The 144,179-nt window shown below is 37.0% G+C and overlaps 2 protein-coding genes across 5 annotated transcripts; both read right to left on the bottom strand.

Moving 5' to 3' along the window:
- Positions 1 to 7,211: 7,211 nt before the first annotated feature.
- LOC127422917 (cytochrome P450 26A1) lies at positions 7,212 to 10,395 on the bottom strand. Its single transcript, XM_051666772.1, has 7 exons — positions 10,099 to 10,395; positions 9,638 to 9,862; positions 9,199 to 9,480; positions 8,945 to 9,100; positions 8,714 to 8,848; positions 8,471 to 8,623; positions 7,212 to 7,810 (listed from the first exon to the last, which is right to left on the bottom strand). Exons 1-7 carry the CDS (start codon positions 10,285 to 10,287, stop codon positions 7,469 to 7,471), a joined length of 1,482 nt encoding a protein of 493 aa, XP_051522732.1. The 5' UTR covers positions 10,288 to 10,395; the 3' UTR covers positions 7,212 to 7,468.
- A 16,464-nt stretch (positions 10,396 to 26,859) lies between these two features.
- LOC127422910 (exocyst complex component 6) lies at positions 26,860 to 134,739 on the bottom strand. 4 transcript variants are annotated; one of them, XM_051666752.1, is made up of 23 exons: positions 134,585 to 134,739; positions 85,168 to 85,339; positions 83,690 to 83,737; positions 83,458 to 83,548; positions 82,924 to 82,969; positions 79,989 to 80,193; positions 78,001 to 78,153; positions 75,540 to 75,608; positions 70,341 to 70,424; positions 70,216 to 70,262; positions 69,384 to 69,504; positions 63,928 to 63,999; positions 63,652 to 63,749; positions 62,862 to 62,967; positions 61,178 to 61,287; positions 53,298 to 53,409; positions 53,061 to 53,195; positions 46,658 to 46,837; positions 45,403 to 45,432; positions 40,827 to 40,968; positions 37,826 to 37,899; positions 30,198 to 30,310; positions 26,860 to 28,550 (listed from the first exon to the last, which is right to left on the bottom strand). In XM_051666752.1, the coding sequence occupies exons 1-23, from the start codon at positions 134,707 to 134,709 to the stop codon at positions 28,418 to 28,420; spliced, it is 2,466 nt and encodes an 821-aa protein (XP_051522712.1). In that variant the 5' UTR covers positions 134,710 to 134,739; the 3' UTR covers positions 26,860 to 28,417. The 4 variants fall into 4 exon arrangements, with proteins under 4 accessions (XP_051522712.1, XP_051522713.1, XP_051522714.1 ...); XM_051666753.1 differs by lacking the exon at positions 134,585 to 134,739 and adding an exon at positions 132,256 to 132,373; XM_051666754.1 differs by lacking the exon at positions 45,403 to 45,432.
- Between the last annotated feature and the right edge of the window lie 9,440 nt (positions 134,740 to 144,179).

The following is a 144,179-nucleotide window of genomic DNA, read 5'->3' as shown; positions in this document are numbered from 1 at the left end:
TACATTTTATTAAAACCATGGTTTCTGACAAAAACAAAACAAAACAAAAAAACATGGTTACTACAATATTACTAGTAAAACCATAATATCTGCTAAAAAAAAAAAAAAAAAAAAAAAGATGGCAGCTACAATATATCTACAGTATAACCATGGTTAATTTTTGTAAGGGTTAAACAAATAGGCTAATAATATTAAATTGAACGTAAATTTATACTTAATATACACTAATAAAACTAGAAAATACCCTATTTCAACTGAATCAAAATAAAGTACTAAACAGCAGCTATTAACTAAATATATCACTTTTTAAAAGGCATTGTCTTTTAAGGCTGAGCGGGGGCTCAAATGAATCAATTATGTGAACTAGTTCATTTACATGACCCATCCAAATTAACCGACTCACTAAAATGAATCAGAGTTCCCAATGCTAAATATAGGGAAACCATTTATTTTAACCTATTCATTTACATGACTTGGTTTTCCTAGCTCTACATGAGAAAACGTACTGGTTACGACTTTAACTCTGGTTCCCTGAAAGGAGGGAACGCGACACTGCGTCAGTAACTGACACTATGGAAAACTCCTCCCAGGAGTGACAATCTCTGAAGCCCTTTTGAATTACGGCAATCTATTGGCAGATGGTGCTTGACGCTCCACCCCTGATGCGCGCAACATTTCGGGCATATAAATTGCAGCACAGCACCATTTCATCAGGATTTTTTGACTGAATGGAAGACAATGCATTGATATGCGCAATATTTCGGGCATAAAAACTGAAGCACAGGACCATTTCATCAGGATTTTTTGACTGAAGGGAAGAGAGTGCATCTCTCTGTCCCTTAACAGTGAAAAATCAGTAGTGCTTCAAATGTATGCAGCGTCTCATTCCCTCCTTTAGGGAACCAGGGTTACAGTCATAACCAATACGTTTCCTTTCAAGTCAGTCACTTCAACGCTGTGTCAGTTGCTGGTGCTATGGGAAAATGTGTACAATCGCCGTGCTACTGATTCACACGCACAAAGCAAAGCCTGAGAGCCATTAGGGTATTTGAAAGATGTTGACATCGTTTCAACTTCGTATTGAACAATAAAAGAGATAAAGAGAGAAACTCAATAACCATGCATGGTTAGAAAATATTATGGTGACACTGGCCATTCTAGGTAGTGAAACACTGTACAGAATTCCTAACCACACTGTAGTGAGGAAATGAATACAGAACGGTCACAGACCGACAAATGGAAAATTGCCACTAGCCAACAGGGTAGTAGAACATTAAACACTGCTCTTCACTTTGAGAAGAGTCAAGGAATGGCATGGACATTAGGAAAATCAAAAAATAATGTTGCCATGAACATTGAGAAATCAACTCTCCATGCAGCTAGGATCTGGGAAGAGAGAGAGGAAACATCCATGTTATAAAACCTGGCAAAGGTGTTAGGAGAAGCCCAGCCTGCAGCCAGGCAGATGTCCTGCAAGGAAACACTCTTTGCCCAAGCCTAGGAGGAAGCCATGTTTCTGGTAGAATTGGCCTAAACACCCATGGGACACTGCGTGCCTTGAAAATCATAAGGGATCCCAATGGCTTCGACAACCCAGTGAGAAACTCTTTGCTTGGAGATGGCCAAACCTTTTAAACGGCCCCCAAAGTAGACAAAGAGCTGATCCATCAGCCTGAATTGACTCGCAAAGTCAAAAAACATGCATAGCGCCCTCACAGGTAAGAACATGTGCCATCTCTGCACCTCGTCTGATTCAAATGGAGGAGAGAAAGCATGTAAGGTTACCACCTGAGCTCTAAAGGGAGTGGCCAAAACCTTGGCTTGAGAACGGCTTTTGACAAGCTGGGTACAAATTCTAAACAAGAATCATAGAACGAAAGGGCTTGAAGATCCCCAAAATGTTTGACTGACATACATACCTTTGTACAGCAAAATTCCGCGGGCTAAATACAGTCATCTCAATGGGAGTCCGCGCGATCGTGAATTTTGTGCGATGGACTTCCTGAGGCGAAGAATTTCCCCTCACGGATTTCTCATGGAGTTCAAGTTTGGTGAACTTTGCGGCAAACTTTTGACCGCATTGACCAATAGGAAGTTACTTGGTTTGGCAGTGACATCTGAGTGGGCGGTGCTTCATTCACAACTACACTGAATATACACAATGGATGGAAAAGGGTATAATTTTAGCACCAAGTTTCTTTTCAACTTCACTCTGCCAGAGTACAGCATTATAAAGAGGCTGCTTGGCAGTTATTTTTTTTTTTGTGATTTCACATGCGCTCAGCATCCGACCATGCCATCTTCGCCATGCAAAGGTATGTGTGACTGCGCCTTTATACCTCCCAAATCCTCAGAACAGTCTGAGAGAGAAGTCTCCATTCCATGTCATTATAAGGTGCTCTGGTAGCTCTGGAAAGAATGGCACCGGCGGTGAAACTCAGATGTGTGCCAACATAGTGATCACCATCCATCTTTTTTTTTTCTTTTTTTTTTTTTTTTTGAGGCCCAGGCAAGAAACTTCAAGATACTCAGTCTCAGACACCACTTGTCCCGTTTCCTACTCACGGGGGAAATTTACAGTATTATGGTCAATTAGCATCATGTTTTACTGATAAAAGCCCAGCAACAAAATATCCCTGACATCATCAACACCGCCCAATGTAAACGATAGCACTGATAGAAAACCGAGCTGCAAATTGCCACAGGCACACTAAACAGGCAAAGTTGATTGAGATGAAGAGGAAAGACCCAAGGCTCAAGCCAGTGACAAATCATACTCAAATTATCCGTGCTTTGTATCCCGTCCTTGTTAGATATAGGGAGGAGAGGGCCGACTTCCAGCCGACTTCCAGCCGACTTCCATCCCCTTAAAACAATTTGTCTGACGATCATGACACTGGTTAGGACCCAATTTTTTATGTGTTTATTCCCTATATTGATGACCGCTCCATTGCCTAAAATACAGAGTCTGGGGCAAAATGACATTTGAGTGCCCAATACATCACACCTAAAACTCTGAACCTTCAATCAAAATTCTTGGATCTTAACACACCACCAAATCTTCTGATTGGCATCATCAGCAGGTGGGTGTATCTTTAAGACCAAGCCTATACAATCTAGAGGGGGTCCAATAGAATCTATGTAAAATCTTGAATTGCATAAGGCGCACCCTTGCATCTCTAGATGCAGACTTGACATTTTTTAGAATCCTAGCCCACTCCCTCCTCCAATACCAAGTTTAAATCTTTCTCCCATAATTTCTTGATAGAAGTTAAAGCTCCGTCCCCCAGACTCTGAATTAGCGGGGAGTAATACACTGATGCCTCATGACTTTTTCCAAAAGCAGTAATCACCACTCTCGGAGTATCTGCCGCTTTAGAGGGGTGTACACTACTCCCAAAAATAGTACAGAGCAGGTGGTGCAGCTGTTAATAACTAAAAAACTGAGATCTGGGAATCCAAAAATGTTGAACCAATCTCAACACTCCACTCTCATATAGTTCACCAAGTGTAGTAACCTCCATCATAATCCACTCTGACCAGCAGAAAGGGGACTTATTAATACATAATTTGGGTTCAGCCATATGCTCAAGGCAACATATAAATAAATGTCTGAATTAAACACTCTGGACACTTTTGTCCATACCGAGTGCAAATGCAAGATAACGGGGTGTAACTTAACTTCTACGATTAGTATGATAGAAAGGCTTTGCAATGGCGAAATAGGGGCAAGAACTTCCTGTTCAATATAAAACCAGGGAGCTGCTCTCTCAGGTGGAAGTGACCAATGAGCCAAATGTCTGAGACCAAATGCATAATAATAAAACTAAATCTTGGGAAGGCCTAGCCCACCTTTGTCAATCGGCCTATGCAGCTCACTGAAATGTAATCTGGGACGTTTACCATTCCAAATGAAGGACTTCGCTTTGCCATCAAATTGCTTGAAATAAGAGAGGGGGACATCTATAGGGAGAGACTGTAGGGGACCGAAATTGTTAAGCATAAGTTTTTTGTTTCTTTTCACTGAAAAAAAACACAACACAACACATCACATTGCACAACATGAAACACGGAAGTGATCAAAGGATACAATGTTTATTGGGGCACAAGCAGGGAGGTAGAAAAAATCCACTCATTGTTAAGGTGTGCAGTTTCAATGATGAAGTGAAGATTCAGGCATCCAGTGCATGAGAGATGAAATTGCAACCCTGAAGAGAAAAATTCTGATGAAATGTGCTATGCTCCGATTTATATGCACGCAATGACGAACGAATCAGGGGTGGAGCATCAAGCGAAATCTGACAATTGGTTAGCGTGATTCTAAAAGGCTTCAGAGACTGTCACTCCTGGGAGGAGTTTCCTATAGTGTCAGCTACTGACGCAGTGTCGAAGTGACCAACTTGAAAGGGAAAGGACGGTTTAGGTGAGTGCGTTTTATTACTCCGTCGGCTCCATTGCGCGTTGCAATACAATGTGACAAATGTAGCGTTTTTTGACCCTGCAGTGCTACTCATTGAAAAATGTTGCTTGTTACTGGAAAAGCACTATTGTGAAAATAGCCTACGTTACATTTCTGAAAATTGAAGTTACGTTAGTAGCTTCGCTACTTTTAGTTGATTTCTCCCCAACACTATTCTCATAGTATCAATACCCCAAATCAACATATGAGTTTTCAAAACATCACTTTTAATTTACACATCATTTAGACTACATTTATGCAATTATTTTTTTAATCATTTGTGAATAGTAAATAGTTTTTTGATTCGTCGTGATTGCCAAAGCAAACATCTTTATTACTGTGGCTCATACTTAGCATTAGGGATTTGAACAAACCCCTAAACCAAAGTACAAGTGGTTAGTTTGTAACTCGACCCTTAGTGCTAAAGACATGAATGATACCTCAAATTATATGGCTTTTTAAAAAGGGATGAGCTTTTAGTTTTCCAAGAGATCAAACTTACAATGTTTTCCCGGCGGACAATAAAACAAGCAAAAGAATCCTATAAATGTATAAAATATCTAGAGATCAGCTCTTTTGACTTGAGTCTTGAGTAAGCAACCATAACAAAGCAGCTCCCTAACAACTACCCAGAACACCCTAGCAACAGGATAGCAACACACTAAATACATCCAGAACACCCTAGAAACCACATAGCAACATCCTGGCAACCACCTGCAACACTAGCATTGTGACTGCGACTTTTGCATTTTTTTCAACTGAAAATGTTAAAAGTTTAGTTTACTTTCATATCCAAATTATACAAAGCCAAAAGTAGAGAACTTGGCTGAAAATGCTTCCTTTGTCCTTTTCCCTTATGCTAAATAACAAACAGTGCATTGTTCACAGAGGGAAAACTTAAGCCGCAATTACACTGATTTACTCAACGCTGTGTTCAGTTCGAGAGAATGAATAAAAACAAGCCTCTTTCATTTGGTTGCTATAAATTCTGTAAATACGCACAGATTTAGACAAAAAATGGCTCTGTGAATAAAACGTTTTGTTGTCACCCTTAGATGTCAAACAATAGGCTGGGCAGGCGTTCTTTATAAGGTGATAGGAGGAAAAGTTCAGCTGCATCTCTCCCAAGGCCTGGACCTGCAGTGATAGGGCGGCTGAACATAAAGGTGTCAGGCCTGCAGTGGGATGCATGTAAATCAGCAGAAAAACGGCCCCGAGAGGAATCTGCTAGCATCTAGCCTCGTCTCCCTTGCAGTGTCACACAAGGACAAGTCCCTTCCACATGACCCCTGTGTGCTGGGAGACGAGCACTCACCCGGGGTAATGCATTTGTGCAAAGCCTACATGGGATGCCTATGGGGGTCATTAGATTAGCCATAGTGCATTGTACTGAGATTTGTGAGAAAAGGTGAGACCATAATATGCTGACTGTACTGTAAGGGTCTTTGCTTCAGGACTGATATTTTACATTGGACAGTGGTGATCCAACACAATACCAGTGTTGTTTTTCTTAGAAAAGTTAAAGGAATATTCAGGGTTTAATAGAAGTGAAGCTCAAACAACAACATTGGCATAAAAAAAAAAGCAGTTACAGTTGGCACTTACAATAGAAGTGAATGGGGCTAGTCCATAAACACTAAAATACACAATTTTTCAAAAGTATAGCCACAAGATGTAAACATTATACATTTAAACATGATTTTAGTATGATAAAATTGCTTACTAACCTTATCTGTGTAAAGTTATATCAAACACTGGGATTATAGGGTTTCAGTGCAACAAAGTTTGGACATTACACAGATATGGTTAGTAAGCAATTTTATCACAAAAAATAAAAATAAAAAACAACAACAACAACAACAACAACAACAACAAAATCATATTAACATTTATAATATTTACATCTTGTGGCTATACTTTTGAAACAGTATTTATTTTAATGTTTATGAACTGACCCCATTCACTTCCATTTTAAGTGCCTTACTGTAATACTATACATAATTTTTTTGTGGAAATTAATTAACATCATGCCACAAATCCTATTTATTGTGCATAACTTGTATTAAACCCATAATAGTTTAATGAAATTGTCCTTAAAACCAAACATTGAAATATATTAATATCATTGAATATTATTGGGTCTATACAGTCCATGGTTCAAAGTTATTGACATAGACTGAATAGGAAAATAGACATTTTTGTTTTCTAATCTCTCCTTAACATTAATTTAAAAAGTCTTGATTCATGATCATGGCAGCCAAATATTTCACTGCACAAAACACATTGTGGATGGCACAAACCACATTCAAATCTGATTGTTTACTTGCCTACTAAATTCCATCCTTCCTATGAGAAAAAAATACAAATAAATCAGGGCATTGACCAGAACTTTCCATCTTAAAATGTACATATCGTTGCTGTCTGATGAAAAAAACGTATCTCCAAAAAACTAATTTTTCAAGAGCATGGAAAAACTCTTTTTCTCATAAACAATCTTACATAATACTTGTTTAACAGACAGCCTAATTACCCATCTTTTCATTTGTCATTTTGATGCACAATTTAAAGAGTAGGAAGAGGTCATTCGGCGCATTCCGTCTATGGTAAAAAGTCAAAACTGCCAAAAGTGGAGATACGTGTTTTTCATTGGACATCGACAATATGTGTGAACTTGCATGCCAAATGTTATTAATAGCATTAAATGATACCAGTAATGAAAGAACAAAGTGTGTTTAAACTTAAAGGACTTGTTTTATTAAATAAAACCCATACAATAAAGAGTAAATTAAATAAGTTGCATACATTACAAATGTACATCACAGACACTTTATAGAATTGCAGTGATCCATGAAAAAGTAGTGCCCTCCTTTACGCTCTTTTGAATAGACTTAGATATACACATCTTTCATATACACAAAATATAAAATGTCAAATACATGACAGCTCATCTAAAAATATATATATGTACAAAGCTTATGTTGTTAGTTCATAACTAATTTCAAGCATGGACTAATTTTTGATGTAACTACTGAACTTAGTGGGGAGATTGTCCACTGGGTAAACGGTTGGGCCAGTTTTCATTGTTGGCGGTCCATTTGAGAGAATCCAGTTGCATTGCTGTGTCAGCTCAACTAAAAAGATCTTGAGTAACACTTTGGCAAACTCTTTGCCCACGCACATCCTGGAGCCACCTCCAAAGGGGATGTAGTTAAACCTGGAGCTTGAGTCTTCCAGGCCTTTGCCCATGAATCTCTCTGGCTGGAACTCATCTTTGTTTGGGAACACATCTGCAACGTCATGTGTGTCACAAATGCTGTAAATGACGTTCCACCCTTTAGGTATCTGGTAACCCTGAAAAAGAAATATCATGGAATGTTAAAAAAGGTAACAATTTGTGCCCATTATACCATCATACCAAGTATTGTGATATTACATTTAATATTTGGGGTGTACACATAAAATATTTTTGGAGTGACATTCTATAACCCTTCTAAAACCATTTTAAAACATGTTTCTAATTTTCTAGTTGCAGTTTTGCATTGTATTTATTCCCATAAAGAAACTGGATATATTGCAATATATGCAAAACACACATGAAATGTATGTTCATATATGGTTTGACTGATATAAAATGTCACATACTTGTACATGTATGCAACATATTTTCACTGGTGGAATTTTAATATGCACATATATGCTCAAATATATGCACTATAATTTTATGTACACATGTTCATATTTGATTTATGAATGGGTTGAGACTACATGAAATATTTTGTTACTTTAAAAAATGTATTTGTCACACTGCAGGGCTAGAATGAACTGGTGAACGAGTGAAAATAAACTATGAACTAATAAAACCAAAAAGGTGGTTAAAAAGGTAAAATATGCACTTTCCCTTATACATTCATATAAAAGGTTTATATCTAAAACTTAATGTTGATAAAAAAGTCCATGGACATGTTTTGTGTCAGCTATACTATTATATTAATCTCTTAAATTTCCACTTACATTAAGTTCAAAAGTTTTGAGTGCCACTCTGAAACCACCAGGTATAGGTGGGTTGAGCCTGAGGGTTTCTTTGATCACACATCCAGTGTACTTCAATTGTTCCAACAGCTCCATACTTAAGGTCTTTCCTGGTGAATATAGACCCATTTCAACCTGCAAATAAGAATATATTTACATTAGCCAACACATTGCCATCAAGTTTAGAAGAACTGAACTGGAAGAACTGAAAAAAAAAGATCACACCTTCTCTTGAAGCTCCTCTCTAACTTTCTGCACCACCTCTGAATTCAGACCCAAGAGCATTACCAGTGAGGTCGCAGTACTGGCTGTTGTCTCATGACCTCCAAAGAGAAGCTCAGTAGCCGCTTCTTTCATTGCCTGGGGGAAAAACGTCATCAATGCTTTGTCCTTGATGGTTTTTGCTTTGCTTTGGACATGAAATAATATCAGACAACTTCATGGGGAAATCGTTACCTGTAAACTGAAGGGCTCGTCGCTTCTCCTGCTGTTCTCAATCAACAGTTGAAGAGCATCTTTATGCTTTTGCTCATTTTCGTTGTCATCATCCTGAATTTTCTTCCTGATGTTCTCTTCGATTTTAGAGTGAATGAAATTCCGTGCTCTCAGACCCTGCCAAACAAATAGTACATTGTTATTTAATGTTCAGTTTAGGTTTAAATTTATTTCACATAGCATCTTTGCCTCTTAAAGCAGTCATTATAACTTACCCTGTACAAGCCGCTGAAGGGAACATCAATAGGGAGGGAGAACAAGTTTTTGATCATTTCTTCAAAAGCTTCCACCAGTTCTTGCTCATCTGTCTTGATCTGCTCTGGCTCGAAACCAAGCAAGATTCTCATGGCAATGCGGAACATGAGACGTTTCATCTCTGGGTAAACCAGCACACAAGCATCTCTCTGCAGCCAGTCTTGTATGGCACTCTTCACCTCCTGTTGGATCACTGGGATGTAGTGCTCGAGAGCATCTCTTGAGAAAGCTCTCATGATTGCCTAAACAGAATATACGATCAGAACATCTCTTCAACCACTGTTTAATTTCATTTTAACACAAAGAGTGAAGTTGAAGCCAAGTATGAGTTGCCAATGTAGTCATCTGGTGAATTACTATTAATATACGAAACAGACAAAGATAAGAGAGCATCCTTACCTTTTTCTTGTTTTTGTGCTGTATGCCATGGACATTGGAGAGGGTATCACAGCCCAGTATAGTCCTGACTGATGCTGGCCACTGAACGGAGACCAGTTTGTGTTCACCGAGCAGAATCTGCCTCACATTATTGGCACCCATCACCCTGACAGTCGGATTGCCGAAGAGGTGCGTCTTGTAGATGCATCCGTATTTCTGGCGTTTCATCCGGAGGAATTTTCTTCTCTGTTGGTAGAAGCAAAATTGTTATTGGAATGAACTACAGGCTATGAATTAAAAAAAAATTTAAAAAAATAAATACACATTAAGTCCAGTATCACTGCATCTGTGTCAAATAATAACATATCTGTTTTATATTCGTAAAAAGTAGAATGCGAATTCTTTTGTGTGTTGCATTTCCGAAAAGAACATTCAATTAAACGTAAAGTTGAACAACTCTACTCAACTTCTTCTCTATTTACCTGGAGGATCAGCTGAAGCGTTTCTCCAATGAACGGTAAACCCATGGTACCCGGTGGCAGCGGGCTTCTACAGTTCGGATCAACACGCCGAATCATTAACATCTCCCACAATTTCACCGCTGCGAGAAAGAGTAAAACCGGGAGAACGATCGTGCAAAGAAAAGTAACTATGAGAGTGAACAGTCCCATTCTGAAGCGCCTAACGATCGCTAACGACCCTTTGGAGAGGAAAACGGGTCTTTACGCGCAAACTGCGAGTCTCCGGGCTGGTGCGCCCTTATATATATCCATTGAGCGCAGGTCTCCTCCTGTTACCTTCCTCAGATAAATTAGTTCACACAAAGTTCATCTTTAATTGTGGTGTCATCTGGCCCCGCCCACGGGGCAGAAGCCGCTCCAAACTCTCAGCCATTTGTTATAGGCGCATTTTAATACCACCTCCTGTAGCATGCAGACAATCCTGAGATTTCACTTTGAAAAGGTGTTAATTCCCTCGACACAAAAGGAAGCATCCGAGGCTCTTTTGTTGCGAATATTCCCGTCGTTTACACTCATTACTCTGGGCTTGTGTGCCATCAGAAATGCCGAAGAGTATTTAATTGAGGAGCTTATAAACTGTGAAGCGCTACTTTTACATTTTAAATCCCTTAAATGTCCCTCTGTTTGTCCCTCTCGAGGCGTGGGGGTTCTTTTAAGGATCATTCTGTCCTTAAACAGGTTAGCCAGGTTGCCTAGACATGGTACAGCTGAAGTACAATACGATCTATCTATCTATCTATCTATCTATCTATCTATCTATCTCAGAATCAGAATGAGCTCTATTGCCAAGTATGCTTACACATACAAGGAATTTGTCTTGGTGACAGAAGCTTCCAGTGCATAAACAATACAAAAACAAGACAGAGATTAAAAAAAATAAAAAAGTAAAATAAAATAAAAAGTGAAAGAAAATATAAGTATATGTAGAAATACACAATAAGAAAATAATAATAATAATAATAATAATAATATATATATATATATATATATATATATATATATATATATATATATATATATATATATATATACACGTATGTACAAATACAAATCTGTTATATACAAATGCAAGGGAATTTATGGCAGAAGAGGTAGCTCCTCTAATAGGTTATGTTGGATCTATCTATCTGTCTATCTATCTGTCTATCTATCTATCTAAAACTAGTGATATATATATATATATATATATATATATATATATATATATATATATATATATATATATATCATTTTTATTTTAGTTTATTTTTTATCTTTGTAATAGTTGAAATAACTCATGATTGATTTGTTGATTCTCAGGACTGTGGTGCTGGATGAACTCATATTAGACTTTAACCTGTAACAGTGCCATTTATGTTGTGTTTTCGTGGCCTCAGTGAAAGTAGAGCAGAGTGTGCAGTATTATCATAAATATGATCGTTGTCTCACGGAGGGTTCAAACCCGGGTCAGTTTAAAAAGTGACGGAGCAGAGCAAGGTTACCGGTACATGAAGAGCAAACACCCACAGCAGTCGGTTTTTATGACAGCCATAACGTGGAGAAAACAAGCTGGGAAGTCAGTCAGTTAAAGAGACAGGATGGCTCCAATTTTACCACGTCTTCATTCTTTGATGTATGTGTGTGTGTGTGTGTGTGTGTGTGTGTGTGTGTGTATGTATGTGTGTGTGTGTGTGTGTCCGGCATTTCACCTTTCATCCTCTGTGATGGGACGGGCACAACTCACGCATGACATAGGCTATCTGTGTTTAAGGGTTTTTTAGAGGTCTATGTAAGCAACGCATTCATATGTTAAGCCATTACACGACCATTGCCATATTTATTCTTTAACATGACTCGACAGTGCCAAATGCCCAAAGTGAATCTTCAAACTTGGTCTTATTTGTGAATTTGTGCAATTACGAGGCTGCATTTCCCTCATAAGAATCGTAGCATTGTGTGAAATGTTTTAACTACCCTAATAAACTCTTTGAGCCTGAGCCAAGAGTAATTCAACCTTAAGTTCAAGTATAGTTCACTGAGGAATGTTTGAATGTTAGATTTCCAAAAAAGACTATTGTTTTATATATTTGTTGATATTAAAGCCTATTTAAATGTATGTATAATGATATATATATATATATATATATATATATATATATATATATATATATATATATATATATATATATACTTATTATTATTATTATTATTATACTATTTATTTAAAAATAGATAAACTATGGCTTCTTTTCAACGAGTTAATTTAGTGCAGTTCGTTAGGCCTATATAATTGGTTATACTGATATCATGTAAATATATGGAAAATGTGTTAAATAAATGCTTTTGAGAAAGCAAGATGCTTTTTTGAGTAACAAATTAAAGAATGCTTATTCAAAATAACCACTTCAAGGTTTAACTATTTTGTGTTAATTTCAACCACATTTGGCATTTCATCACATCTCAGGTGTTCTATAAACAAATTAATCTCCGCTGTGATTGAATCAGTCAATGTGAGCCCACTTTGAAAATGTTCATAACAAATCTATGCGCCCCACTTAAGAAAAACAATGTGTTTTATGGAGGCCTTTAGGCCCTGCAACAAGGGGACTTTTAACCCCAAATACTATTATTTCACTTATTGGATGGTAACTAAAAAAAATAAATAAATAATAAAAAAATTAATCCCCTTAAACAAAACTTAAAATGATAAATAAGTATTTTGTCTAAAAATAAATGTGTTGCATGTAATAATTAATGTAATAAATGAAATAAAATAAAGGAAATTAAATGAAATAATTTCAGGGATTCCCATCAGCTACATACATTTGCAACATTTAAAAAATTATTAAATATTAGATCAAATTACCTCAAAATCAAACTTTAGACACTGCACGCAATGATCTCTTGGATCAGGAATATTTTGCAGTGTACAGTGACAGACAGGTGTTAAGTACGGTGGTAGTTTTTGTTGCTTTTTAGTGTTTTGGGAGAAAATAAAATCAAAAGTGCCTTTACCCCATTGGGCCTTTAGCCCCCTTGTACCCTAGTTCAGTTTTCCGCATGCCGGTATGTCTCGCGCACATTGCGAATTATGCAAATGTCTTAATCAGCACAGTACGCACGGACTGTGCTGCAGGACATAGAATGGAGTGATTAACAATCTGCCAATATTTCCCGCCCCAATTTAACCGTTCTTTGATCAAACAGGTCTGTTATGAATTGTGGAACACTTCCGCGTTCAGGAAAAAGCTCTTGTCAAAATACTATGTTCTTTGGCTGAGCGCTTGACCGTGCGCAAGATGGAACGGCATGTGGAAAAACGAAGTAGGCTATTCCCTAGACTTGACGCATGAGTGCATAAACCGACGATTGTAGGCTAAAAGGGTTTATGATATTCAATGTTCAATGAAATGGAAACTTCTAAAGTCACAATTTGTGTTGTCTAAATGATTCTCATGCTGCCACAATATAATGTAGGCCTACTGTATGATGTAATGTATTTGAATTGTATAAATTGTAATATTTATGATGTAGGCCTATTACATTATATTTATAATTTTTATACTATTTATAATTATATAAAATAATCATAAATATAATTATAAAATATTATTTATAATTCATTATTATAATTCTAAACAATATAATAATTTGTAATTATTATATACTAAATATCTTTATTTGGGGGTCTTTCTCAAATATTGATAGATAGGACTAATTGCTTCTACTATGTAATTAATTCGATACAAAATACAATAAATTATTGACAGCCCTAAGATAAATACATTTAAATTATTTCAATGCAAAGCGTAATTTTAGACTGCTTTGCAGTGCAACGCTATACTCTAATAGTCGTGACAGTAAAGCTTTATTCGAATGAATTAAATTACGTTTTAAGTATCAATCGTTTTAAATATCGTTTATCGTTTCAGTCTAAACAGTCCATTTTCATTGGCCATTACAGTTCCCTATTAAATAGTAGCCTAATCAGAGTTTTCGTTACTAAAATGATATAGTTTTAATGATACCAACTCCCAATGGAGTGGCCTACATGCACTGCCCAAGATTTCGGTTTCATCTTTTTGTATTATTAATTTTAATATCACTTTGTTACTCAGTGATCTTGTGAGGGATATTCTGAGTTATCTCCAGCGACACTTGGCCCGTATGAGCTGCAGTCTTCAGCGCAGAGTTTCTGTGTATCGGTGTGTCGTTCTCAAGCGCCGATGACCCGCTGGTGACCCTGCAGCGCGGACCCTGACATCTCTGTGAACTCCGGGCAAAGCAAAGCTCGCCAAGTTCACAGTCCGTCAAATAACGAGCAGCAGTAATTATCCGCACTGCCATCTATTCCGCGCTGTCCATCGCAGAAATCAAATCAAGGGGATCATTAAAGCCACTTACAGTAACCTTCTAATTGGGTCAAGAGATAAACAGCCTTTTCATTGGTGTGAGAAGAGAGTTTTAATTGGACCCCTGCATGTAGAATGTCGCTTTTATCACAGTTTCACCCTCCAACACGGAGATAAGCCTATATTTAGCTAGCTAGCTGCATAAGAAAGCTGTTTAAAAATGGTGAAATAGAATGATTTCAGCGAAATGACTCGGTACAAACCAAAAAATAATTCATATATTTTATATCCGTTGGTCATATAAACTAGTCCTTTGTCAGCTGTTTCAGATTATATTCAAATGACATTTTTAGAAACCTGTGCATTTTTACACTGGCTGTTGTGCGCGCGACATGCTGAATTTGTTGATTGGTGTTGTTGTTGTTTACTCGCATACACATTAGTGACGCGTGGCACGACTATAGGTAGTGAATTTGTCTTTGATTTATGAGTTTACATGACATATAGACCCGCGAACGCAGTTTGAACCGCGAGCACCGCGGGAGGGGGTCACGAGAGCACAGGCAAACAGTTCACAAAAGGGTCACACTTCAACACTCACTTTTAGGTACATAATCTCCAGTCTCCTGAGTCTCATTCTGTTTTATGTGCATTTAAAACATGCTGCTGCTATTAAAGGCAGCCTTGCCTAAAAAAAAAAAAAAAACTATTCTATTTTAATATATAAAACTTTCGCGGTGGTGAAATGTGCTTATTTCATCTTAAAAAATCTACATTTTTGTGTTGTGAATAAGTATTTCAATAAAAGAGTATATCAGACTTAGAGAATTAAGCTTTGGTTAAGCTCAAGACAAGGATGAAAGTGTTAGGTTAAAGTTAGTCATTGCTCAGTGAGGGCTTGAGAGTTAGGTTACATGAAGGTGCCAACTTGAAGTTTATTTTGATTTATTTAAATATATTTCTAAATCTAAATCTTTATGTTTTGAAATTTTGATATAGTACGATTTCTGTAATGCTGTCAAACAGGGTGTAATGTTTTACAATCAGACAAACCAACTAATACCACAAAACATCACAGAATTCATAAAATCCATTGCTAATACTTACTGATGTTTGTGTTGTTGTTTTCCCACCAAAATGATGCCAGTACGGAACTGGATTTGGTTAGTTAAATGAATATTACAAAAGACTAATAGGATGGAAAGTGATATTGAGATATTGAGGTCAATAATATTTTGTTTTAAAAATTGAAAACTCACCCCTATGTTCACTTTATAGCCTATGGTGGGCCAGGATGGGCCTGGGCCCAGCAAATTTAGACCCAGGCTCACCCAGAATATTAGAGATTATTTTATGACTTCAAGTATATATTTATAAAATAGAAAAAAAAAAAAAATTATCAGATTTCTGAAAGTGTGAAAGAACTGTTTGAATGTGCCGCTTCTCTGTTGTTAAGGAAATTTGGTTGGATGGGCCAAATTTTCTCACAATTTTATTTTTGAGGCCCACCTAAGAATAGCCTAATTTCCTGGCTATGCTCTTGCTTACCAATATGATTTCCAACTTTAAAAAAAGTCAACCTGCTGAAGCGTTATTGCTAAAACTATATGATAAACATAAATACAGACATGAGAAGTCTTACTATTAAACCTAATCTCACTACAATCTCAAGAGAACAATGTCTAAGCTGCAGATATGCTTTTTATTATAATTAGTTTAGACAATAATGTAATTAATATGCAAGTATGATAATATGCAAGTATACAAATAAAGGTGTTCTAAAAACAGTTCACATTTTCTATAGAAGCACAAGTTTGAAACATGACAATTTACAAAAGGAAATATCTAATTCCATAAACAGAAATCAGTGTCAGAAATCAACTTTTTCATAAAGGGGCAATGATTGCCTCCTAGATTTGATTTTCAGGGGCATTTTTTTATCTAAATATATTTAAAAAAATATACGGTGTTATCCCTTTATTCAAATACTTTAATCAATTTGGTACAGTTCTCAATCTGAATTATTAGATTGAGAATATATAACCCCCTACCATAAAATTAACTCATCAAATCATATTTTATGTGATAATCTGTATAACTAGGCTTATAATAGAATATTATTAACTGTATCAAATTGTATTAAAGAAAACAGACAAATTAATTATGGGAGCATTATCCGCCACCACGTTTTTGCCAACAGGTGAAATAACAGAGTGGTGGTGTAGTGGACTAAAGCACTGAGCCAGTAATCAAAAGGTTGTTGGTTCAATTCCCACAGCCACCACCATTGTGTCCTTGAGCAAGGCACTTAACTCCAGGTTGCTCCAGGGTGGATTGTCCCTGTAATAAGGGCATTGTAAGTTGCTTTTGATTAAAGCATCTGACAAATGCATAAATGTAAATAACAACAGTATCCAAATGTAACAGTAGAGTTGCATTCTATTTGGATATCAAAAGGATTTCCCTCATATTGGTAATGTGGGTCAAAATTAGCATTTGTTTCATGTATGCAAGGTCATTAACAGTTAAATAATTTATATCATGATTTTTGCTGATTCTGCATTCACAGTTTGTGTTGAAAGTATTCAGATAAGTTTAATATGTTTCAAAGTGCAATCTGGGGGGAAAAAGGTTACATTTTTACTTGTCAAGCGGAGGACCAGTTTGAAAAGGTAAATAATATCACTTTTCTGCAAAGTTAGAAGTCCATTCACAGGGTGAATACTGGCACTGTTTGCATCTTTGGGATTGTCTTGGTTGCCATTTTTTATAATGATTTTTTGCTCATTGCTGATACAGCTCCTCATTCCACCTCCAAAAGGAATATAACTGAAATGTCCCAGTTTGCTCTCATTCCTGTTTGACCCAAAGCGGTCTGGGTCAAATGATTGTGGACACTGGTAAACTGGATCGGTCTCATGGGTGTCTCTGATGCCGAACAGAATACTCCAGCTCTTTTGGATCTGGCAACCCTGCAAGAAAGCAAATTCAAACAAACCTCTAGTCAAACAAGTAGAGTTTATTTTTGTTGCAACCGGTGTTGTAATGCAAAGTGAATACAAATGTGGAATGTTATCTCTCTTTTAATCAACAGGTAATATAATTTAACTACTTGACTCATAATGATATCTAACTCAAAGGTCTTAAGCACAGTCCTGTAACCACCACAATCAGGGGGGAAGTACCTCAGCACCTTCACAACATAATCAAGGTATCTCAGTTTACTCAGACATCCATAACACATGAGAGTTGATGTCATATGCGCACAAGATGACTGGGTCTGTGGGCGGGTTTATAGAGCGCAACAGTCTGGTTCCGAAAGTAAAAATCTGATATATTTCTTCAATAGACGAATTGATTTTCATTTAAAGACAGACCAACCCTGAGCTCCAAGGCTGTTAATCAGTGGTATATGCTTCCGCTAAGTCATCAGTCTGCGTTATTTCAATAGCGTTTGATAGCGGGAATTCGTGGTGAACAATGACATTACCCATGGTCCAGCAGAGAAAGTTTCACCGATCAGAGAACTGTGGCCAACAAAGCCTGCAAAACTCGCCCAGGAGTGACCACCCACTCCCATGATGTAGTGTGAATGGTGTAACCTTCACCCTTAAACTGCTTATTTATTTGTTCATATCAGAATATTTAGCAGTGAAAACATAAAATATATTGTTTCTATACTTACAATCAACAAAGTAAAATAAATAGTTTTATAAATTCCCATCATTTTTAAATCGATTACGTCATTCGCGGTGCTTTAGGGGATTGTAGTTCGTGCCCTCATAAAAGACGGTAAATACGCAGTCTTGTACCTTTATATTTTTCTCCAATTAAAAAATAAAAGTAAACATTTGCTTAAAAAAAAAGTTTGTAATGTTGTGATTCACCTCAGAGCTCATTGGTTCGGTTCATGAATTACAACTCTTTTATGGAGAATTTTATGAAAAGAATGAATGGGAAAAATACTTCCGGAACGCATACGGCTGAAAAAGTGAGCGGGCATTGATGCACTCTGTTCTAGAACTGGTCAAACAACACACAGAGGTTGGTACTTTTATAATTGGGTTACAGTCATTTCTTGGGGTAAAGTTGAACTCAACAGCCTGGATCTCGGCTCTAACTTCCTGTGCCACAGATGAATGAAGAAACAGCAGGAAAATTAGAGATGTGCATGCACTGGCTTTAGTGGAGTGTGCATCAAAGACTCCACAGTTTCCTACAAAAAATATTATGTAAGCATATTTCAGATTTTAAATGTCTTGAGCTATATACACTCACTGAGCACTTTATTAGGAACACTATGGTCCTAATAAAGTGCCCGACATGTTCTTCTGCTGTTGTAGCCCATCCACCTCAAGATTTGACATGTTCACTACACTACAATTGTACAGAGTTGTTATCAGAGTTACCATAGCCTTTCTGTCAGCTCAAACCAGTCTGGTCATTCTCTGTTGATCTCTCTCATCAACAAGGTGTTTCCGTCCGCAGAACTGCCACTAACTGAATGTTCTTTGTTTTTGGCACCATTCTGAGTAAACTATAGAGACTGTTGTGCTAGAAAATCCCTGGAGATCAGCATTAACAAAAATACTCAAACCTGCCTGTCTGGCACCAACAATCATGCCACAGTCTTAATCACTGAGATCAAATTTTTCCCCCATTCTGATGGTTGATGTGAACATTAACTGAAGCTCTGGACTGGGATCTGCATGATTTCACACAACTGGCTGATTAGATATTCGCATGAATAAGTAGGTGTACACTTGTTCCTAACAAAGTGCTAGGTGACAGTGTGTGTGTGTGTGTGTGTGTGTGTGTGTGTGTACATATATATACAGTATATAGATATACAGCTCTGGAAAAAATTAAGAGACCACTCCAATTTTTTCTTAAATCAGCATCTCAACATGTATGGCAGCCATTCCATTTCAGTGTCTGTTGAATTCCAACACATGCACACCTCATTCTACTTAATGAGGTACTGATTAGGTGATCACCTGAACCAAAACTTATTTAAAGAGGAAAAGTATAAAAACCACTGCTGTGGTCATCACTATCCTCTTTCAATAGGACCTGCTGGATGGCAAAACAGTGCTAGTAGCAGTGTTGTAGTACTCAAGTCCAGGACTCGGACTCAAGTTGCGAAATTGATGACTCGTCTCGGAATTGAACACTAATGACTCGAGCATTGGGTGCATTCTGACTTGGAGGAGAGGACTCGTTAAAACCATAAACTTTTGCATTTTGCCCTTTTATGGCATGAGATCACATGCATGTCATGCCATATACCGGTTGCACAAGCACAAATCCATGCGCTCGCACACGGATTTCTTTTGCTTCACTCAAAACTGGACGCGCACTCTCAAATCTCCCTGCTCTTGTTCAGAGATTGCATGTGCCACTCAAAACATGTCACGTGAACTCGCAAATGTATTATAACGCAAAATAACTCTACCTCTGTTTATTCATACAAATATTCTGCCTCTGTAGACGTGGTATAGTGAGGGAGAATACCGGAGTTTGAGGAATCAATTCGCCATTTGGTCAGTGGTGCATAATACATGGCAAAAGTCATACTGTAAGAATGATATTCTGATGCTCACTGACAATGTAAGAGACATGAGCAAATCAAATGACAGAAACTGTTAACAATGAACATGTTGTGACTCAAGTCCTCTCAAAACTTTCACCTCAGTAGAAAACTTACCTGCACAAGTTTGAACGCATAAAGTATTTTTTTCAGAATCTATGTGGCGGCACATACGTAGAAAATTCGAAACTATGTGGAAAAAAATCATAAATCATTATTACAAATTATAATTATAACAGGAACATAAGATCATGTTGACGTGTGTTCATGCGTTTATGACAGATGCGGTTTTACAAAGAGACGGAGACTGCTCGTGTGATGCAAGTTTATCACAAATGCAGGCTAAAGCAGTTAAGTAATCCCATTGTTAAAAGGACATTCATTCATCCATGAAAAATCATGTAGATTGCTCCAACACCTGAATTATAATGAATTTTCATAATATAACACTGGAGTGCAATACCTGAGAATAACATAAATAAATAAATAAACTTCAAATAAATGGCAAGAAGGCACTGTTATTTATAGTGGACATTTATTTTTCTGACATCTCATTTTTTATTTCCTTGATTATTGCATAGGCCTATATAAAACATTGTGATTAGATGGATGGATGGATGGATAGAATTTTATTAAGTTCTCAAGTAATTATTCAAGACAAAGAAACAGTTAGTACTAAAATAAGAACAAAGAAACAAATGAAGAAAACTGCTTAAATTTTCTAAAAGCAATATCAAACATTCAGGTAACATTAAGAAGAAAAAACCTACAGAGATGATATTGTTATTGTGTGTATGGTTTCTTGTACAATACAATTTAAAAAGGCTGAATGAGTGTGTGTGCCAATAAACTTAAAATGGGAACAGAATTGTGATTTTTTGCTTATTTTATGACATAGACAAGGACTCGTAACTTGGACTTGTATGCAATTATTGGCGACTCGACTTGGACACAATATTGCTGACTTGGACTCTGACTTGAGCAGTGAGGACTCGAGATCTAGTGACTTGACTATAACTGGCTAGTAGTACCTCAAAAGTAATTGGAATAAAAAAATAACTATGGATCATGCCAAAAGAGTTGAAAAGAAAAGTTTTCAGTAAGGAAAAGAAGGGTTCAATTCTGGTTTTACTGGCAGAGGGATACAGTGAGCGTCAGGTTTCTTCCATCCTTAAAATTTCAAAGAAGGCGGTTCATATGAACAAGGTCAAGCAACAGACATTGGGGACATCAAAGCTACAGACCGGCAGAGGGCAAAAACAATTTTCCACTGACCGGGATGACCGCCAACTCATTCGAATGTCACTCAACAACCGTAGGATGACATCAAGTGACCTACAAAAAGAATGGCAAACCGCAGCTGGGGTGAAGTGCACAGCGAGGACAGGAACAGCAACGTTTCGATCAGAGAGCTCATCGTCAGATCTCTCTGATCGAAACGTTGCTAATGTTGTTTTTTAATTAATAAAAGGGAAGAGTAAAACAGTGTGCAGATTTTCCTCATTTTATTTTCATAAAAAAAGATTAAAAAATATTTTAGCTTTTGAACTATTTCTAGTCCACTTATAAAATGTAAGCAAATTTTGTCAATGCTCTGGTGAGTTTGTCGGTTTGTTCTGTTATTTCTCCCCCTCATGTTTCACAGGCGCTGCCGGCATGCATGATCAGTGTTTCCATGGGAACACTGATTGTTCCCAGGGGCTGATCATGCCACTAATTAGCATGCTAGCAGCACCTGGTTGTCCACTGATTCACTCCCTACTTAATCCCTTCGTGTTCTCAGTATTTTTGCTCGATTGTTGTTTGGTGTGAAGTAGCTTACCTCACTCTCTTTGCCTAGTTGGTCCTGTTCCTGTGTCTGTTTGGTCGCCCGTCTCTGCCCATGTGTCGGCAATGTGGTTGCCTTCCAGTTTGCTGTACGCTTGTTCTCTGCGCTCACGAATCTTCAACGGAGGATTCCTCGTCTCTGCCCGTGTGTCGGGAGAGTGATTACCTTCCAGTCTGCTGTGCGCTGTTCTCTGCACCTCACTACGCTTCAGTGGAGGATTCCTACAAATCTGCTCCTGACTTCCACGACACAACCACTTGCCTACGAAAACACTGTTCCCTGATTTGCCCATTGCGCAGCCATGGCGCCTACACATCCACAAACCTCTCCCTGCTACTGCAGCCAGTGCCGGGATCCTCAGTCTTCGTCGGCACAGTTGAAGTGAATATTTATTGTTAATAAATCTTTGAACTGTTCCTCTGCTCTTGGGTCTCTTTGTCTCGCTCTCACTGTCTTGACAAATTTGTAACATTTGTAACACTTGTACAAAAGGTCAGATCTCTTTGCATCCATTGCAGCACACAAGTTAATGAATAAAAAAATTGTGATCTTCATTTTGTTTAATTAAATGCTGTTCTGCACTAATGTCAGTCTTTGTCTGCCAGTAACCTCTCTGAAATATTTATTAAAAAATAAAATATATGATAATGAAAAATAATGAAAGGTGTGAATGGAAAAACAAAATCTAAAAATAACCATAAGAGAATGTTCTGTAAAAGTTCTTATTAAGTTGTCACAGAAAAACCTCCCTGCAATGTTCTGGGAAAGTTAATTTTTGGTTATTAAAAATACTATGGTACTACGGTACAATGGGGTTAAAGGCACCCCTTAAAGGGATATTTCACCTAAAAATTGAAATTCTTTCATCATTTCCTCACCCACATGCCATCCCAGAAGTTTATTACTTTCTTCTGCTGAACACAAAGATTTTTAGAAGAATATTTTAGCTCTGTAGGACCTCACAATGCAAGTGAATGGTTACCTAAATTTTGAAGCAATCTGTAAGTCTCCAGTGGTTAAATCCATAACTTCAGAAGTGATATAATGGGTATGGGTGAGAAATACATTAATATTTATGTCCTTTTTTACTTTAAATTCTCCTCCCTGCCTAGTAGGTGGCGATATGCATGAAGGAATGCTAATAGTCAAAAACAAAAGAAGAATGTGAAAGTAGGAGTTAATCATAAAAAGTACTTAAATATTGATCCGTTTCTCACCCACACTTACACCACTTCTAAAGATATGGATTAAACCACTGTAGTCATGAGGATTACTTTTACGCTGCCTTTAAATGCTTTTTGCACCTTCAAAATGTTGGTACCCATTCACTTGCATTGTATGGACTTACAGAGCTGAAATATTCTTCAAACATATCTTTGTGTTCAGCAGAAGAAAGTCATTAACATCTGGGATGGATTGAGGTTGAGTAAATGATGTGAATTTTCATTTTTGGGTGGACTAACTTAAAATGTTATTTAATTATGTGTATTTAGGATATATAAAATGTTATCAAATATGAAATACACATTAGCAAGACAAAGGAATTGGTCATTTTATTAAAAAAAACTTACAAAAATGTAATTTCTATCACCGTCATTTTTACCATAGAATTCTGTTAAATACAATATAGAATTTGAGATGTTCTGGAAATGACAATGTGGTGGCAATTTTTTATGATTTTCTTTAAGACAAAAATGACATCTCTGTAATGCATGTACATACAATGTTGGACATTGATAGTAGACAAAAAAATTGTACTTTCTAGAAATCCACAGTGATAAAAGTGCCTAGAGTTGAAGAAACACAGTTTAAAAAAAAAAAAAAAAAAAAATCCTCTCAAGCTATAGTTCACAAAAATCTAATTTTCTGATGTAGGCAACTAAACAGAGGTGTCTGGGTGTGAGGAATATGAGAAATGTACATGTAACAGCTACTGCAGCATATCTCCAATGACCGGCCAACCCATAGAGCCCTTGGGGAGGGGCAGACTGAGGATATATTCCCCATGTCTAAACTGCTCATCTTTGGCGCTCAAGCAAGAGAAGCAGAGATCAGTGCAAATAAGGATGCTGTTGGCTTGTCAGTGGATAAATGCATCAGAGAAGTATTAAAGATCTTCCATTACTACGTCAGATATGACAGATTTTTCACAAGTTTTATTCCTTAAAAAGATAAATAAACAAAATGAGTGGTTACACTCGGATCGAGGGCCAGGTGCATCTTTGGTTTCACTTCATGAAGCTGCTTCTTATAAATGTTGGGGTGTTTATGGTCCACCTTCAGTGATGACGTAGAAAGTGTATTTAATAAAGGGGCTTGAATGTGTGCCAACACATCCTACTAATGAGAGCTCCCCAACTGGACTACATTAAAATTATTGAAGCTCATGGAGTTTAGAAATATCATACTGGCCTCATCTGTTCCCTACAAAGATGAGTTACTTTAAATTAAGTCTTAAAGTTTTCATAAATCACAGGTTTCACAAAGTGAAAAACTATTGTTAAAAGTGCAGTTTCATACATTGATAAGGAAATAAGACTGGACACACATGCTCAATCTTTATCATTGATATTTTCCACATTTTAGAGTAACAGTAAAGTCATCAAAACTATGAAATAACACAAAAGGAAATATGGGAATTACATAGTGATCAAGTATGTCAAACTATCTTTTATTTGAGCTTCTTGAAATTAGTCACTTTTTGCCTGCTTTTTTGTAGACAAAACAAACACTGTTCATCTCTCAACCAAATTCATGATGTGCACCCTGAGATGCTACTGAAGCAGTACTGACCGTGTTCCTATATTTGCTGGACACTTGCTGACTGCTTTTTTTTCACTATCGACTCAATTCACAAAAAAAAAAAAAAAAAAAAAAGGTAAGAGTTAATAAAGGTGTTCATTGATGACTAATAAGTCATTTACAAATGCATCATAAATAATTTACTTACGTGTTATAAATGCTTATTAAATGCACCTTTTCATACTTGCTCTAATCAAAAACATAAAATGCCCTAATTAATGATTCATGACAATGCAGCAAAAATAGACTATGATTGTAAGATTAAATGGAGGGATTATGTTGTTTTGCTACAGTCTGCTTTGTGTTTATATTAATTAATGTATTGTCTTGACTCACTTGTTTTGACACTTTTCTTCTCACGTTGATGTCAAAAGAATGGCGCTACTATGAGTAGTGCCCCAAATTACTTGGTCCTAGTTATCTGTAGTCCTTTGTGCTCATTCACAGCATATATTACAATAAAGCCTGATGAACATTACTGAAAAACCATACTGAACTTAATAAACATATGTTTCTAATGTTGGCAACTCCTCAATAATTTTTTTAAATGTGTCCACTTTGCATTAAGGTACATTTTCATATGTTATTAATATTTAATCATTGTTATTAAGCATTTATAACAGGTTATGTAAAATGGCTCATTATTTGAAATCATTGCAAGCATTTTGATAATGCATTTGTAAATTAGTTAATTACATTACATTCATGTAAAGTGTCACAAGAAATTCATATTGGCACAAACTATATTTGCCTCCAAAACTAATTTCAAGCATTTAAGCACAAGCCTTTAGATCAAAAGGTTTTTAAGATAATAGCCCAATTCACACATATAACCAGGTAAATTACAGGAATATCGTTGGGTTGCCTTTACTGGTAAATGTGATGTGCTGTTCACACATGAAATTACTTTCTGTGTTTTTCCGTTTTGCTACCAATCACATATCATCACCAAATGCCATTAAACTATGTGATGTTGTTTGCTGGAAATGACCTCAACATGGCTGCACCTGAAATGTGGGATTTTAGTTTGAAAACATGGCGGGGTATGATTTTGTAGCTGAACGTATGCGATCAGTAAGGTTGGTGTTTTGTTTCTTAATTTTTTTGGCGAATGTTTCCATTTATGCAATTGCTCGAGACTCAACGACACTGCATGTGATGACTTCAAATGAGACTGTTGAACTACAGAAAACAAAATTCTGTCACTAGCATCTGAAGGCAGAGACACTATCTGAGGCTGAACAGCACAGTAATATGTATGTATTTCGCTACACAGAGGTCCATGCGAAAAACGTGGGTTCATCAGAGAATACATGGGAAATCGCTAACTGTTCCTTTCAGCTGTTGGGAAATGTATTGATCCTCTCAGATGAAGAGAAGCGCTCTAGTTTCACTAGTTTGTTGACATTGTTCGTACTTCTAAGTCACCAGTGTTAAACGGCACAGAGTAATTGTGTCATCTCCGTCAGAACGTTCTCACGTCAGCGCACCCTGACCTCGTACAAACTCAAACCGATAATCTTCTGGCTCTGTTCACACATACCATCAATAAGGAAATTTATAGGTAATGATCCAACTTCGCATTAAGGAAATTTGCCAGAGCAAAATGTACCAGTATTTTCAAAAGAGTCGTGTTCAAGGGCCTGGGTAACTCCAGCCAGGTCTCCTAAGAAACCAAATTGGCCCAGTTGCTAAGGAGGGTAGAGTCACATGGGATTACCTCCTTGTGGTCGTGATTAGGGGTTCTCGCTCTCAATGGGGTGCATTGTAAGTTGTGCATGGATCGCGGAGTAGCATGAGCCTCCACGTGCTGTGAGTCTCCGTGGTGTCATGCACGGCGAGCCACATGGTGTGCGGATTGACGGTCTCAGAAGCGGAGGCAACTGAGACTTGTCCTCCGCCACCTGGATTGAGGTGCACCACCATGAGGACCTACTAAGTAGTGGGAATTGGGCATTCCAAATTGGGAGAAAAGGGGGATAAAAAGAAAAAAAAAAGGGTCGTGTTCACACATGACCTCTAAACAGGAAATTGTAGGTAATTTTCCGGAAAAGGCTGTATGTGTGAACACGACTAATGAGAAACAAATTCAGTCAAGTGTGTCCAAACTTTTGACTCAGTGGTACAGATATGGTCAAGTTTATGAAAAATCAAAAACAATGCATCAAATGTATTTTCATAATAATATTTTATTAAAGCACACAAATAAAAAGTAATGCCAGAGAAGGATTTGGGGAAATTCTGATTCTGTTAGTCTCATTGAAATGTTGAATATCAGGGTAACACTTTATAATAACTTTCTTTTTATAATAACTTTCTTTAATACTATTAACAAACCTTATTACATAACATTTATAATGCTTAGAAGATCAATAGATAATAAACCTTTGAATAGCTAAAATGTCATGACTTTCATTTATTTTCCTATTTTCACATTTTAAGGCATATCAACTACTGGTTTGTAAAGAAAGTTTTTAAAGTTTTGAGTTATTTTAAAGTGTAACCTATATTAGTGTTGTTGCAGGGAAACAGAAATATGAAAAACACCCTTACAGCTAATGACAAATGTATATAGGTTTAGTTCTGTTTAGGGAAGAGATTAAATACCCTTTTCCATTTTGATCTTTACATCCCATTTTTTTCCCCATTTTAACAAAATATTGTGGTATATACAATGGTATTTTAAATACATAAGCATATATTTGCTTGTTTAAAGGCAAACTTAAATTATTTTCAGTGCAAAATGCCAGTTGAAAATAAATTAGGCAAAAAAAAAAACAAAAAAAAAGCGAATCATTATTTCAATTCAACTTTGCACAGAGTCTGTAACTGGCCCAATTATTGCTTATTTAGTTCTTAAAATCATATTCTAAAGCATTTGAACCAAAAGCTTCCTTTCACCCTGAGAAAACGAAAATTAAATATAATTCTGTGGTGCATTTTGTACATCATTCAGTGAAATGTAATTGACAATTTTAGATTCTTTTACATAGGAAGTGCTGTTTATGCACATACATTTTAGCACTTCAAAGGAAAATGTTAGAAAAAAATTTAACTTCAAAAGAAAAAAAATGAAGCATTGGCATGCAAATGTTGATAAAAGTTACCTTATTTGAGTTGAATTTCGCTCAAGGTGACCAATGGGAAGCATGATTCCATAGCCGTGTTAAATATATTTGAAAATATTTACAATTAAAAACTTCATCCATATTACACTACAGAGAATTTCATACAGGTTGCAATATGACCATCAGTATCATATTTGGACATGTCACCAGTCACATACACACCTCTGCTCAAGTGTAGTGTTAGAATCTTTGCACTTTCACAATGTACAAAACATAATTCTCAAGCTTTAAAAATACATTACAAAAAATTACTGCATAACTTCTCTTCAGTTTTTCTTTTGTCAAATTATCCCTATTATATACATTATTATTCTGGAGTGGTACATTTTGGCATTCCTCAATGCAGTTGTCAAAATACACCACATTACTTTGAACAGCCTAAGAACTGTTATTTTACAGCGAGTTACTACATTTTGGAAAAAGGACCAAAGCAATGATTTGAATATAGTTTATAGGTTACATTGTTAAAGGGATAGTTGACCCAAAAATGAAAATTCTGTCATCATTTACTCACCCTCATGTGTTCCAAACCTGATTTAGCATTTTTGGGTGAACTATACCTTTAAAGCCAGGCCAGTGTTTGGAGTGAATATGAAGGACTCTAAGAATGTTGTGACATGCCATTGACCAGACTTCTCAACTGCTTCACCACAGTCTCGATAAGTTTCTGCCTGTCACGGTCGTTCTTCCTGAACTGTGAGAAGATGTTGTTCTTTTTACTTGTATCTTTCATCCTGGAAAAGCAATATAAGAGGACAGTATTAAACTATCTAACAGCAGGTGCTTTGCACACATACATAATAGACAGATTTACAACCATGAAGTTTCATCTATCCATTAAACATAGGATGAAGATAGTACATGCAAGGTTCACAAAACAGATGAGAAACAGATTCACAAAACATAGTGTCTCAGACTAGGGCTGTGCCAATGCAATTCTATTTCTTATGATATTGCAATTGATAATTCACTAATATACACTGATGAGCCAAAACATTTTGACCATCTGCCTAATATGCTCTTGGTCCTCCACGTCCCGCCAAAACAGCGCTGACCCGCTGAGGCATGGAGTCTACAAGGCTCCTGAAAGTGTCCTGTTTTATCTGGCACTAAGACATTAGAAGTAGATGCTTCAAGTCCTTTAAGTTGCGAGGCAGAGCCGTGGATCAGACTTGTTGGTCCAGAACATCCCACAGATCCTCAATCGGACTGATATCTGGGGAATTTGGAGGCCAGGGCAACACCTTGAACTCTTCATCATGTTCCTCAAACCATTCCTGAACAATGTGTGCAGTGTGGCAGGTGCACATTATCCTGCTGAAAATGGCCATTGTCATCAGGGAATACCATTGCCACGAAGGGGTGTACCTGGTCTGCAACGATGTTTAGGTAGGTGGCATGTTCCGATGCCCATTGTAGGCGCTTTCGACGGTGGACAGGGGTCATCATGGGCACTCTGACCGGTCTGCGGCTAAGCAGCCCCATACGCATACATACATACGTGTGTTGTAAAACATTCCTCCCATAACCATCATTACAATTTTCTGTGACTGGAGCCACAGTAGTCCTTCTGTTAGCTCGGACAAGACAGGATAGCCTTCGTTACCCTCACGCATTGATGAGCCTTGGGCAGCCAATACCCTGTCGCTTGTTTGTCCATCCTCGGACCACTGTCGGTACGTACTCACCACTGCTGACTGGGAGCACCCCGCAAGCCTTGCCGTTTCAGAGATGCTCTGACCCAGTCATCTTGCCATAACAATATGGCCCTTGTCAAAGTCGATCAGGTCTTTACTCCTTCCCATTTCTCCTGCATTCAACATGTTGATTATGAGAACTGATTGTTCGCTTACCATCTAATCTACCCAGACCTTGACATGTGGCCTTGTTAGGAGATGATCAACATTATTCGCTTCACCTGTGAGTGGTCATAATGTTTTGGTTCACCTGTGTAAGAGTTGTATCATAAGGTATGTAGTTGGTGATATCCAGTCCTATCGCTGACCACATTTCATTCAGCCATGTCATACCTATAGTTTGCATGCTACAATGGATGTGGGATGAATAAATGAAAAATAAATGATGATATTTAATAACTTTCTATTCAAGCAGAAAATCACATTACAATGAAAACAGAAAGAGAAATACATGTTGGATCTATCAACATACCCTCTGTTGACTCTGGCATTGGTTAGTAAGAAAAAAGCACAAAGGAGGAAGATTAATTATTTGGTTTAAATGACAAGGCAGAGCTCTACTGCTCTTCAAATCACTGCGTCTTCTGTTCATTGATGGAAAACGTGCACATAATGTGTACTCAAGTGACTGAAAAAAGGCTATACAAGCAGAATTTTTCTGATGGAAAGAGCAGAAATACTCACTTCTCTAAAAGTGCAAGAGCGGTGGAGGGGTTCACCCGCAGGTATTTTGAGGTGGGCTGTCCGTAGTCTGCCAGGTATGTGGACCAATCCCACACCATGAAGAGATCTAGAAGCTTCAACACCAAAAATAGATGTTCCACATAATTAATGAAGAAGATAACCAGCACAAATGAACAAATGTTAACACAGGACATTTTAGAAAACCTTACAATATTAATAAGCAATTTTATGGTCACTGAAAAAAAGAGACAAAACGATGAAAAATACAAACACATGCAATTAAGCATCAGATAAATAATCAGATTAATAGAATTAAGCACTTTTTCAGGGTTTTGTGATTATTGGACAAGGATTATGGAAACTATTTTATGATTATTGCAGTCACAAAAAGCAATTTCTAGCCAATGAAATGTATTAAAGCTGAGCATAACTAGAAAAAAATATATATAATATAGAAATTTCCTGACTTTTACAATGACTTTATATATACATTACTGTGCAAAAGTCTATGGCACATGTTTAACAAAAACATTTGTCTTAAGATGGTTAGACATGTTAAACATTCCTTTTGCAAAGAGAATTGATTAGAATAGAAGAACAGGGAGCCCTGCAACAGATGACATGGCCCCCACAGAACTCCCCCACTGAACATCAAGTCTGTGTAGCTAGCAATGGCAAGATCATGGGTTCGATTCCCAGGGAACACACAAAGTGATAAAATGTATACCTGAATGCACTGAAAGTCGCTTTGGATAAAAGCATCTGCCAAATGCATAAATGTAAAATATAAGTCAGGGATTACATGAAGAGAGAGAAACAACTGAGACAGCCTAAATAGATAGAAGAACTGTGGCAAATTCTCCAAGAAGCTTAAAGTTGTCATGAATTGCATTTTTTATTTTTATTTTATAATGTTCCTTGAGGTCCACTTATAATGTTAGTTCAATGCCTCTGATTGAAACGCTCCATTTTTTGGGGCATGTGTTCTTGAAGACTTCAGTGTAAACACCCACTGCTGTGATTGAGTAACATCTTTGGATGTGGAATAAGTGTAAATGCCCCCGCCATTACACGCGTGTGCCAATAACCAAGAAAAACTGTGTCCAGGTGTACCTAGAAGATTTGGCGCTGTTTTGAAGGCAAAGGTGGTCACGGACTTTTTAAATGTATTTATTTTGTTTACTGGACATTTAACTGATGTTAATTGATAAATGGAAACTATTTATGGCATGGCATATGGACCATTTTCACAAGTGCCTAAAACGTTTGCACAGTACTAATTTATATATATATATATATATATATATATATATATATATATATTACTACGGAATGTTCGATGTTCAATACAAGTTCAATACAAGCTCAATCGACAGTGTTTGTAGCATAATTTTAATTACCACAAAAAATGATTTCAACTCATACCTCGTTTATTTTACTCGTACCTTCTTATAAAAATGAAGAAGCAAAAATTGTGGTTACATTAAGGCACAACAATGGAAGTGAATGGGGCCAGTCGATAAACACTAAAGTATACACAGTTTCAAAAGTATAGCCACAAGAGTTAAACATTATACATGTTAACATGATTTTAGTGTGATAAAATCGCCCACAGGCTTTAAGGTGCTGTATCGTCGCGGCAACAAAGTTGTAATATTGCATATAAATTTACACAGATAAGGTTAGTAAGTGATTTATCACACTAAATCATGTTAACATATATAACATTTACGTCTTGTAGCAATACCTTTGAAACTGAGTATTTTAATGTTTTCAACTGGCCCCATTCATTACCATTGTAAGTATCATACTGTAACCGGCATTTTTACTGTGCTTTCTTTTTTCTTTTTTTTTTTTCTTTTTTTTATAAACGGGGGATGAGTTTACAGTACTTTTTTGTGAAAATCAACATTATGCCACAAATGCTGTTGACTGAGCTAAACTTCTATTGGACCCAGAGCATTCCTTTCATTTCCAGTACTTTTCAAGGCCTGAAAATGTTTTTTTTTTTTTTTTTTAATTCGCCTGATATTTCTAGTGTTTTCGAGACCGTGGGATCCCTGAAAATCAGAAATTAGCAGAATATCAGTAGTGTGAAAATCAAGATTTTAAAACAGTTGACCAGAGAGACGTGTGTAGGGTCATCCACTGATGGTGGGGGTTATTACTAGGGCACTTGTTGGGGAGCAGGTACTTTAAATGCAAAGAAAAGAGAAATCTCTCTGTGACCTCTAGATAACCCACAGCGGGGCTAATCCTGCCTCTCAGTGCACTAGTGAGTGGACTCCCTGCATCTTTGATTCAAAGCAGGCCTCTGGACACATTGAACTTAATTTGCTGGAGAAGGGACAGATCACTCACCTCTATGTATGCAAATCCAAATCAATCAATGGGGGACAATCCCTGGATGGCTCGTTCATTATGGTGGGCTGTTAGAGGGAGGGTTCAGGAGGCTAATAGCACTTCACACCTACTATGTGCTCCATTTTGAGGAGGTCTGGTTTTTGGAGCATTTTTAAGTGCTGTTTGCTGCTCCTGCTGGGCCGAGACAATATTATTGCTAAACTCAACAAGAGCCTGGGGAGCATCATGGGCTACAAGACCGTGTTTGTAAATGTCAATATTTGGAGACCTAGGAGGGCTGGGTGATAATTATATCTTGATACTTTTTCAGCCTTTTGAGGACATTAAAGATATACAGTAATGTGCAAAAGTTTCAGGCATTTGTGAAAAATGTTGAATAGTGAGGATGTTTTCAAAAATAATGGCATGAATAACTGTAATTTAGAAATGAACTTCACAGAAAGTTAAAAAATCTATATTTAATGTGATCAACCTATACCTTTAAAACAGCAGCAATTCTCCTGGGTACAGTTGTGCACAGTTGTTCAAGGTTGTTGGCAGATAGGTTGTTCCAAGCATCATGGAGAACTCAACTAATCTCAACAGGCATGTTTTCCACACTGTTTTTCATCAATTCAACACAAGGAAGATTAATATTTAATTCGCTTCATTTATATTTATATAAAATAACTATACATGGCAATAAAAAGCAACATTTCCCTTCAAATATATTTACTGCACACAAAACTTTAATAGAAAAAATGTAGGGACTTCAGTGAATATTTTTGGGTGATGTTGCAAACAAATCGGTGCAAACTATCGATTTATTAAATCTGATTCACTGAAATGAACTTGAAAATCAACTCCATCATTGTTTTGTTTTACTACAAAAGTTTAAACATCTCTGTCCTAATGCTCGCATATTCAGTTGTGAGACAAGGATCGCAAAACTAATCTAATGATATGTTCTTTAGGAAACTTAAGGGTATACATATAAATGCATATGGTACGTAAATAAAAAGTGCATTAAATTCATTGTGATATTCACAATGGTTCTTAATTTTGTATTGCCAGCGAATTCATAGCGAAAATATCATAAATATGTGGCCAAGCACAATTGCTTAAACTCCAATTTTAATTTCATTGGGTCTTTAAAGTATTTGTCTTTCTCTGTGCTCAAATCTCAGTCTTTTGAACTTCAGTGTTTACTAATCAAAACGATTCTAAAGGGTTGTTGAGGTCAGGTAGGTCATGCTCACCTAGTCATACTGTTAATAAATGGCAGAGTATGAGAAATCGTGCATTATGGTGCAATATGTGTGACAAGAAAAGGCCAAGCTTCTGTCTAGCTGTTAAAAACCAAGAAACATTCACAACTAAAACCTGCTGTTAAACTGCACAAGAATTCAACATATGGTTCTGATGACGCGCCTACAGCCACATTAATGTTGCTGTTGAGTTGAATCAGCTTGATGTCACAGTGTGTAGACTTGAGATGATTGGAGTTCCCTCTAAACTGCATTTCTCCCACATGGCGCAAGAATTTGTGAAAGCTGTGATGAAAGCGCACGTTCATCATGACCTTTCAGAGATCTCACTGCTTCAAATTTACAACAAGCCTAAAGACCAACATGACCTATAACTGTTCAAGAGTCAGCAAATATGCTTCAGTGTCTACAATACAGACATTACACTTTATTTTCTGTTATAGCATAATTTTCTGTAAAGCTGCTTTGATATGTGTGTTGTGAAAAGCACTATATAATAAAAATGACTTCTGATTTTTTTAGTTAGCATGATGCCTGCTGAAATGTGCCCTCAGATATTTAAAGTTCCTCAGACATTTTAGTCTCTCTTAACTGATGTGAGCAAATGAATTTTTATCAGTATTAGTACAAGCATCTGGAGCCCTGCACAGTATCACATTACACACAACAAGGACTTCAAGAAAAGCTTAAAACACAAAGTAAACAAGAGTCTCCATTAGCAGTCGCATGATTGGCAGGGACATTGTAACCTGTGAATTTGGTGTCATCAAATCCTCAAAGAAACCAATTCTAGAGATTGTACCATGTAGCTTGTGTCTCTTGTCAAGAGCGATACCTAGACGTCTAATCCATGCCGGCCTACTATAGGAGCTTTAGGGCTGATGCTTGTCAGAGTGCATGATGGGAAGGTCATCTCAGAATGGGCCGGCTCTCTTCTCTCCTTATCTGTGACTCTCTCTGAGCTCCCTCTGTCTATATTGGAATCAGTGCTCGCTAAGTGCATTTGAAAGAAGCTGTCAGCAAATCTTGCAGGAACCAGGCTAGGATCAAAGCGCCGTTGTGCTAATGGTAATCGAGCTGAGATCTTGGCAAGCTGCCGCAGTTTTGACACGGTGCATGGAATGCAGCTAAACCCAGAGCTGCACATTTATCCATTTAAAGGAATATTCCAGCTTCAATACAAGTGTAGCTCAATCGACAGCATTTGTGGCATAATGTTGATTACCACAAAAATGAATTGTGACTTGTCCCTCCTTTTCTTGAAAAAAAAAAGAAAAAAAAATCTGGGTTACAGTGAGGCACTTACAGTAGAAATTAAAAGGGCCAATCTGAAAACGTTAACATACTGTTTCAAAAGTACAGCCGCAAGACGTAAAACAATATGCGTGTTAATATGATTTTAATGTGATAACCTTTTATGCGTAGTTATATCCAATATTTCAACTTCGTTGCCATGACAACATAACATTATAAACCATAAAACAACTGTAAAAACTATTATTTAACGACTTTACAGCTCAAATACTAAACAAGTTTTAACAGAAGAATTAATGTAAGTGCTTTTATAATACTATAAGCTTCACACTTCTGCCTTTAAACCCTCCAAAAACTGGCCCCATTCACTTCCATTGTAAGTACCTCACTGTAACATCAATTTTTGCTTTTTTATTAAAGAAAAGGAGGGACGAGTCGAGATTCATTTTAATGGTAATGAACACTATGCCACGAATGCTGTCAATTGAGCTTGACTTGTATTGAATCCGGAATATTCCATTAAGTGTGAGGTTTCACATGGAAAGGAGGAAGCAATTATGAAAGCTGCCTGGTTGAATTGCACTCTTTAACAGTGCACTCTGCTAAATATCATTTCAGTTATAACCTCCAAACATAAATAAACGGCCTTACTATATTAATTTACATTTAAGCCACACTATTTCTTTAAGCCATGACTTTCAAAATACGTACACAATTTATTTTATAAATTATATTCCTCATATACTACTTATTTATCTAGTTTATGGGGCGACCGGTTTCTGCAACAAAACTACATTTCACATTATTTTCTGAGGCTGAACAAGCCTGATAAAATACACTTTTCATAGACAAAAATACATAGATCGAAATCCTTTGATCTTTATTTTGTGGCATTAGTGCTAAAAAATTATTCTTAATTTCTTGGTCAGTAAGAGAAAAACAAAGAAACATAAAATAGCACAGTCTTCATGTTTTCCCTGATCAAAATCACTATATATATGTAATAATATAATGTAATATAATATAATAATATTCAGCATGGCTGGGTTTCAGAAACAGTGTAAATGTAAAGTTGACCAAAAAGAGAAACATATTTTAATTATTTGGAAATATTTTAATATTTAAAGGGGTCATGAAGTGCTATTTTTTAATAAATGTATTATCTTCCCTGAGGTCCACTGATAATGTTATGAAAGTTTTTTTTTGCACCAAAACAGTCACAATTTAGTAATCTATGATAATTTTCCACCCTGTTTTTGGCCCTCTGTCTGAAACGCTCAAGGAAAATTTGATTCTCCATTTCATGACCCCTTTAAAATATAATTTTTCATGCCATAAATCCCTTGTGCAATATTATCCAAGTTTTTAAAGCCTAAATAAAACTGTCCCTGATATTTAGACATATAAGAGGTAATTGTACTATAAAAACATACTAAAAGTTTCAGAACTCAAAACTTCCTCCCCAGTCTAAAAAGAGCATTTAAAGTTACCACACTGCTGAAATGTCTCGTTTTGAAATCTGTGTGTTCGTGGCATCACGAACCATTGCTCATTTGCACTTACACACCCCACAACATATGTCATTGTTGTGGTGCTCACACCCACTGGTGCTCAGTTCGTAAACAGAGAGAGAGAGCAGGACGGACAGGCCTAGTGTGGCCTACTAACTATTCCTGAACACCAAAGGGGACCCATCTGGACTATTTTGAAATATGTTTGTATATAAACATGCACTAGACAGATGTCTTTGTCTGTTGTCATGTATCTCGCGCCACTTTTAAAAGACACGGTGTCAACTCTGAAAAGGAGCCCCCATTCTGTTTTATTCAGCTGCACTACGTCTTGCTATTTTGAGCACAAACGTGTCCTGGATGCCTTCTTGTGCCCATCTGCGCTATTTGTAATTGTTGGTGTATGTAAACATGCACTGGATTGACATTTTGAAGCGTTTCCCGCAATGTGCTACTCAGTTCTGGATGATACTGTGTGTGCATCATGTGGATGAGTCTTCAGCGCTTTTCAATGTGGATTGTTTGATTTTTCGACTCATTTCAGCATGGATTGCTTGTGAACCAGTCATAATACGATTCAAGCTTTGCAAAGGAATTGTTATTAAAGGATGGGGCAGTTAAAAAACTATTGGACCTGATGCAAAACAGTAAGTAAACAGTTTCATTCATAAAGATTCCAAATGTATATACCTATTTTATTTTAATATTTTATTAAAACAGACAATTAAATTGCAATATACTGTGTATGAAAGTTAATTGCCTTAAGTATGAGCAATAGAAATAGTGATGCTGCTACAGCGAACACCACTGGTTTCTAAAATGTCAGTTAAAACTAAAACCAGATAAAATAAACATTTTTACGAAGACGATAGTGATTTTAAGATACTTGCATTTGGCCTTCTGAAAGTATATTACATAAAGAGAGGGATTAAAACAGTTTTGTACTGAGTATAAGTAATGACACACCCTAATATGACATACCTTTAGAAGAAACCTCTAGATGACCTCATCTTTATACCTTAAGCACCTGAGGCCTAGATTAAGAGTTCAAACTCCAAGCATCACAAAAATCAAGACCAAAAGAAGAGGAGGAAAAACCCCACTGAGACTAAGTGATTTCCCCTCCTGAAGGTAAGAGTGTTCAGGTTGGGTTACTCCATTAGTGGTGTGCTGTATGGTCTCCACCCAGCCCCTCAGCTCCGCTCACGAGGACTGTCAATCAAACATAGTCATGTCTGAAAAAATTATGTACCTGTCGGAGGTCAATGAAGGCCAACTGCAGCGTGTCCCCCTGGAATCCTGGCACGGGCTCGGAACTGGCAAACACTGTGAAAAGACCCAGGGAAATGTTTAAGTCATGTAGATACAGAACACAGCATATAATAATTAATAAGTTCATTAGGTATCATGAACTAACAATGAACAATATTTTTAAACAGCATTCATTAATCTTGGTTAATGTTAATTATTAAAAACACAATTGTTAATTGTTTGTTCATGTTAGTTTCAATTGCATTAACTAATGCTGACATACACCAACTTTTAATTTACAAAATGTATTAGGAAGAGTTTAAATTAATGTTCACCAAGATTAACAAAAACTGCAAAAAAATATTTTTCATTGTTATTCATGTTAACAAATTTAGTTAACTAATGTTAACTAATGGAACCTTTTAAAAAAGTGTGGTTACAGTAAGTCACTTACAATAGAAGTAAATGTTTCAAAAGCAGAGCCACAAGACGTTAACAATATGTGTGTTAACAATTTTAATGTGATAAAATCAGAGATTATATGCATTTACAGATTACTGGGTTACTGGGTAATATAAAAATAAGTGTCTTCAACTGAACCCATATCAAGAGTTTCACCTCTTAAATTGAGATGTGTAGAACAATTCGAACATTAATATGAATTGCTGAATGGATAAAACACTTGAATAAACATATTAAATTATTTAATTAAGAGTGTTGTTTATCTTTCTCAAAGCAAGTTACATCTCGGTTATAAATGTTTAAATGAATAACATAATATCAACATGAAAATTGCACGTCCTGACTCCGGCTCTGTTGGTAAAAATCTCCGTGATCACAAGTCTAAGCAGGTAACCTCTAATCGTTTACATTTACATTTATGCATTTGGCAGACGCTTTTATCCAAAGCGACTTACAGTGCCCTCTTTACAGGGACAATCCCCCCATAGCAACCTGGAGTTAAGTGTCTTGCTCAAGGACACAATGATGGTGGCTGTGGGGATCGAACCGGTAACCTTCTGCTTACCAGTTCAGTGCTTTAGTCCACTACGTCGCCACCACTCCGGTAACCAGGTAACCTCTATGAATCATGAGATTCATCCGCCAGAATGGCAGTGTCAAAACACAACTGACATAAAGTGTTCCTCCGCAAGTAACTTGCAGTTTTATGCTTCAATCATTAGAGGGCCAAAAGTTACATAATGTAGCTTTAAATTGAACCCAGAATATTCTTATAAATATTAGGGCTTTCGATTTAATGCGTTAATTTAGTGCAATTAATTACATTAAAAAACAAAGTGTTCAAAAATTTAACAATTAATCATGTCCACGGACTGTAATTAGGAAGATTCCTGAGCAATTCAAGATTGAAGTACCACCTGTTTTCTCCAGGGGGGAGTAAGCGAAACTTCAGCTTTATAGGCAACGTGCAGCTTATTTACAGATCACACCAACCCTTCAGCAGACAGCACAACACGAGGATGCATTCTTGAAGTGCAAATCCGAACTAAGGGATCTCAAGACGTGTTTTTCTAAGGATTAAACTACGTTTAACTTGACACAGTGACCTAAAAATGGTATGTTTATGACGCAATGCAACCAAAATGAGACGCTCCAAAAGCATCCGTCTGACGCAGGTGTACATTGACGGGTCCTTAAACAAGCCCTCATAATAAATCTCGGACTGACTGACAAATTCAATTGCAAAATGTATTGCTGCGAAAAATAGGCCAATGATTGGCTTATGTTCAATAATATGCAAATAAACAATACATTGGATTCTAAAGCCACTTTTTGCATTGTCTTATCAATGCTTAACTCCTCTTCCACAATAATGAAATGCATTTTAATTATCTGAATATAATTTTTTTATAATAATAACAATAATTATTGTTAATTATTGTTATTTGAGGGGATTTCTCAGCAAATATTTCTATATGCGATTCAAAATTTTAATCGATTGAAAGCCCTAATAAATATTTATATATATATTCATATAGATATGTTCTATATTATTTTATTGGCGATATAAAATAACCAACTTTGTGAATAGCAGTGTAAATAAAAATGCAATGTAGTGTGCTTCTTATTCAGCCATTTAATGACGGTGCTGGTAGGCCAGTTTCGCACCCACTCCTTCTCTCACGGTTTGCGAGTTTTAAACAAGATTTTTTAAACACATCTCTGAATAAAACTAAAGCAGAAACAATTAGTTGGGAAGTTCGATTCATTTCCGAAACACAGATTCAGTGATTAGTTAAGTCCCCAGGTGATATTTTACATGTTTGAAAAGGTTTTAGTACAAATCTATTTATTGTTGTCTATTACTATGTACTCTTAAATCTCTGCACACAAATGTGCACATAAATGGTTCAATTTGCTATTGATCTAAACTGTTACAGCATTTTCATCTCAGTATCTATCAGAGCAGGTGTGGAAAAAAAAATACTTCTAATTCATTCAAACCTGAAAATCTGAAACGTACCCAACATCTGTATGTGCTATGTGTTTTTTATGCATATTTATCACCTTGTTAGCCTAGTAACAAATTCAAGAGGGCAGCTGTCTATGTAGGTAGCTTTGGTATGGCTTCATACATATGGATTCCTATTGCCTACTTTTATTGTTGTTTTATTTGTCCTTTTGAAGCATGACAGACATGGTCACTATAAACTGTTGTTGTATTGCAGGGGTCTTAAAATAAAAAGATAGTTTCAAACGGCAGCTCAAGTTTGGAAAGTTTATCCTCAATTTCGGCCTTCAAATCAATTATCACTTTCTGCATCTCATCTTATCATATAGTTCTCTTCAAGGATTGTTAAACAGTAGCCTAATACATATACTTTTGCACAAGGCCCATTACACGCCTAAAAAAAACCACATCGCTTCCACTGTATTCAACGTAGCTGTCTACACTACAGCAACACGGGAAGTTAACGGATAACAGAGTTTTAATTGTTGGGTGAACTATTCCTTTAATAATCTCAATGTGCGTTACTCACGTTCACACTGTATGACGTCCAAGTTGAACTGTTGAATGGCTCCCATGCTGATCTGCTTGAGTTCAGTGTCCAAAAGCATCTGCATCAGTGATGTGGCCAGGTGCTTACAGGCAGACATACACGCTGTCTGTGCTACCTTACCCTGAAGAGCAGCACACACAAACACATACACAAACAAAACTGTGACTACAGGAGTACTCTGCTACACCTGGCGTCAAATTTACAGTCTGAACAGATTCTTGATAATAGGTTGGTGCCATTGGAGAGCTGTAAAAACCAAGAGGGAAATCTACACCACTTATAGCGTAATTTATTTGCACATGCTGTATAGTGTTGGGTAGATTACTTCTGAAATGTTATCTGGTACTGATTACAAATTACACGAGTAAATTGTAATCAGTTAGGTAATCTTTTAGATTACCCTTTCTATGTAATCTAATCTGATTACTTTTAATTTAATTGTATTAAGTACCAATTAACACTCCTTTCATTAAAAAGTAAACATACAATCAAACAGCTGAGTTTTAATGTATGTAGTGCTACCTGACTAGGCCAACTGCACATATATAAGGTTCTGGCTCAGATTGCCCTTTTAAAATGTAGGAGCATAAACAGTAAATTACACACAATTAGTTATTGCCATTGGCTGATTGGTAATGTAATCAAAAATGTAATCACGTAATCCATTTTATCCATAAAGTGGAATTTGCTTACAATTATTTTATAATGTAATGCACCCCAATTAAAAGTACTTTATTTTTGTAATCTGATTACTTATTCCAAATTACATGTAATATTTTACTACCCAACACCGATGCTCTATTGCATCATATTTACACGTTCTGCATTGTTTGAGTGCCCGAATCACAAAGGATCCCACAAATCCCAAATGTACACAAACATCTAATTTAAACAAAAATAAAGGTGTTAATTGTGCCAGGCAAACAGCGCTGACTTTTGTAAATAAGGCACATTCTATAATAAGCCTCATTTTCATAAAAACAGAGGCGTGTTTTCCTCTAAAAAAATAAATGATAATAACTTTATTTAAACATGCATGGAGCAGGATTTTGCGCTGAAATACAGTGTGCAAAAGTGGTGCAACTGTTTAGTGAAGTGTCCCCGATTAAATGAACCAGAAAAGTCTAAAAACGATTGTTTTAAATGTGTTCCTTTACAAAACTAACCACAAACATTTGTAAGCTCATTCTGTTTTATGTCACTGGGCACTTTGTGTCAAAGACCCCATGAAATGGCTCAATAAGCACAGTTTTCTTTCCTGTGTTGACATATTTCCTATTGAAACAGGAAGTTTGTGCAGGAGATATCAAAGGGCTCATCCCTTCTTTTAAAATAAAGAGTAAGCTTCAGTTACGTCACAATCATCAACCATGATTTGCTACTTGCTAGTCGGCTGAAGGTGTTATTAGGAGGAGGGACATTCTTATTCTAGAGAGCATTTGATTGGGCAAGAATCTGTGTAGTGCAAGATGAGTCATTAATATTTTTGTTATGTTTTGGCAAAGCTAAACAAATATGGAATAAAAGCCACAAAAGTCCAATTCTGATTTCATGGGATCTTTTAACTGCATGTAAACCTAAATCTAAAACCATAATTCAAAACCATACCTTAAAAATACCTCAAATCATAATTAGTGGAAGTAACGACACAACATGGAGATGACAAAGGTCTTCCAAGCTTTGAAAATCCACCAACCAGTGGATTTCAATTGGGACACACACAAACACACACACACTTAAGCTGCGTATCTGCAGCCAGGTTCATGCAAGGCAACACAGCTCATTATAAACAGGGTTTTAAAGAGGAAACTAGTGAAAGACCAGTCAAACTGGCAAAAACAGATGTCACACACTCACACGAAAAACTCATGCAACAGCTTCTCCACCAATACATGCTGACCACTAGCAAAGAAATGAATAAACATTAATTTGGTTCCCAACAGCAAATGTTATTTTACCCAAAGCAAAAAGACAAAGCTCTCACCAAACAACCCTGGTCATTATCATGTTATCAGTGTTAATACCTATTAGATATCTATCTATTCTGTAAGCAAAACACTCAAGCATCACAAAGACCAACCAATCCCATGTCACAAGCATACACATAATTAAAAAAAAAAAAACACACACAAAAAAAAAACCACAAAGCCCAAAATTCTAAGCGCTTTGAACTATTCTTCCTTTCTAGAGATATTGACATTTTTAGAAAAGCAGGGCTATAAAAGCAGGCACTATAAAACAGTGCTACACACACAAATTTCTTAAAAATTATTATTTATTTTTTTATCAATTAATTAATTACAGTCTAACCCAAACATACACTAAAAAAAATCCGTAATTTTAATGGAAAAAGAATGTTAAAATGCTACAGTATAAATTACAAAACAGTATAAAAAAAAAAAAAAAAAAAAGGTTTTTGGTTAACAGGTTAAACTTAACATATATGGTAAAAAATTATAATATATTTAACAAGACCATACATGTAATTTTACAGTAAAATATTGTAAAAAGAAAAAAAAAAAAAAGTTTTTCTGTATTAATTATTGACAAAAAAGTATATTATGTTTAACAAGAGAATACATGCACTTTTACAGTAAACTATTGCTAAAACAAAAGGTCCCTGCGTGACCCAACACATTTCATAATTTTTATGGAAATAGTTTCTTCTTATTTATGATATGTACATTGGGGTGTTCCATGTTATATTTATGTAGTTTAGTTAATGTTTATTTCATTATTTTTGTGTTACATGTGATACCCTGAAGGTGTTTTGTGTCTCTACATGTGTTTTAGTCATTGATGCTGATGAAATTCAAGTCATCATGTGCCTTCTATTGTTACTATGGTGTTTAAAAATACATTTTGAAGTAAAAAGAAGATTTTTGCAGTTCTAAAAGTTTCTATCATTTAAAAAATGGCAGTGATCTGTAAAATACACAGACACTAAAATGACATCCTGTAATGACTTAAACTTGGTCACTGTATTTTTACAATTAATTTCAGGCAATCAAAGCTGCCGGTATTTTAACGTAAATTAAACAGATTTTTTTTACAGCGTATATGCAGAAATATTTTGGGACCAAAAAAGGTGTAGCAGCAGAAATATAAGACTGACAGACGACAAATACAATTGCCGATGTTATAATGAATTTTTGCTGTGGTAAAAGCAACTCTGATTGGTGGAGCTCACATCAGGATTATGGGTCTGTTGTTATTCACTGGGAGTTTTTGCAATTAAAACTTGATCTTAAAATAAATAAAGTTGCAATCATACTGGTTTGTGGCTTTTACATCATCATTTAACCTTGGAACTCACTGTAGGTCTGTCTTGAGAAGTTTTCGTTATTGTTAAAAATCTATTTCTGGACAAAATGAATGGGATTTTTCCTCTAAGAACTTGACTGCTGTGCTAACCAAACTAAAAGCTTTAACAGTCATCTCGATCACGCTAGTTAGGTCAAAACCTATTTTTTCATATCTACATGGAAAGGATCGCTTTTATCGTTTGTCACTTTATCACGCTGTGTCAGGTTAGGACTTCAAATTACTTCTATTGAATTCTATTCATCTTACTTTAATGATTAATCCATCAAAACTTACATACTTTACACCTTCCACAGAAATGTTTTTGTTTTTTTGCTCAATGAATTCAAAATAATGTTTATATTTCCTCCTCGTTCATTTTTGCAAGCAAGTTATACACACAATTAGGAGACATACTCCCTTCAGCTGTCACAGAAATGTACATATGAGCATAATTCATGTTTTAAATTCTACATAAATGATACTATTTGAACACTATTTTGTGTAACCCAAGTAATGTACTTAATTGAATGTCAGTCACTGTAATCTGATTACTAGGATTTAAAATGTAAACAAATTAAATCACAGTAACAAATTACTTTGCAATCAGATTACACCCAACACTGGTTTGAAGATGGTGTAAGACATGAATATTGTTATTAAAGCATGGAAACATGACCTGAGAATCTGTCTTGTTTTCTCTGTTGTCATAAATGCTGCATCTTGTAAGAATGACTCTATTACACCTCAAAAGCATTTTAAAGATGACTGTATCACTTTAGTCTAAATATGCCTGCTTATATTAGCCCAGCTACATAATGTAATTTGATTTAACTGTGCTAACATAAAAATTATGTACTAAGTGTTCTTCTTAGAGGGAGCAACATATAACTGTCCTGACATCGTAGTAGAGCAGAACGTTTCACTATGCTGCATTAATAAAGCATTATTTTGACTTGAGACACACTAATTATATAGAACTGTAAAACTATAACATTAAATGATGGGGCTAGTGCTAGTGAATCTTAAGTAAGATACTAGTATTCACTTTAGACTACATGGGAACAGTTCCAAGGGTAGCATGCCAATCAATCTGCTTTACAGTCTGCATTACACGTGAAGAGGGAAGCAAAACACGGCTGAAGTCCACAGAGCTGACATAAACATGCAGTTTTTGTTTTGTTTGTTTGCTTTTTAATCATCATATTTATTTCTTATCCTCCCCTCTAAGGTTTGAATAGGGTCTACTTACCGACATGGCAGCATGATCATTGTTGTTATTCTGAGCAGAAACCCCAAGAAAATAAAACACACGGACAGGGAAAGAAAGTATAGCCATAATAAATGGACAGACAAAGAAAAATCAGAAAACCAAGCATGCCTGGCAGAAAGCAAATAGAAGGTACATTCACTTACAGGAAATATGTTACACTACTGAGAAACCAAAACATAACCAACTTAAATTGGAGGTCAAAATTATTTATTTAAGAAGACAGATGAAGAGAAAAACAAGCAAGCCATATCGTTCACAATGAAAGGGACAGGTGGGAAGATATCTGTGATGATGATTATGTGCTGGAATATACAGGTGATTCTTCATTAAGGGGAACTTTTTTGTACCATGGGAAGATTTTAAAGAAGAAACAACAAATACTTGTTTTAAAATACTTATTTTTAATACTACAAGTGTTAAAATCAATGAAATTATACTTTTTACTTTTTCCTAAGAACTTTAAAAAAATAATAATTAAAATAAAATGTTTAAAAAATACATATAATTTCAATTAATTTAGTACTTTTAGTACAATTTGTCATTTATTATAACAAAGAATCACCGTCTCCAATACTGCTATGTGGTATTACCATCACACCAAGCACTTTAGAGAACAATTGAGTTTCTCTAAATGTTTCTTTTTGGTTCTGATTAGAAGAAGTGAAAAGAGCACATCTCTGACAAAGCAGTTTGAAGATCAGATCGGATTTTAAAATTGTTACATCATGATCTGAGACTGGGTTTCTTAAGTGTTTTACCAAACTGGTCAGTATTTCAGAATTTTAATTCAGAAATACTTGATTTCTTCTTGTTTTTTTTTTTTGTTTTTATTGATTTTGCAATAAATGTCTTTGGGAACATTTTATCTGTGGGTAATGACACCTATATCACCAAGCAAGCTGTTTTTTGTGCTTATTCTGTTTTGATTTATAGCAAATTTAACCTAGTTAAACAGCAGAAAGTGAAGTAATGGATGTAAACTAGTCTATATTGAACTTCTCTTTTTATAAAATCAGCAATTGTGTCATTTTGGGGTGCTCCTAGACCTTCTGTCCAGATATGATCATGTAAACATCTATAAATGCAACAACATTTGATGCCAAATGCAACAATACATACTACATAAACAAAATACACGTCACTGAGGTGCACATTGATAAACCCACCAGTGGAAAATGATCACAAACCCATAAAGAGGCTGTGTGGGGACTGGGGAGGATAGTGTGTAACTCACCGGGAGGTGTGTGAAGACCTGGAAGGTGCTGCGCAGGAAGTTAATGAGATCCATGAGGTAACCGCTGGCCCTGCCATCTGACTCTGCCATGCCCCATTCATAATCAGCCAGTTGAATGAACTCATCGATTTTCTGATTGAGTTTGGTATAGATCTCGCCCTCAGCTGCATGCCTGGCATCCTGAAATAACAAACCAAATCAGGGCTCAACAATAAAGATGCCCAAAATCCTGGAGCCAGTGCATTCGAGTTTTTGGGCCAGTTTACCTGTCACCTGTTAAATCAGTGAGATGCAATGCAGTCATCCATCTATACTGCATGGCCAACATTAACTATGTTTCCATCCAAGTTGCAAATTTAATTAATGCAAAAAATTGGAATATTGCAAAAATAATTTACGAATAAAGCAGCGTTTCCACCCATGTGTTCTACACTCCGGGAAAATTGGTGCAAAATAGAAATGTAAGCACTTTGGAAGCCACTGTGCCTATTTTTATTAAATGTAATAAATTCCTTGTGGTTTAGAGTGCGCAGACAAAACGCTCAGATGAACTTCATGTTTGCTAGCAATCGTGGCAGATGCCTTGTGTCTGGGAGAAACAGCATGTCAGACATTTCTGGGAGGCAATAGTAGCTTTCACTCCAGAATTTTAGAATGACCAAAGCAACATTTGAGATGCTATTAAGAAATTGGTCAGCTGGTTAGTCCAGTTACGAACAATTTATTCAGTCACATGACTTGAGGCAAAGTCACATGACTTTTTTTGATGTGCTTATAGGAATTTATTTGGTAAATGTTTTACCTTTGTAGTTTATGCACATTTTCTTACAATATATACACTGATGAGCCAAAACATTATGACCACCTGCCTAATATGATGTTGGTCCTCCACGTGCCACCAAAACAGCACCGACCCACTGAAGTATGGACTCTACAAGACCTCTGAAGGTGTCCTGTGATACCTGGCACCAAGACATTAGTAGCAGATCCTTCAAGTCCTGTAAGTTGCGAGGTGGAGCCGTCGTGGATTTGTTGGTCCAGCACATCCCACAAATGCTCAGTCGGACTGAGATCTGGGGAATTTGGAGGCCAGGGCAACACTTTGAACTCTTCATCATGTTCCTCAAACCATTCCCAAACAATGTGTGCAGTGTGGCAGGGCGCATTATCCTGCTGAAAGAGGCCACTGCCATCAGGGAATACCACTGCCATTAAGGGGTGTACCTGGTCTGCAACGATGTTTAAGTAGGCGGCACATGTCAAATTCATGTCCACATAAATGGCCGGACCCAGGATTTCCCAGCAGAACATTGCCCAGAGCATCACACCCAGGTAAACGGTGCAGTAAAAGAAATGTAAATGTGATGTAAAAGAAAATGGGACTCATCGGACATGTTGACCTTCTTCCACTGCTCCAAGGTCTAGTTCTGGTGCCCATTGTAGGCGGTTTCGATGGTGGACAGGTGTCATCATGGGCACTCTGACCTGTCTGCGGCTACACAGCCCCATACGCAGCAGGGTGAGATGCACTGGGTCTTGTGACACATTCCTCCCATAACCATCCTTAACATTTTCTGTGACTTGTGCCACAGTAGACCTTCTGTTGGTTCAGACCCGAAGGGATAGCCATCGTTGCCCTCGTGCATCGATGAGCCTTAGGCGCCTAAAACCCTGTCGCTGGTTTGTGGTTTGTCCCTCCTCGGACCACTGTCAGTAGGTACTCACAACTGCTGATCGAGAGCACCCCACAAGCCTTGCCATTTCAGAGATGGTCTGACCCAGTCATCTGGCCATAACAATTTGGCCCTTGTCAAAGTCGCTCAGGTCTTTACTCCAGCCCATTTCTCCTGCATTCAACACATTGACTACAAGAACAGATTCTTCGCTTACCATCTAATCTACCTAGGCCTTGACATGAGGCCTTGTTAGGAGATGATCAATGTTATTTGCTTCACCTGTGAGTGGTCATAATGTTTTGGCTCATCAGTGTGTATATATAAATATACAGTATATATATATATATATATATATATATATATATATATATATATATATATATATATATATATATATATACACACACACACAGTAAATATATATATATATATATATATATATATATATATATATATATATATATATATGAGAGAGAGAGAGAGAGAGAGAGAGAGAGAGAGAGAGAGATAGAGAGACAGTATATATATATATATATATATATATACACACACACACACACACACACACACACACACACAACCGGTCAAATGTTTCGAAACACTTGACTGAAATGTTTCTCAGGATCTTACAAATCTTTTGATCTGAAGGCATATGCTTAAATGTTTGAAATTTGTGTTGTAGAAAAAAATATAATTGTGCCACCATATTAATTTATATCATTATAAATCTAAAATTTAATTAAAACAATTTTTTTTTTTTTTTAAATTGATGACTTGGACCAAATAATAAAGAAAACCAGCCAATAAGTGCATAGCATATAGATGGGAACTCCTTCAATACTGTTTAAAAAGCATAACAGGGTGATACCTCAAGAAGTTGGTTGAGAAAATGTCTAGAGTACATGTCTGCAAATTCTAGGCAAAGGGTGACTACTTTGATGATGCTAAAATATAACACAGTTTTGATTTATTTTGGATTTTGTTTAGTCACAACATAATTCCCATAGTTCCATTTATGTTATTCCATAGTTTTAATGACTTTACTATTATTCTAAAATGTGAAAAAAAATTATAATAAAGAATGAGTAAGTGTTTCAAAAATTTTGACCGGTAGTGTGTGTGTGTGTGTATATATATATATATATATATATATATATATATATATACACAGGTGCATCTCAATAAATTAGAATGTCGTGGAAAAGTTCATTTATTTCAGTAATTCAACTCAAATTGTGAAACTCGTGTATTAAATAAATTCAATGCACACAGACTGAAGTAGTTTAAGTCTTTGGTTCTTTTAATTGTGATGATTTTGGCTCACATTTAGCAAAAACCCACCAATTCACTATCTCAAAAAATTAGAATACATCACAAGACCAATAAAAAAAACATTTTTAGTGAATTGTTGGCCTTCTGGAAAGTATGTTTATTTACTGTATATGTACTCAATACTTGGTAGGGGCTCCTTTTGCTTTAATTACTGCCTCAATTCGGCGTGGCATGGAGGTGATCAGTTTGTGGCACTGCTGAGGTGGTATGGAAGCCCAGGTTTCTTTGACAGTGGCCTTCAGCTCATCTGCATTTTTTGGTCTCTTGTTTCTCATTTTCAACTTGACAATACCCCATAGATTCTCTATGGGGTTCAGGTCTGGTGAGTTTGCTGGCCAGTCAAGCACACCAACACCATGGTCATTTAACCAACTTTTGGTGCTTTTGGCAGTGTGGGCAGGTGCCAAATCCTGCTGGAAAATGAAATCAGCATCTTTAAAAAGCTGGTCAGCAGAAGGAAGCATGAAGTGCTCCAAAATTTCTTGGTAAACGGGTGCAGTGACTTTGGTTTTCAAAAAACACAATGGACCAACACCAGCAGATGACATTGCACCCCAAATCATCACAGACTGTGGAAACTTAACACTGGACTTCAAGCAACTTGGGCTATGAGCTTCTCCACTCTTCCTCCAGACTCTAGGACCTTGGTTTCCAAATGAAATACAAAACTTGCTCTCATCTGAAAAGAGGACTTTGGACCACTGGGCAACAGTCCAGTTCTTCTTCTCCTTAGCCCAGGTAAGACGCCTCTGACGTTGTCTGTGGTTCAGGAGTGGCTTAACAAGAGGAATACAACAACTGTAGCCAAATTCCTTGACATGTCTGTGTCTTGATGCCTTGACCCCAGCCTCAGTCCATTCCTTGTGAAGTTCACCCAAATTCTTGAATCGATTTTGCTTAACAATCATAAGGCTGCGGTTCTCTCTGTTGGTTGTGCTCTTTTTCTTCCACACTTTTTCCTTCCACTCAACTTTCTGTTAACATGCTTGGATACAGCACTCTGTGAACAGCCAGCTTCTTTGGCAATGAATGTTTGTGGCTTACCCTCCTTGTGAAGAGTGTCAATGATTGTCTTCTGGACAACTGTCAGATCAGCAGTCTTCCCCATGATTGTGTAGCCTAGTGAACCAAACTGAGAGACCATTTTGAAGGCTCAGGAAACCTTTGCAGGTGTTTTGAGTTGATTAGCTGATTGGCATGTCACCATATTCTAATTTTTTGAGATAGTGAATTGGTGGGTTTTTGTTAGATGTGAGCCAAAATCATCACAATTAAAAGAACCAAAGACTTAAACTACTTCAGTCTGTGTGCATTGAATTTATTTAATACACGAGTTTCACAATTTGAGTTGAATTACTGAAATAAATGAACTTTTCCACGACATTCTAATTTATTGAGATGCACCTGTATATATACATACACAAACACACACACACACACACACACACACACACAGAGTATATATAAACATGAGTATATATATATATATATATATATATATATATATATATATATATATATATATATATATATATATAAACACACACACACACACACACAGGCGGCCAAAAGTTTGGTGTAATGTACAGATTTTGCTGTTTTGGAAGGAAATTGGTACTTTAATTCACCAAAGTGGCATTCAACTGATCACAAAGTATAGTCAGGACATTACAGGTGTAAAAAACAGCACCATCACTATTTGAAAAGAGGAATTTTTATCAAATCTAGACAGGCCCCATTTCCAGCAGCCATCACTCCAACAACATATTGAGTAATCATGCTAAATTGCTAATTTGGTACTAGAAAATCACTTGCCATTATATAAAACACTTATAAAAGCTATTTGGTTCATTAAATGAAGCTTAACATTGTCTTTGTGTTTGTTTTTGAGTTGCCACAGTATGCAACAGACTGGCATGTCTTAAGTTCAATATTAGGTCAAAAATGGCAAAAAAGAAACAGCTTTCTCTAGAAACTTGTCAGTCAATCATTGTTTTGAGGAATGAAGGCTATACAATGCTTGAAATTGCCAAAAAAAATTAACAGTAAAGAGAAGACTCAGGGGTGCAGGCCTTATGAGAAGAATTGCAAAGAAAAAGCCAGTTTTGAAACAGAAAAACAAAAAGAAAAGGTTAGAGTGGGCAAAGAAACACAGGCATTGGACAACAGATAATGGAAAAGTGTTATGGATCTTAACCCTATTGAGCTTTTGTGGGATCAGTTAGACTGTAAGGTGCGTGAGAAGTGCCCGACAAGACAGCCACATCTATGGCACGTGCTACAGGAAGCGTGGGGTGAAATGTCACCTGAGTATCTGGACAAACTGACAGCTAGAATGCCAAGGATCTGTAAAGCTGTCATTGCTGCATGTGGAGGATTTTTTGATGAGAACTCTTTTAAGTAGTTTAAATTGTAATAGTAATTTTTCACGTTATTAATGTCCTGACTATACATTGTGATCAGTTGAATGCCACTTTGGTGATTAAAAGTACCAATTTCTTTCCATAAGAGCAAAATCTGTACATTATTCCAAACTTTTGGCCGCCAGTGTAAATATATATACATATATATATATATATATATACACACACATATACAGTACATTTCTGAATACACTCTAGAGACTGTTGTGTGTGAAAATCCCAGGAGATCAGCAGTTACAGAAATACTCAAACAAGCCTGTCTGGCACTAACAACATGCCACGGTCCAAATAATTGAGATCAAATTTATTCCCCATTCTGATGGTTGATGTGAACATTAACTGAAGCTCCTGACCCGTATCTACATGATTTTATGCACTGCACTGCTGCCACATGATTGGCTGATTAGATAAATCGCATGGATGATTGTTGGTGCCAGATGGGCTGGTTTGAGTATTTCTGTAACTGCTGATCTCCTGGGATTTTCACACGCAACAATCTCTAGAATTTACTCCGAATGGTGCCAAAAACAAAAAAACATCCAGTAAGGGGCAGTTCTGCGGATGGAAACGCCTAGTTGATGAGAGAGGTCAACAGAGAATGGCCAGACCGATTTGAACTGACAAAGTCTATGGTAACTCAGAAAACCCCTCTGTACAACTGTGGTGAGAAATATATCATCTCAGAATGCTATTCTGAGATGCGGGTTGCCACTGTTTTGGTGGCATGAGGGGGACATACACAATATTAGGCACATGGTTTTAATGTTGTGGCTGATCAGTGTATACAAATCGTTCTTGGTGAAAAACACACTGGCATCTAAACAAGCTCTATGATGTTCATGAACCCTGAGGCTGCTAGTGTTCTGTGAAGTTAATGACAGCTTTAGTCTAATCTTGTCTGGCCATGGCAGAAACACATTCAAACCAGCAGGTGAAAATGGAATTACAGAACAAGTCTGTGAGTGAATTTACCTTGAAGGTGGAAAGCCCATAGAGTCTTGTGGTGTGAATTGTTTCTGGGGAAACATTGGTGATGTTTGTGATAAAATCCTCCAGGTATTTACACGCTTGCTCTAAGTGGGTGGTGTTGATGATAATTTGAACTAGCTGCAAAGGATAGAAAGGGAGGTGTATTATTGCGGGGCTGTGATTCACAGACAGAACGAGCTGTCACTTTGATCAAAGAGATCAGAGAGGTGTGAGCTTTACCTCAGTCAACCCGATGTGTGGTTTTTTGATGAGGTTTTGTAAGCAGCAACTCAGCGTCCTTGTTAGCAACAGGTTTGTGGATTTACGGAGCATATCGTCAATTTCGGTTGAGCTGTAACACAAGTTAAACAAGAAATATTTCAGTTGTTACCATTAGCAATGTTACCAATTAAGTTTTATTTGTGTTGCTAGCTACAATCATTTTAAATCTTCCCTCAGTTTGTAAATGCAAACAAAAAGTTTGTTTACAGTAATGCACTTACAATGGGAGTCTATGAGGTGAAAGTACCAGAGGGTGAAAGCAAAAACCTAAAGTTTGTATTTTTGTTGAAGCTCTCAAAAAAAAAAAAAAAAACACACTGAAAAATTTGTTTTTGTTGAAAAGTTGTCTAAATCATTACTTTTCTAGGCAGTTGGCATAACTTCTAGTTATGCTTGACTGTCGCAGTTTCCTTGAGTGGATTTCTCTTCATGTAAAAAGACCCTCTCTGGTATTGTTGTGTATAATGTGCAAAAGTTATTGAGTTTTCTGTCTTTACATAGTCATGACAAGAGTTGAAAGACTTTGGATAAAACTTTGCACAGGCAAGGTTAAACAGCAACGTTTAATCACACTGGTCGCAGGCCAAGATGTATAACATTTAAGTCTTGTAGCTACACTTTTGAAACATGTGTTTTAACATTTATTTAGTTTCTCCATTTACTTCTATTGTAAGGGCATTACTGTAACTGCCATTGTTGCTTTGTTTTTTAAATACTCAGGCAGGAATCAACATTATTTTCTGTGGTAATTTACATAATGCCACAAATGCTGCTGATAGAGAGTAAATTGTATTAAACCTGTAACATTCCTTTGATGAGAATAAGGTCTTCTGACATAACTTAAAACAAACTATTACTACAGAACAGTGCTGTTGTAGGTTGTGAGTGTATACAGGACACTGCTGGTTGGTGTTGATTTTGCAGTGTGTGTCAGTGTGAGTTGTTGATTAGGTGGTGATCAGGTGGGCAAACGCTGCACACAGAGGTGCAGAGGTCACTCATTAACACTGGCTTAAATAACAAAGTCATTAGAGAGAAGTGTGAAATCTGCAGTTGTTTGCATTGATTAACACAGGGACAGGAGGGGAAAAAGAGCCATTTAAATCAATTCAAGTCATTTTTATTTGTATAGTGCTTTTCACAATACACATTGTTTCAAAGAAGCTTTACTGAAAAGCATAGTGTCTTTAATGCCATAAAAGTCCCCTATGAGTAGTTTCATTGAAAAACATCATTGAAAATCATACCTCAATGTTTTTGTTATTAAGCCCCAAGTTGGCAAGCCAAGATGGAGGAAAAAACCTTGGGAGAAACCAGTCTCATATGAGGGGCCAGTTCTCTTATGGCTATACAGCATGAACATAATGCCAATATTAGTTAGTTGTGTGTCTTACAAGTCATGCATTAATATAGTAAACTGAGTAGATTTTTGGTAGACAATGTTAAAAACTAAAGGATATTGACTGAGAGATTGTTAGATTGTAAGATTAATGATTAAGTGTAATTAAAGTCCATCCAGATCAACCTCTAACTGATAACCTCATGTGGACTTCTTCATACACTTAACTGCTCAAGATTGAAGAATTGAAGAACTTTTTAAAGCGTTCAGGTAATGGGAATAAAACTGGTCTGATAATGATATAGTCAAAGTCAAAACATTTGGATTCATCCAGCAATTGTACACAAGTCTATCTCCATTATGGAGAACGGTGTTGGGTGTTACACAAAAAAGTAATCCACTACTGATAACTTCACTGATTTACTTTTAAGGCCCAGATATACTTCATATTAAATCGAAGAACGAACAGGTATGACGTAATTTAGAACAAAATCTGGCCAAAAAGAAGGTGTTTTTGTTTCAGAAGTTCAGAACAGCTCGCCTGGGCAAACTTTTAGGAAAACTTCTACTGGCTGCTAAACACTTTCTTGCTGCCATTGGTCCACATCATCGGCAGGTGTGACCTGAAGCTCCACCTACTACTTTACGTTTTTCAATCAATATTGAACGTGAACACATCAGCGTGCAAGACCATGTCATGCAATTGTTTGTTTAATTAGTCTACAAAAGGAATTAAACCTACTCAAATACTCAAGTACCCATTCACTCTGCAGATATGCAGTGAAAGCCATTCACACATCTGCCAAAGTAAGATATGCCTCTCTTATAATCATTCTTTTGTCTGTATTTTGCCCATTACTACTCTTTTATACACCCATCTTTGCAGTTGTATCAGTGTCATCATAAAAAACAAGTTATGACAACAGTGTAACCGGCGCATATTATGACTGAGTATAGCATGTTAGCACATTACCATCATGAATTCAGAATCTAAACAAGACAAATAAAAAATGTTCTACTGCATATATATACATATTACTTTAAATCATCATTGACAACTTCTTTTACTGACCTCATGTGAATTCTACTCATAGAATGAGGCATAATGTCATTAGCCACGTTTACATGCAACCAAATAATTAGTTTATAATCCAACTGATAGCTCAATCGGATTGAAAAGCCTTCATGTAAACACAAAAATGATCCGACTGAGCTGGATCCGAATGAAAAATTTCCCTCCGATTGAAGGGGGTGGTGTAGACCTAAAGTTATCTGTTTAAAAGAAAAATATTAGCCATGTAAATGTTTGAATCCGACTACTTTCTCAATCATATTCTAAAATACCTTGCGTTCATGCACGGAGATGTATGTTTACACATGATACTCGTCGCAGGAACCTAATTTATACAAAGCAATGACAATGGCATTATTAAGGGCTTGCACTGAGTATTCTGCAGAGCACATATGTTGTTTCACGACATCACATAAAGCAAAAAAAAAAAAAAAAACAAAAACGTTGTGCGATTCTAAATAGGGACTTTAAGCAGCAGGTGCGGTTATGGCGTTCTGTGTTCCATTGCGTGTACGTGACCTCACTCACTTCCTGACGTCGAAACCATAATTTCTAAAGCATTCTTCTTTGGCACAGTGACAGTTGAGATCGTACGTGAAAGATTAGGAAAGTAAATGTTAGAATATTTTTTACAAGAGATGATGCAAAGTGAACGCAGTAAACAGCCTAAACATCCTCCTCAAAACTTATGTTAAATTACACATGGTTACAGGCTTTGAATAAAAAAATCTCAAAAATATCGATAGCCTATTAAAAATAATATCTAGGTTTTGACGTAGGCTATTTATATCATACAAGAGTAATACTCTTCTGACAGTTATACACTGTAAGCATTCCTTCTCTTCCTGCTTTAAACAGCCTAAACCTTTTTCTTCTTGAATGATTAAATGCTCCGTTCTGCCATCATTATTGCTTAGTGATTTTTGCGTAGCGTCCCATCCGCAGCTGTTGCTTAATGTCCCTATTATTTTGTTTCCATGTGTAAACTCCTTTAAGGACTACAAGGACAACTCTCACCCACCTGTCTTTACTTCGTACTCACATCCAGAGATGCCTGCAATTATATTAGAGGAAGAATGGGCATGAGGCAAATATGGTTAAGTCTAATTATTTGTTTGCCGAAAAGATTGAGTAACATAAGAAGAAAGCTTTTCTGGCATATTTTTTAGATATCTCAACAAAGCAAATATGCCGATTACGGATGATGGAGCCATTCTCGCTTTCTCAGCCTTTCTCCGCTTCTTCAGAACGCAACGACTGATGCTCTTCGCATGTGCAGGAGTTTTGTTCGGAATAAAAGTAAACATTGCCACTGATAGTACCTTTTAACATCACATTAGTTAAGGTTTTACTGAGCATCCTCATATTTAAATTAATACTGTTCCTGAACATTCAGACACCTGCCACACTGCTGCTAAATGCCTCCCACAGTGGTGTGGCGGGTGTCTGAATGTTTGGGAACAGTATTTAAATTAATACTGTTCCTGAACATTCAGACACCTGCCACACTGCTGCTAAATGCCTCCCACAGTGGTGTGGCAGGTGTCTGAATGTTTGGGAACAGTATACCATTGCTTGGCTGTTTAGAACTTCTTTTTACCCCTGAATGAAGACCGCAGAAGAACTTCTCTGGAAGTATATCGGGGCCTTTAGTTACTCTTTAAAACAATTTTCACAGAAGTTTGTTTTCCGCTCAACAAATTCAAAATAATGTCTTTATTTCCTCCTTGTTCATTGTTGAACACAAATTAAAATGCACAGACATACATACATATTAACATAATTCATGTTTTAAATGTATTTTTCTACATAATATTTTTTTTAAATGTGTATAACCCAAGTAATGCACTTAAAAGTAATTTACTGAAAATCAGTAACTGTAATCTGATTATACGAATTAAAAATGTAATGCATTATACTACTTATTTGACTTAGTAACTCATTACTTTGTAATCAGATTACACCCAAAACACTGTAGAGAAATAACATGGGCAGCTGACAGAGGTACAGTGGTGTGAAAAAGTGTTTGCCCCCTTCCTGATTTCTTATTTTTTTGCATGTTTGTCACACTTAAATGTTTCAGATCATCAAACAAGTTTAAATATTAGTCAAAGATAACACAAGTAAACACAAAATGCAGTTTTTAAATGAAGGTTGTTATTATTAAGGGAAAACAAAATCCAAACCTACATGGCCCTGTGTGAAAAAGTGTTTGCCCCACCTGTTAAAACATAACTTAACTGTGGTTTATCACACCTGAGTTCAATTTCTCTAGCCATACCCAGGCCTGATTACTGCCACACCTGTTCTCAATCAAGAAATCACTTAAATAGGACCTGCCTGACAAAGTGAAGTAGACCAAAAGATCTTCAAAAGCTAGACATCATGCCAAGATCCAAAGAAATTCAGGAACAAATGAGAAAGAAAGTAATTGAGATCTATCAGTCTGGAAAAGGTTATAAAGCCATTTCTAAAGCTTTGGGACTCCAGAGAACTACAGTGAGAGCCATTATCCACAAATGGCGAAAACATGGAACAGTGGTGAACCTTCCCAGGAGTGGCCGGCCGACCACAATTACCCCAAGAGCGCAGCGACGACTCATCCGAGAGGTCACAAAAGACCCCACAACAACATCCAAAGAACTGCAGGCCTCATTTGCCTCAGTTAAGGTCAGTGTTCATGACTCCACCATAAGAAAGAGACTGGGCAAAAATGGCCTGCATGGCAGAGTTCCAAGACGAAAACAACTGCTGAGCAAAAAGAACATTAAGGCTCGTCTCATTTTTGCCAGAAAACATCTTGATGATCCCCAAGACTTTTGGGAAAATACTCTGTGGACTGACGAGACAAAAGTTGAACTTTTTGGAAGGTGTGTGTCCCATTACATCTGGCGTAAAAGTAACACCGCATTTCAGAAAAAGAACATCATACCAACAGTAAAATATGGTGGTGGTAGTGTGATGGTCTGGGGCTGTTTTGCTGCTTCAGGACCTGGAAGACTTGCTGTGATAAATGGAACCATGAATTCTGCTGTCTACCAAAAAATCCTGAAGGAGAATGTCCGGCCATCTGTTCGTGACCTCAAGCTGAAGCGAACTTGGGTTCTGCAGCAGGACAATGATCCAAAACACACCAGCAAGTCCACCTCTGAATGGCTGAAGAAAAACAAAATGAAGACTTTGGAGTGGCCTAGTCAAAGTCCTGACCTGAATCCTATTGAGATGCTGTGGCATGACCTTAAAAAGGCAGTTCATGCTCGAAAACCCTCCAATGTGGCTGAATTACAACAATTCTGCAAAGACGAGTGGGCCAAAATTCCTCCACAGTGCTGTAAAAGACTCATTGCAAGTTATCGCAAACGCTTGATTGCAGATGTTGCTGCTAAGGGTGGCCCAACCAGTTATTAGGTTTAGGGGGCAATCACTTTTTCACACAGGGCCATGTAGGTTTGGATTTTGTTTTCCCTTAATAATAACAACTTTCATTTAAAAACTGCATTTTGTGTTTACTTGTGTTATCTTTCACTAATATTTAAACTTGTTTGATGATCTGAAACATTTAAGTGTGACAAACATGCAAAAAAATAAGAAATCAGGAAGGGGGCAAACACTTTTTCACACCACTGTATATCACAGTATAGATGAAGGGGCTGTCAAATCTGCTGTTGACTGTCAGGGCAACTCAACTAGGAGGTAAAATCCACCGGTAATGTGCACTTCTAACCCTCTGGGAAAGAATTTGGGATGCCATTGACAAGCACAACACAGATCCCTTGCGCCGCCTAGTCGAATGCCACAGAGCTTAAAGAGAACAAATACTGGCAGAAGGGATGCTGGTTTAAAGACAGTCCAGACCCGTTGGGCTAAATGAGGAATTCCCATGGACTCTCCCAGAGAACAGCTCCATAAGCCCAGCAGATGAGTGACAGGATTGACAATGCACTGCCCCTCAAATTTAAGAGGCTTTGGTGAAAATGCTTTGCCAAAATATAACTATTTCATTGATTTCTGAAGGGCATAAAAATAAAGAGCATCCCCCCAAAAAAAAGAAAAGAAAACTGTCATCATTTACTCACCCTACTGTTGTTCCAAACCCATATGCTGTCATTTATTCTGTGGAACACAGAATTAGAATTTCTGACGAGTCTTCAATTATTTCATAATGACCTTGACTCTAAAATGACAAAAAACACAAAAAAAAAGTACTATAAAGATTTTCCATACGACTTGTGCGCTATATTCTGAGGCTTCTGAAGTCATACGAAAGCTTTGTGTGAGGAACACACCGAAATGTAAGTTGTTATTCACTGAAAATCTTCCCCTCTGCTGCATCTCTCAAATCTCAGTCTCCATTCCACATATTCGAGCTGGCGAACCTCGTTTGGTTCTGACACATGCAAGAACCAATGTTGTTTGGCATCAATGACATTAAATGTGGTGTCTTGCACTTTGCATCCGGATTGGAATGCAAATAAGATTTCAGAGCTTTGGCGGAGGGGAAAAACTGCTCGCGGTCAAAAGAGTATGCGGGAAAAAAAAGTATACCCTAGCCTTTAGACTTCAGAAGACATGAAACAGAGCACAGAGAAGTCATATGTAATATTTTGATGGTTCTTTTTTGTCCTTTATTAAAGCCTGACAGCCCCTATTCACTTTAATTGATGTTTGGATAAAAAGCTGTGTAAAGATTCTTCAAAATTTCTCCTTTTGTGTTCCACATAAAAAAATAACAGCATACAGTTCTGGAATGGCATGAGGGTGAGTAGATAATGACAAAATATTCCTTTTTTTTTTACTGAAGTACTCTAACAGCAGCAGGTTTGCTAACAAGTGCAATTCCACAAACAAAGAGGTTTTCTGGGACATTCTTTTTTTGAACAGAAACAAGCACACTTGGGGGCCTGAGTAGCTCAGTGGTAAAAGACGCTGAGTTCGCTAGTTTGAATCCCAGGGCGTGCTGAGTGACTCCAGCCAGGTCTCCTAAGCAACAAAATTGGCCCGGTTGCTAGGGAGGGTAGAGTCACATGAGGTAACCTCCTCGTGGTCGCTATAATGTGGTTCGTTCTTGGTGGGGCACGTGGTGAGTTGAGCGTGGATGCCGCGGTGGATGGCATGAAGCCTCCACACACGCTATGTCTCCGTGGCGATGCGCTCAACAAGCCACGTGATAAGATGCGCGGGTTGATTCTCACAGACGCGGAGGCAGCTGGGATTTGTCCTCCGCCACCCGGATTGAGGCGAATCACTACGCGACCATGAGGACTTAAAAGCACATTGGGAATTGGGCATTCCAAATTGGGAGAAAAAGGGGAAAAATCCACAACAAAAAAAAAGAAACAAGCACACTGGATTAAACTAGACACACTTGAAGGGCTTGAATCTCTGTTGAATGAATTTAGATTCATGAGTTTTGTGGAGCCTGCTCACCTGCGATGGAGTGACTCTGAGAACTTCAGGCTGGCGTAAATAAACTCCTTCACTTGAGAGTAGATCTGAGGGACTGATTGAGACATGGGCAGCTTCTTTGGAAATTGTTGCTGTTGAATAATTTAAGACAACAACAGGTGATAAAAGAACATAAACCAAATTAACACTACACAGCATTTGCAAGCCATTTGATTTTTGCAACGTGATGCATTTCCAAGTGAAACAGGATTTTAAAATTAGATCATAAAAAGTTGGTCTCTATAATGACAGGTGGTTGGAGTTAAAAAAAATAGTAGTTTTGTGACACCAGACGAGAAGGAAAGTTTTTTTTAGCAGCGGAGCAAATAATTATATTTTTATAAAAGTTTACAAAACCAATAATGTGTATTAAGTAAACAGGACCCATTTAGATTTCATTTTGGCATTAAAACTAGATTAGACTGATATATATCAGTTTTACCGATTAATCAGTGCCGATAGCTGCTTGGAACTATTGGTTATCGGCAAAAGTCTATGGCAATAGTTGCCGATTGTTTTGTTTTTTTAATTCCTCCTTGGCCAGCCCTGGAAGATTTTTCCGTTAGAATGTCTTGGTTGTACAGTATAACAGTGGCCTCTAGAGGTGAAATAAAAACAATCATGTAGGGATTTGCTGTATCTAAATCTTTCATCATTGACAGTATTCGTCCATATATTTACCCTTACTTCAGTGCATATTTTGTTATTTTGATTAGATAATCAAGTGTTCTTAATTGAAGCGAAGGCATACAAAGAAAAATGAGACTATATAGGATCGTGCCCCGTCAGCACATTGTGTCTCCAACTTCATATCTTGTGAATAATAATAACCCTTATTCCTCATTAAACCTGGTGAAATATATGTAGTTACAAAACCCTTCATTTGGTGAATATATATAGGCTATAAAAGGCTTTATTTGGTAAATACTTAAGTCTTCGTCATTGCACAATAAGAGTCCCAGTTGGGTTTAAGACATGTTTATAGTTAAAAGTCCTGCGTAATGCACCACATCTTATTTCATTCATTTTGGACTCCAGTAGCCTCTATGTCTGTACCCATCACAGTACGGAAAGACTAAGATATATATTTTTTTAACTATCGGCAGTTTCATCGGTTATCTGCCTTTTTCACCACCTTATTTATCGATATAGGCAAAATCCACTATCAGTCGACCTCTAATTAAAACACTGAAAAGTTTAAATCAACTTTTCATAGAAAGCTACCAATATTTAAAGATTTCCACTGTGTATGAAATGTGCCATATTCATAAATTTGCCTTGCCTTTAATGAGTCAGAATAGTCTCAAAATAATTACATATACAAAATACAATTCATAAATGAATAACCAAATTCACAAAATATACTTAAAAAAAAAAATCCACAGTTCAATAAATTCAAAATAGATATATTAAAAAATGTAATTGATTTATTTAACTGAGAAATATTTGTTCACTGGAAATATATTTTCACTCTATGAATTCTATAATATTTTGTGACAATATTCATTCTGAGACTATTCTGACTCCACAACTTTAACATTAATATTGAGGCAGATATATACATGTATGATTTACTATGTATTAGATGCAAATATTTTGCATGTAATCCTATGACAAATCAAGGCTTTGTTGGATAGGATCTGGCAGAATGTGTGTTTAAACAAACCTTTTCTATCTCTGCATCATGGAAGGGGAATCGATTGATCACTGATTTATACTCCTCCTCAGTATCCACTGGAATGGGACTGTAGTTATCCTGCTCAAAAATCTCCCTGTTTCAGCCAAAGAAACATAGCTGTCATCGCACAACACAGAACGGACCCAAGCCACATTAACACATTTAAGACAAGCCCACACTACACGACTTGCACTACGAGCCCAATGTCTGAATGTGTTTAAAGTGGACAAATCTCAAAAACATTTGGACCCCATTACAGCTGTCTTTAGCATCGCCCCGTTTCAAACGGATAACCAAAAATGCATCTTAAAATTATGTTAACGAAATTCACTCACAATCTTGCGCAGTTTATTCATGATAACATATCAACAAACATGAAGGAATGGCTCGTGCCCGTTTTTTGCACTTATTTGCAAAGGAAAAAAAATAAGAAAACCGCTGAAAACTTTAATAATTTTTTGTCTCTTTCTTACCAATACCGTGCTCTCCTCTTGTGCTCTCTATATTTCATTGGCTGTAGCTCATTGTCGGTCTCTCGCTCACTGAGACAGTGCGCAAACCTGACGACATGTCAGATATCAAGTTGGTTTGAAATCTGTCGTAGTGTCTGCGACTAGGAATGCGCACACTACACGATCGCTGGTCGTGAGATCTGATACTTCTTGTTGCAGACCAGTCGCCGACTCAAGACATCAAAGGAGACAAGACATTGAGTCGTATAGTGTGCACTAGGCTTAACAGATAAGATCAGCAATAATGCCGTTAAGATTTAGCTCACCTGAACACCAGTGCCCATTTCTTGAGCAATGTTTCATTGTACTGATCTCGAACCTCAAACAAAAGGTCAAATAGTCTGTTCACTGGGAAACCATAACCCTGCAAAACAAAAATACAACTGTTAGCAGCAGAATTTACTGCTCATATCCATATCAATTAAATGTACACAAAAAATATATACTGTAGATATATTACTAAAAATGTGTATAATAATAATAAAATACAACAAATGTAATTGGAATGAAGATGCTTTAATCAAAATGTGGTTGGAGAATACCTGTAAAGTGTCTGCAAATATAACTATCAGGTTTTTTAGTTCTAGGACCAGGTCAGGATCATTGCAATATGACTATTGGGGGGGGAAGAAAAGAAAAAATAATGCTAATTTCAACAGTACTGTCTGATCAAGATGTCTTTCATAGTTTAAATATTCTACTACTTTAAACATAGTTCAAAACTCTTCTTTACACTTCTTCACAATTAGAAAGTTACAAACGTGCTTAGAATAAAAAAGCATCTATTTCACAAAGATATGTCCAAGTAATTTAACCCCCAAAATAAAAAAATAAAAAATAAAATAAAAATAAATTATACCCTGCATGAATACTGAAAGAATTTTTGCATGGTTCCATAATTTTCTTAACAATTCAGCAAATTTTACCCCCCAAATTCCTAATTTCCATATTGCGAAAACAAAAATCTCATTTTCATTACAGCAATGAGAGAAACAAACCCCAACATGTCTTTCAACATTCTCAATAAAACTTGTGTTAACCATTTGTGAACATGGAGGATCCAAGCTGAATCCCAAATGGACTTGTGAAATCCCCACTAGATCAGTTTAACTTCAACATTACCCTTTAAATGGGTAACTCGCAGCCCGTCACTTATTGATCAAATATACTTGTGTCTTAATGAGTCTTTAGGGTACATTAGCATCTAAATGAGACTGCCCGACCCTCCCCCTCTGCTGATGGAGTTGTCCTTGTAGGGGGAGGCCCGTCCGTGAGGTTAAATAGGAGAGAGCAGAGCTTGACCTAGGCAGGGGAGTGATGATTGACAGAATTAGTCAATGTCTTTGCACACAAGCCTGCCCACCCACCATCACATGCAAACCCAGAGGAACATGTAGCTTTGTTGCCCAATACACCAGTACATATAATAACAGTGAAAAGTTTGGACTCACCTACTCATTCTAAAATGTGCAAAATAGTAATGATAATCATGGAAAACCATTAATTAATCCAAATTGAAGTATGGGAATTTTGGAGTGACCACAAATGTTCAACCAACTTAATGAGATGCACCCTGGGATGCTTTTTAAATACTGTATACAAGAATTAGCAAAATGCTGCTTAAAACCGTTTTAGTTTTAGAAGTATAGCATGTCACACTGCAGGATGTGTCAACTTTATAAAAGTATTACATCCCAACTACCCTACAAATTTCAAACTTTTAAGCTTAAGTCTTTAGATCAAATTGATTTTCAGTTCTTAAATACAGGCAAATATGTCCAAACTTTTGACTGGTAATGTACAATCTGCTTTTTCATAAATCCTTGAATATCTGTGAGAAAAACACACTTCATGTCATACATTTTTTTTAAAATTGGAATTCAGACAAAGGAGGATGGAAACATGTTGCTGCCCCAGTATTTTGACATCATAATGTACAGTAGTTCTCAATCAGTTAATGATGAGTGTTTAACAGCTAGTTAATGATTAACAGTAAACTAAAGATGTAGGTCTGTCCTAAACACATGGTGGCAGCCAGGTTCAGCAATTAACCAGGGCTCATGGCAAATACAGTATGCCAGTGAAAATGACATTTGCTTATTTATATAGGCCTATATATTTATATATATATATAATTAATTGAAGCATTTGACAAATGATCATCACACTGTGTTTTAAATTAGAAACACCTATAAAAGTATACAGATAAATAAGCTTAAGTTAATTCTGACACTGTTGGCAGCAGACATTTAGTTTGCATCTCGATGATGTCCACGATGATCTGAATTTGTAAGCATGAGCTGGGTCTCCTCCAGACTAGTAGGTTTGATGGTAAAGGCTGAGGGTGGTTGTACAGGAGCTGCAGGTTTGATTTACGGCCCCTGGCACTAGTGTGATTCTCTTGTTAAACATTTAGATAGGGCGCAGTGGCCTGCCTCTCTGACGCAGGGAGTGAATGCGTAAATCACACAGTTAAATAAGCATTGGTCAAGCTGTAACACACGCCGTCACTCCAAACTTCAGCCAATCATATACTTCATTGTCACAGCATGTGAACATGTACACAAACACACATATATATAGAAGCCCTTACAGAGGAACAAAACAAATACCTTACAAATTGACTAATTAAGGTTAATTGTGTTGCTTATCACTTGAAAAATCATTTTTTTCATGTTTATCATTTTATAAATATTATAATGTATTAAATATTTATTATATAATAATAATTATGATAAAACATTTATATATTCATTTATAATATATATTGTAAATAATATAATAATATTATATATAATATTGTAATTTATATGAATATTATTTACAATATTTACAAGTTGAACAAATACAAATTATATTTTTTGAATTATTTTTTTAAAACAAACACAAAAAAATTAAGAATAATGCTATTACAGAATCTAACTTTTTACTAAAATAATACTTACGTAAATGTTAATGAAATATTAAAAAGTTAGATACTTTAATAATAAATAATACAAAATAAAATATAAATCGGAATAAAAAAAACATACAATATTTGCAATATTCTCTATAGTAGTGGCACAAGACAGTCTTAGACCACATTGAAAATATGTCATTTTTTTATTTAAACCTGGATATGAACAAAAGGTTTTATAAATATAAAATAAATTATAATTTTGAAACATAACAAAAACAAAGAAAAGAAGTAATATACAGAAGTAATGTTTAAGTTTCTTCACTATTTCTGGGTCACTAATCAAATTGGTGACATTGACCTTGTTAACTTCTTTGTACAAAAGTTCAAATATCCTTGTTTCCATTGAAACACAAAAGATGCTCTTTGGAATATTTTCAAATCATGCTGTTTAACAAGAATCACCAGGTTTTGTTAAGTGCATGCTGTCATTAAAGCAAAATGGGGAAATACACAATTCATTTTAACTTTCCAATTCAAATTTTCACTCAAAATGGTATAGTCATATTAAACCAGGAAAATGCAAAATAGAAGCATTTTCACCTATGGTCTCAGACTTTTCAACCCCACTGTATGTATACTGTATAACTTTCAGGCAGCTTAGGAGCTAAAAGGGTTTAGATCGTGTCTTTCCGTGAAGTTTATTTTGAAAACAAGGCATTTGGAATGATAATTGGAAGCATTTCCTGGTGAGCCCATTCATTGAGCATCCATTCAATCTGATCTAATGGAGAGGTCAGTTGGGTCTAATGAGGACAGATTGCAACAATAACAGCAGATTAACTGTGAATATTCTAAACTGCTGGGGCTGAGAGAGTGTTTGCAGGGCCAGTCAGTTGTAAATCACTGAGGGATTATGCAAATACCCTGCGGCTGGAGTCCTACAGCCCAAACAAAGAGGTCAAGCCAGCTCTCTCCCACTGCTAGATCATTTTCAATCACAAAAAGACAGACTCAGGCCACAGCACGGCGGAGAGAGGGGGCCGTCAAATGCTCGAATTAGACTCCTTATACTGCGACAAGTTAAGAGAGAAATGAGAGAAATACCTTGGAAAACTCTCACATCTCATTTTGTATTAGTCTAAACTGTCTGAAACATCTGTCACTGCCAATTTGTTTTTCAGAATATGTCCTCAGAAACCAATCACTCTCCTGCTCTCCATACTCACTAGTTCATTCATTGTCTGTACAACAGTACATCCTTAATTTCCATTTATATCTTGCTGAAAGTGTTTAACAAAACAGTTAGATCAGACTCTAAATTCTGATTTATATGAACTGCGTTCGAAGCGGTTGTAACTGACTTAAACTCACACCTATTAACACACATTATATATAAATACACCAAGCTGCTAAGATGCTTGGCAACAGCAAACTCTTACTGGTAAGATAATGAACTATATTACTTAGTAAAATAATTATTTTTTCCGATATTATTAACAACAAATTTAATTGTTTATTGAACATTGTTGAGTTTTATCATATTGCTTTTGCTGCCATTTAATAAAAGAAATAAACCACTTGAGTCTGTACATTACAATTATTTTACCACAGGTAAGGGGTGTTCTTACACTAAAAAAAAAAAAAAAAAAAAAGACTAGTAAGATTTACTTAATTTTTTATTTCAGAAGTTTTTGCACACAGTTTTTCTAAGTAAATCTTAACGGTATAAAATTAAGTTAAATCTGTTTAACGTCATGAAATAATATTGTTTAAAGTGAGTGGGTACATTTAATTTAAACATGTTAGTAAATACAGTAACTTTTACTTAGAAATATGATTTACATGGTACTTAAATGAACGTAATAAAATTAAAATGAATATATTATTAGAACGTCACGTTTTGAACTTTCCTTACAAATACATTATTAATCATATCCCACGTGACATACGGAAGCCTCCCACAGGAAAGCTTAATGCATGCTATATAGTCTATGAGACAACATCATCTAGCATTAATGGCAAAAGAAACAAGATACAGAGCACACAGACCTCAACCCTTGGTGTGCAAAACACAATGACGGCGACAATCAACGGATAATTTTCTTTTATCATGAACGGGTAATTTGGAGTAGAAAATGAACTTCAGACTGCACAAAACAAGAAGTTACCAAACGTAATAACAAAATTAACAATAAAAACAGTTTAAATAAACTTGCAAACAGTGAAACCATGCAAACTCATTAATTATTCAAACCCAGTGCATGCTGGAAACACCAGCTTGGAAAAGTAAAATTTGATTATTATATTTACCAGTGAAATTTACTCAAATTAGCAAATAAATATGACAAGGTTTTCTACTTTAGGATTGATACATGATGACACACTGTAAAGATAACTATGAATCATAAATAATATTTACTTAATATAGTAGAATTTTCTTAATATGTTCATGTTCATGCTTAAACTAAACTTTTCAATGTTATGTTTCACCTCAAAATCTTTTTTTTTTCAGTGTAGGCACGACGTAAAGCGGATAATGATACTTTCATTATCCAAAGTATAGACATTTTTTACATTTGTTAAAAAAATGAGGAATGTTATTAAACAATTTCATTTCACAATTTTTTTTGATTGAATTTTCGAACACAGTGGAAGACAGGCACATGTTATGAGAATGTGGAGGGAGATAAATAAAGCTTGAGTAAGTATATTAAATTTTGAGGTTAAATTGGAGGGGAAAGAAACACAAATATCAAATACCAAAATGAAAAAAGAAACAGAAACACTTAATATTAGTGTAACAGACTTTTCACTTACTTTAATGCACAGCCTCTCGTGGCTTATTGCTTTATATTATTCTATTGCATTTTATTGTATTGTACTATACTTTATTTTGTATATTGCAATTATTATTATTTTTATTCATTTTACTGGCACATTTTTGTAATTATCATTTTTCAGTCACGGTACTTTTGTGTATTTATTGATGTTTTATCAGCTGTATGCAAAACAATCATTAACATTAAGAACTAGGGAATGAATTATTAATTTTGAATACCCAAAATACTTGAAGGGTGAGTGCTTTCGAGTGGGACTCACAGAGTGTGTGCGGAGAACTGCTATGATTTTGGACAGGGCCATGTTCCACAGCTCATCGGTGAAGGCTCGGGTCACCAGACCTTGTGTGGCGTGTAATATGTGATCCTCCACCACAAAGAACCTGTGGAGCATGATGGCAGTTGATCAAATTTTGAAGGTGGTGAATTTCAAAAGATGAATTTCTGAAGAATACCTTGGCCACTTTTTCCATATCATAAAAGGGAATGGGCTGTCGAGTTCACAACATTGAAGTAATATAAAAGTAGTCCATATGTCTCAGGCCCCAAGTCTTCAGAAGTCATACAATGGCTTTGTGTAAGTTGTTATTCACTGAAAATGTTCTCTTCCACTGCAGCTCTCAAATGAAATATGGCATTGCTGGAATTGTTGCATTGGATTTGACATCACTGATGTTTGGTCACGGGATACACGAGAATCATGTTTGATGTCACTGACATCCAACCTGTGCCATAGGCACCATATTTGATTTGAGAGCAACAGCGGAGGGAAAGATTTTTTAGTGAATAACAATTTCAATTTCGGTCTGGAAATTGAAGACTTGGAACATGGCACAAAAGTCATAAGAATTTCGTTTATGGTGCTTTTTGTGTTATTTTTTTGTCCTTTTTTGAGCTTGTCAGCCGTGGTCACTATGGCTTGTCGTTGTATGGAAGAGAACTGCTTGAAAAAAAATTGTGTGTTCCACAGAAAAAATAACAGCAAACAGGTGTTAAATGACATGAGAAATTTTTTTGGGGGGGGGGGTAAACTATCCCTTGAACAAATCAACCCATGCACCAGAATCAAAGAGTAAAATGGTGGTATAACTTACCCAACAATCTGATTGAAGTACTTCCTGTAGCCCTCCACTGTCTCATGCTGGAGTGAGATATATAGAAATGCAAACAAATAAATGAATAAATAAAGAAACAAAACAAAAAAGCAAGTAATACTCACCATGTTAGACTGAGGCTGCAGTACTAGTCTTGCTTGCTTTTTTCTCTGCTTTCTATAGTAGTTTTCGAATGTCTCTCTGTCCCCCTATATGGAAATGAAAGTGTGGTATTAATGTGTTCAATCTTGATTTTACTGGGGTAATGGGATGCACAAAGTGGCTAAATGTAAAAGTGACACCAATTTTCTTCGGCCCGTAGGTACCGTGCAGAAAGCATCCTGACCACTGCCTCTGCATCATCATTGGCTTGAGAGGTCATTTACAAGGGGTGATGATTAAAACCAAATTAAATAAATAAATAAAATTAAATGCAGAAGTGGACACAGCATTAACCTTTTGTTTGTTTGTTTGTTTTTTTTTTTCATTTTTTACGGCATACCAGCTTCTATGGCTATATTCATGGCGGGAACCAGGTTATTTAAAATAGTTAAATAAGTTAAATGAGGTGTTTAAGATTCATTTTTCCTAAAAACCTTAAAAATACATTTGGATTAACTTGATTAAAAACCTTTTCAAAAGAATCAACTGAATAATACAGATTTCTCAGATGTGTAGATATATGACAGTCCAGTAAATTATGTTTAATGTATAGTGGGTTCTGACAAGATGAGCACTTTGGTGAATTTTCCCCTGATAGTAAAAATTGGTGTGTGAGTCTTGTATGTCATATCCAGCATCGTGTATAAATAACTTGATCCCAGCGATTATTAAAAGGGAACACATATCTTGTTCCAACAACAAAATGTATTTCTCATAATTTGTTGTTTAAACATTGATCCCACTCCGACTGCCATTTGTTTTTGATATATACATTCAGAGTTGGTTTCAGATCTGTGGAAGGTATAGGGCATTTTACTGGTTCAGTAGATAGTGCTTCTCTGGCAGCTCTGTCTGCTTGTTCATTACCGGAGATTCCCGAGTGTCCAGGTACCCAGCAGAAAATAATATTAAAACTCTTTGCTTCAAGAGATGACAGTTTGATTAAAATCTTCACGATTGTTGGGTGATCAGTTTTAGTAGCTTCCAATGCTTCAAGACATGATTTTGAATCAGTTATTATAAAAAAAAAAAAAAAAAAAGTTGTGGAGCAGTCTCAATAAACTTTAGTGCCAATAGTAGAGCGTTTGCCTCTGCAGTGAAAACTGAACTTTGGTCAGGGATGCGGATACCCTGACACAGTTGGTTTGTTGCAAAACTGCTGACACTTTATTTCCAGATTTAGATCCATCTGTGTATATTGGGATAAGTTGTGGGCATACTGCTCTTATGTCCAGAAATTGTTGATGGAAACATTAACCTTTTGTGTTCAGAATGAGAATGATTCACTTATCCACTTTTATATAGCATTGGGAAGTCAAATTCATTTTCATGAATCGGTTCTTTGGGATGGGTCATGTATGAACTAGTTCAAATAAATGATTCCCTGATTCACTTGAGCCCAAATTCTTCGTTTCTTTTTTGAAGCAAAACATCTACTTAATTACTGCTGTTTATAACAGTTTTTGACATTTATATAAAATAGTGTGTTTTCTAGTTTATTAGTTGTATTTAGTATAAATGTATCTGTTCAATTTAATGTTGTCACCTTAACTGCTTAACTTCACCTGAGATCTTCAATGTTTTTGAACCACACATTACTAAATCAAAACAGTATTACAGTTGAAGTCAGAAGTTTACATACACTAAGGTTGAAGTCATTAAAACTCATTTTTAAACCACTCCACATATTTAATATTAACAATCTATATATGTTTTGGCAAGTCGTTTAGGACATCTACTTTGCACATGACATGAGTAATTTTTCCAACAACTGTTTACAGACAGACTGTTTCACTTTAAATTGACTATATCACAATTCCAGTGGATCACAAGTTTACATCCACTAAGTTAACTGTGCCTTTAAGCAGCTTGGAAAATTCCAGAAAATGATGTCAAGCCATTACACAATTAGCCAGTTAGCTTCTGATAGGAGGTGTACTGAATTGGATGTGTACCTGTGGATGTATTTCAAGGCCTACCTTCAAACTCAGTGCCTCTTTGCTTGACATCATGGGGAAATCAAAAGAAATCAGCCAAGACCACAAAAAAATTGTGGACCTCAAAAGTCTCGTTCATCCAGTTTCCAAACACCCGAAGGTACCACGTTCATCTGTACAAACAATAGTACGCGAGTATAAACCCTATGGGAACACGCAGCCATCATACCGCTCAGGAAGGAGACGCATTCTGTCAACTAGAGATGAACATAGTTTGGTGCGAAAAGTGCAAATCAATCCCAGAACAACAGCAAAGGACCTTGTGAAGATGCTGGAGGAAACAGGTAGACAAGTATCTATATCCATAGTAAAACAAGTTTTATATCGAACATAACCCGAAAGGCTGCTCAGCAAGGAAGAAGCCACTGCTCCAAAACCGCCATAAAAAGTACACATGAGGACAAAAATCTTCCTTTTTGGAGAAATGTCTTCTGGTCTGATGAAATTTTTTTTTTTAACTGTTTGGCCATAATGACCATTGTTATGTTTGGAGAAAAAAGGGTGAGGCTTGCAAGCTGAAGAACACCATCCCAGCTGTGAAGAATGGGGTGGCAGCATCATGTTGTGGGTGTGCTTTGCTGCAGGAGGGACTGGAGCACTTCACAAAATAGATGGCATCATGAGGAAGAAAAATTAAGTGGATATATTGAAGCAACATCTCAAGACATCAGCCAGGAAGTTAAAGCTCGGTCACAAATGGGTCTTCCAAATGGACAATGACCCCAAGCATAACTCCAAAGTTGTGGCGAAATGGCTAAAGTACAACAAAGTCAATGTATTGGAGTGGCCATCTCTAAGCCCTGAAATCAATCCGATAGAAAATTTGTGGCAGAACTGAAAAAACGTGTGCGAGCAAGGAGGCCTACAAACCTGACTCAGTTACACCAGTTCTGTCTGGAGGAATGGGCCAAAATTCCAGCAACTTATTGTGAGAAGCATGTGGAAGGCTACCCAAAATGTTTGACCCAAGTTTAACAATTTAAAGGCAACGCTACCAAATACTAACAAAGTGTATGTAAACTTCTGACCCACTGGGAATGTGACGAAAGAAATAAAAGCTGAAATAAATCATTCTCTCTACCATTATTCTGACATTTCACATTCTTAAAATAAAGTAGTGATCCTAACTGACCTAAGACAGGGAATGTTTTCTATGATCAAATGTCAGGAATTGTGAAAAACTGAGTTTAAATGTATTTGGCTAAGGTGTATGTAAATGTCTGACTTCAACTGTATGTAGCACAAAAGCAATAAAGATCTTTTTAAATATATAAACGACTATGTTCAGGCATGCAACTCTGAATGGCGCAAGCTGAGGTTTATTTGAGGTTCCTTGAACTTATCTGTAAGATGACAGGTTCTTTGACATGTAATCGGGTAGCCAATCAACTTACGTACTCTCTCTTTGCCTGACATTTAAATTTGCTCCATTTGCAAGTAAGTCGGTTCACTGTAGCATGCTGTGAGAGTTTTCTCTGAAACCCTACACCTCCACATGTCTAGATCTGCTACATGGGGATTGTATTTATGTCTAATTGTGCAGAAGCATGTCATACATCTTCTTTTTCTAATTTTGCAGCAGCAGCAGCATGTCCACATGCTTAACTCAGCATATCTGTGTTTGTTCTAGCAGTAGCAAGTCTCCGTACTTGCTCTTCAGTAGCAGAAGTTTAGCAGATCTAGTCCACCAAGACCATTATCCTATCAATATGTCATACCCATATTAACGTGCTTAATCTTTCTGAGAGTTGTCATGACTGAACTATATTTAAGATTATATTATAAATAAAACTTTGTTATATAACTACATATATATATATATATAAATTTATGGACTATACTATATAACTATATTTGTAGGATGACTTTAATTCTTTAATCAGAACTTCTTCACATATATAAAAAGTTGTATATTTAAAATGATTTTCTTCCTTAAATAGCCTCAATGTAGTTTTTGATAGTAGCTTGTAGTTTAGCTAACTACTATTTTTCAAAGTAGTAGCTTGTAGCTTGACTAGTTTAACTACTTCAAACAACAGTTTCAAAGTAGCTTTCCAAAATACTGACAAGCATCCAGAACACCCTAGAAACTACATAGAAATACCCTAACAACCACCCAGAAGACCCTAGCAACTACACAGAAACATGCTAAAAACCATTCTGAAAATCTCAAGATATTCCCACACCTGTCTATCATCGTGTTATGAAGTATTTCAGATAAACCCTCCTCTAAACGGCTGGTAGAAACAAAATGAACAGTGGCTGGTTGCTTTACATGTCAATCAGACTAACCATTCCTGTCTAAGGGGGCGGTTCTTGGACAGAATAAGCTACAGTGTGAACCAGAGTTTATATCAATAGTCTGGTTACTTGACACAATCCACTCACATTTTCTTCACAAAATGTATAAATAAAGCTGATTTACATTTCAGTGCCAAATAGAAACTAAAAAAAAAAACAACTGACTGAGGAAAAAACTAGATCTTGCCTCATCTAAATGTTGACCACCTGCACCCTCTCTCTCCCTCTCTGCGCAGCTGAAAAGTGTCCCTCGTCCCTGCCAGTACCTGTGAGCACTCGGGTAGCACAGCGGTCAAAAGCTCTCATGTTCTCATTAACTGAACCACTGAAGGGAAACTGCCCGACTCATCCTTCGTCCAGTGAATTTACAGCAGTTTGTGCACAATCTGAATGCTGAAGCGAAGAACTTTTTTACTGCTTTGTTTTTACTGCGAAAAGGGGGTTACTGCTCGGTCAATCCCATTAGACACTGCAGTCTGACCCCTTTTTTTGGCGCGTTGAAGGACACAGGATTAGTTCTGACCAGATGAGCGATGACACTGCACGACAAAGCGCTAACAAACTCGCTCTCGCCCCTCCATAGTTTGCATTTGGTTTAAAGCTAAAATAATATTTATGGTATGACAGTCACAACTCTGGAAATCCCTCAGCTTATACAGGCCATTAATGTTTGAAGAGCCTCTTGGGAGAAAAGCGTTTTACTGATAACACACTGTCAACACGGAACATGGTGGTTTATAAGAACAGGAATGTTTCTCAATGCCAAACAGGCTTGCATAACATGTTATGGACAGGGATTGTTGTTATTTTCTGTGTTCACAGTTTGCATGGTGCATTTGTAGAGCAGTAGCCAATGAGAATTACCAAAACAGCATAGATGTGAAGACATCGGTAGACAGGCGAGAAATCCACCAGATCTTGTGCAGTCAAAACCTGAAAAAGAAAACAGACACCTTAAAGAAACATTTCCTTAGGTAAGTGCCTTCACAGACAGTTAATATAACTTGATAATTACTAAGGCAGGGCGAGATATTAAATATTCATTATATATTTGTGATGATTTTGCTGTCGATATACAATTAAGAAACTATGAATATCAGTGATTTTAATGCACTTACTTGCTTATATATTTGGCAGTTAGTTTTACAATTCTCACAACTTGTAAGGATCACAAAGATACAAAAAATTATTTAGACTCCCCTCGTTTATTTAAAAGAAAATAATAAAATAGTGGTGTTACAAAGGAAGTGAATTGGCCAGTCTATAAACATTAAAATACACTCTGTTTCAAAAGTTTAGTCACAACACGTAAATATTGTGTGTTAACATGATTTTAATGTAATTAAATCGCTAACTAACTTTCTGTATAAAGTTGTATCCAATATTACAACTTTGTTGTCATGATGGTAAACCCTATAACCTTGTAAATGCCATAATGTCATAAATCTCTGGTTATATAACACTAAAATCATGTTAACACATTTAAGGTTTACTACTTGTGACTACACTTTTGAAGCAGTGTGTATTGTAATGTTTATGAACTGGCCCCATTTACTTCCATTGTAAGTGTCTTATTGCAACCGCAATTTTTGCCTCGACATTTGCCTTTGAGTCGTAATCATTTTTTGTGGAAATCAACATTATGCCACAAAAGCGCTGTTAGAGTTGGTATGTTTTTAAGGGAGTCTTTGCATGGAATTAAAAATGCTTTAAGATGTTTTAAGAAAACTATATGTAGATAATACTGTACATATTGCTGTTTCTCACTATGTATGTTATTACATATATACAATATTGTATAATGTATATATACTCACCGACCGCTTTATAGGGTACACCTGTACACCTACTTATTCATGCGTCTATCTAATCAGCCAATCATATGGCAGCAGTGCAATGCATAAAATCATGCAGATACGGGTCAGAAGCTTCAGTTAATGTTCACATCAATCAACAGAATGGGGAAAAAATGTGATCTCAGTGATTTCGACCATGGCATGATTTCTGGTGCTAGACGGGCTGTTTGTATATTTCTGTAACTGCTGATCTCCTGGGATTTTCACACACAACAGTCTCTAGAGTTTACTCAGAATGGTGCCAAAAAAAACAAAAAAACATGAAGTGAGCGGTAGTTCTGCGGATGGCAATTATTTGTTGATGAGAGAGGTCAATGGAGAATGGCCAGACTGGTTCGAGCTGACAACAGACGGTAACTCGGATATCTCAGATTGCACAACATGTCAAACCTTGAGGCGAAAGGGCTACAACAGCAGAAGACCATGTCGGGTTCCACTTCTGTCAGCTAAGAACTGAAAGCTGAGGTTGCAATGGGCCTACCATCTGTGTACCTCAGCAGAAATCAAGATTCATCAGCCCATGCTATATTTTCCCAGTCTTTAACTGTCCAGTTTTGGTATGCCTGTGCCCACTGGAGCCTCAGCTTTCTGTTCTTGGCTGACAGAAGTGGAACCTGACGTGGTCTTCTGCTGTTGTAGCCCATTAGCCTCAAGGTTTGATGGGTTGTGAATTCCGAGATGCTATTCTGCTCACTACAGTTGCACAGAGGCATTACTTGAGTTACTGTAGACTTTATGTCAGTTCGAACCAGTCTGGCCATTCTCCGTTGACCTCTCTCATCAACAAGGCATTTCCATCCACAGAACTGCTACTCACTGAATGCATATTGTATTTTTTTTTTCTGAGTAAATTCTAGAGACTGTTGTGTGTGAAAATCCCAGGAGATCAGCAGTTACAGAAATACACAAACCAGTCCGTCTGGCACCAACAATCATGCCACTGTCGAAATCATTGAGATCACATTTTCCCCCATTCTGATGGTTGATGTGAACATTAACTGAAGCTCCTGACCCGTATCTGATTGGTTTTATGCATTGCACTGCTGCCACATGATTGGCTGATTAGGTAATCATATGAATAAGTAGGTGTGCAGGTGAAACTAATAAAATGTGGTCGGTGAGTGTATGTGAATATAATGTGTGCATATTGGTGCATATAACTGAAAAATATTATTCCTTGTGTTCATTTGGTAAAAAACTTTTTACGTTAACCATTTTAAAGCTATTTCAGAGAAAACACATAAACATTGCTTCAAAAGGCTGAAAATACCAAATTATGCTTTCATAGCACTAATAGTGATGCCCAGCCCACATTGTGACATTTTGTTTAATTAGACTTGGTCAAACTACATATTCAAAGACAGAAAATGTATTTATCATAACTCTTCAATCACCGTATAATACATAAAAAAAAAAATGATAAATACATTTTGGCCACAGTGACTTCTCTAACATGACTTTGTACTCACCTCCTCATCTGTCTCCTCTTCATCCACTGTCTCCTCTGTGCTCAGACCATTATGATGGAGGGCTGTTCGGCCGTTCAGACCATAGAGAGGTTTAGCACAGCTCAGAGTCACCTGCTTATGTACTGCACTATTAAATGTACGATGCTGCTGAGCCTGCGAGAACAAAGTGATAGAGAGTAGATCCAATAATAACTTTAGTAGCCTATAATATATGCTAGTCACTTCAAAATGTATTAAACTAATGAGTTTGCAAATAAAGACTTTCGTTTAGAGCAGAGATACCCAAACTAGGGCCCGCAGGCCAAAGCTGGCCCGTGATGACCTTTGATTTGGCCTGCTTTGACGTATATGACAAGAGTGAAAAAAAAATGCTACTGACGCAGCTTTTCATTGCATTAATTTAGCAGATTGCAGAGTAATATTTTTTTGTATAATTAAATCATAAAGGAGGGGAACCAGGGCAACTTTAATAATTTAATACAATACAGTTTGCACAGCCTGAAATTCGGGGAGGGATTGCAGGTATTGTGCACAATTTTAAGAATTCCTGCAATTTCCACGTTCATAATGTGGGAAATTCCTGCACACTTTAATTCACTTTACAGTGCAGCTCCAAATTAGTCTCTATTTTAGTAAACCAATAGATAGAGATGAATAAATCAAATCAATAAACTTGTTTTTGTATCAAACTGCAATTCCAGAAGCTGTGCGAGTAAATCCGCTCTGTCTTTCACTTTCTCTCTCGTGCAGCTGTCAGCCGTGTCAGAAGTGTAAGCGCACGCAGTTAGGAAGTGCACTGTCGCATAAATACTGAACTTAAGATGTTACAGATGTATAAGCCATTCTAAACCTGTTAATTCGACATGCAAAAGGCATTATACCATGTCTCTGTAAGCGAGCGACATGATAAAAATATATAATTTCTATATAATATTCAACAAAGTTGTTAACATTGCAAGTGTGTGTGCCTTTCAAATCTTGGCACTCCCTCATTAATCATAATGCAGCACATTTGCAAGAAAGGCAGAAATAGCAAAAATGCTTTGTGTAATGTACCAGCTGCATGGTGAAGAGAGACACTTAAACACTTGTTACATCTCTCATCTCCATCTCTAGCTCCATCCAGGGTTAGAAAGTAATGGAGGCTCTGGGCAAAAACAATTCCCCTGCAATCTGATATAGTTCCAAATTAATATATCTACCCCGTTCTTAATTAGAATTTTCGCTGAACATAATTTGTTTCGTGCCGTCCGTTGTGCAGATGTTGCCGAGTTAGTGGCGAATGTTCGCACCATAAACGAGCACAGATGAGCACTGCGTTTCTCATGCTCTGCATCAGTTCGGTGTCGTGGTCCCGTGCTAAATATACCAAATGCTACAATGTAGTTAATAATGATATTAACAAAAATAATATTTGGATGTGTTAAATAGCCTTCATGTTAAATAAAACGTTATTAATGATACAATAATAATTTTACAGAACGTTAACCACTTTTGGTGTATGAATCTTATTTTTGAATCTTAATTTTAATAAGCTCCCAATTCCAAATCTGGAGAAATGATGTCATCTACTGCTCTGTGTCAGTGCATTTGTTTTGTAGGCTGTTAATTTAATAGCTTTTTAAGAGATTTTTTTTTTTTTTTTCAGTGACAATGCACATTATGCAATGTAGAGATCATGCAATTTTGTAATTATTGAAAAATGCCATTTTAAAATTGAATTAATTGTTTAAATTAAAGTATTTGACATAAAAGGATGATACAGTCATAAGGCTAGAAAAAAAATTACCTTTGTAAAAGTAATAAATGCCACCCATATGAGCCGTGTATGATGCCCCCCTCCCAATCATTTTCAGAAATGAATTTCAGGCCCTGAGTTTGTTATAATGTAATGTCCTCTTTTGGCCCATGGCCCTCAATCAAGTTTGATTTTTGAAACTAATCAAAAAAGTAATAAGGTAGCCAAACTATCTAAAAACATTTCTCACCTGTCTCATCGCAGTTTCACCAATCTTATCAGAGTGCTTGCGGATGCTCTCCAGGAAGTCTTTCAGGTCGGACATGGAAATCTCCTTTATCTCCTCTCTGAGTTTAGGAAGTGTCTCAGCCATAATTTGGCAAAATCTGTACTGACTAACTCTGGGAATATAAATGTTTTCTAGCTGCTCCATGGTTTTCAAAGCCGAATAGTATCTGAAATGGACAATATTAAAAACAAAACTATGAGATGATAAGAACTGAAGCCTGAATTGAGAAGTATGTCAAAAGCTTGCTTTGCCACTGAAAACAGCCTTTACCATTGAGAGCATTATTCTTCAAAGATGATGAAAATGTTGCATAGATGACATTTTCAACCCAAAAAAAGTCTTTGCCTTGACCACAATTCTTCAGCAGAAAATTGTTGACTTTTCCCCTAACCCTGACTCTACCCATACCTCAATCTTGGTAGCACCAAACACATATCTCGAGTTTCGCAGAACAGCTTTCTGGTACAAAATAAGTGCATTGTATTAAATACTTCATTTTTTTAATAAAGTGGGAACCAAATCAGAAATAAATTAAACATTTTTTGGGGAAAAAACAACTAGCAGATTTAACTAGTAAATTAGCTTTAACTAGTAGCCAAAACCATGGGAACTATGCTGTTATCATGCATGGATCAAATATAGATTCAGCCTGAACAATTTCTCAAACTTCTGAGAATTTTAGTTTTTTAGAATATATGAAGCATTATCAGGGGTCAAAGATAACAACCTTGCACAATGCATGACCTGGGTATGCCCTTATAATATGCACCTTATGAATAACCCCTTTCCCATCCTCAACATACCAATATGTTTATTAACTTGTGCCGCAATAGCAGATGGCTTCGAATGCTCCCTGACCTCACCACTCTGAAGTGCGCGTGCGTCCATGTGGAGGGCCAAAGTGGCGCCCTTCCCAGTGATAGTTACATGTGAACTGTGAAATAATCGCCGCCTGATTAGACCATGTACCAGCCTGGTCATTAGCGCGCAGTGGCGACACACAGATTAAATGGACAAACACATTGTGCTAATTGCCTTAATTTGGTGGAGGCCTGTCATGGGCCTGCTGGGACAGGCCAGTGCTGTGAAGAAGGGCACACACAAGGTCAATTGTCTTTGCGTTTGAATAGTTTATTTATTGATGATGTGTTATGACTGACTAAGTAGACATTAATGGACAAAGAAGGGTCATTATTAAGTTCAGTGTGACCCTACATCAACCCCAGCATCCCAGGAAAAGGGACCGAACACTTTTTCATGAAAGAGGTCTGAAATGGTTGCCCGTTTTTAGTGGGATTACAACAAAGCGATTACATTTTTCAGCAGAACACTGGCACTTCCCACAAATAGGACAGAATGCCATTTTAGTCAGGATAAAACTGACTAAAATGAATGAAAATTAGATGATGAAATATTGATAATTACATTTTTGACATTTTCATCAAAAGACTAAAACTATGGGCTCTATTTTCGTATCTGCGCTAGCTGCAGCACTATGCGCTACGACCTTGTGCTTTATCTTATACAATTTTTGTGAGAGCACAAAATCCAATTCATGACAGGGCAATTGGCCATGGGTGGGACTGTTTGCATTTTATGTGGGTGTACATGGGAGGTCTATAAAAATCAAGTGATGGAAACTAATTTGCTATTTTTGTAAGAAATAAGTCATTGCGCTTTAGACATCTATTCTCAGCGTAAAATCTAAACTCAGTCTGTGTATTTGCAGTTTGGGGATTCCACCAGCAAATGATAAGACCTATCAAGCATAGTTTCCATGATTTTTGTGTCAGTAGATCAATATGATTAATTATACTTACATTCTTTATAATTTAATACAGCCTACATCCATTAAGTCCTAATGATAACCACATTTTCCATGTGTATAAAAGGAGCATGTCACTGTCATAGAAATATCCCTGACATTCAACAAGGAAACATATTTCTATTCTTCTAATGTAACAGAAAAACAGCCCATTTACACAACCAAATTCTCATGAATGGGATGTCTTCACTGATATCGACGTTGCTTGACAGGGAATAGACTATATAATAAGACGCAAATGGCGCTATCACTGGAGAAGAACCTTTAAATTAAATTGCACTTGACCAAACCTATTCACACATTGCACATACTATTTTGCCAACCCACTAACGCCTTAGACTTAGCGCATGCTTGCATGAAAATACCAAAACTTCATGGCCATGCCCACAGACTTTGTGGGTATGACATATCACATAGCACTCCGCTTAAGACATAGCAGTCTTAAAATATAGCCCTATGACTAAAACCAAAAACTGTGTAAAAATTAACCCTGCTTTATATATTTGTTTAATTTATCATTTGTATAAAATTATTATGTTTATTTAATGTTTATTGCTAGAAATCACACAAATCAGGATTTCACTGGATTTAGAAAATAGCTGCTTGTACACCATCAGTCAGATGGATGATGATCCATCACAGTTAAAAAAAATGTTTTCCTCCCCACTGTGGTACTGCGAAATCAGGATTAGAATGGACTCACTGAGTGAGTAACCACATACCTAAAGGCATTCCACCAGCACAGTTTACTACTTGATTGTTAAACGTGCTAAGAAATCCGGGCCGGGACAGGTTTGTAATAGCCCAGTAACGAACTGTGCTCAAGTGGAATTGCTACTGGATATGTTATAGTGCTCAGAAACGTTTTGGTAAATCCAAATCTGGATTGGACTGGGTTGCAAATAAATACTAAAATAACAACTCATGTAACATTTTGTTTGACCACCTGAGGTAGACTACATTCTGAAAGTTAAGGACCTCCTTTCACTGATCATTTAAAAAAAACTGAGTAATGCCCACTAATGACTCTGACTGCTGTGTGATAAGAGATAAAAATGGGCATTAAGTTACCTTTTTGATTCAAGCTGCTCCTTCAATTTGCTGTACATTTCCAAGACTGTGGAAATATAAGTAAAAGAGGGTGACTGAAAGAGAAAATTCCATTGCATAAAAAGGAACTAAACTGAAACATTTTGTTAGCCCAGTGAACAGAAACCACTTTGGAACCACAACTGAACTCTTTATCTACAGGATCATCCAACAGATTTGATTTTGTAAACCGCTGTAATGACAAAAGAATATCGAATTCTCTTTCTGTTTGTCCTACAGCCAGACGTTGTTGTGTTAAACAAGTTTTAAGTAATAGAGACAGTAAAACAAACACTGAGCATTGTTAAACGAGGAACTAGACTTATTATTGTAACAAGACAACTAGGAACATTTAAAGTTTACAGTTTCTTGATTGCTTTTAACAGTTTTTTTATGAAATTACTAGGAAATAAAGAGAGAGAGAGTGGTTCCACGCCATACTACAAGACTCGATAAAACCGTAAACAACGGAAACCAAACGAGATTTTAATGAGTGTGTTTTGTGTTGCATCTCACCGGGGATGCAGAGCTGTAATTTCTCCACCGTGGTGGCCATGTTCCTCTGTTGAACCCGGCAGCGGATGACCTCTTCCGTTTGGGCCGTCACCTTACATAAGGGAAGGTCAAAGAGTGTGAAGCCCTCTCAATTAACGAGACAGTCCCTTCAACGCTATTATCAAACAATCGACATTCTTTTCTTCAGCCGGTCTAACGGCAGACACGCTAACAAAACCAGACTGTGCCATACCTCCCGTCCGGCGTCTTGAAGTCTTCGGTTGGTGTCGCTCACTTGGCCCTTAAAATATAATATCACTTTTGTTAGACAAATAAGCCCACGATTCCCTGTTGTATCTGCTCACCCTTGTAATCAGATCATACTTCATGAGGAGTCAGGAACAAAGCCATGCAAATTCAAATTAAATGTGCAGAGGAACTTGAACTTTTGGTCAGCCGGGAGCTTTTATGGCCGGTAATCGCTTCTGACAGCCCTTTCTAACAGATTCTGTGACAAACTTCTCAAATTTACTTGGGATTTTTGAACTTTGGTTGTGCCTCTGGCTCTGTCAAACAATTCAAATCAATGACCCAATTGACCAGTGGTCCCTTCTAGGTAACTTCAATGAGCTCTATGTGCCATTCATTGTCTTGGGAAAAATGTGGAGAGCATTTTCTGGTAATTAAACATTTGTTTCTCTCTCTCTCAATCTTTTTTTTTTTTTTTTTTTTGGCTGAATACAAACTCTGGGTGGCTGAATACCATAAAATGTGGAGACCTCCACACCACGGCACCAGTATAGTGGCCGCAGAATTTCCCACATATTAGGTCTCATTAGGTCATCGTAATAAGGAACCTGCTTTTGAGGTTTATTAAAAATCTCATTTATAAGAACAAAGAGGGCCCAGCAACCTCATTGATGCTGTATCTGCACTCTTGTTATCTGAATAAGCTTTATATAATGTGGGTCTAATTATGAGGTTTGGTGAGAAGTGGAAAGGGAGCTAAAGAGAATTGGCATGTGATTCCAGGGCTGCTGAAACCTACGGACTCACAAAGACCAAACTGTCATGGCAGTTAGGAAATTAACAAATTCACAATATCGGCATAACTGCGCAAATACAGTTCCACATGGTTCAGGATAATGGTGCTTAACTTTTCTTGATACAATTTCCAGGCAACAAAAATTTCTACTATGAACTCTACTGTAGAAGAATGTAAATAGTTCTACAGAGGATGATTGAGAAAAGTCCAATGGTGTGTTCAACTTTTTCAATGTTGAAATACTTTCTCCTACCCAAGTTTAACGTGCAGAGACAACTAAAAGTAAACAATTTGTAGGTTGAGTTTCTAAAGAGAGTAAATACTGTTGCTCTATGGCACTCAGTTTGTTTGAAATACCTGACTTCTGTCAACCACGGAGTCAGAGCTAAACACTTAAAATGAACAGAAAAAGTATCAAAAAGCACCATGGAAGTACCATGTTTTTTTGGACAAGTAGCATGGTAGTACCATGGTATTCTTTGAAGAACCATTGAGTACGATGGTATATGAATATATTTATCATTCAGGTCAATAGTATATATCAAAGTACCATGGTATTCCCATCTGATACCATAACTGTGCCTGATGCAGTCACATTACTTTCTGTATGGGCAATAAAATATATTATATACACAAAATCTGTTTTCTCCTTACAAAAGTACATTTTGACTGTCATTTCCACTTACCATCAGTTTCTTCGCATCTGCCCGGACCTTCAGCAGTTCTGTGATAGCGTCGACGAAGCCCTGATGATGGAAGTTGCACATTTTCTCAATCTCTCTGTCGTGGTTGCGTATTCTGGCATCAAGTTTCTCCATAAACCTTTTATGTGCGTTAGGCTGATCATCATACACAGATCTACAAAAAAGAACAAATCATTAATCAATTCATCTATTTTAAAAGAGCTATAGTAGATTTCCGATGTTTTGCTAACTTCCACCATTTTGCTAACCTTAACGACAACCTCTCTCCAATATATAACTTTACAAAGACAAGTAAGCTAATCCAATGTTAGCAAACCTGAACATGCAATATGATTTACAGGTAGAAAGTCTTTCTGACTGGCTGAAAAAAGCACAGTGACTATTTTTTGCTGTTTACAGAGCCTAATGCAGTCATAGAGACAGGTGTGATTTCACTCGGACACCTATTTGAGTGATAGGGACATTTTATATGTACAATTATAAAAAAAAGTGCTTTAAACACCTTTAAATGATAAATTAATAAATGAGCTAGTCTCTATGAAACTGCACCTGTAACAAAGATGTGAAGGCACATTGTTCCTAATATTTTTGCTATGGTGGCTTAATGTGAGGAATATTCCACATGGAGTTCTGTAGAAAATAAACTTTAGGCATTATAGATAAATGTTAGATGGTAGTGAAAGTCATTCGATGGTGCGCAAGTCATGACAGGCATTTACTTAAGTAAACAGTTTGAATTTAATCATTCATGTCACTAACATCAGCAAGGGGCAAATTATAATTTTTGTTTTAAATTTAATGGAATACACACACACACACACACACACACCGTTCAATACTCGGCAGGTGTCTGCATGTGGTGTTTTATCAATGTAAGAGCATGTTTATCAGTAAGTTTATTAGTGTTATCTTCTGCAGGTCTTGGCACCTGTCTGTGTGTAATAGTGAAAGCTAGGTTGGTGAGGTGAACAGATGGGCCTCACAGTTTCTCAGAGTGTTGTGGTATCAGTGAGCATGTTGCCCTATTTACAAATCCAGATGGATCATGAAGACTGCTGTCACTGTCAGTGTACAGAAAGAGTCTGAGATAATTCAGGGTCTTCATTCAGCTCCTGATACAGAGTACTAAAAAAGTACAATAGCACTTTGAATTTACAGCGGTACTGAAATTTGCAAATTGTTAATTTCGTACCGCTGTAAATTCAAAGTGCCATTGTACGACCAGATGACAATGAGCTGCTTTTCAGCACAATTAGGCAGTTCAGGCCATCTGACATGAAGCGTAAATGTTACATTGGCGTATGAGATTTATTAAATAGGTTTTATTTCCAAATTTGAAATAAGAACAGTTTCATTCTTTAATTTACCTATAAATCAAATCTCTATGGGATGTGACACTCTTTGTATGGCAGGATTTAATTTCATTGAAGCTCAACTGGTATCATACATCACATTTTGGTACAAACATTCATAACAATACCATCACAGGACAGCAGCAAAACCATCCTTGTTGTATGCACGTAAAGTGTGGGGAAGATTGTTATATTTTTCAATTATTGCAAATTTGCATTGGTTTCAGTCAGTGTTTACATTTCCCATGTGTTTTATTTAGGGCTGGGTATCGCCACCAACCTCACGATAAGATGTTTTGTGATACACGTAACGATTTGATATATCGCGATACTTCACAATACATATGTCACGATTCCAAATATCATGTCACATCACAATATCATGATTCGATTCTGATTCACAAAGCTTTCTATTACAATTCATTTAGGTTTATTTCAGTTACAATGTCTATTTGGCCTACGTATGAAAGAGATTCTCTTTCAGCTAATGCTGTTATTAGTTATACTGGGGACCTTCTAACTTGGTAAATTATGGAAATATTAATTTTACAAACATTATTTTATCATTAGTTTGTCATCATTTTGGTCACATTTAAAAATTCACAAACTCCATGTATTCCATCGATAAATATGATGTCCTGAAATTGCATATATTATATTGCATATATACACACATATACACATACACACACACACATATATATGCTATACAGTTGTGCTCAAAAGTTTGCATACCCCGGGAGAAATTGTGAAATTTTGGCATTGATTTTGAAAATATGACTGATCATGCTTTTATTTAAGGATAGTGATCATGTAAAGCCCTTTATCACATAGTTGGTTGGCTCCTTTTTAAATCATAATGATAACAGAAATCACTCAAATGGCCCTGATCAAAAGTTTACATAACCTTGAATGTTTGGCCTTGTTACAGACACACAAGGTGACACACACAGGTTTAAATGGTAATTAAAGGTTAATTTCCCACACCTGTGGCTTTTTAAATTGCAATTAGTGTCTGTCTAAAATAGTCAATGAGTTTGTTAGCTCTCACGTGGATGCACTGAGCAGGCTAGATACTGAGACATGGGGAGCAGAAAAGAACTGTCAAAAGACCTGCGTAACAAGGTAATGGAACTTTATAAAGATGGAAAAGGATATAAAAAGATATCCAAAGCCTTGAAAGTGCCAGTCAGTACTGTTCAATCACTTATTAAGAAGTGAAAAATTCGGGGATCTCTTGATACCAAGCCAAGGTCAGGTAGACCACGAAAGATTTCAGCCACAACTGCCAGAAGAATTGTTCGGGATACAAAGAAAAACCCACAGGTAACCTCAGGAGAAATACAGGCTGCTCTGGAAAAAGACGGTGCGGTTGTTTCAAGGAGCACAATATGACGATACTTGAACAAAAATGAGCTGCATGGTCGAGTTGCCAGAAAGAAGCCTTTACTGCCCCAATGCCACAAAAAAGCCCGGTTACAATATGCCAGACAACACCTTGACAAGCCTCACAGCTTCTGGCACACTGTCATTTGGAGTGACGAGACCGAAATAGAGCTTTATGGTCACAACCATAAGCGCTATGTTTGGAGAGGGGTCAACAAGGCCTATAGTGAAAAGAACACCATCCCCACTGTGAAGCATGGTGGTGGCTCACTGATGTTTTGGGGATGTGTGAGCTCTAAAAGTACGGGGAATCTTGTGAAAATTGATTGCAAGATGAATGCAGCATGTTATCAGAAAATACTGGCAGACAATTTGCATTCTTCTGCACGAAAGCTGTGCATGGGACGCTCTTGGACTTTCCAGCATAATGACCCTAAGCACAAGGCCAAGTTGACCCTCCAGTGGTTACAGCAGAAAAAGTTGAAGGTTCTGGAGTGGCCATCACAGTCTCCTGACCTTAATATCATTGAGCCACTCTGGGGAGATCTCAAACGTGCGGTTCATGCAAGAAGACCAAAGACTTTGCATGACCTGGAGGCATTTTGCCAAGACTGGGCAGCTATACCACCTGCAAGAATTTGGGCCTCATAGACAACTATTACAAAAGACTGCACGCTGTCATTGATGCTAAAGGGAGCAATACACGGTATTAAGAACTAAGGGTATGAAGACTTATGAACAGGGGTCATTTCATTTTTTTCTTTGTTGCCATGTTTTGTTTTATGATTGTGCCATTCTGTTATAACCTACAGTTGAATATGAATCCCATAAGAAATAAAAGAAATGTGTTTTGCCTGCTCACTCATGTTTTCTTTAAAAATGGTATATATATTACCAATTCTCCAAGGGTATGCAAACTTTTGAGCACAACTGTATATACAGTATATATATATATATATATATATATATACACACACACACACACACACACACACACATTCACTGAGCACTTTATTAGGAACACTATACTAATACTAGGTAGGGCCTCCCTTTGCTCTCAAAACAGCCTCAATGCTTCATGGCATGAATTCCACAAGATGTACATTCATGCTGCGAATCTCCCGTTCTACCACATCCCAAAGGTGTTCTGTTCGATTCAGATCCGGTGACTGAAAAGGCCTTTCTGAAGAACAGTAAACTCATTGTCAAATTCATGAAACCAATTTGAGATAACTTTTGATTTGTGACATGGTGCATTTTCATGCTGAAGTAGCCATTAGAAGATGGGTAAATTGTGGCCATGAAGAGATGCACATGGTCAGCAACAGTACTCAGCTAGGCTGTGGCATTCAAGCAATGATTGATTTGTATTAACAGGCCCAAGCTTGAACCAGTCTGGCCATTCTCCGTTGACCTCTCTCATCAACAAGGCGTTTCTGTCTGCAGAACTACCGCACACTGGATGATGAGTCAAACCAAACATTTACTTTCCACAAAGTAAAAGTTATTCTCCGCATTGATAAGATCTCGGTGCTCAAACACTGGTGAGTAGGGCTGTATCAAACGATTATTTTGATAATCGACTAATCTAAAGATTATTAGAACGATTATTCGACTATTCGGGCGATTATTACAACGATTAATCATTAGCTCTAAACTGACTATTCAGCTTGTGCCCCGACACATGCTTGCTAACAATAAAGAGGACAAAATCATCTTTTAAAAATACCTCTAAATGACATTCACCTAATTAAAGGGAAAAAATACTTTTTATTATGTTTAATTCAGTAAAAATTTCACAACAAAAAATCCTATTGTTATCAGGTGTATTTGTATTTTTTTCCATTTAAAATTGTCTAAAGATCCTTAAAACAAAATACATTTACTTGAGAAGTAACATATAAGATATTTAGACTTGCTTTAAGAGAATGTTTCTTAAATATAAGTGTATTTTTTTGCTTGGTTATACTTCTGCGGGTGCAGTGAAGACAAAATACACTTATATTTAAGATCTATTCTCTAAAAGCAAGTCTAAACATCTTATATGCTGCTTCTCAGGTGAATACAGAGGATTTTTAGATATTTTAAAATATTTGTATTTTTAATATTATATTTGACATTCTCACATAAAAAAAATTAAATTATTCTGCAGTATAGCTGCTAAAGTAAATGTACGTTGTTTTAAAGGAATTTTAGATATTTATATTGGAAAACAAGCCAAAACAAAAACAAATAAAAAATGTATTTTTTTGCATTGTATAATGTGGCGAAGACTATCCTCTCTCACCTTTCAATTCACTTCACTTTAACTCTCAAAAACAAAATCTCTCTTATTAATTAGGCTGCATTTTGCCAATTTTCTTCACGATAAGAAATGCACAGTGAACATATATTATGATTCAGTAAGTTGCCATCATGTTATAATCTAGCTGCATTAAGCGCGTGCACTCGAGGGATGAGCGTCCCCGTGACAGATTGTACATCAGCCGGGTGCAGTTTCAATCTCTCCCCCTTAGATTGGGACACTTCACTCAACTCGAGGCACTGACCGCACAGAGAAATGCCAGTTTCCTTATTATTTTAACTTTAATAAAGCTATAACGCATTAAATAGAACTGCATTAAAGATGTAACGCCGGGGTGTTTCCTTTAAAGACGCTCGACACGCAAGTTTTGCTTAAGCTGAGCGTCAGCTCCGGCTCTGCTTATTCCACAACAAGAGTTGCTTCTGTATTTACTTATTTTGTATTTTTGCATTATAATTCCCTCATACTTTGCGATCTACATCACCTGAAGCTGTTTGAAAAGTTTAGAGTGCGTCTGGACTGTGAGATGTGTTTTCTTCCTCTCCTCAGTCAGGCGCAAGCTGCAGTGCTGCTCTTGTGTGCAATCATTAGAGTTTCATATGATCTTATGTTACGTTAAGATCAAACGACTATTCGACAACGAAAATTTTTGTTATCGTTGTCGATAACGTCGACTAATCATTTCAGCCCTACTGGTGAGTGAAATCTGAAAAATTACCATCTAGTGGCTAATCACAGACATTTTCAGTCGCATAATTACAGACACTGTTGAGGGTTGCACATAGAATAAAAAAGCGACCGTAGGATTTTAAGAATTGACATTAGGATCGTTTAAATGAAGATCGTGATTAAGTGGAAAATCAATATTTAACCTTAACCCTAGAGCAAAAACACGTGAGAGAGGTGCTGTGGGCTTGTGGAAAAAGTCCTTCTTTGGCAGCAATAACCTCAACCAAGTGTTTCCGGTAGCTGCGGATTAGACCTGCACAACATTCAGAAGGAACTTTGGACCATTCTTCCTGACAGAACAGCTTCAGCTCCGCCATATTAGGATGTCGTTTGTGAACGGCTCTCGAGGTCATTCCACAACTCTATTGGGTTAATGTCTGGGCTCTGACTGGGCCACTCCAAAAGGTGGATTTTCTTTTTTTGATGCCATTCTGTAGTGGATTTACTTCAATGTTTGGGGTCACTGTCCTGCTGCATCACCCAACTTCTACTGAGCTGCAGTTGGCACACTGCCACCCTGACATTATCCTATAGGATATCATGATAAACTTGGGAATTATTTTTATCCCTGATGATGACAAGCAGTCCAGGCCCTGAAGTAACCCCAAATCATGATGCTCCCTCCAACGTACACAGTTGGGATGATGTTTTCATATTGGTATGCAGTGCCCTTTTTACGCCAAACATAATTCTGCATGTTCTCCCCAAACAATCCAAGCAGGTTTCATCAGTCCACAAAACATTTTCCCAGTTGCATTGTGGAGTGTCAAGATGGTCTTTGGCAAACTTCAGGCATGCAGCAATGTTTTTGTTGGAAAGCAGCGGCTTCCTTTGTTGTGTCCTGCCATGGACACCATGCCTGTTTTATGTTTTATGTATTGTAGACACATGTTAACAAGTTCCAATGATTCCTTCAAGTATTTAGCTGTCACTCTAGGGTTCTTTTTGACCTCATTAGCCTCGTTTCCACTATTGGGCCAAATGAGGGCATGCTAGTGCGTGCCAGGGCCAATTGCATTCCCACTGTCACATCTGGGGCTTCACTGTGCCGCCACGGGGCTTTCTCGGGGCCAACGGCCAATGGACTTTGGCCCGCCGATTACCCTTGGGCCAAAAAAGGCCAACTGGGGAGTGAGGCGGGGTCAATGTGTTTCGCCAAACAGGTTTGGGAAAAATGAAAAAATTGCAGGTACAGTAGAAATCCGTTAAAACACACAATGGACAAAGCAGTGCCTAAAAGAAGATCTTTCTATGGTTTGAGATCATGGACGGTGTGTTGTGACATCGTCCCGCTGTTAGTGGAGAGACAACTCGGGACACCATAGCACGAGATAACTTTGTAACCCTTTCCAGCTTTATGCAAAGCAACAATTCTTGATCGTAGGTCTTTTTTGCAATGCATGGTCAAAGTCAGCCTGTCAGAGGGCTTTTTATTAGTCAAAGTAGCTCTAACCCACAACTCCAATCTCGTTTCATTTACTGGATGCCAGGTTTGGCAACTCCTGACTTTTATTAGCTTTTGTTGATGTCATTAGCCAAGGGGTTGACATACATTTTCCAACCTACACTGTAAGTGTTTGAATGAAATATTCAATATGTACAAGAACAATACAATCATTTGTGTGTTATTTGTTAAAACTGTGTTTGTTCATTATTGTAACTTAGATGAAGATCAAACTAGATTTTAAGACTAATTCATAGATAAATGCAGGTTATTCCAAAGGGTTTACATACTTTATCTTGCCACTGTATATCAATATTTTATTGTATCGACACAGCCCTTGTTTAATGCAGTTTGAAAAATAGTGTGCAAAGCCGTCGCTAGTGGGGGGAAAGGAACAAAAACTCACTATAGGCCACTACACTATGCCTAAATGATCATATACATACAGCTTGTATGCCCAAGTGTTAAATGAAAACCACAGAAGCATGCAATATTGATGAAATAAGTCTCCAAATCAATGTCACCCATCTCTCCTCCCACTCCCTAAAAATGGTTTAGTCCAGGTGTTTTGCTCATGCTTAATATAAATTACCTCAGGATGACAAACAGTTGAGCAACCCAACAAACTGGAAAGTCCCGCCCCATCCAGTGAACACCACCAATCAGTGTTCAGAACATAGATGCTGTTCTGAGAACAATTTTGGTTTTCAACTATGGCAATTCTGCATTGCGAGTCTGACACAAAGCTAGAAAAAGTATTAGAAATTACTGGAGACTGAGAAAGACACACTCTAGAAAGTATCAGGAGGAAAAAAAAAAACATTTTGGGAACCAGAAACGAGTGGAAAAGAATGAGTAGGAAGCCAGGAGAACTGCAGGAGCCCAGTCTATCAAGACATTCTTTTCCAAGACAGGTTAGTGCACAGTAGGGATGTCTAACGGGATGGGCCCTGATAATTTTGCAGGAGCAGGACACTGTATCGCCTCCTTATAACAACTGCCGGTAGATAAAATTAGCTTCTGGTACTGTAACGTCACGTTTGCATTATAGCCGGTACAGCAAGCTGGCGCGTGCCAGCCCACTTTTAACACTAGTCAAAATCTACGTCTTGGCGAGGCATTAAAGTGGTCATGACATGACAAATCAAATTTTTCTTGATATTTTTTACATACAAGAGGTACTATAAAAACACACTATAAGTTTTAGAACCCAAAGCTTCCTCTCCAGTCCAAAAAGAGCATTTAATGCTTCCACCCTGCAAAAGCAACTTGTCAGCTACATTGGGACGACACCGTGTAGTGTCATTTGCATGGTCTCCGCCTACACAACATGCGGTTGGTCAGTTGACAGAGACAGAGAAAGTGGCTGGGATACTGCGGAACTATTATATCTGTAATTTGCTTTTGACCAGCAAAAAGAGTAAAGTTAGGTCCCCAGATGTTGTTGTGTTTCTGGTTGTGGAAAAACTGTATCTCTGCATAGCTTTCTTAAGGATCCCAACATGAGTGGCTAATTCAAACTAGGGGTCGGCCTGGCTGATAATCAGATCCGATATTCATAATATTTCGTTATTTTGTATGATCTGATTGCCAATTAAATAAATACATTTTAAAATTTGCTCCACTGGCTCTGATGCCACCACCTGTCTCTGAAAGGTTACTGCTTGTAGTTTGGCTCAGTGTCCCACTGCTCACAGTATTATCAGATTCAGGGGTGGAAAGAGTACAACTACAATTGTTTGGTACAGGGGCCACATCGGGCTTTAAAGGAATATTTCAAACAAAAATGAAAATTCTCTCATCATTTAGTCACCCTTATGCCATCCTAGATGTGTATGACTTTCTTCAGCAGAACACAAATTAAGATTTTTAGAAGAATATCTCAGCTCTTTTGTTGTGAATGGGTGCCAAACTTCTGAAGTTCCAAAAATCACATAAATCAGCATAAAAGTTGCCTAATCCATGTGACTCCAGTGGTTAAATCCATGTCTTCAGAAGATATATGATAGGTTGGGTGAGAAACAGATCAATATTTAAGTAATGTTTTACTATAAATTCTCCTCCCTGCTTGGTCAATCTCCACTTTAACTTTCACTTTCTTCTTCTTTTGTTTTTGGTGATTCACATTCTTCATGCATATTGCCATCTACTGGGCAGGGAGAAGAATTTCTAACAAAAATGGACTTAAATATTGATCTGTATCTCACCCACACCTATCATATAACTTCTGAAGTCATGGATTTAACCACTGGAGTCATATGGATTACTTTTGTGCTGCCTTTATGTGCTTTATGGAGTGTTAAATAGCTGAAATATTCTTCTAAAAATCTTAATTTGTGTTCTGCTGAAGAAAGAAAGTCATACACATCTGTGATGGTATGAGGGTGAGTAAATGATGAGAGCATTTTCATTTTCGAGTAAACTATTTTTAAGTAGTACATGGGGGGCCACATTGTCCTCCTTTTGAGATACAATGATCCACATTGATTTAGTTCTTGTATCTTTTAAGCCCAGAAATAGAGGTGTTCTCATTCTAATGCATGATGCACAATTTTCTGAAGTTTGTGACTGGTGGAATATTCTGCCTGAAGTATTGCTCTACAAAGGTTGATACTTTTCTATCAGGCATTAGAAAAAACTTGATAAAGGCTAAGCATAATTATAAATTATTTTATCATCTCTACTTTCCTGGTAATTTATTATACAAATTAACACACTCTCTACATCAGGGGTCGGTATTATTATTTAAAAAACTAACAATATTATTAAAAAATATTATTATTAAAAATGTCACTGCTTTATTCTATTAATACATTAATACTTTTAAAGCTACTCAAGTTACTCAGCCAAAAGGACTGAGTGGTTTTCTTGTTTCCTTGTTATTGTTGTTTGATTAATAGCCTTTTCATGACATAGCCTACTAGACAGTCTCAATTCGGTAACATGTACACTTCAAGTCTGACATTTCGATGCAAATACGCTTTTTGTCCCACTGTTTACGTTCACTTTAGACCAAACCGACTGCGTTTACATTAACGCCTCATCAAGACGAGCACTGGCAGAATTATAAAGTGCATTAGCACTCAAACATTAGCCGCCAGTCAATCAAACATCATGCAGCTACAGACATAAGGAAATAAAAATGTATTTTATATTTTATCCAATGGTTATCTTGCTATCACGATCAATGTAATGGACACCCCTGTCTAGATGTAGAACATAGGCTAAGTATAGAAAATTACTCAAAAGTTTATCATCGATATCGAGGACATCTCTCTTTTTTCAGATAAACATCAAGATTGTTTTATCGCCCAGCCCTATTGATAACATTGCCTTAATCTCTCACAGAAACCCAATAATCTCAATGATAGAGAATTCACAATATGTTATAGACGCATAGAATCTAGTACGCAGAAATATGAAATTTACCTTGAGATGTTTCTTCAAATTAGAGGCAGGATTAATGCTGATATCTGGCTTGAGCAAGTTAAACTCACATGACACAATCAAGCAATTGGCCTTTTTCACTGCAAAAAGCCCTTTCAGGTGCGGCCGTGATGTTCAGATGTTGAACTATGTTTGAGGCATCCTCCATATCCATAACAGTTTGCGCAGATCTACAGCTGCCGTTCAAGTTTTTTACGTGTGATTTGATTTGATGGAAGATTCTCCCTAGCCAACCATGTTGATAGATAAAAATAAAATCAGGACAGGGAAGTAGTGAACACAGACGGTGGGAAAATAGCACATTAAAAGTACAATTACAGCACTTAAAATGTACTCAAGTAAAAGTATACCATTTTTAAACTACTTAAAGTACAATTCCTGGGAAAAACTACTTAATTACAGCAATGTGACCATTTGTAATTCGTTACTTTACACCGCTGATCAGATTGGTTATTTGTCACGAGTAAATGGCCAATCAACACTGTATTCCATATTCATGGGGGAGAGGTGGGAAAGAGGAAAGCAGCGAGAGAAAGATGCATCACTGAGAGGACAAGCCATTTTCAAAGGTAAGAATGCAGATACTGAAGTTGCAATAAACATAATCATTATAACCCATTTCTATGATGACAATACCCAGTTAAAATTTTTTTGGGTTAACGGTACTTACCATACTATGAATGCTAGCTATCTCTAGTTGCATTAGCACAAATGTTATACAAAAATATCAGTGCATAAACAAACTCAATGAACGTTAGCACTATCTTTTACTGCAATTGAACGCATTATGCGGGGCCTCGGGCAGCAGAGATAAGGACTGATTTAACAGAGTACTCGCCTGTATGAGTTGCTGTTTTTACATGTTATAGCTGATGATGGCATTAATAGTGGTAACTAGCTAACCAACGTTAGAAGTTTTAGCAAACGTAACGTCAACTTTGCTAGTGTGAAATCACCTCAGTCTTAATAAAATCCTGTTGCCCTTTTTCACTTGACTAAACAGGCTAGCCAGCAAGCTATATGAAGAATGTCAACTGGAGTCTCATCTGTTATGAAATGTTAATACATAACGTTCATAGTATTGAAACCAACTTACACACAAATACTTTCCCAGGCTTTTGTGCCGTAATACGTTAAGCACATTATATTTATTTATTAGTTTGTTTATCTTCTATTCACTTGTTTTTGTTTTCTGTAAGTGCTTTGAGTAAATGTTGCTATGAGCTCCCTCTGCTTTTTTTGTTGTTGAAAAAATCATGTTGATATGGGGTCAGTCCATCTCAAGTGGACCAATAAGTTGGTTGCTTAACCATTTTTAATTTTCCAAATGTTTTATTTTTTTGTGATTACCTATATGTACTGCTATAGCAAAACCACATGCTTTTTATTTTAATTTTACTTGGTTTAAACACGACAGCCATCTTCGTGTCGTGGCACACGACAAAATTTGGTTATACAGCTGTTTACAGAAACTCAATATCTCGTCTCAGGATGGCCCTAGCTCCTTGGACCAAAAACTGATCTCTAGAGTACATTACAAGGTACATGTACATATATAAACATTTTGCACATTCTTGTTCATTAGACTTAGAACTTAAGTCCTTATGTAATGCTCAAGATTGCTCAAAGTTCCACGTTTAGGGTCAATTTATAATGGGGAGGGTTCGAGTCTCAGTCTTAATTTTTTTAGGCGATACGTATGTAAGTATAGTGTGCATGTTGAACATTTCATTTTTGACAGTTCTCTTATTTATTTTTTATAGGGGCAAGAAAGTTCAATTTTTTAAAATTCCCCTCATTTTTGGGTTGAATATCTCTGGTGGGGGACCAGATAGGAACATGAAATAAGTCCTCTATAGCAGCATTCTGCTGTAAAAGTTCTGAGTTTTCTAAGACAATAATATTACGTAGAATGCATTTTAAAATGTATTACGTTCCTATCTTAGTACTTTTATGTGTGTTATGTGTGTGTACTTTTATGTCAGCTAGTGAGCATGCGCTCTAACAAACCACCATAGCATAGAGGACACGTATTGAGGCAATGGCAGATGAGTGAGTGGCGTTACTATGGATGCAGCAGAGTGTAGGTGTTTATTCAAATTGAAAATGAAAGCGTTTCAAGATTTCATGCGCTCACAATTAATCTGAGCGAGCTCTGTGCCAGCATGCTCCCAGCCCTGGCTGGAGGAGAGAGGCACGCAACGCTGGGTCGGCAACAAATCTCTGCGCCATCCTCACGCGCCTCCCTTGTGTGACCCTCTGCAGCTGCCGCGGGAGGAGAGGGGATCGGCTTCGGGTGTATATAGAAAACAGTGCACATTCCCGTCTGACAGAGGGATATATCGCTCACAAGGTGGAAACACTGGTGGAACAGCATCTTGAAAAAGACATCGCTAAGCAAACGGCTCGTTTATGTTCTTTATGTACTGTACACAGTTAAACACAGACACAATGCAATAGCGTTACAGATGCGTAAGTGATAAAGGATCCTCAATTCGTCCAAGCACAAAAGGGAGGTAGAAGTAATCCACACTCTGTAAATTTGTGTAAACATACACATGCTCACATGTGCACACAGAAACAGACATACTGTACATGCACACATACACAAGCATGATGCAACACACAAGCAAACCTGTATATTCACACCAAAAAGAAACAACAAGCATTCAAATACACAATGGATTTACTATCAAAGCTGTTTGCAAATGTGTTTTCAGTTCATTAGTATTCTTTTTCTGTCTTTCACACCAACACAAACACAGGTAAACAAGCATACTGTACACATACATGCCACACACAGCTAAGAAGGTTGTAGATAGTGGACACACACACACACACACACACACACCTGAAGATACTACTACAGCATATTTGAGATAAGAAAGTTAAGTTGCAAATTTAGAAATGCATTGGATCTCTTTAGCAAAGTTGCCGTCTTTGTCATGTTGCTGTAATTATGTAATTGTTTTCAGTCAATATTGAAGTACTGAAAGAGCTATTAGTGTCACATTTTTTTGTTTTTTTGCAGGTTTGATTGGTTTTAGAAAATAAATTCAAAGTAATTAGTCATCTGATTACTTACCCAATTAAGTAATCAGTAACGTAATCAGATTTCAATTTTTGGAGAAGTAATCAGTAATCATTAGTGGATTACTTTTTTTAAAGTAAATTGCCCAACACTGGACACGATAGTAATGCCCGTGAGTAACAAATATAATTCTAATATTTCATCTCCCTGTGTTTGTTTGACATTTAAGGAATTTTATTGTAAGCTGTTTTTAATTGCAAAATTAAACATGATCATGACTCCAAAGGGGAGCGGATCGTGCTTATTACATGGTTACTTACCAAAGAAATTCATAATTCCTCATGAAATATTGATTTGACATTTAATTATGGCAGAAGAAAGCAGAGCACAATGGAAAACAATGGTTAAGTATATAACTACGTTTCCATCCAAGGATTTTTTGCGGAAAAATTTTAGCGCATCAAAATAAAGCTGATGGAAACGCAAATTATCGCTAAAGTGTCGACATAATATTTTTCCCTTTTAACTCTAGTGCATAAACTCTATGTCGATACTTCAAATGTCATGAAAAACTGGTTTGGAAACACTTTTTGTTGAGAAAAATGGCATTAACGCAAAAATATAGTGTCACATGACAGAATTTGCCCCAATCCTTAGCCTGTGTTAATCATGACAACAAGGTGTACATCCTTGAAAGCCAATTTATTGTACGTGATTATGGATTGATCTTAACAGCATACCTGCACAGATCCGATGCTGCAAACATGACACTTCCAGGAGTGCCAACACAAATATCTCGTATCATGCACATCAACAAGTGCATGGAGAACAAATTAATGGCCACTGTTTGTGATTAATTTAATCATGGTAGACATCTGTTTATTTATTAAAGTTGTTTTTACACACCATTCAAAATAATAGACGGCAGTCACGGAATTAGCCCACAATACAAAAAACATATCATTTCTGTGCACAAAGATGTTTTAAATTAAAAATAAATACACAATACAATGAGACAAGCTTCAGTGTGCTTTTCTGGAACACTAACATTCTATTAAATTATTGTTTAGCTTACTTTCGAAGAAATGCCAGCAAAATTCCCTATATTAACTAAAATTACCAAACGAAAAAAGCATTAAATTAAAAAGAGGAGACTAAAGATCTTATGAAACAGAGAGAGAGAGAAAGAGTCTGATTCTGTGCTGTTTTGGAGTGACGGTTAACTGGTGAGACAGATTTCCTGCTGTACATGCACATTCCAGTGGAATGTCTTTGCTTTGAATCATGGCAGTATGGCCTGGTCGCATCTCTGCCTTAGGTGCTTAGATATTATTGTGGGGGATACACCAGTGGTGATCCTGTGGTATGTGTTTCAGCCAGGTGTCTTAATTCAGCCAGTCTGTTCTTGGTCAACAGACCTGTTGGCAATGTGGTCCTGTGATTTTCTCTATCTCTTGCAAAAGAAAGAATGGGGGAAAAAAAGACTAAAAAAACAAAACAAAAACAAAACAAACAAAGAAGGGTAATTAGATAAAAAGAAAGAAGTAATAATAAAATATGATGATGATAACAATAATGGTAACAACAATAATGGTGATAGAAGAATAGGCAGAAAATGAGATAAAGAGACTGATATATTTGTATATTAGATGTAGATAAAGATAAAGAAATTAGAAGCGTAGATGAATTCATATGGAGAAATACAGGACAACAATGGGAAGGGAAAAAAAGGAATATGCCCGGCAGTGAAAAAAAGAAAAATAATATAATATAATATAATACATGATGTATAATATAAATATATAATAGTGCTTTGACATTTCCTAAACTTCATATATTTTATATAAATTAATATTCAGACAATATTCCAGTACAAATGTATGCATACTTGTTTCATTCAAAATAAATATTCGTGATCACTGCAAGGCAGTAATTCACCGATCAGGGTATGTTGCTGTTTAGAAAAGAAGCGATGGAGCTATATAGCTGTTTAAATTTGGGTAATTTGTGTTTCAGTTGGGGAGGGGGGGTTGTGTGTTTCGGTATGGGAGTTATTTGTGTCATATCACCTAAAAGACAGACATAACGATGGAATTTCACAATTAAATTAAACAGATAATTTAGCAGTAACTTCTATCCCAAATCTGGCAACAGATGGGCAAGACCAGAGGGCATGAAAGTAGTCATCTTGGGTACTGAGACTGCAGTGCACGCATTTGTTTGAGTCCACCATTCCCATTTTAAAAATGTTGTGTTGTGTTAAGTGTGTGCTATGTATGATTTTAAATTGGATTAGTTGTATGTTAGTATTTCTGCTTAAACTGAATGTTTTTATGCAAACTTGTTTCCAGACATTAATATCTTTGGTTATGTTGAGGTCTTTCTCCCATTGTTTAACTGGTATTGAATATGTTGTGTCTGTATATATTAATAAAGTGTATAGTTTGGCCAATAATTGTTTTGTAATACATTTTTGGTAATATAGACATTTTTAATGTAGCAATTCGTCCTATGAGAGTGGTAGGTTTATCCAGCGATTTAAGTCGTCTTCAATTGTCTTTAGCAGTGGAGTGAAGTTAAGATTAAATAAATCCGTAAGGTGATAGGAGATGTATATTCCTAGGTAGGTGATATTGCCTATGCTAAATGGAATATTCTTTAGTCCTGTGTTCTGAAATGTTTTATTTATTGGTAGAATACTAGATTTGGACCAGTTTATAGTGTAGTCTGAAATCATTAATAACTTCTGTGAGTGATCTTTCTGGGTTTTGTAGGTATAGTAGAATGTCGTCTGCATACAACGAGATTTTATGGGTGGTCTTTTTTAATGTAAAGCCATTGATATTATTATTTTGTCTTACGGCAGCTGCTAAGGGCTCTATGAATAATGCAAAAAGCAGTGGAGAGAGTGGGCATACTTGTCTGGTCCTTTGTTGCAACTGTAAAGATGGTGATATGACGTCATTAGCAATAACTGAAGCCTTTGGTGTACTACATAATGTTATGATCCAGTGGATGAATGATTCTCCAAAACCAAATGTTGTAGTGTTGTAAAGAGAAAGTGCCAATGTTCTTTGTCAAATGCTTTTTCAGCGTCCAGTGATACAACATTTGTAGTATTTTGTGATTTACTGATATTCATGATATTAAATAAGCGGCGTATGTTATTTGATGAGTGATGTCCTTTAATAAAACCTGTTTGATCTGGGTGAATGATATATGAGATGACGATTTCTAGACGTGTAGCTAGAGCTTTGCTGATTATTTTTTAGGGATGTGTGAGACTAGTCGACTAAACGGTTCTTATGCGACTAGTCGACCTAACGGTTCTGATGCTGCTAGTCGACACTGGAATTACTAGTCGGTTCATATTTCCCCTCATTAAACTGATCATCATTTTTACACATTTACGTTTGGCTATATATTTTTTACAGAGGCTGCGCTTAAATTACTGTCATATTAAAGTTACATATTTTAAATAGAATAATACAAATATTATTTTAAAAAAAGGATATCTTGAGCAGATACAAAGTTTCATTTCACCTCTGGCTGAGTGTGCTTCTTCCCTCTCTCACTCGAGGTGCACACTGGAAAATGTCGACAAGCAAACTCAGCAAAGTAGTTATGAAATCACTTTGGTGGTGGTGCGGGAATCGGATTTCCAAACATTTGAAAGTCCCTATTAATGTTTTCACATTTGAGTCTTCTTTACATCTGTGCATGCTTGTACATTCTTTTTTTGCTGTGCAGAATAGCAGCCTCAGGTGAGTCAAGTCCAATCTTTCACCAGACCATGTCGATGTGTTAATTTTGCTCATCAAAAAAATTATGCTTTTGAATAAGTAGCCTAGAAAATGACTGTTTATTTTCAATGAGGTGCTGACTGCTTAACGGGTTAAACTATCTTTTATTCTGTCTGCATATCATGTTTAGAATACATTACGTTTATTGTAGGCTACATCACAGGCCTATTTTTCTATCCTGTGGCTCCTTTTTTACAATGTATCTGTTATTGGTTAACGTTCTTTACCGAACAGATGTCATATTCGATCAATTTAGATTAGATCACATTAGACCGGTTGCCCACTGAAGCTAAGCAAGGTTGAGCCTGGTCAGTACCTGGATGGGAGACACTATACTGTAAAAAGGCACCGTCCTTCGGATGAGACATTAAACCGAGGTCCTGACTCTCTGTGGTCATTAAAAATCCTAGAGCACTTCTCGCAAAGAGTAGGGGTGTATCCTAATAATCCCCATTCACTAATTGGCTCTATAACTCTACTCCTCCTCTCCACCATTAGCTGGTGTGTGGTGAGCGTACTGGCGCACTATGGCTGCCGTCGCATCATCCAGGTGGATGCTGCACACTGGTGGTGGTTGAGGAGAGTCCCCTGTTCACTGTGTAAAGCGCTTTGAGTGTAGTGTCAGAAAAGCGCTATATAAATTTAATGTTCATTAAACGTTCATTCATCAATGGCTAATGCACGACGTGAAATACACACAACTTTTCTGCGCATTTTTTTTCTCTCTCGTAGATTTGGCTTAGTCTACCTGTTAATTATATTCAACAATGTCCTGACTGTTTTAACATGTTAGTAACTTTTATGTGGTGAATTCCATTTAGAACAGGCTGGGTTGCTGTATTGGTTCTGCACTATTCATTGAATTGTTTTCAATAAATATGCCTGTTAAAAATTCGCTAATGTTGATTCAGTGAATGTGTGTCATGTTCTATATTAAATGTACAATGGTGATAATACAAGGCGAGCACGTTGCAGATAAATGTCCCTTTTCAGTGGAATTTAGCTCTGATTTGGAATAGATTAAGTATTTTAAATGGGTCGCATAAACATTTTTTTGACTGTTTTCTGTTTTTAGACTAGTCGACTTCAAAATTTCCATTTAAACGTCAGTGAAATTAGTCGTTCGGCACATCCCCATTATGTCTGTGTTAATAAGAGATTGTGGCCTATAACTTGTGCATAATGATGGGTCCTTATTTGGTTTAAGTAGAACAGAAATTAATGTGGTGTTCATGTGGTGTGGGATAGATGAACTGTTTTCTGCTGTCATGCTTAAGAACAGTGGTGAAATAGTTGACCAAAAATGTTTATAAAAACCTGGGGGGGTAACCTTCTATACCTGGAGCTTTATTGTTTGATAGAGAGAAGAGGGCTTTCCTATATTTGTCGTTCGTTAGTGACTTTTCTAAGTCTTCTTTCTGAGTTGAATTTTGTTTTGGTAGGATTATGTTGTTTAAAAATTGGTAAGTTCTTAATCATTGTCTTCTTTATCATTGCTATACAGACTTTCATAAAATGTCCAAAAGGTTTAGTTTATTTCTTGTGAGGTGTGGACAATCTTGTTTTCAGAGTTCTTAATTATTGGTATAAGTTCTTTCCTTATTGCGTTTAAGCAGGTTGGCCAAATATTTTCCTTATTGGTCATCATGTTCAAAATGTGTGGATAGTAGGCATTGTTTTTGAAATTCTACTTTTTTGTGTGTAATATCTTCAAGTTGATTCTTAATTCGGTTAATCTCCGTTAATGTCTGTTCATTGGGTTTTTGTAAGTGTGGTGACTATTTTGTTCAGTTTTCTATTGTTATTTCAGCTGAACAACTGTTGTAGTTTGATTGTGTGCTTTACATAAATTTGAACATACGTTCATAGCAATGGTTGCCTGGACTGAGTGGTTTTAGCGGATTTCGTAAAATCACTTGCAACTTTTAATTCTTTTATTCTTGGAAAATACAAGTCCACATGTGTAATGGTAGGGGACATTTGCTTTTCAATGATGTTAGCCAACCATAACAGTGGGCGTGTCTTAAAGGTTAAGTACACAGAAAACCGAGCGTTTCAGAGGGCCAAAGACAGGGTAGAAAAAGATCATGTAATACTATATTTTGACTGTTTTTTGTGTGCAAAACAACATTATAAGTGAACCTCAAGGAAGAAAAAAAATGCATGTAATGACCCCTTTAAAGAGCCCATAATATGCTAATTTACAGGTTCATAATTTTATTTTGGGGATCTGTTAGAATAGGTTTACATGCTTTAATGTTCAAAAAACACATTATTTTTCTCATACTGTACATTTCTTTCCCCTGCTCTTCATACTCGCTCTGATTTACCTCCTGTCTCTTTAAAGCCCCCCTTTCCGAAAAGCCGAATAGTCTGTTGTGATTGGTCAACCGCGTAGAGCGTGTCCAATGTAACAGGAAATGTAACACCCATTAACATAACTGATTTTAAGGCTTCCTTAACAGCTGTAAACACAATTGTAACTATGGTAACAGTGGCATTGGTTTTTGCCATACCAGTTATAGCCCGAGTGCGATAATGAATTAAATAATGAAAGTTTGGTAGAACAAGCTGATCGACCTGAACCACCTTCGCAAGCATGACTTGAGCAGGATGTTTCACAGTGGTAAGTTTTAATTTTGTAGTTTCTTACAAGTACACTGTTGATTACTGTGAGCCTAACAAAGTTTCAAGTAAAAGACATGTAGTGCATCTAAGTTAGTTATCTTTTGCTGGAATGGGTGTAGCCGAACTTTTTCGCCCGAGATATGAACAGAGAACAGAGGCTTACTCCCGGTTAGTGAGCAAGTTAGCCGTGGACCACCATGTATAGCAGCCGTAACATTACAGCTTGTAATTATATAATTATATAAGACTCTTGAGATCAACCATTTTGTTACACAGTTTTAGGTAAAAGCCGCCCACAGCTGAATAGTAAACCCGTACCAAAATAATAACATTACATAGCAAGTTAGCCGAGCACTACCTTGGATTGCAGAAGTAAAATTACAGTTTGTAAAAATAAATCCATCTCCACACTTGATCACTATTCATAATAGTAAGAACGACAAACAATCTGCATAATTCTACACAACTGTAGGTAAAAGTGGGCCCGCAGCTGATTAGCAAAACTATTTCAACACAATAACATTAGCTAGCAGGTTAACAGAGTTCTACAGCTGTACACTGGTTGTACACCGTAGCTACAACACAAAACTCCACATTTGAACTCTCGGTAGCAGATAAATCAACAAATAATCAAGCATACTTACAGGTTGTGATCCTGAATCCCAACAAAGTGGGAACTGCACCATCTTTCAGGAGTAACCGTCTTGAAAATCCGACATTGGTTGTGGCTGTACTGATGAGCAATAGTGGTAAAAATACATTTTAACCACTGATTCTTCAATTCGTCTGCCTTTGGAAGTCCAAACAAAGAGATTTTGCTTTCGCAGTGAAGAAAACAGCATCTTCTCATCATGGCGACAACACTAACCCAACTCATCCTGGCCTTGGCTAAAACTATGTTTGTTTGAGGGCGTGCCAAAGTAGCCCTTAGGCGGGCATCATACAAATGTGTTACATAGTGACGTAGATATTTTATGGAAGAAATGGCTAGACTACAATCCAGCCGTTTCTTGTAGTTCTTGAGCAGTGTTGTCTATGGGAGAGTATAACTCCCTTTTGCGTGGACTTTGTGCTTTGTAACTTTGCAGACCTTTTACATGCACAAAGAGCTATGTTACACAATAAAGGAAAGGTAAAATCCCAAAAAGCATAATAGGGCTTCTTTAATGTAAACACAGTCAGTTTGAGACAGGGGTAGTATACTGTGGCATCAGTGCAAGTGTAACACCATGTAAGCTGTCTACTGAAGCGTTTTCCCCCCTCCAACATCTGAGAATATGGACTGACTAAAACTTTTTATTTATTTATTTTATGCTCATTAGTTGAAAATGGAATGCTCTTTTTTAACAGACAGGAATGTTCTTTTCAACAATATAACATGGTGCAGTGTTTCCCCTTGGACTTTATTCAGCAGCGGTGCTGTTGTGCATGTGTCCACAATCCCGCAACGCCGGACCCATATTAACGCGCGTCGGTAGAGCAATAGCTTAAAACAGGGGTGTCAAACTCAGTTTCAGCCTGGGCCACATTAGGGTTTATTTGTGACCTTAAAGGAACTGTTGAAAATGTGACACCAGAACCTGCTTTGGTAGCACCCATGCAATTACCAATAATATTACATATTATGTGCATTGAAATGCACATTTGACAGTAAAGCATTGCTTTTGAGATTGGGATGCAGATGAAAATTATGACAGTAATATCTGTGGAAAAAATTAAAATTTTTATAGGGCTTAATTGAAACATTCTGACAGTGAGACCAAGTTCTCCTTTACAGATTCTTTTTATCAGGCTCCTAATGATTAAAGAGTCATCTCTTAGAATTTCTGACGGCAAACAATACAACTTACATTTTCCTACAATCAGAGATCATTACAAGAGAACAGATTTTATACAGAAGGAAAATCGAGAGCTTAGTCCATAATAATTATGAAAATGTGCCATAGTTCTTCCACAGTGTCCATATTTTTTACAATGATATTTGTAATAAGACCATGGTAACCATTGGTAAAACCACACATGGCTCCTCAGTGCCACAGTTGGTAACTGTTTTCTATATAAAGTACTATTGCATTTATTTAATTATAAACAGCAGTCTAAATACATTTAGAAACTTTTTCTGCCACAACTACCAAAGTTAATAGTACAGTTATGGCACTTTTCCACTGCACGTTACGGTTCGACTCGACTCTGCTCGCTTTTCCACTGCAATTTAGTGCCGCCTCAACGTGGGTGGGATTATAGTCTGATCGTCATAGTTGCGCCTCCTCTACTGCCGTGACATCATCTTAAACGCGACACAAACATTACTGACCATAAACAATAACATGACCGCTAGCTGTTAGCTACTAGCTCATTGTGCTGCATAAAGCAGTTGTTGCATGGTGATTTTACACAAGTGTTACAGTTAAATTGGCCTGGTTGTTTTAGAAGCAAGCTTTCCAGTAGCTGGTCAACTAAATAAAGTGAAGCTTTCAAGCAGAATATAGAGTTAACGTAACAAAACATACCATCCTCCATCGTGGACTCCATCAACACCGTGGCCGAGTCCAGGGCACTCTCCCTCCCATTGCTCGCCGGTCTATTGCCATAGATAGTGTCCATTTGGTCGAACCACTTCCACTTTCTTCTGTTTGAACCACTCTGGCTGTTGTGGTCCTTGATGGTTCTGTAGTCACGTTTAAGTTTTTTTTAACTTTTCCCTACACTGTTGGTAGGTCCAGTGGTAGCCGTGTGTGGCCAACAGCTGAGAAACTTCCTGAAAGACTTTTTCTTTTCGCGTCATTTCGTTCGTCGCTAACGAGAGGAACGTCTGCACCTCATTTATTGACCATGGCGTGGTTTTGCACACAGCCATTTCTTTTTACAATTCGATATTCGCGTGAACAAATGATACTGCTATCGCTGTTGCTAACTTTAAAACTAGCGGGTTGATGCGCCGTGCCGCAAATCCAGTGACACTGGTAGTGACGATTCTTTCTGACCAATCAGTGATCTGCAGGGTATTGACGTCACATTTCGTATCGGCTCGGCTCGTATTACGTGTTCTATAGCCTGAACACGTAATACGTGTGTGCCTGACGTCATACATCATTTTTGTATGTTTACACAGAGACAATAACGGCATTGTTTTCAAAAACGTGCACTTTGAAACCCGTTTTCAAAAGTTTGCATTTTCAGGCCCCAAAACGACGTTGTCGTGTAAACGAACAAACAAAACGCATAAAAAGTTTTCCGTTTTTAGTTGAAAACGTTGTCGTGTAAACGGCCCCTGAAACGTAGCGATTCCCTACCATCCTACATTTCAGAAACGAGCTTGTGGGCCACATGAAATGAAGCGAGTTTGACACGTTATGCAATGACGTCATTGAGTATGTGCGTGTATTTGTGTGTGTGGTGGGGTCTCTTCCGCAGTGTAGAAAGCACAAACCTGACTGGGGCTGGCAAGCATTACGTTGCGTCAAGAATATTAAATGAACCTTGTGAAATGTAATAGCAGCATCGCTGCTAAATGCATATAGGGGAAACACTCGGTGCTGTATGGTTTGTTATGTATTCAATGCGCCCTCTTGTGGACTGAGGAAACAACGTCAATTTTAAAATCATCTGACTTTAAAATTCTAATTTAATTTAAATTAAAAAAATATTTAAGGTAAAACTTCAAATTTAGTTTCTCTGCCCAGTTGACAGCCCTATTCAATGCAGCTGTGTACGAAGCACCACGGCCACACAGAGGTCACTGCCAAACTAAGCAACTTTCTATTATTCTACATGGTGAAATTGCCTATCAAAGTTCACCAAACTTGAAATCCATGCGAAATCCGCGAGGGGGAATTCTTCGCCACCGTAGGTCCATCACATGAAACTGACAGTTGCGCGATACTCATTGAGATGATTTTTTTTGCCTTTGTGATAATTTAGCTGTGTGAAGGTAAATGTGATAGCGCCTTTAATGCTAATCTCGCATTTGGCGCTTTATATGCACTAAAAATTTTAGCTGTGCGATTAAAGCCTGGTTTGTGCAAGCGTGGCGTGAGCCATCACAGAACCAATTGCGTGAGAATTTTCTAGTTTAAAGCACTATATGAGAAAGTCAACCCTCTCAAACAGCAACACAGCCATGACATTATAAATAGCACTGAGGAGGAAAATGTGCTATGGGCCAAAATAATAGGTATTTTTAAAATTACACATCAATACCCTTACTCAAATGTATCACAATTTTACAGTAGTAAAAGTAACTGTGATATTTTGACAAAAATGTTATGGTTTCATATTAAATATTCTAGGCCTATTAGACCTCCTTTTTAAACTGAGAAGTCATCCATGGTCTAACTTGTGCTTATGGCATTGCACTGTAAATATAAAGGCAAGTACATAAAGGGATTTAAATTCTGGACCTCCAAGACTTCTGAGCAAATTATTGACAAAGTTTTCCTCCAGTGTAATATAAGTTTTGTTTGAAATAGGTTTGATTTTACGAAATAAACAGGACAATAAATATAATTGCACTGCGTTCGCGCTGCCCTATCCATTGAGCCGTGTTGATAAATAGTCCAGATGGCGCTGTCATTCCACTTTTGAAAATTACACATCAATACCCTTACTCAAATTTATCACAATTTTACGGTAGTAACAGTAACTGTGATATTTTGACAAAAATGTTATGGTTTCATATTAAATATTCTAGGTCTATTAGACCTCCTTTTTAAACTGGGAAGTCCTCCATGGTCTAACTTATATATAAATATATGCTCATATAAATAATTAGGCTCATATACATAAATAGGCTCAACTTGTATCTTTTGTTGTTGACATATACAACAAAAACAATTTCACCTGATACATAGTCTCAGCCTCAGATGGCACACCAACAGACTGCCCACAGTGGGTTCACTAACCATCTGATGCTTATAGCACACAAAACTGGAAAACAATTTCCCGTTCAATCAGCACGAATCTGTTTGGCTCGATGGTTTGATGGAACTTCTATGAGTAGACGGACACAGGACGTTTTATCAGTCTGCCTGGAAGCCAAACACTTTTGAGGACGAAATAATCACTGAATTAGCCCAAGGTGAAGCTAATGTAGATAATTTATTATGACCTCATGCATCTAACTATTAATCTTTAGACAGGCTGACAAAATGATACATTTTCCAGTGTGTCTGACTCTGAAACAAACATACACCGTCATCCATCCACCGTCATTTTCCCTGCCCCTAAACACTCCTTAATGACAAAATCGACTGTGAATGGTTGCTTTACATGTCAGGTAGATAGCTTTTCCTGTCTAAATGGGTGGTTCTTGGCCATTTGAAACAGCTATAGACACCAGACCTATGGCTCAGTCATAGGGCTGGCTACATGAGACTACCTTATACATGCCCTTATACTTAAAAACCATGAACAAAACATTACAGATAAAAAAAAAGTGATCCAAGCTACATTAAATACAGGCTACTTTTTTTTTTTTTTTACTTGGGTCACCACTTGATGTTCAATGTAAAATCTGGAAGCAAAACCAGGTGAGAACAACTGGTGAAACTAAAAATATGTTGCCTCTAATCTGCAAATATGGGGCTAAAACTAAAGTCACTGTGAAATTTTTTTACTATGAGTAGATGGCAATATTAATCAAAGCCACTGCGTGCACTGAGTAACTGAACATCCTGCAGTGTAAAGAGACACATGAATAGTTTTCCAATTGCGCCCCTTTGTGGACAACAGTGAATAGACAGTGCATTTTCAAATCACTACTGCATTTGCGGATATTTAAACTAGACCAAGGTCCACAGAGGACAATGCCTACACAATTTAAGATACTTTGACAAATACTGAATGTGACAAAAACATAAGGGTTTTATTGTTAGGATCAGGGGAACAGATCGGCAAATGAGGCGAGCCAGATTTGAACTCACACAGCCCAACATAGTGTAATGCACAAGATTAACAATCTTTCAATGCATGGATCAAACTCATTCAAAATGCCAAGAATTTCAAAATATTTTATATATTTCTTATTTAGATTATATTCAGATCAAATGTGTTCCAGTGTACAAATCACTCCCATTGTGCACAATGTATCACTGTTTATGTGCATAAAGTTAAACAAAATGTCAACTTTGCTGCGTTGCTGGACACACCAACATCAAATTGATAACAATCACTGTTGCTCATGTCGCTTCAAAGCGCCAACTCTTCTTGAAAATGAATGACTACTGGTTGCTTTATTGCTATCAGTGAGAATCTGAGCAAGTGCACTCCTTGATTTAGGCTACATTACATTACATATGATAAAAGAGTTAAACCTATTATGAGAATGATCCACATGTTGCTTGCCGCAGCAATTAAAACAGCATGAGCTGATTAGTGTCTTTGCTCCTGAAACTTCATAAATGTAGCTAACTACTTCTCGTTTACAGCCTCCTTCCTATTTTCTTCATATATGGTTTGTAAGTTGCAATTTAGTGAATATTTTTTTCTTACAGTCTACTAATCAGCCCTTTTTAAGAGCACAGAGTTGATCTTCCTAGATCTACTTCACCTGTGCCTGACCATGCTACCTTTGCATTTGTGGCCCAAATTCTTGACCATCTGGTCAAAAATAAAAAACATTTCACCTCATGGCATTGTCAAATAGACATCAAGGAAGTGCTGAAGCTGCACGTCATCGAAAATTGTTCACTAATGACTTTCAGCTACTCTTCTCCAAAAGAGAGAATTAATGTAATGTAAAATGTTTTACTCTATTTACAACAGAAATACAATGATGTGAAAACTTGGGCTAAAACAATATTATACATAGTGTGTCTCATAGAATCACTTTACTATACCTACCTATATTTTTGCAAACTGATTTTTACGTGGCTTTTTGTACATTTTGCGGCAGTTTTGTGAGAAGGAAAAAGACCAAGTCTATTGTTTACAAAAATTTCAGCGTGTGCGCAGAAAGTGGTGGCAGTAAGCCAGATGATAAAACAAAAGTACGACACAAATCCAACATAAATAAATATTCATAGCTATATAATTATTATAATGATACAAGTTAATAAGATACCTGAAATAATGTTTGCTATAAATGTTTGCTGCAAAGCCGTGAGTTGAAATGATCTTCTCAATCCAGTCAGCTCTGTTCATGGCTTGAAGCCAGAGCAGTATACGAGAGCCCTCGAAAAAAAGTTCAACAACGCAATCCGATAAAAGTTTACTGTTTGCGCACAGCTCCGGCCACCACTTCTGCGCGTGACATAAGTGGTGACGTTGACAAAGGATTGGTCTATAGCTGCAGGCAGAGCTCCAAAATGGGGCGGAAGCTCCATAGCCTACAATCTATTGATTTTTTAAAACTATCAGCCGATTAATCCGTTATCAGCTGTCTTTCTTCAGCTTTCTATCTTGTTTCTGAACAACCATCTAAATCAAGCAATTCTGTAATTTGCTAACTAAAAAGAGCCATTTGGCTCCTAAATGTTTCAATTTAGAAGCCAATGGCTCCATAATAATTTTTTTTAGTCTGGAGCCCTGCCGTATGGTTCACAGTTTTGCTTGCGATCACGCTGGGCATCTCTCACATGTTTGGCAGTTTCAATCGGAATGAAATTATGATATTGTGATGTATCGTGATATATTGAATCGTGACACACAGTACGTATCGCGATACATATCGTATTGTGAAGTACTGGTGATACCAAGCCCTAAACAGCTATGTATTCATAAACACACTTTTGTTGGAAACTACAGCATACAGTGCAAAATAATATTGATTTAGTTTATAATTTTCAATCCATTCTAACTGATGCCAGAGACTTTATAGAACAGGGGTGGGCAACTATTTTGGAACAGGGTCCACATTGGGCTTTATGTAGTGCATGGGGGGCCACATTGTACTCCTTTTGAGATACAATGTTCCGCATTGATTTGGTTCTTGTATCTTTTAAGCCCAGAAATATTTGTGTACTCAATTTTCTGAAGTGTATATGTGACTAATGGGACTATTCTGCAACTGCCTGAAGTATTGTATTGCTATACAAAGGTAGATAGGCCTACTTTTCTATCAGGCATAAAAAAACTGAATAAAGGCTAATCATAATTATAAATTATTTATTTACCATCTCTTCTTCCCTGGTAGTTTATTATTCAATTTAACACTCTCTACATTAGGGATCTGTTTTAATAAAAAATTTTTAGAATTATAGAACTTTTAATGTTTGTCGCAAAGCGGGCCATTTACTTATTTTATTCTCAAAACATTACCCGTTTATGCGCTGAAAGGGTCATGATGCAGGTCTCATCAATAGTTTGTCTGTCAATGGTTTGTCTTTCCATTTATGAAAACAACTAAATAAAACACTATGTCTATGATAAATGATTACTGCAAGAGTTAGATTAAAACACAGTTGCGAGGGACTTCAACATTTCTAAACTGCACAAATAAAAAATAAATTTTCATCTCTAGATTGCTTTTGCTTGCATGTCAGCACATTTAGATGCACGTTCTTACACGATCATGCTTAATAAGCCTACAACGCGTGCGGTCATGTAAACACAATAAACCGTGTTCCTTTATCGCCATAAAGGCCATAAACGCCTTATGAATCACCAGATCGACACGGGTAGGTTTTTGCCCATTACGCCGATTTCACATGCTATGTGTACACCTTACCCAGTGTTCTTACAGGCTCATCCAATGTGTGCACGTGTTGAGCGCATTCCTCTTCACGGTTTGACATCAAAAGTAGAGAATAATGTAATTATTTCAAATGTCATGTAAACGCGGATATCTTGCCTTGTCGGATTTTTTTAAATAAGCTGATTTTAGAAAGTAATCAGCATATTGGTGTTCATGTAAATAGGCTCTTACCTCTCCATGTGTCGATGCAGAGATCTGTTTATATTTTATTAAAATTCATCACTGAAAAGGTTTGCCTGCAAACTTAGTAGCACCAAACAGGATAAGCAGCCTCACGAATGGACACAGAGTGGCTGTTTAACACTTTTCCTTGAGCAGAATATCGCACTAGAGATCGCCAAGTTTGTTCAAAGCGGAAAGCAAGAGCTAGAAAGAGCGCACTCCCATGCATGGCTGCCAGATAGCACAAACCAAGTATAACATTAGGCGGAATATTTCCAATTAGCACAAGTATATTTCTCCAGTTGGGGGGTTTGCATCTCATATCTGGCAACCCTGAGCATGTTAAATGTTTGTGGAGGCACGTTAGGTCCCAATGCAAGATAACTGAAATATCCAATGAAAAAACGCTTTTAGGATAAATGAGCAGCGAGCCAGAATATACAATGTGCCGGGCAGTATCTGTCCCGCGGGCTGCAAGTTACCCATGTCTGGTATAGAATGATATGTGCCACTGGTATACTTATGAATGGAAGAAATCGTAACACTGAATATGGCAGCTATTTCCCCATTCAAAAACATAGGAGCTGTACTTGTATGCATTGTAAACAGTGTCCCACAGACAATCCAGAGGCATAACAAACATGGTGGCTAAGCCACACCAAACCATTTATGTGCATTCTGAACGCAGAATGATGCGCTTCAATGTAACCAGAGCACATGGGAGTCTCAGGGCGATCCACGATGCACATTCAAAAGCACAGAACAGCAAGACAATATTCCAGGATCACATCCAGTTCATGACATCTAGCAGTTTAAACCTTTTTACTGCAACTTATTTAAGCAGTGTCAGACAGAATCAGCAATTGACTTTAATCTCTCCACATCACCTCACAAATACGGGGACACTACTCAGCAGAAGATTTGAACATTTGAGGATTTAACATCCGATAATAATCGTCTTGTAGTATTGTTGATGCAGCGCTTTGATGTCTGTAACAGCAGTGGTGCATAAATTAACTAAACAAAGCATTAAAGTGACAAAACTTCTTACAGAGGGTTTTACTGTGCTGACTGTTATTCACTTTTAAGCACAGCAAGATATATTCATGCAAAAATGCTCTCAAAGAAGTTGCATCTCAGTTATTTTGAGAAATGCGTCTCCCATTAAAACCACCACCACAAAAATATTAATGTTAGTAGTCGACCCCACTAATCGACTAGTCAGTTGTTACTATGGATGCACCGATCTGATTCCGATATCAGAAATCTCAGTATCGGCCGATTCCTATCTGATACCAGTGTTGTTTTTTTTCGCATATCTTTACATTATTGTGTGGAACTATTTGGGTGTGCTCTTTAATATGTAAAAAAATACAAACCTCTAACTACACATTATTTCAATATAATGTATAGCTTATTAAGAAAAACTTTATTGTTAACTAGTATACTGGATAATGTAGCAGCAAAATTAACAGTAATTCCGGTATAAGACATCAGTAGAAAAGAAGACAAATTTTTTTTTTTTTTGGCAAAAAATGTTCAACTTGTATCTGGACTTTAAAGGATTCAGATCTCTTTTTTTTGTTCAATTTAGTTGTAAGATATCAGCTCACTTTTCATTCACACAGTTATTTTTTGGAACCCATTCAACTTAAATATTATTATCATTTGTTAATAATAATATATTATAATAGTAATATTCGTCTAAAAGCTTCAATATCAGAGCCGATACCGATCCAGGTGCATCCCTAGTTGTTACACGACAAATCAATTAGTTGCCCACCATGGCACATACCTGGCTGAGTGACCTGACTTGCTATAAAGAAACTGCTGATGTTTCCAAGACTATCGTCATTCTTGCAATTTCAGCAAAACCTCATCATGTCAGTTAGCTAGATAACACTACCATCGTGACATATTTAAATCAGCAGAATTTTGCAACAATAATATTCAGTACTTAACAGAAAATCAATATGACCAACAAATGAAAGATATAGTGACAACTGACCCAAGACTTTCTCACACTGGCCCTGGGCAGTCCTTATTTTTGAGCCCTGTTTTTTTTTTTCATTAAACTCCTGTGTGGTCACCTGAATGTCCCTTTCTGGCCACTCAGATGGCTAATTTCTAGTGAAAACATGCAAAGCTTCCTCAAATTCGAGTCCACTTCCGCTGTTTTTTAAAAGGTCATATTATGGCCCATAGTGAGATACCCTGTTTGAGCGAATATGCGCCCACACACACACAACTACTATCAGTAGGACCATGTTCACAACACATTTCCTCTTTCCTGTTATTGAATTGAACACACCAAAGAGCTGCAGGTTACGGCCTATTGCCAGGAGATACAGCAGGAAACGAACACACGCAGCAAGTCAATCCTCTCCTCTTACAGCACACACAGATCATTATACCTCTGCTTTACATCATGTCAAACAAACACCTTTTGTTTATGAGAAGACAGGTGAAACCAAATTAAACCCTATTTTGACATGAGCTTGTATGAGGGTAAATGACATAACACTCATATTATGTTTTTGGCTCTAGTATTAAAAATATGTAAGAAAATGCAATTCATATAGAGAATGCTCTTCTATGATAAACCTGTTTTCAATTCTGAATTTTAAAATGTTTTGATATTGTGTCATGGTAAAAATGTCAAGGTGGAGTATCTTTCCAGCATAATGAAGGGGGAAAAGTCCTATTAAAAGTCTTAGATTAATAAAATATTTAATATTATATGTACTTTGTTATAGTCTAAGTAATAAAATAAAATTAAAAAAAAAGCTATTTTGTTTTAAAATATTAAGTTATTAATGTCCATCAAATGAAAGTGTGGTGTAACCAACATGAAGCAATGTGACAATTAAACTCTAACCCACAAATTATGAGTAATCAATTACTTGTAACTTAAAATGTATGACACATGTGAAATGTATATATTTTTTTATTCACAAACGGTACCAAGAACAGTTTCAAAATAAGCTAACTTCTACAAACTATTTCTTTTTGGAAAAAAAAAAGAAAAAAGAAATTTGTTAGGCATGAGCCTAATGGAAAAAAAATAAAATAAAATTACGGAAGCCCTGAACCGCAAGGTGAAAAAGGTTTTCACTAGGTGATCTTTTTTTTTAGGTGTCTTAGTGCCTTCCTGAGCCTATGTCCTACTTCTCTTTTTCTCTCTCAGGCAAAAATGTTTTGAATTATTTTTTTGTTTTTTTGTTTTGTTTCCCTCTGGAATTTTTTGTCTCAGATTTATTTATTTTTCTCTATGAATTGCTTTTTTTCTGAAAAAGTTTTTCTCTAAATTTTTTTCTTCTCACTGAATTTTTTTCCCTCCAAATTTTTTCTTCTCTCTGAATTTTTTCCCCCACATAATGGGAAAGCAGCAGCAGACTGATCAGATCGCTGGAAAACGTAAGATCTTATCATAATGAAACTTGCGATTTACACCTTTATGCTTTCAATTGTGTGGCTAGTTCTGTTGACAGCAACATTGGCACTTTTCCACTGCACGTTACAGTTCGACTCGACTCTGCTCGCTTTACTTTTCTGAGCTTGCTTTTCCACTGCAGTTTAGTGCAGCCTCAACGTGGGTGGGATTATAGGCTGATCGTCATAGTTGCGCCGCCTCTACTGCCGTGACACAAACACACAACAAAGGAGCAATGGAGGATATAACTAAATAAAGTGAAGCTTTCAAGCAGAATATAGAGTTAACGTAACAAAACGTACCATCCTCCATCGTGGACTCCATAAACACTGTGGCCGAGTCCAGGGCACTCTCCCTCCCATTGTTTGCCGGTCTATTGCCATAGATAGCGTCCATTTGGTCGAACCACTTCCACTTTCTTCTGTTTGAACCACTCCGGCAGTTGTGGTCCTTGATGGTTCTGTAGTCACTTTTACTTTTTTTTTACTTTTCCCTACACTGTTGGTAGGTCCGGTGGTAGCAGTGTGTGGCCAACAGCTGCTGAGACACTTCCTGAAAGACTTCGTTTTGCGTCACCCCATCCAGCTCTCGTTGGATCCTCTCCTCTGCTACTAAGGAGAGGAACGTCTGCACCTCGTTTATTGACCACGGCGTGGTTTCGTGCACAGCCATTTCTTTATACAATTCGAATGTGGCGTGAACAAATGATACTGCTATTGCTGTTGCTAACTTTAAAACTAGCGGGTTGATGTCCCGTGTCGCAAATCCAGTGACGCTGATAGTGACGATTCTCTCTGACCAATCAGTGATCTGCAGGGTTCTGACGTCACATTTAGTATCGGCTCGGCTCGCTTGGAACCTCGACTGAGGTGGTACTAAAAAAAGTACAAGGTACTATACACAGTGGAAACCCCAAAAAGCGAGCAGAGTCGAGTCGGGCCGTACCGTGCAGTGGAAAATTCCCAATAGTTACTCTTCCTGTACCAGCGATGACACCATTGTGCACACACTGGGGAAGAGACCAGCTCACAATAAGAGCCATGCTCTGCATTTAACCCTCTGGGGTCTGAGGGTGTTTTAGGCCCTGGAGAAGTTTTGACATGCCTTGAAATTTGTGCTTTTTTCAGTTGCTGAAAAACATATTAATAGCTAAAGTCTGATAACACTGTATTCAGCACAAACTGGGCTACAATAATATGTGAACAACATATATGTACATGTTTGTATTTTTGAGAAAATAACGTTTATGTGTGGTTTTTGAAAAAACAAAAATTTTAAGTCACTCAAATAAGGCCATATAACACATACTAAACATTTGTTCACAAGACTTTTGAGGACTGGATCATGTAGCCTAGAGTTTTTGCTATAAAATGATGTGAAACCATCCTGATCACTCAATCATACAAAACAATATAGTCATTTAACTTTTGTAAGACACTTTTAGTGTTAGAAAGGCCATATGCGAGGAGGCGTGGATGATCATGAATATTGATGTCATTCACACCTGAGGAGACAAAGACCCCTCCCTGAGAGAGAATGAATGTTTGTAGCTTATTCACAAAATCAAGTTTAAGTTAAAAGAAGTAATCTGACTATACATTTTATTTACATAAAGACTTTACTTTAGACCTACACTACCATTTAAAAGTTTTAGATCTGTAAGATTTTTTAATGTTTTTAAAAGAAGTCTCTTCTGCTCACCAAGGCTGCATTTATTTGATCCAAAATACAGCAAAAACAGTGATATTGTTAAATATTTATACAATTTAAAATAACTTTTCTATTTGAATATATTGTAAAATGCTGTAAAATTTGAATATATTGTAAAATGTATTCCTGTGATCAAAGCTGAATTTTCAGCATCATTACTGCAGTCTTCAGTGTCACATGATCCTTCAGAAATCATTGTAATATGCTGATTTCTAATATGGGCATATTTACAGCACATTTTACACATTTACACCCAAACAGATATTTGCAAGCACAAGCTTTGTTGATGATAATGAGGCAGCATAAACTCTAGTTAAAATATAATCTAAACATGCATATTATTTTTATATCATATTACATATCATATTGATATCATACAGCATACAGTTTAAATACCTGCTTTAGCCAAAACAACATTTAAATGTAACAAAATTTGCCTATTAGGACAAATTTCAAATTTCAATACTCTGAATCCTGGCTGGCAAGTATGGAAATAGTCCAACTAGTAAAATATGTACATGTTTATATAAAATAGCATGTCAACTAATGTAAGTAAAACTAAATGACTTATCCGAAATTGTATCCTCGGCTGGATCAAGACGCTCTTCAATATGTAAACGTTCATCGTCAGATTCCCGCTCTTCTTCTGAGGAAAATGTGAACTCTTCCTCACTATCTAGGACCATCTGTAGAGCTTCCTCACCTGTGTAGCGTGCCATCTTCCAAACGCGCAGGAAAGTGAATGAATCTGATGATGAACTTGATGTTTTTTAAGGCACTGTTGGGGGCGTTTACCATTTGCATTGATCGCCTCAGCACATTACCGTATGAATAGCGCACTCTGCTGGTGGGTGTGATCTCATTAGGGATAATTAGCTGAACCAGGAGAAACTGTACATCACTTTGTTTCATACAGATTACATTGCAGCAGAATATTTGTTTTAAATTTGAATTGTTTTATTTAAAAGTAGACATTTTAAGCTTTCTTTAGACATATGTTTCATTTTTGTGTGATAAATATTCGCAGAGTTTTTCGTGACGTGCTTCAGAAAGATGCTCGCGGAGACAGAGACGGCTGAAAGCGCACCCTGTTTATTTTCTTCATTTTACAAAAGCACAAGGTTTTGCTGTTATTGTGAGTGTACACAAATAAAAGTAGACCTTTTATGGTTTCTAATGATGTCTTACACTTATCTGTATGCCCAAAACCCTAAGAAACATGCTAAAAAATAAAGAATTTTTTTTTAGACCAAATAGTTTTCCTAAAAAATAATGTCCACATATGTGGACAGTGGGACTAAGTTGTGAAATTAATACCAAGCTATAGAATGTCTGATCAAATTGTTTGTTTCCAGGAGTATTAGTTAAAAGCATAAATAATTATGATTCAAAGTAATGGATAGCATCATCCAATCACTGCCAACCATGGTGAAATAAAATTTTGCATTAACATTCTAAATCAATCTACTGATTACAATTGTCCATGTCTGCCAAACTGAACATTTGATAGGAAGTTTGGATTGAATGCACTTATCAGCATAGACAGAGGATGCTCCCTTGCTCCCTATTTAGTTAATGACTTAACCTCTAGTGTGCTGTCTGTCTGCACTGGTTTCAGAACAGTTTGAAATGCACCCTATTTTCATCCTAACTCTGTATACAGCCTCTGAAAGCAACATTTTCCAGCTTTTGGACGCATCCATTGATTCTCAATGTCATAATACACAGTGAATATACGATATTTCAAAAGAAAATGAACATATAGTCCACGTACGTGGTTATTGTGTTTAACAGCATACCGTTTTGCAATATATCGCTCAAATATTAAAGATGGCATATCGGATGAAAATAAAGACTCTAATCTTTTGACTCAAACAGGTTTCAATGTAAAAACATAATTAGGTTTCTTTCCAGATGTAGTTTTGTTGACGTTTCTGGTAAGACTTTGCTGGGATTGACGCCATGTTGTTTGGTCACATGACTCCGTACGTCTAAAGTTTAAACCTTTACTGACAGCACAGAGTCTCCTGAACTGAGAGCAGTTGGTTCAAATTTAATTAAATTATACATTGTGTATAGCGAAGCCAAAATACAACGTTCACACATGTGGACGCAGGGTCGCACAAGGTTAAGGTGCCCCTCCTCTTTGATGCCCAGCACTGACGTAAGGGAAGGCGATCGTTCTGTCACAATAATTATACTATACAGTATATATAAAATAACTAACTAACTATAATAAACACTGGTGCAAAAAGGATCAGCTCTTACCACTATGCACCAGGGTAAAAATAACATCTACCACTATTTACACTAAGTGTAAAGCGTCTACCGTAAAAAGACTAATTACATAACAATAAATAATCTGAATAATACATTTGTTGACATGAAAGGTGATGGAAAGCAATGACTTTCCAAAATAATTTCAATTTCAGTGCTTTATTTTAATAATATTACCTTTTGTGGTTTGTTTTATGCTAATTCAACTAATAGAACAGAAAAAAAATTATTTTGAAAATAAAAAAGCTTTTCGTCATTCATTGCTTACAGCTGAAGTCAGAAGTTTACAGATACTTAGATTGAAGTCATTAAAACTATTTGTTATTTTTTTTACTTTTCATTTAGGACATCTACTTTGTGCATGACATGAGTAATTTTTCCAACAATTGTTTACAGACAGACTGTTTCACTTTTAACTGACTATATCACAATTCCAGTGGGTCAGAAGTTTACATCCACTAAGTTAACTGTGCCTTTAAGCAGCTTGGAAAATTCCAGAAAATGATGTCAAGCCTTTAAACAATTAGCTTCTGATAGGAGGTGTACTGAATTGGAGGTGTACCTGTGGATGTATTTTAAGTCCTACCTTCAAACTCAGTGCCTCTTTGCTTGACATCATGAGAAAATCAAAATAAATCAGCCAAGACCTCAGCAAAAAAAAAAAAAATTCTGGTCTGGTTCATCCTTGGGAGCAATTTCCAAATGCCTGAAGGTACCACGTTCATCTGTACAAACAATAGTGCGCATGTGTAAACACGATGGGACCACGCAGCCATCATACCACTCAGAAAGGAGATGCATTCTGTCTCCTAGAGATTAATGTAGTTTGGTGCAAAAAGTACAAATCAACCCCAGAACAACAGCAAAGGACCTTGTGAAGTTGCTGGAGGAAACAGGTAGACAAGTATCTATATCCACAGTAAAACAAGTCCTATATCGACATAACCTGTAAGGCTGCTCAGCAAGAAAGAAGCCACTGCCACAAAACCGGCATAAAAAAGCCAGACTACAGTTTGCAAGTGCACATGAGGACCAAGATCTTACTTTTTGGAGAATGTCCTCTGGTCTAATGAAACAAAAATTGAACTGTTTGGCCATAATGACCATTGTTATGTTTGGAGGAAAAAGGGTGAGGCTTGCAAGCCAAAGAACACCATCCCAATCGTGAAGCATGGGGGTGGCAGCATCATGTTGTGGGGGTGCTTTGCTGCAGGAGGGACTGGTGCACTTCACAAAATAGATGGCATCATGAGGAAGGAAAAATATGTGAATATATTGAGGCAAAATCTCAAGATATCAGCCAGGAAGTTAAAGCTCGGTCGCATATGGGTCTTCCAAATGGACAATGACCCCAACCGTACCTCCAAAGTTGTGGCAAAATGGCTTAAGGACAACAAAGTCAAGGTATTGGAGTGGCCATGACAAAGCCCTGACTTCAATCCGATAGAAAATTTGTGGGCAGAACTGAAAAAGCATATGCAAGCAAGGAGGATTTCAAACCTGACTCAGTTACATCAGTTCTGTCTGGAGGAATGTGCCAAAACTCCAGCAACTTATTGTGAGAAGCTTGTGGAAGGCTACCCAAAATGACTGACCCAAGTTAAACAATTTAAAGGCAATGCTACCAAATACTAACAAAGTGTATGTAAACTTCTGACCCACTGGGAATGTAATGAAAGAAATAAAAGCTGAAATAAATCATTCTCTCTACTATTATTCTAAAATTTCACATTCTTAAAATAAAGTAGTGGTCCTAACTACCCTAAGACAGGGAATGTTTTCTACAATTAAATGTCAGGAATTGTGAAAAACTGAGTTTAAATGTATTTGGCTAAGGTGTATGTAAACTTCTGACTTCAACTGTATTTATTTTAGTTTGGTTTGTTCCATATTTTGTTTTCAACTTGTAAGGGATGAACTCAGTCAGCCTGTCAGATTATCCTGCTTATTACATGGCTGCTTGCCAATTAAATAATTTAATGGAAATGAAATAATGATTTGTTGAAATAAGTTGTTGATTATTTTGCGTAAATCACCGTCTACCTGCTCATTATTATTTCACAACTACTTGCATAATAAATAGGCTAAATAAATGGACATTAAATATTTAGGGTTTGATTTCAAGTCATGGTATAAACTTAGGCTACTTGTAAAGATTGTAGAGTGATATGAGAAGTAGAAAAGATTAGGGCTGCATGATTTGGACATACAAGTCATATTGTGATTATTGTAAAAAAAAAATATTGCGATTGCGATTTGAACTGCGATTTATGATAGACAAAAAAAGTTTTTCACATGTTCAACTGCCAAAAGGCTACTGGGGTTTTCACTCGAGTCCTCTTAAAAAGAACCAAACTGAGACCTTTTTTTCAATTCACCCACAAACAAATAAATATATGAACAGTGAAACAAAAACAAAACACTCTCTTCTTCATATTCAAATTGTACCCATCCACCGTGTACCTGTTTTTGTCCACTTTGTGATAGGGTCTCAGCCCACTAATCATCAACATTAGTTTTTGAAACCCAGTTAACTTGAATATCAGGGATGCTTCAATCAGGATTTTAACATCCGATACCAATCTCCAATTTTCTTTTCATTTCTCTTCTAATCGTCCGATACTGACCATTTAACTCTTTATCAGCAGCTCTTTCAAAACTGGTTATATGTAAGCTTTCTGCTCAATGTCTGAATTTCCCTGTTGGTAATACCATATTTGTTGCCAAGTTTTGGTTAGTTTGTCTCCATTTCATTATTTTATTATATTTTATTTAACAATGCATTATATTATAGTATCTAAATGTTTTTAAATACTATAATATAATGATAAATAATGAATAATATAATATAAAGATTTATTATATGTGCATTCCTTCCTTATTATTTTGTTGGATGTTGGTAATATTAGTTCCGCTTTAACTTATAGCGTAATAAGGGCGACATGCTCTGTCATGAGGTAAATAAATTACAGGAGAATAGAGGAAAAGTGCATGTTTCTGGACTCTACATGTGCAACTGTTAATGCTGTTTGCTCAGCAATAATTTAATAAAGATGCTTGAGTTATATCCCATCTTGTATTCCGCATTATTATTATGATACCTGTCAGAGACTGAGATGCTGCTACCGCAGATGATAATAAAAACCGCTTCACAAAGGACGTGCTGGTTTTAGTGTAAATAAAGCGCTTAGCGCATGCAAGCAAATGAAACCGAGCACTTCTGTTACTCTAAGCATGAGATAGAGTTGTGGAGCACAGAACCGCTCTGGAAACACTGTAATAATGCTGTAACTTAATACAGCCTGGACAGAGCAGCGCAAATAAACTTTGAAGCGAGCAGACTAATTATTTATTTAATTAAATCGCAGCCCTTTGCAATTTAATAATCGCACAAGGTCATATCACGATTTTGATTTTATTTCGATTAATTGTGCGGCCCTAGAAAAGATGACTCGCAATACACGAATGACCGGATGTGCGGTCATTATTCAGAAATATAATAGACCACTGAATGGTCTGATTGCCCAGTGAGAATTAAGTAGGTCAGGGAACTGTGTAATAAGTCGTAATACTGAATGCCCAACTTGGACGCAGTACAGCTGAAGTCAGAAGTTTACATACACCTTAGCCAAATACATTTAAACTCAGTTTTTCACAAGTCCTGACATTTAATCGTAGAAAACATTGCCTGTCTTAGGTCAGTTAGGATCACTACTTTATTTTAAGAATGTGAAATGTCAGGATAATAGTTGAGAGAATGATTTATTTCAGCATTAATTTCTTTCATCACATTCCCAGTGGGTCAGAAGTTTACATACACTTTGTTAGTATTTGGTAGCATTGCCTTTAAATTGTTTAACTTGGGTCAAACATTTTGGGTAGCCTTCCACAAGCTCCTCACAAAAATTTGCTGGAATTTTGGCCCATTCCTCCAGACAGAACTGGTGTAACTGAGTCAGGTTTGTAGGCCTCCTTGCTCACACACGCTTTTTCAGTTCTGCCCACAAATTTTCCATCGGATTGAGGTCAGGGCTTTGTCATGGCCACTCCAAAACCTTGACTTTGTTGTCCTTAAGCCATTTTGCCACAACTTTGGAGGTATGCTTGGATCATTTTCCATCTGGAAGACCCATTTGCGACCGAGCTTTAACTTCCTGGCTGATGTCTTGAGATGTTACTTCGATATATCCACATATTTTAATTTCATGATGCCATCTATTTTGTGAAGTGTACCAGTCCCTCCTGCAGCAAAGCACCCCCACAACATGATGCTGCCACCCCCATGTTTCACGGTTGGGATGGTGTTTTTCGGCTTGCAAGCCTCACCCTTTTTCCTCCAAATATAACAATGGTCATTATGGCCAAACAGTTCAATTTTTGTTTCATTAGACCAGAGGACATTTCTCCAAAAAGGAAGATATTAGTCCCCATGTGCACTTGCAAACTGTAGTCTGGCTTTTTTATGGTGGTTTTGGAGCAGTGGCTTCTTCCTTGCTGAGCAGTCTTTCAGGTTATGTTGATATAGGACTTGTTTTACTGTGGATATAGATACTTGTCTACCTGTTTCCTCCAGCATCTTCACAAGGTCCTTTGCTACTATTCTGGGATTGATTTGCACTTTTCGCGCCAAACTACGTTCATCTCTAGGTGACAGAATGTGTCTCCTTCCTGAGCAGTATGATGGCTGTGTGGTCCCATAGTGTTTATACTTCCGTACTATTGTTTGTACAGATGAACGTGGTACCTTCAGGTGTTTGGAAATTGCTCCCAAGAATGAACCAGACTTGTGGAGGTCCACAATTTTTTTCAGAGGTCTTGGCTGATTTCTTTTGATTTTCCCATGATGTCAAGAGGCACTGAATTTGAAGGTAGGCCTTAAATACATCCACAGGTACACCTCCAATTCAGTACACCTCCTATCAGAAGCTACTTGGCTAATTGTCTTAAGGCTTGACATTATTTTCTGGAAATCTCCAAGCTGCTTAAAGGCACAGTTAACTTAGTGTATGTAAACTTCTGACCCACTGGAATTGTGATATAGTCAATTAAAAGTGAAACAATCTGTCTGTAAACAATTGTTGGAAAAATTACTCGTGTCATGTACAAAGTAGATGTCCTAAACGACTTGCCAAAACTGTAGTTTGCTAATATTAAATCTGTGGAGTGGTTAAAAAATTGTGTATGTAAACTTCTGACTTCAACTGTAGCTTCAGGTGCACTTGAAGGCAGCATAAGTACATGAGTTGACAAAATGTTGTTCAAAGTAGGTGAACCTTTCCTTTAAAGATCTGCAGCAATCACTGAATGTAAACCACACAGTAAATGTGCTAGGTAACTTAACTGAGGTCTGTAGAATGAGACAACATATTTGTCATATCTGTAACGATCAGTGCAAGTGTCAGTACAGAATGTATTGCCTCAGGACATGTTGCACACACTGAAATGTTGACAAGTTTGCATATCCTGGAGATGTGCTTTCTGGAGGTCTTTCCCAACAGCTTTCAATATTAATGTGAAACACTGAAGTTCAACATCGTCGTTTCAACTAGAGTATGAATAACATGCTCACAGTCTGATGAGCCCAACTTAGTTAAATGAGGCATCTAGAACTAAATAGGCAAAAATGTTCAGACTGCCATTACAGATCATTTGAATTCACAACAAATTTATTTGTAGTGAATCATGGCTTTAATGCAAAAAGGAATATTAATTTATAGCCCTAGCCTACAGGACAACTAGTATTTCATTAATAGTATTCGGACAGATCTGCATAATCATCATGACTAAATTAGATGGGTCTTTCTCTTTGGACTTCCAAATACAATACAATACTAAAATGTTCAATTCAGTTCAGTTTTCACCCATAAAAGCTGAGGGTAAACATTATTTAAAACATCTTGACATTATTTCTATTCATAAAGGACAACTTTACTGTTGTTCTTTATTTTATTATTTTATTTTGTTTCATGAATGAAGCAAGGGTTGTAACACCAGTGATGATAAGACCCCTGATAGCACATGTACATCACCCAGATGTCTATTTGATGCGTGTCGGGAAGATGTCATTTTTAGGTTGTTTGCTCATCTGAAAGACGTTTCCTCTTGGATGTCAGTAATTGCCAGCAGCCATATCACCCTGTTGCTCAAGACTGGTTGCCCACTGAAGCTAAGCAGGGTTGAGCCTGGAAGAGGTATTAGGGAGGCCAGCAGGGGGTGCTCACCCTGCAGTCTTTGTGGGTTATAATGCCCCAGTAAATTAATGGGGACACTATACTGTAAAAAAAAAAGAAAAAAAAAAAGAAAAAAGAAAAGAGCACCGTCCTTCGGATGACACGTTAAACTCATCCTCATCCTGACTCTCTGTGGTCATTAAAAATCCCAGGACACTTCTCGAAAAGATTAGGGGTGTAACCCCGGTGTCCTGGCCAAATTCTCCCCATTGACCCTCATCAATCATGGCCTCCTAATAATCCCCTTTTATGAATTGGCACTATTACTCCACTCTCTCCTCTCCACCAATAGCTGGTGTGTGGTGAGTGTACTGGTGCACTATGGCTGCTGTTGCATCCCTTGTTCACTGTGTGAAGCGCTTTGAGTATAGTGTCTGAAAAGCAATATAAATGTAACATTCATTCATAAGATATTTAGCAGATGTCTTTGAGACATTTATTATTTAGAATGTTTGTAAATCTGATCTTTTTAAGATGTTTAGTAGATGTTAATTAGTATGTGTTGCTTTCCAGATGAAACGCTCAAGGCCCAGATATTCTTAGTTTTTGCGCGTTCCAGATTGCTCACGCCTGGTCGACCGCGTTACCTTTGTGAGTATGCTCTTCTGACTGCGAGCGACTACTAATGTGTTTGACGCATGCCCACTCTAACCTTTTTGTGATACTCTTAGTACAGTCAATCGCAGGCGCATTTGTCAGTGACGCGCACAGCCGAGGATCAAGTGCGTGGGTCAAGCAGCGCAGCTGTGCTGACGACGCAATTTGCGTCATACTGTGAATGAAACGATCCGCAACGCAGACACCCGAAGTATACTTTGGAAACAGACATCTCGGAGACTAACCAGTGACAATTACTCTTAAATGATTATTTTTTTACACCTTGTATCATATAATGAACATTACAATAACTACATTTTTTACATCATTTTATGTGCCGCTTTTTACGTTTTGCTGCAGATTCCTGTTGAAATTAACACTAGAGGTGCGACAACAACTGTGCGTTTTATTCACGTTCACACAAATCATGAGTAATATGGCTGTTTATGCCTTTAAAAACATGTATTTTTCACTCTGTTACTCACACACTGCTATGTTTTGATATATAAACACTTTTACTCTAACGCATCATTTGAAAAATGATACATTTAACACTTGTATTACAGACCCAACTACATTTACACACATATTCTAACATGACTAGCTTCAGCTCTAGCTCACCTGATAGATGTTGTACTTTGGACTTTGAGATCGAGCCTCGAGCCCAGCCAAGGATGCTCTGAGTGAAAGTTAAGCCAAAGTGCTATAGAAATGGCACAAAATGATGTGGTTGCTTCAGTAAATATGCTTTTCATTTCAAATTTGCTTTTAAAACACTTTCAGTTAGGTTTAGGCGTTGGTTAAGGGTAAGGATGTCTGTTTTTTTTTCATTTCTCATTTATCTTTTTCAACACGGTTAGGTTTAGGCTATAGATTTAAGTTAGGGAGGTACGTTTTACTCATTAAAGCCTTCATCTAATATTCACCTTAAAAGCCTTGTCTGATTACAACATAATTTACATATTACATTTGGAAGAGGCTTTTATCCAAAGCCACTTACAGTGCATTCAGGGTTTATATTTAATCAGTTTGTGTGTTCCCTGGGAATTGAACCCAAGATATTGGTGTTGCAAGCACCATGCCCTACCAGTTGAGCTACAGGAACCCTAAAAAACATTTCACTCAATTTTGCTGGATATTCACTGGGAAACGGCAGCCAAAAGTGTAACGAAGCATGTAATTTTGATTTGCAAAAATGTTGCCATTGTTAACATAATTTTCATGAGATCAGCTGATTTTTTTAAGATGGCGTCAATAGCATCACAAATAATACACCACTGATCAGACTAAAATCAATAAATCCTAGTAAAAAAAAAAAGTTCAATAAAAATCTTGAACATTAAACAATGTAAGAACCGTGTAAAAACATTACAGTTGAAATGTAAATTAATAATTGTTTCCACGTGGTGGGAAAATCACTCTACGCACATATGAAGAGCCTCTTCATCTTCATCCTCTGAACTTTGACCTTGGAAGTTATTCTCCACAACTTTTTGTATTTTACAAGATTTTAACCGATAAAACCAATGGCATGAAATCAAGAGACAAATAATATATATTTTTTACATTATTAATTATTTTGTTTTTACTTTTTTTGCACACTAGGCCTTGCACTAATGCTTTACCTGAGAAAACAACATGAGTAAAAAAATACACATTCATTACTGTAAATGTCATAGTATACCAGATGAAGGGGATACGGTTTTTTTTCAGGCAATTGACAAATTCAAATATATTTTGAATCAAGTAAAAACATTATAAACTCAGCAAAAAAAGAAACGTCCCTTTTTCAGGACACTGTATTTTAAAAGATAATTTTGTAAAAATCCAAATAACTTTACAAATCTTTATTGTAAATGGTTTAAACAATGTTTTCCATGCTTGTTCAATGAGCCATATACAATGAATGAACATGCACCTGTGGAAAGGTCGTGAACATGCACCTGTGGAAAGGTCGTTAACACACTAACAGCTTACAGATGGTAGGCAATTAAGGTCACAGTTATAAAAACTTAGGACACTAAAGAGACCTTTCTACTGACTCTGAAAAACACCAAAAGAAAGATGCCCAGGGTCCTTCCTCATCTGCGTGAACAGTGCCTTAGGCATGCTGCATGGAGGCACGAGGACTGCAGATGTGGCCAGGGCAATAAATTGCAATGTCCGTACCATGAGATGCCTAAGACAGTGCTACAGGGAGACAGAAAGGACAGCTGATCATCCTAGCCATGGCAGACCACGTATAAACACACCTGCATAGTATCGGTACATCCGAATATCACACCTGTGGGACAGGTATAGGATGGCGGCAACAACAACTGCCCGAGTTACACCAGGAACGCACAATCCCTCCATCAGTGCTCAGACTGTCCGCAATAGGCTGAGAGAGGCTGGACTGAGGGCTTGTAGGCCTGTTGTACGGCAGGTCCTTACCAGACATCACCGGCAACAACGTCGCCTATGGGCACAAACCCACCTTCACTGGACCAGACAGGACTGGCAAAAAGTGCTCTTCACTGATGAGTCACGGTTTTGTCTCACCAGGGGTGATGGTCCGACTCGCGTTTATTGTCGAAGGAATGAGTGTTACACCAAGGCCTACACTCTGGAGCGGGATCAATTTGAAGGTGGAGGGTCCGTCATGGTCTGGGGTGATGTGTCACAGCATCATCGGACTGAGCTTGTTGTCACTGCAGGCAAACTCAATGCTGTGCATTACAGGGAAGACATCCTCCTCCCTCCTGTGGTACCCTTCCTGCAGCTCATCCTGACATGACCCTCCAGTATGACAATGCCACCAGCCATACTGCTCGTTCTGTGCGGGATTTCCTGCAAGACAGGAATGTCAGTGTTCTGCCATGGCCAGCGAAGAGCCCGGATCTCAATCCCATTGAGCACATCTGGGACCTGTTGATAATCTTTTTATGTTCATACAAATATTTACACATGTTAAGTTTAATGAAAATAAAAGCAGTTGAAAGTGAGAGGATGTTTGTTTTTTGTTTTTTTGCTGAGTTTATATTATTTAACAAAAGGTTAGGTAATATAATGATGCCTTCTAAATGGAGTTTTTTCCTATTTTAAATTTTTTTCATGACTGACAATTCAAGAGACATCTCTGTCACCATATTTTGATTATGACCCAGATGAGACATGAACACCATAAAGCCAGAGCAGAATAACAATGACCAGCACAACCCAGACTAACATCGCACTAGCTCATTTGCTAACGCCACACCCACCCTTATTTCGTCAGTTTTCATGTTTCCTCATCTGAAATGTACATGGAAAGGGAAAAAATACTGTACAGTGGACTATTCAGCAGATAGCGAGCTTTCCTTATGTATAAACTGAAGCTATGTCTCTCCGGTCTTTCCACATGACAGCATCATATTCATAAAGGAGAGAGACCATAATCGGGCCTGTGCTCATGTAGCTCGTATGTTTACATATTAAATGAGTAAATCAGAGCACCGCAATAACAGATATATGACGAATGAATAAATAAATGCGTCTGATCACCCAATCGCACTGAATAAATTATATTCAAATATAAATTTCAACTCTATGTAACCTGTGCCATTTACTGTATGAAGTCAATATACAGTGTCATGGCAGAAAATACAGGTTTCATTAAAAAAAAAATCATATAGGAAAAGCACAAAATCAGAACACATCAGATCGAAACATAACGATCAGCAGTTTGTTTGTTTTTTTAACAAAAAGTCTTATTAGGCTGCATCTTTAGCAAACAAAGGCCTGCTGTGCATCCATCACACATTAGTAAATACACAGCATTGCCGTGAACACGTTAATTTATACAGACATAATCCGCATCTCTTACCGGAGCGTCGGGCCCACGCACGCCGTGTCCGTGCTCTCGATCTCCTGTAATATACGCTCATGTTCAGTGATAGTCTCCAGGCTCTCACTCTCCGCCATGTTGGCTCTCTCGTCACAGTGTTCATATGTGACAATGCCGATAGCGATGCAGTAACACGGGTCAACCAACAGGGGGAGCTGTGCGTCAATTCAACTATAGGGCTGTAGCTCGAAACCTAGTGAGCCACCTTCCTAGACAGCATTCATTTTTGAAATTTCGAGCGCACCCATTCTACCCAAAAATGCAGTCTAAGTGGGCAGTTCACTAGGTTTCAATCCAAACCCACATATTAACGCTTGACAGAGGGTCACGATAAAAGGACCAAATAAACCAGGGTCAGAAATGAATCAGGGCTTGGGGCAATTTATTTATTATTTGTATTTTTTTGATAACATGATATTTTTCTTATGAGCTTCAGATAGAGAATTTCTGTTAATGAATTGGTTAAATTGAACATTTGACATTAAAGGTGCACTCAGTAACTTTTTACTGTGTCTTTGTGTCATCTTGGACTTACACTGACACCTAGCGGCTTGGATGCAGCATCATTTCAAATCAATAGTTTTCAGTTTCAGATGCTATTGTATAAATGTAGTATTCACAGTGAGCGATGATTACTTTAATCAATGAGTGAAAGTGTCAAATAACAGGTCGGTTACTGAGATTAAGGGAGTAGTATTTGGGTGGTCATGTGATTCTAACATGGCAGCCCCGATGTGCGAACCCTCTCCATGTAGAATAAAATAGCTTTTATAAGAAGTCTTCATTTTAATGTGAGTGGTCATGATTTCCTACATACACTGCAAAATTACAGTTCATTTCTTTAGGAGTTAAACTTTTTTAATGAGGAAACAATTACTGAGTGCACCTTTAAATAAGTGTTTTCTTATTAAAAAAAAATAAATAAAAAGGTATTGGTGTTCCCATGGAATCAGACCAATCCATTTGTCCAAGGAGACAAAAATGAGAGAAAAATAAATAAAACTAGTTTAAATTACGTGTCAAGTTTGTAGAAATGTAATTTTTGTGTCCATGTTGGTTTCAAAAATTGTTGAAAAACATTTAAAAAATAATAATAATAATTTATGACTTTAAAAATGTAATGTGGTGTAACCATTAATTAAAAGCTATTAAAATACCTTCCTTGCACCTTGAATATATTTGAGTGTATGCACCTTATCATTAATAATAATTTAAAAAAAAAATTCAAACAAACATTTTCAAGGTTAAATATATATATATATATATTTTCAATCCAAACCCACATATTGAGGGTCTAAAGGGGTCATGTCTGATTATTTATTTATTTATTTATTTTGGTCACATGACAATAAAATGGCCACCTACATGTTTGTACAGTTCTCAAAATGACTTTGATTTGGTTGACAAAATAAAAAATAAAAAAAATGCGTCATTTCACCGCTTTCTAAAAATAAATAATAATAACATATTATCCTGCACTACTCATTCCAATATTTCTTTTTTTCAATAATTTCAGCTTTTTTATTTCAAGTCATTGACCCTACTACCATATTTATATTTACATGATATTCCAAGGTATCGTGGAGTCCAAAAGTTTAAGATCACATTTAAAGTCTAAAACATTTTTCAATCAGACCTGAAAATTAAGAGAAAACTCTTTGGAACTTTCTCAAATCAAGCTGGATAACATCATCATCAGGTTTTACACAAACTTGTGTAGTCCATGCCAGCTCGAGTGCATGCTATATTTAAAGAAAAAGGGGGATCGACATACCGAAAACCTAGAATTTCTGACATTGCAATTTTTTATTTATTTTTTATTTATCTTTCACTTAAATTGTTATAAAAATAAAATGTATTAACTTTTCACTTCTGGTATCAGTTTTGGAGTCCAGTGTAGCTAAGCCATGGTATTACAATGAAAGATGTCCAAAAACTCATTGTACTACTAAGTTATATGTAATACCAAGTTTTTGGTACTTTTTGGTTAGTGGTATTGCTTTCATTGATAAGTACTTAACACGTAATACATAACGCACACAGTAAATCATGAATATTGAAAAACAAAAACAAATACTTTACATAGCAATATGTAGATAAAAGTTGACATTTCTAATTTATTTTAATGTTATGTATGTTATGTAGAATATAATGTAAAATTGTTTGTTAATGGTATTAACAAAAGTATTATTAAGAGTCATGGACATGTAAAACAAAAAAGATGTGTAATTGTGGGGAAAAGAGCGTATACTGATACTGTATCCTTCACAAATCACTATTTCTTATTAGCACATGGTATTTACTCTACCTTAAAGTTGTTCCTATGGGCAGGTCTACTGATTCAAGTTCTGCAAAAACATTTCCATAGCCCTTTTCTTCTCTGTTGTCTTCTTCTAGGGGACATGTGGAAGAATTGAGACTGCTGCTGTACATGACTGTGTCTCTGTGTTAAGCTGTGGGAGATCTGTGCCCACAGCAGGACATACAGGTACTAATGTCAGCAGAAAACTGCAACTCAGGAAAATGGATAAACCTTGTGATCTCTAGTACATTGAATTCAACAAAACAGTCATAGTTGCTGTCTTGATAAATATTTCCCAGTTGTGCTTTAGGATTTATCACACCATTGAACTGGAATCTGTATTTCATGGTATATGACCTGAATCACTATACAAGACAACAGTGTAATAATGTAAAGAATGGTTTACAGACATTTATGACATGAAATCATGTTAATTCATGCATTTACAAATGCAAAAAACTAAAACTAAAAATAAAAATAAAAAATAAAAATTTAAGCATAAACTTAAGCCACACTTAAAAATGTCTTAATATGATTAAATAACCTGTGGGGAACTGACTTCAAACACCCACAAACAAATTTATTTGGTACCAGTTGGTTAGATGTCATTGCAAAAAGGGCTCAGAACAGAACAGTGAAGCTAATTCTGAGAAAAGATCTAGTAGCATTTGTTTGCAGATGCAAAATTATTTAATATTTTGCTATCTAATGCAATGACATCCAGACATTTGTAAGTCTGGCTTAACTTCTTTACTTTATGGGGCCACTGTATGTCTCAAATAGTTCCACTTGGATACTGCTCATGAAATCAAGTCAATAAAAAAGGCAGAATCTAAAAGAGAAAGAATGAAACATTTCAGATCAAATCATTTTATCAACTTATTTGTTTTTCAAATGACTGTTTGATTATGAAATGTAAAAGTTTCACATCTTACAAACTTAAATATATTACAAAACCCTTTTTTATTTTTTTTTTGCGCAAACTAATGTCTTAACATGTGATTTCCTCACTACCTCACAAAAAACAAGAAGAGGTCATGACCTCACAGGAAACATCTTTGAACAACGATGAACCCTCTCTTCAAACGTGTTTGAACATGCTTTCATTTATAACTTCTGCCTTATAAAAATAGAAAACCTGCATAACTAACCTGCTTTTATGTCTCATTTTCTATTTGTCTTACTTTTGCAATGGACTACCTTTGATTTGACTGATCTTCTCAGCATAATCAGTAATTTCACTGCCATTGTGTGAGGCAGTAATATAGCACTATATAATATACTTACTATATATATTTATACTATAACTATATTGTATTTTTAGACACAGTATGGTAGGCTATATTTTACATTGTAGCATATTGGCACAACCTTATTTGGCTGATTGGGTGACAGGAAGCTTAGCAACAATTAGTGTAAATTACAAACTCAGACCAATAGAGCTGTTCATTCACAACATAATTGTTTTTTAAATGGGGAAAAAAGGCAAGCACATCCAAAAATATATCAATGTGGGTGCTGGGTGCCAAAATAACTTTTTTATTAATTATTATTTTTCAATAGGGTTTTAAAATAGAGGTTTTCAATTTCTAAGAAAAATAAGGTTCTGGGATTAACATCACTTGAAGAGACTTTCATGTTTATTCTCCAATATAAATTACAGGTAACAATTTACAATAAGTTGTTATTTTTTTAACATTAGTATATGAATTAGGTGTCATGAACTTACAAAGAACAGAATATTTTTACAGCATTTATTAATCTTGGTTAATGTTTATTTATCCAAATACAATTGTTCACTGTTAGTTCATAATGCAATAACTAATGTTAACCCATACAACATATAATAAAAAAAGAAATAAAAAAATGTATGTTGCAAATAGCATTCACTGAGATTAATAAGTGCTGTACAAGTATTGTTCATTGATAGTTCATGTTAACTAATGTTAACAAAAACAACCTTGTTGTAAAGTGTTACCAATAACACATATTTAAACCACAAATTAGAATTTTGAAATGTTTGTGTGCATTAAAAACTTGCTAACATAAGGTTTACATTTACATATATTCATTTATTTATTTTTACATTAAGTGCAGGTTAAGTGCAGTAGTAAGTGCAATTAATGTGGGTTGGTTAAATGCTTACTAAACAGATGTGTTTTCAGCTGGTTCCTGAATGCTGAGAAGGTCAAATTTGGAGCATCAAAATTTTGGCACCCATTCACTTGCATTGTATGGAACTACAGAGCTGAAATATTCTTCTAAAAATCTTAATTTGTGTTCTGCAGAAGAAAGAAAGTCATACACATCTGGGATGGCATGAGGGTGAGTAAATGATGAGAGACTTTTATTTTTTGGGTGAACTATTTCTTTAATTTATTCTCTGAGTCAGGGATGATTTTTTTTTTCTCTCACTCACAGGATAATTACACAGCTGTACCTGTGAATCACAATGAATCATCAAGACTTATTGCTTATTGCACACATGACTGCCAGTGTAGGCCCATTATCCTAAGGGTTAAGGAAAAATGTCATAAGCTTAAAGTTTTGTGTTCACTAAATACAGCATCAGTCATATCCTGTGCGGTTTTATTTGGGTTGACTGAAAGGGTGTTTAACTCAGGCAGAATGTAGCAGGGCGTGAGGCTGTTATGCACTGTAAAAAGTGAAAACACACATTTTAAGGTCTTATTTCTACCTGTTCTAACCCTTAAGGTTAAGGTTGGTTCTCTCATATTGAATAAGGGCCATGTACCTCTCAGTATTTCATAATATTGGAGAAAATATTAAAGGTGCACTCAGTAACTTTTGTCTTTGTGTCATCTTGGACTTACACTGACACCTAGCAGCTTGTATGCAGCTTCATTTAAAATCAATAGTTTTCAGTTTCAGATGCCATTATAGAAATTTTGTATTCACAGTCAGCCATAATTACTTTCATCAATGAGTGAAAGTGTCAAATAACAGGACGGTTACTGAGATTAAGCGATTAGTATAAGGATGATCATGTGATTCTAACATATCAGCCCCCAGGAGTCTTTTTAACGTGAGTAGTCATGATTTACTACATATATCGCAAAATTACAATTAATGTCTTTAGGAATTCAACTATTTTAATGAGGAAAAAAATTACTGAACGCACCTTAACAATATAACAATTAAGTGAATATATTGGGTCGAATATTAAATAATTTCACTACTTTGGTTTGAGTGGATATTGCCATTTTTCAACTTTAGACATGAAAAACTGTGAATTTATTGAGAAATATTGCAGGTAGTTCTTAATCTTTTTCTTTCTCTAATCAAAATGTTTCAAACAATATTCTTGGGAATATTGTTTTAATTGATAATAATTGTATAGGTTTTTCTTGTGTCCTTAATGTCACTTTCCATCCTGTTAGTGTTTTGTATCTCTTTAAATAACAAATGCCAGTGCATTAATGACATTATTCTCCAGGAAATTACATAATTTTTCTTCATAATCACACAGGAAATCAACATGTTGCTTCTGAATGTCCATGTATCCTGAAATCGACCTCATTCTGCTGAATTACTGATAAACGCCATCGTCCATGGATTGTTTTCCCATTACCTTTTCCTGTGGTACTACTGATAGCATGTTGCACAAACAATCTCTGAGACATGATGCTAGCCCCATAGAGACCAGGAAATAATCATGCCACTCAGAGACACACCCTGTGTCTCAATCAGCTCCCTATCTCCCTATGTCGTATATCAGTATATCGTGAAAACGATTTCAGGCACTGGCAAGGGTATTGATCCACTGAGCATTGGGACACTTATGATTCAGCCACCTGTGACACGTTTACGAGGTCACACTTTTAAACTCAGCTGGTATTATTCAGCAACATCGCTTTATAAATTACACTATCTTGCGTTTTCGTTTTAGATATTAAAATGTGCAGTGACATAAATGTAAAAAGAAATATACAAAGGAGTGCATTTTTAATCTTTTTTTAACAATTCTAATATTTAAAATATAGTTTTTCTTTTATGAACATTATGAATGAAATATAATTTTCATTTTAAGAGAAAATAAAGCTTTGATATCATATACACTATATTGCCAAAAGTATTCGCTCATCTGCCTTTAGACGCATATGAACTTAAGTGACATCCCATTCTTAATCCATAGGGTTTAATATGATGTCGGCCCACCCTTTGCAGCTATAACAGCTTCAACTCTTCTGGGAAGGCTTTCCACAAGGTTTAGGAGTGTGTTTATGGGAATTTTTAACCATTCTTCCAGAAGCGCATTTGTGAGGTCAGACACTGATGTTGGATGAGAAGGCCTGGCTCGCAGTCTTCGGGTTGAGGTCAGGACTCTGTGCAGGCCAGTCAAGTTCTTCCACACCAAACTCGCTCATCCATGTCTTAATGGACCTTGCTTTGTGCACTGGTGCGCAGTCATGTTGGAACAGGAAGGGGCCATCCCCAAACTGTTCCCACAAAGTTGGGAGCATGGAATTGTCCAAAATCTCTTGGTATGCTGAAGCATTCAGAGTTCCTTTCACTGGAACTAAGGGGCCAAGCCCAGCTCCTGAAAAACAACCCCACACCATAATCCCCCCTCCACCAAACTTCACAGTTGGCACAATGCAGTCAGACAAGTACCGTTCTCCTGGCAACCGCCAAACCCAGACTCATCCATCAGATTGCCAGATGGAGAAGCGTGATTCGGCACTCCAGAGTCCAGTGTGCGGTGTGCTTTACACCACTGCATCCGACGCTTTGCATTGCACTTGGTGATATATGGCTTGGATGCAGCTGCTCGGCCATGGAAACCCATTCCATGAAGCTCTCTACGCACTGTTCTTGAGCTAATCTGAAGGCCACATGAACTTTGGAGGTCTGTAGCGATTGACTCTGCAGAAAGTTGGCGACCTCTGCGCACTATGCGCCTCAGCATCCGCTGACCCCACTCTGTCATTTTACGTGGCTTACCACTTCGTGGCTGAGTTGCTGTCATTCCCAATCGCTTCCAATTTGTTATAATACCACTGACAGTTGACTGTGGAATATTTAGTAGCGAGGAAATTTCATGACTGGACTTGTTGCACAGGTGGCATCCTATCACAGTACCACGCTGGAATTCACTGAGCTCCTGAGAGTGGCCCATTCTTTCACAAATGTTTGTAGAAGCAGTCTGCATGCCTAGGTGCTTCATTTTATACACCTGTGGCCATGGAAGTGATTGGAACACCTGAATTCAATTATTTGGATGGGTGAGCGAATACATTTGGCAATATAGTGTATTTACACATGCGCTCGCCCTCTTATGACTTGAGAAACTTCAGAAGACATGACGATGTTTCCGGCAAGGGAACATAGTGAGCAACGGTGCTCCCTGGTTTTACGGTGCATTATGGGAATTTGTAGGGAGAGAACGTTTCAGTGCACTGGAAAAATTTGCAATTGTGACAGCCCTAGAAATTTCCCACACCCTGATCAGTGTCCTGATTACTGAACAAGAGAGCTGATTGAGACGCACCCACAGGTTCTGGTCCCATGGAAACAAGGAATTATTTTAATTGCGTTAGTGTAAACAATGGGGGCAATTTGGAGGTTGTATTTTCAATCTAAAATTTCACTTTTACTGATTGGGGTTTGAATTAGGGTACAGAGTTAATAAAATGTGCATTCCTGTTGACTGTATTACATCATTAAAAAAATATACTAAAAATACAACTTTTGGCACCACCTTGTGTACATTTCACCCAGAAACTTGTCAAAAACACCCTCAGCTTTGGCCACTGGGGGCAGTGGTTTCAATTTCGGTAATTAAAGACCAGCTGCAGTTGCAGAACTTTTGAGCTACTGTAGCGGAATACATGAAATCAACAGCACAAACATAAGTACTAGCAATGCATATGTTTATATATGTTGTTTTGTGGTATTAGATAGATGGTCTCACTCTAAAACATTCCATCCTGTTAGATAGAAAGTGGTGGTTAAAAAGTATCAACATTACACTCTCTACTTAAAGTTGAACCACGAGTCATGGTTATTATAATTACCTGAAACAAAATTCGACAAATTAACCTCGAAAAAACGAAATAATGTCTGGATGTTTGAATAAGCTGAATGTCTGGTAACCAGGGCCGCATTAAGTTCTACACAGGCCCATAGTCTTGGAAATTTCCAAAGCCCCCACACTATACACAGACCGCTACATATGCACGCGCAAATGACTCTGACAACTACCTCTTTCACTACCAGAAATAATGTGCACACTTATCACAAGTGAAGCTTATATCAACAAGTATACTTTTACAGTATATTGGAACTGTCTGTGTATTAGGCCTTTTACTACACTGCTTAAAAGTACTGTCAGTCATAAACTCAATATGCAACCAATAACTGGTAAGGGGAGGATTTAGACTGAAATAACTGAAACAATAATATAACTTAGATCATAAATAGAACTAGATCATTTCGACATCTTTAAAATTAATTTCAATAAATTGAAAATTTTATTTTTTCATAGAACTTATCTTGTTCATTGCATTCATTTCAGCAAGGCACTATGTTCTTTTTGTCTTCAGTATTAATTACTAATGTTTTTTTTTTTGTTATTTTCATGCACTCTTTGCAATAAAGCATTATTTGTATATTGTGTATCACAAACAAGATTGCTGTCCGTGACTTCTAACCTGAAGTTTTAGAGATAGAAGACAGGTCCTTAGGACCTTGATGTGACAATAAAACAACAGAAGTTTTTCAGTGAAAGTTTAACTGTACATACGTAAATAAAATAAAATATATTTGCTTTTATTAACATAATATTATGTATTCCCATGGGTGCTGCTGCCTCATACTGTAGTAATCAGATACACCCGAAAACATCACTGTGGTTCTTCAAATGTGAAAGCAGGCTCTACGGATGTGACGTGTTTATGGCTAGTTGATGGGGACGTTGACGTGGTAGGCGATGACACAAAAAAATCAAAATCAAATCAAATCAAATCACTTTATTGTCACACAGCCATATACACAAGTGCAATGGTGTGTGAAATTCTTGGGTGCAGTTCCGATCAACATAGCAGTCGTGACAGTGATGAGACATATACCAATTTACAATAACATCAAATTAACACAACACAATTTAAACATTTGTTATACACATAATTACACTCAACAATATACAAATAATAACATACACTGTACAGTATACAATACGCACTATATAGATACACATTATTCAATAAAAAATGAAAAATAAAAATATCTGAAGAAGTATATATATATATAGAATGTACAGTATTGTACTGTATTGGCATTCAGGCTGTCGGTTGATAGTCAGTTGTTAAGAGAGAACATAATATAATAATAATAATATAATTTATGAAAGTCCGGTGTGAGTTATAAGAGTAAGGGTAATAAAGTGCAGTGCTGATGTATTTTGATCATGGGAGATCAAGAGTTCAAAAGTCTGATTGCTTGGGGGAAGAAGCTATCATGGAGTCGGCTGGTGCGGGTCCTGATGCTGCGATACCGCCTACCTGATGGTAGCAGTGAGAACAGCCCATGGCTCGGGTGGCTGGAGTCTCTGATGATCCTCCGAGCTTTTTTCACACACCGCCTTGTATATATTTCCTGGAGGGAGGGAAGCTCACCTCCGATGATGTGTCTGGCAGTTCGCACCACCCTTTGCAGTGCTTTGCGGTTGTGGGCGGTGCTATTGCCGTACCAGGCGGAGATACAGCCAGTCAGGATGCTCTCCACAGTGCAGGTGTAGAACCGTGTGAGGATGTGGCGGTTCATTCCAAACTTCCTCAGCCGTCTCAGGAAGAAGAGGCGCTGATGAGCCTTCTTCACAACGACTTCAGTGTGGATGGACCATGTGAGTTCCTCAGTGATGTGGACACCCAGGAACTTGAAGCTGCTGACTCTCTCCACTGATGCTCCATTAATGATGATGGGACTGTGTTCTCTGTCTTTTCTTCTGAAGTCCACCACAAGCTCCTTTGTCTTACTGACGTTGAGGGAGAGGTTGTGCTCCTGACACCAGTGTGTCAGAGTGTGCACCTCCTCTCTGTAGGCTGTTTCATCATTGTCAGTGATCAGACCTACCACCGTCGTGTCATCAGCAAACTTAATGACAGCATTGGAGCTATGTGTTGCCACACAGTCATGTGTGTACAAGGAATACAGTAGTGGGCTGAGAACACAGCCCTGCGGAGATCCAGTGTTGAGGGTCAGTGATGAGGAAATGTTGCTGCCTATTCTAACCACCTGGCGTCTGCTTGACAGGAAGTCCAGGATCCAGCTGCACAGCGAGCTGTTTAAGCCCAGAGCCCGGAGTTTCTCATCTAGCTTGGAGGGCACTATGGTGTTGAATGCTGAGCTGTAGTCTACAAACAGCATTCTCATATAAGTGTTCCTTTTTTCCAGGTGGGAGAGAGCAGTGTGTATTGTAGATGCAATGGCATCATCAGTGGAGCGGTTGTTGCGGTAAGCAAACTGCAGCGGGTCAAGAGAGAGTGGCAATACAGAGCAGATGTAATCTCTGATTAGTCTCTCAAAACATTTGCTGATGATGGGGGTCAGGGCAACAGGACGCCAGTCATTTAAACAAGTTATTTTTGATTGTTTTGGAACAGGCACAATGGTGGATGTTTTAAAGCATGTGGGGACTACAGACAAAGAGAGGGAAAGGTTGAAAATGTCTGTAAAAACACCAGCCAGCTGGTTCGCGCACGCTCTGATGACGCGGCCCGGAATGCCATCTGGGCCAGCGGCTTTGCGGATATTCACCCGTCAGAAGGATCGGGTTACATCCGCTACAGAGACAGAGAGTGAACTAACCTCTGTAGCTTCAGCCGCGAGAGCTCTCTCCGCAAGGGCGGTGTTATTTCCCTCAGAACGAGCATAAAAAGTATTTAGCTCATCCGGTAGAGAGGCAGCGGTGTTCATGGCGGAGTTTTTATTCCCTTTAAAGTCCGTGATGATGTTAATTCCCTGCCACATGCTTCTAGAGTTGGTGGTGTTAAACTGTCCTTCAATCTTACTCCTGTACTGGCATTTTGTGGTTCTGATAACTGGCTTGTTTATGCTCCTCCACGTTCCCGGAATTAAAAGTGGAGGTCCGCACATTAAGTGCCGCGCGAACATCGCTATTGATCCATGGTTTCTGATTCGGATAGATTCGTACAGTTTCTGGTCAGAAAAACATCCTCTATGCACGTTCTGATGAAACACATTACGCTATCAGCGTAAAGCTCGATGTCGTCATCAGAGGCGGACCGGAACATCTCCCAGTCCGTGTGATCAAAACAGTCTTGTAGCGTAGAATCTGATTGGTCCGACCAGCACTGGATCGTTCTGAGGGTGGGTGCTTCCTGTTTCAATTTCTGCCTGTAAGCGGGCAGAAGCAGAATGGAAGAGTGGTCCGATTTGCCAAATGGTGGGCGGGGGAGGGATTTGTAGCCATCCCGGAACGGAGAGTAGCAATGGTCCAAAACCCGGTCCCCTCGTGTGTTGAAACTAATGTGCTGGTGATATTTTGGTGCGACTGATTTTAAACTGGCTTTATTAAAGTCCCCAGTCACAATGAACGCAGCCTCAGGGTGCGCGGTTT

This window comes from Myxocyprinus asiaticus, chromosome 32, assembly GCF_019703515.2.
Source record: "Myxocyprinus asiaticus isolate MX2 ecotype Aquarium Trade chromosome 32, UBuf_Myxa_2, whole genome shotgun sequence".
In the NCBI taxonomy this organism is placed as follows: Eukaryota; Metazoa; Chordata; class Actinopteri; order Cypriniformes; family Catostomidae; genus Myxocyprinus; species Myxocyprinus asiaticus.
Note: the sequence above shows the minus strand (reverse complement) of the source record. Positions and strands in the feature narration are given on the sequence as shown.

Excerpts from the sequence above, each read along its gene's own strand:
- LOC127422910 (XM_051666752.1), bottom strand. The coding sequence starts at position 134,709 with ATGTACAGCAGCAGTCTCAATTCTTCCACATGTCCCCTAGAAGAAGAC. Across the intron at positions 78,154-79,988 it reads GTGAAACTGCGATGAGACAG|GCTCAGCAGCATCGTACATT; the intron begins GTGAGAAATGTT and ends TTGTTCTCGCAG. Across the intron at positions 63,750-63,927 it reads TATTTGCAGACACTTTACAG|GGTTATGGTTTCCCAGTGAA; the intron begins GTATTCTCCAAC and ends TTTGTTTTGCAG.
- LOC127422917 (XM_051666772.1), bottom strand. The coding sequence starts at position 10,287 with ATGGGACTGTTCACTCTCATAGTTACTTTTCTTTGCACGATCGTTCTC. Across the intron at positions 9,863-10,098 it reads CGCTTCAGCTGATCCTCCAG|AGAAGAAAATTCCTCCGGAT; the intron begins GTAAATAGAGAA and ends TTCTACCAACAG. Across the intron at positions 9,481-9,637 it reads AGCACAAAAACAAGAAAAAG|GCAATCATGAGAGCTTTCTC; the intron begins GTAAGGATGCTC and ends TATTCTGTTTAG.